The 120,319-nt window shown below is 52.3% G+C and overlaps 2 protein-coding genes across 7 annotated transcripts; one reads left to right on the forward strand and one right to left on the reverse strand.

Annotated features, from left to right (window-relative positions):
• Positions 1-7,298: 7,298 nt before the first annotated feature.
• Positions 7,299-101,874, reverse strand: PALD1 (phosphatase domain containing paladin 1). Of its 6 annotated transcripts, XR_009054065.1 has the most exons (22): positions 80,977-81,102; positions 46,247-46,460; positions 43,335-43,437; positions 41,516-41,695; positions 40,246-40,410; positions 39,233-39,393; positions 38,983-39,058; positions 38,188-38,339; positions 37,751-37,850; positions 37,444-37,548; positions 35,417-35,512; positions 34,856-34,984; positions 34,248-34,364; positions 34,011-34,166; positions 33,515-33,697; positions 32,256-32,396; positions 31,933-32,004; positions 27,535-27,675; positions 11,050-11,205; positions 10,725-10,762; positions 8,350-9,084; positions 7,299-7,526 (listed from the first exon to the last, which is right to left on the reverse strand). XR_009054065.1 is itself a non-coding variant. In XM_057737597.1 (21 exons), the coding sequence occupies exons 2-21, from the start codon at positions 46,429-46,431 to the stop codon at positions 8,754-8,756; spliced, it is 2,787 nt and encodes a 928-aa protein (XP_057593580.1). In that variant the 5' UTR covers positions 46,432-46,460; positions 101,814-101,874; the 3' UTR covers positions 7,299-8,753. The 6 variants fall into 6 exon arrangements, 5 of the variants coding, with proteins under 5 accessions (XP_057593580.1, XP_057593578.1, XP_057593577.1 ...); XM_057737597.1 differs by lacking the exon at positions 80,977-81,102 and adding an exon at positions 101,814-101,874 and having other exon boundaries at positions 7,299-9,084; XM_057737595.1 differs by lacking the exon at positions 80,977-81,102 and adding an exon at positions 81,379-81,462 and having other exon boundaries at positions 7,299-9,084.
• Positions 101,875-111,075: 9,201 nt separating this feature from the next.
• NODAL (nodal growth differentiation factor) lies at positions 111,076-117,979 on the forward strand. Its single transcript, XM_057737458.1, has 3 exons — positions 111,076-111,271; positions 115,515-116,212; positions 117,827-117,979. The coding sequence occupies exons 1-3, from the start codon at positions 111,076-111,078 to the stop codon at positions 117,977-117,979; spliced, it is 1,047 nt and encodes a 348-aa protein (XP_057593441.1).
• The last annotated feature ends 2,340 nt before the right edge of the window (positions 117,980-120,319 follow it).

Raw genomic sequence — 120,319 nt, forward strand, 5'->3', positions numbered from 1 at the left:
CCCTCAACCCCATGCTCAGTAATGCTGCTCTGGCCATTACCACCCCATCCTCAACTCAGTTTCTGTTGGAAGGTCCCCAGAGTCCCCTGCAGATACCTGTGACAGGCTCAGGTAACACTGTGCTGTCCCCTTGCCCCCTCAGGTCTACAGTTACCGCTTCCCCCTGTAACTAGTTCCTGAGAGCCTCTCACCCTTCCAAGCTAGTTCCCTTAACCCTGCCCACACCTCTGCAAATGGTCCTTGCATGAACTTATCCAAACTCAGAGCTAAGGCTGCCATCCATTCTTCGCAAGGATGCTAACTGCTACAGGGCCTAGCACACAGTGTGAGCTATTTTTGTATACAGATTATGATTAAGCATATGCTCTAGTTTCCCCTTCCCAACCCACAGTCCTCAAAACGTCATTAAAAGCATTTATTTTTTAAATTCTATGCCAGTGCTGGAATAAGAAGAGGTCAGAAATTGTGAGGACTCCCTGAAAGACAGAGATTGATGGAATTGGATGGGCAGGGGAGATGACGGCCCACAAGCCACACAGCTGAAGGCCTCTGAGAGAGGAGGGACCAGCTTTAAGGAAGCTTTCAGCTCACAGATGCCAAGCCAGGAGGCAGGAGGAAGCCTGGACCCCCATCAGCACCAGGTTGGAGAATTCCAGCAGAGGCAGTTGGAGAAACTGGCTCTCCCCGTGCCCCCTCAGCAGCCCAGGTCAGGTCGGGGTAGCAATGGAGTCTGCCAGGTAGTAGCAGTGAGTGGGGCACTTGCAGCATCCTGGGGCTGATATCCACCTAGCGGCGAGGGGGCACCCTCCTCCAGAAGGGCAGCCACCAGCACACACTGTCGCCAGCACATCCCATCCCTCGCCTGTAGTCACCAGTCCAGGCTATGCCAAATAGTCACAGGTCTTAACAACAGGATAACCTGAAACATCAAGACAAAGATGAGTGCACGACCACAACCACCCCCCACCGAGGAAAACCAACATCAGGGAAAATAAACACCAAATTCAATAAAGAGAAGAACTAGCATCCCCAGAAACAGAACTAACTGAATAAGCCTTCAAATAAGAATAATTAATGTCTTCAAAGAGATGAGCTTTCTAATGCTTTTAGGCTTACCCTAAAAAAGAATGAACTGGAAATCTTACAAACTAAAAATGTGACCTGGGAAGGTGGTGGTAGGGAATACATCCACTACACACCAATCAGAATGACTGAAGTCAAAAAGATTGATAGGCACTTCCCTGGTGGTCCAGGGAAGAATCGCCTTCCAATGCAGGGGACGCGGGTTCAATCCCTGGTAGGGGAACTAAGATCCCACGTGCCACAGGGCAACTAAGCCCATGCGCACCACAACTACTGAGCCTGAGCACCTTAACTAAAGAGGCGGTGTGCCACAAAACTACAGAGCCCACACACCCTGGAGCCTGCACGCCACAATCAGAGAAGAGAAAACCCACATGGCCCAACTAGAGAGAAGCCGGCACATCACGAATGCGTGCCACAACTAAGACCTGACACAGCCAAAAATAAATTAAATAAATAAATAAATAAATCTTAAAAAAAAAAAAAAAAGATTGACAGTTCCAAAGTTGGTAAGGATGTGGAGGCACTGGAACTCCCATATGCTGCTGGTGGGGCCAAAACCATCTGGAAGATAGTTCGGCAGCTTCTTAAAAAGTTAAACATACACGTACCATGTATCATTCAGCCATTCTCCTACGTACTTATACAAGAGAAATGAACACATGTGTCTATACAAAGACTTGCACACGTTCATAACAGTTTTATTTGTAATAGCCAAAACTTGGAAATGACCCAAATATCCAACAACGACTTGGATTAACCAACTGAGGGTATAGCCATACAGTGGAATACTACTCAGCAGTAAAAAGGCATGGCCAATTGATGTACATTAAACATGCATGACTTTAAAATAATTATGCTGAGTGAAAGAAGCCAGAAAATAAAGAGTACACACTGATGATTCCATTTAAATAAAACCCTAGAAAATGCAAGCGAATCTATGATGACAAAAAGCAGATCACAGCGTGCCTGGGAAGAGGGATGGGGGAGGGAAGGTCAGGAAGGAGAGATCACAAAGGCATATGAGCAAACTTTCAGAGATGATGGGCAAGTTCATTATCTTGACTATGATCATCTCACGGGTGTACACCCACATCAAACCCAACAAATTACACACTTCAAGTATGTACAATTTATTGTATGTCAGCTATAGCGCAAGAAAGTTGTTGTTAAAAAACTTTGGGGGGGAGGGGCAGAAAAAAAAAGGAAAAGAGAAAAAAAGAAAAAAAACCTTTTTGGAACCATAAAAAAAAAGGGTTTGTATTGAAAAAGGAGTGTTAAAATGAACAATACTTTTCTCATCTATTTTTGTGTATGTTAGTTTACATAGAGTACCTCTGAGTGAGAGAGTAAGAGATATAATTAGCAGTCACTTGACAAATCTTAATAAATTGGGGTGCGTATTTTCCAGAAAATGGGAGTCAATGACTCCAATATCCAGGTAATACATCCTTTTGCAATTCAAGCATTTTCCAATTCTCAGTGCCTGTAACAAAATAACACAAGTACCCACTTGACTGACAGCTAATGAAAAGAAAAATTTTACTGCTTTGATGAGAGATCACGATGTGCTTTTTGGCATATTACTCAGAAGAGGTTCACAGAATCGAGTAGCATTACTACAGCAAAAAGTCACCTCTATGAGTTTATGTTATAACAAATTCTCAGCAGTTACTTTCATAAAAACAAAAATAGGTTATTTGAAAATAACAGAAAAACTTGCAAATGTGACCAAGAAAAATATGTAAAATATTCATAAACATTAAGATTGAGAAAGAAGACAGTCACAGATGTAGAGAAGGCTTTTGAATACTTAAGAGAATATGACAGGGACTTCCCTGGTGGTCCAGTGGTTAGGGCTCCACCTTTCCAATACAGGGGGCGCAGGTTCAATTCCTGGTCAGGGAACTACAATCCCGCATGCCACTGGGCGCGGCCAAAAAAAAAAAAAAGGAGAGAATATTACATATGATTCTACATTAATAAATATGCAAATCTTGACAGATGTCCATGTGCTATTCTGGGAAAATGTTGGTATTTTACCGAAACTGACCCAAGGAAAACTCAAAGAGTAATAATATTTTAAAAGAGTAATAAAGACTTAAAAAATTAAAATCCACTCAAGGTTTTTTAAACTTAGACTGGAAGTCAGAGATGGTTGTTGGAAGATGAAGGGATGCCAGAAACAAGAGCAAGCCCATGTCTACTGTACAGACCCCTGTATACGTGGGGACCTAACATATGGCAAGGGCTGCGGTTCAAGGAGCAGAGAAACTTGGCTACTCGATCAAAAACGTGGGCCAACTGGATGCCCATTCGGAAAAAAATAAATTATATTCTCTACCACATGTCATTCACAAACATTTATTCCAGGTGAGTTAAGGAAAGAAACACAAAGAACAATACTGTACAAGCAATCAAAGAAAACCAGGAAATAAAATACAACCTTGGGTAGAGAAGGTCTGCTGACACAAGACCCAAAACACAAAATGCAAAACTTTGACAAAATAAACTACAAAAGAATTACAAGACCAGATAAACCGGGAGAAAGAACTGGCTGTCTTTCTATCTATCTACCTACAAATGAAGCAGACTGTATTAAAATTTAACACCGATTAGTTTAAAAGAGACAACCCAGCAGAAAAATAAGCGAGCACATACGAGAGTAAATCCAAATGGCTGATAAACATGTAAAAAGCTGCTCCATCTCATTAGTAACTGGGAAAATCATATTAAGATAAAAATAAAAGACTGTTTTTCTCCTTATCAGATGGGCAAAAATTAAAAGACTGGTGACTTCAAATTTTGGGGTGGGAATGGGGAAATGGGTGTTTTCATAAACTATTGGTGTTTAATTCAGCCCAGAAGATGGCCTCATTTAGTTCAAAGAAAGAATGAAAATTACTTTTGGATAGCATGCCAGGCTGTCGCGTAGAGCATGTTGATGGGTGAGGTGGGAGGATGGTGGGAAAAGAAAGAATATGCTAAGGGGAGGCACAAAATGAAACTCAAAAGCCCCCGTCATAGATAATCTATCAGAGTGACTCACAGGAAACAAGCATTTCTTGTGGGTGTTGAGGGGAACCTCTTGAAAGCATACAGGGGTTTAAAAAGCATCAACTCTGAGAACCACAAGACCTTATGGGAGGGTTTTCAAAGTAATCATTCTTTCCCCTCATCCCTCTCCCTACCCACGCCAGCGAGGGCACAATTCCAGAAGGACTGACATCTCTCTCCCCATCATTGAAAATGTCAGAGAGGATTCCAGTACCCAGAGCTGGCACCAACAGCCACCGCTGAAATGAGCATGGGCTTGGAGTCAGACACTCTCTGGGCACATAGATCAATGGAACAGAAGAGAGAGGCCAGAAATAAACCCATGCACTTACGGTCAATTAATCGTCAACAAGGGAGGCCAGGATATACAATGGAGAAAAGACAGTCTCTGCGGTAACAGTATGGAGGGTCCTCAAAAAACTAAAAATAGAACTACCATATGATCCAGCAATTCCACTCCTGAATATATATCCAGAAAAAAACAAAAACACTAATTCAAACAAATGTACCCCAATGTTCATATCAGCACTATTTACAACAGCCAAGACATGGAAGCAACCCAAGTGCCCATCAACAGACAAGTGAATAAAGAAGATGTGGGGGTGTGTGTGTGTGTGTGTGTGTGTGTGTGTGTATACACATATATATATACACACACACAATGAAATATTGTTCAGTAATGGAAATTCTGCAGTTTGCAGAAACATAGATGGACTTAGAAAATATTAAGTGAAGTAAGTCAGAGAGAGACAAATACTGTATGATATCACTTATATGTAGACTCTAAAAAATACACCAAACTAGTAAATATAACAACAACAACAAAAAAGAAGCTGACTCACAGACATAGAGAACAAGCTATGTTACCAGTGAGGAGAGGAAAGAGCAGAGGAGTAATGTAAGGATAGGGGAGTAATAAATACAAACTATTAGGTATAAAACAAGCTACAAAAATATATTGTACAATACAGAGGATACAGCTAATATTTTATAAGATCTCTGAAGCATAACCTTTAAAAATTATGGAAACTAACATAACATTGTAAAGTACCTATATTCCAATAAAAAAATTTTAAATTTAAATTTTAAAAAATTTGATTTTTTTTAATTTAAAAAAAAATTCAATTTAAAAAATTATGCATTACTATATACCTGTAACATATAAAATTGTATAGCAACTATACTTCAATTAAAAAAAAGTAAATAAATAAAATACAAAATTAGACACACGAGAGTGTATTTTGAGCCATAGAACTGTCAAGAACCTTTAAAAAATGTAATAGGCAGTGATGGCTAGGCTTGAGAAACAGTGAGCTCATTAACTGCTACTTGAGACTATCAAATAGGACGTTTCTGGAGGACAAACTGAAAACCTTTATAATGGGTATTCCCTTTATTTAGGAAATAATCAGAGGTTTATACTGTCACACACAGATTTGGGGGTACCCACCCAGATCACTCTAAGCGCCTCAGTCCTGCCTTCCCCACCCCGCCCCACCCACAGGGAAGGTGACTAACAATTTCCTGCCCCTCTGTCCACAGTCCACAGGCCCAGTGGCCCCACACTTGAGACGGAAGGGCAGGGCAGTGCAAGAGAGAGAAATACAACTGGGTCTGGCTGGAACTGTAACAGACAAAGTTGGAAACCTGGCTGGTGGTTTCCCTAAGCAGTGCCAAGAAGGCTGCCTTAACCAGTAAGAAGGACAAAACAGCTGCCCAGAGAGGCCAAGACGAGGGTGAGGCTGTGTCGTTCAGGACCTCAGAGCAGCAGACACCAAGACAGGAACAGATGTGCACGAGATTTATTTAGGGAAACAGATACAGGAGGAGGAGGGAGGAAGGAGGAAGGAGGAAGCAGAAGAAGGCGGGAGGAGCCTGCAGACCATGATGTGGGTCTGACACCCATGAAAGGAGGGAGGGAAGGAAGAGCCCCACACTGCAGGGTGGGTCTGAGGAACCCCTAGCCAGACCAGTGGGGAGGCCCCAGGCAAGGCTGCCATGGGCAGAAATACCATGGCTAGTGGCTCAAGAGCCCTTCCGGCCTCGGTCATCGTCTGGGAGAGCCCGCGTGGGCAGAAGGCTGAAGAGGGAGCACAGCCTTGGCACGTGCTGGATGGAAGCTGCAGTGGCTGGAGGTCGTGCCAGCTGCTCTTGCAGCGGGTTCTCCTGTGGAAGCATCAGAGCACTGCACCCCTGTGGATGCTGCAGAGGTCTTCCAGGGCTCCCAGACAGCTTTCCAGCTCCCAGTCCTGCTCATCCCAAGACCCTGCCGCATCTCGACCAGGGGTCCCTGGAGATCCTTCTACTGATCATATTTTTATAATCCCCTCATCCCTGGCAGAGAAGTGCAGAACCACCCCACACACTGACACACATGCACACTGGTGTATACACCACGGCACTCACATTCAGAAGCCACACAGAGCATCCTTGGACTCTGCTGTGCTAAGAAGTAACCCCGGGAGGCCTCCCCTCTAACACTGGGGAGATCACCAACTCTAGTGCCGTAGGGGCTCTGGATTCCATTCTGACCACCCCCAGCTGACCTTGGAACTACACCCCAGAGGGTCTGATTCCCCTAATCCTAGAAAAGCTTCAGGAGAAGCCTCAGGTCAGCACTCTCTCTGCCTCACTCTCCCTACTGCCTCTTTACACACCAATCTCTCAACACAAGTGTGTTCAAGCCTTCAGAGGTGTTAAGGGACCAAGGGGAGCCTACAGGGATGAGAAAAGAAAGCACAAAAAAAAAAGAAAAAAGAAAAAAAGGAAAGAAAGAAAGTAGAGGCTGAGGACCACCCTCCTTCACAGCCCTTGAAATTCCTTTTTGCTCCATTTCCCTGGATATAACAGTCCTTCACACTTTAGTATGAATTAGCCTGTTATGTTGCTTTCTTCAAGGAGGGGTTCAGCATGTCAGCCCTGGGCATCCAGAGTAGGATGGTCATACATGATTGGGGATGTGAAGGAAGCAGAGAGATGTCCAGGAAAACCCACCTTCCTGAAAATCAGGTGCATTAAGGGCAGGTACTCTTGGCTCACCCTGCCCTCCCACCCTTACTCTGAAGGAGCAGGGACCCCAGCTTACACCAGTTTTGGAATACCTGCCCTACACTAAAGACAGAGGCAGCCAGGCACACTTCATATTTAGCCATTTTTAATGTTCAAAAGCTCTGTACAAAAAAAAAATCATGAATGAATCCTCACAACACCCCTGTGAGGTAGGTAGGCAAGTATTATTCTCCCATTTTACAGATGGGGAAACTGAGGCAGAGAGGTGATGTGACCAGCCAGTAGTCCCAGCACAGCTGAAAGTCAGGGCCAACTGTGAGAATGTGAAGGATCCCCTCCAGTTCAGCCCTGGTCTGACCCCTCATCTAAGACCTTGTCTGCAAAGAAATTAACACTTTTTATTACATGCAAAAATAAAAACAAAAACAACAAATCCGAGAAGGTAGTGAACTGACATACAGTAGATTTGCAAAAGAATTCAGCCAAAATGATCATAAACTTTCCAACACTAGGTAGATGTGAACAACTCTGGCCTCCACCCCCTTTGCAAAATACCATGACCAGTGACACAGCAGCTATTTTTCTGCACAAGCGCCAGCGTCCACCCAAGAGAGACCTCCTTGGCGCCAACGAGCCTGGCCAGGAAGACTGCATCCACACCGTTCAGCCCTTGCATTTCAGGGGACACGAGTCCCCAGAGGGAGGGCCACAGACTCTCAGCTCAACACCGCCTGCCTCTCTGAGCAACCCTCCCACTGAGCAACCCTTCCACTGCCCACACAGAGCTGGTCCCGGCAGCTGCTAACTCTGCAGCACATGGCTCCTCCTGCTCCCGCCACGGGAAGGCAGCTCGAGGGTGCTCAGCGAGGACGGCCTGGAACCCAAGGGCCCCCTCAAGCCATCCTTGGCCTGCTCTCACACACCCCACTGCTCACTCAGAGTCACCCAGCAGTCCCTGGGGCTCCTGCCGCAGCAAGCGGGGGCAAGGGCCACTGTGGTGGCGGGGCAGGGAGGAAGTGCTTCCCCAGACGTCCCACCCGTGGTCCCAGGGAAACGGAGCTGGCCTCTCCTGGAAGCTCTTTCTTCCCCTGAGAAGGACTCCGTTTTGTTTTCAGCTCCCTGGAACCCTCCACAGCCCTGCCACCCCAGGGGAGGGGAGAGGGCAAAGGAAGGAGAGGCAGAGGCCTCTGCCGGACCCACCAGGCGTGTGGTTGTCCTTTTCTTCAAGTCTCCAGGCTGAGACGAGGCGTGAGGGGCAAGAAAACTGGGTAAAGCTGCCTTTCAGGTCACAAATCAGCCAGCCCGCAGTCCACTCCCCAAGGAGCCCGGGCCCCCAGGGCAGCGCTCAGGCAGCCAAAGGGGAGAAGCCGCGTGGGAAAGCGGTGACAGAGGGAGAGGGAAGCCAGCACCGGCCAGGACTGCTCCGTGCCAGGGGCCATCAGAACTGCGCAGGGGAGGGTGACGTGGCGAGCAGCTGCGCTTGGCAACGTGGGGAGTGAGCGCCTGGGAGGGCTGATGCCACACCGGGCCCTTCGGCAGGCCCTCCCTGCGCCTGCCATTTACAAGGTATCACTGTGCGCCCACGGTCCTATAAAAACTTTTTTTCAAAAAAGGGGTCCCCACCTGCCCCAGTCTCTCTCTGAAGCTGAGGGATCATTTCTCAGGGCCATTGCCAGCAAACAGCACCGGGCACCCCCAGCCTGCACGGGTGGTGGGAGGTGGCCCTGTGGGAGGGGGCGGTAGCAGGGACAGGGGGAGCACGTCCTACAGGAAGTCCCCTTCCTACAGGAAGTCCCCTGCAGCGGAGGGCTCGGGGCTGTGGCTCTGCTCCTGCCACCGGCAGCGCAGCCTCGAGAAGGGCTGGTCCTCCACGCTCTCGAGCTCGGAGAAGCCCAGCTGGTTGAGGATCTCGTAGACGCCAGCCTTTGCCGCCACCTGGGGAGGACAGCAGAGATGGGGACAGTGCTCCAGGGGAGGGAGGGCATCACGCGGGTCCCCTGCCTCCCTCTGTCACACCGTCCTCCCCTCACTGGGCTCTGCAGACACAGGTGAGTCTGGGGCCCAGCACTGCCTCCTCCCAGCTCAGCGACCTGCACAAGTTTGCATCTTGATTATGATTAACTGCTCTGAGCTTCCGTTTCCTTATGATGGGACAGCACAGCGGGGAGGGCTACCCTGCACAGAACGCGCTCGGCAGGTAGCGAGGAAGCAGAGAGCAGCGCGGGAGGCCAAGCGCAGGCCCGTGCCCGTGCAGCCCCGGTGCTCCCACAGGGACATCCAGGAGCAGAGGCCCAGCTGCTCCGGGCATTACAGTTGGGCCCGCGGGGAGGGCTGGGGAAGACAGCGTGGACACAGGAGCCAGCACAAGCCCGTTGGCTGTGAGTTCCAGCCGTGGAGCAGGCGGGCCCACCGTGGGCCTCAGCTCAGGCCTCCCTGGACACTCTCCACACAGCCCTGTGGCCCAGGCCCTGGCACCAGACTCAAACCACTCAACAACCAGCCCCCTTCACTCCCCACCCTCCTGGGAGATGGGAAACATGCAGGCTCCACTCCAAACAAAAGTGCCCGGGCCACCCTCACCCCTACTCTCCATTCATTCCCTGAGGCTGGAACCCACGCTCCTGGGTGGACCAGCAGTCCTCTCCCTCCTTGACATCCCCCAACACCCCCACCCAGGTTCAGCTGGGGAGGGCATCAGGCTCCTCCCAGCCCCTGCCCACCTCCCCACCCCCCGATTTCAGCTCTCCAAGCAGAACCCAAGCAGAAGCGTCCCGGGTCCCCCACCACCTCCACCTCCACCTCCACCTCCACGAGGAAGCTGAGCCCAGGCCTGCTCAAGAGGGCGACCCCAGTGTGACCTTGGTGTGACCCACCCCTTATCAGGACCACCCTGAAGGCTCATCTTCAGCACAAACACCCAGCAGCCACCACTCCTGACACAGGGCCCTGCAGTGGCCTCCCTGCCTCTGTTCCCTCACAGATCGGACCCCACCTGCACACCTACCTAAGCCCCTGTAACCCTCTACCCGTCACAGCCTCCCGCCCTCCCCACCTCCTGCCCCACAGGAACTAATTCCAGCCCTGAGTCCAGATCAGAACCTCCAAGACAGGGTTAGGAGGTCAGAGTGGCCAGCATCCCAACAGAAGGGTAATTACAGGCCACTCTGCCAAGGAGGAAAGGAAGCCTTTCTCCTGCCCTAGAGGTGCCGAGGCAGCAGCTCTGCCTCCGAAACCAGCCAAGCCAGGGAAAGAACCTGGAAGAGCCAAGCAGAGAGGGAGAGTAGAGGTGGCATGAAAGGGTGGCGTCTTAGGCCAGACATAGTGGGCTTTGGAGCCAAACAACCTGCTCTAACGCTGACCGTGCACATGGCCTGCTCTAACTTCTCCACGCTGTCTCCTCTGTGGAACAGGAACGCGCAGGTGCCACATGAGGCAGACCCGTGCACGCCGGCTCTGGCAGATGGCACTGTAGGTACCTCATGCAATCCCCACCACAACTCCTGAGGTGGCGCTGACTGTGGCAACATTATTTCCATTGTAATGCTGAGGACAGCGGCTCGGAGGGGTTAACTAACTTGTCCAAGGTCACGGTTGGAAGGCAGCAGGGGCCGAGCTACAGCGGGAAGCCAGAAGGACACAGGGGAGGGATGCCGCAGCGATGCGCGGGAAGCACCCAGGTGACGCTGGCCCTGGGGACGCAGGGAGCACCGGCCCAGCTCTGTCCCCACGCGACGCGTCTCCTCCCTCCGCCTCCTCATCCACCTACTCACTGCTTGCCGAGCACAGACGCTGACCCAGAGCTGAATGAGACACAGTCGCGGCCGCAGGGAAGCTCCCTGCACGGTGAGATGAGAACTCTGCCCGCTCCACAGGGAGCCCGTCCCCGGCCCCCGCCCTCACCTCCCGCATCCAGGCGCTGAAGGGCCTCTGCCAGGAGCCGGCCTTCTCCAGGTGGAGGTACGCGTTGAAGAGCACCAGGTAGATGTAGCGCTCCAGGTACTGCAGGCTCCGCAGCTGCAGCCTCTGGGCCTCCTGCTCGGACTTGGCGGCCTTCGCCTGGGGGACGGACGGCACGGGGCGGGAGTCAGAGTGGGGGCTCGCTTGACCCAAGACCCCACACATGCTCCACACGTTCACACACCCCCCTCACGCACAGGCTCTCACACTCACACACACCACACACATGCCACACACACTCTACACACAGACACACACTCCCACCTCCCTCACGCACCACGTGCCCTCGGTCACACATACCCCCCCCACATTGACACACACACACCCTGCACACACTCTACGCTCACAAACCACGCATACACACCCCCACATACTCACACACGTGTATACACACTCTCACACAACACACACACTCTCCGGGGCTGGGCACAGACCAGAAAAACCTCAGAGCCACAGTCAGCAAGAGGTGCAGCCGCTGAGGGAGGGAGGAGGCTGGGCTGGGGGTGCGGCATCCACCTTTTTCCCGGGCGATCCCGAGAGCCTTCCGGGAGCACAGGGCCCGCGCCAGGCAGACGAGGGACAGTGGCTAAAGAGGGTCTCCCAGAGAGCACGGGACGGGCCGCGAGGGCCTGGGTGGACTTGATGAAGGCGGTAGCACCAGACAGGGCGGCCCAGAGGAGAGCAAGGTGCCCTGCAGGTGGGGACTGGAAGGGGCTGGCTTGGCGGGAACGAGGGTGCGCGGGGGCGAGAGGGGAACTGGGCTGGCACCTGACGGTGGAGGCCGCCCTGGCGCTGAGACGTCTACCCCCTGAGCCAGCTTCCCAGGCCTGGCGTGCAGATGGCAGACCCATCAGGTGAGAACCTCCGCGGGGTGGGCCTGGGCCTCGGGACTGTGAGGAGCTCCCTGGGCGGTTCTACGGAGCCAGGGTTGAGCTCCGCGGCTTTAGCGCTGGGGAGCCATTGAAGGTTTGAGAATCGGAGTGACCTACTAACGGAAGACTCGTGAGAAACGCACGCTGAGGAGGAAGAGGACTTACACAGGGGCCTCTCCAGGTTCTCCTCAGGGTGGGGGTCCGTGGTCAGGCAGGGGAACAAGGCCGGAGACAGACAGAGCCCGCTCTGCCCCTGCAGGACGTCTGCCACCACATCTGTGCGTGCTCCTCCAGCCACCACAGACAGACGGTCACCCGGGGGGAGCCCGCAGGGCTGCCCACCACACCTCACCCTGCATGTGCACCCTCCCCCGGTCCCCACCCAGGGCCCACCGCAGCTCTCTCCGCTCCAGGAAGAGGATGTGGCGGCACAGCGGCCGTATCTTCAGGCACCAGGAGCACCCAGGGGACGGCACCGCCAGCCCAGGAAGGGCGGTCTCCCAACAGCTGGGCCACAGCTTGAAGCCTTCCCACGCAGGCACACGTCCTCCTACGCGTGTCTCCTCCGCGCCGCGTCGGGAAGGCTCCTGGGTGGGCCCTCCAGGCGCCCCCCCACCGGGACATGACACGACCCACAGCCCCAAGAACCACGAGCTGGAGTGGGCTGGCTCGCGGGCCTGCAGCCCTCCACCTCCCACTCCTGCCTCGGGTGACTCAGCCTTTGGGGCCTCTGCCGTCTTTGCCCCCCGGGTCACGGGAGTGGACGGTAACTCACACAGCAGGCCCAGCCACCCCATCCAGAAGGGGCTCTGGAACCTTGGGGACGGAGCACGGGTGGAAGGCAGATGGCGAACAGGGCCCGACTGGGGCGAGGGGACCACGGCAAGTGCCCTGTACTCCCTGGGAGATGCGACTGGGTTCTGGTCCCCGTGGTGCCATTTAAACTCTCGGCCCCACGTTGCTGGACGTCGGACGGCTCAGTAGAGCGTGGTGTGAGGGAGCACCTGCAAACCCTGGGGAGCCACACGGGCCCAACCATTCATGGAACGAGAGGGAGGCCATGGCACAAAGGTGCGGCACGCAGAGGCCCTGTCCGCAGAGGCGCTCGACGTCCGGGGGACGCAGAGGACAACCGCCACACACCCAGAGCAGCCGGAGCATGGGATCGGGGCAAGGTGGGTAGGGACGAGGGAGGGCCTCCAAGAGGAGGATCTGAGGTGCATTCGGAAGAAGCGGGCAGAAGGTGACCTGGGAGGGGAAGGAAAGGGTCAAGGAGTGAGGTGGGCTCAAGGGAGACAGAGGGGGAGTGGCTTGTAGCAGCAGCCGGCCCAGAGCCAGGCAGGCCCTGGCCCTAGAGACGAAGGGGCCAGTGAGGGCTCCTGGTGGATGTGAGGTTGGGAATGGCCCCACGGCCACTGCTGAGGGAAGATGACTGGGGCGGGTGGGGGCAGGATGCCTATTGTTTTAAGGATCAACCAACCAAGCGTTCCCAAAAAAGCAGTTTCGTTTAGAAATTAGGCAGTGGACCAAAAAAAAAGATTTTAGCTAAATCCAAACTGCAGCCAATTCAGCAGGCCCCTGCCTATCTCTAAGGATGAATGCTTTGCGCTGCGCAGCCCCGGGACTCCATCGCCTCGTTCCTTACGCGGCTCCCCAGTCTCCATGCAGAGGTGGGAGCCTCGTTAAAACACATTTTCTTAGGAAGAAGGAAAGGAATTCACCCACAGTCCCACCGGGTGACAGCCATTTTAAATGACTTTCAAGAGCTCAGAAGTGAGGTCCTGAGGGTGTGAAGAGGCCTCTGCTCAGGGCCTGCCCAGGGCACAGCCACACCAGCCCTCTCCTCTCGGTGCCCCTGCTCCCAGAGACTCCAGTGAGGATTCTGAGGAACATCTGGGGTGGAGAGGTCGAGCGATTCCTTCTGAGCCCTGCTGGCAAGGTAGGGTGGAATTATCTCTAAATTCAGACCACTGGGTCAAGGTGACGTCTGACACCCGCCGGAAGGTTCCGTGGGCGCTTCCTGGCCGACCACAGTCTGTGATTTGAGACAATGACCCATCTTCCTAGCAAAGCCCATGCTGGCACTGTCTGGGGAGGAGGCCAGGCCAGCCACCTCCAGCAGATAAAAACAGTGGAGCTGTTTTTAAATGGCCTGGCAGCCAAGGCTGTCATTAGCTGTGGTGAAGCAGACGAGGCTTCCTCGTCCACTGGGGACTGAGCGCTGAAACAGACGGGGCCCAGGAAAGGCGGCCAAGGTGCTGGGGGCATCAGGCGCCTCAAGCCTCCAGTCTGCCCAGCACCAACGCGGGCCCGGCGGTGCCAGCCGTGGCTCCCCTGAAACTCTGCTCCTTGCTGGGCCACCTGGGAGAGGCCCACGGAGGCAGGGCTGGAAAGCCAGCCCAGGTGTGCCCAGGTCCCCGGCACGCAGATCTGATGAGGAGATTCTAATATGCCCTCCAGCAGTCCCGTGACGCACGAGGGGCATCTCATGCTGCAGATGAGGTTCAGCAAGGTCAGAGTTCTAACCTGAGACATCAACGCCAACACTCTCTCTCTCCTACCACCCTGCCCCTTTCACTACAGTCAAGTTCAAGGGCTCCTTGCCTCACTCTTGCTTCTGTACCTTTACCTCTCTCTTCCTCCTGCCTCAGATGCCCTCCCCTCCACCTGGCCTGGCTGTGCTCAGCTTTCCCTTCAGGCCCCAGACAGGCGCCCGCTCCCCAGAGGTTCTGAACCATCCAGCCCCACACCCCTCCCTTCTCGGCCTCTGCTGCTCTGAACCAGTTCCCTAACTATCGCATCACATTCCATTGTGAGGGCTTCTAATTGCTTCTCCAAGGCATGACTGGTCTCCTCAAGACAGCCATAAGCTGGGGGCAGGCACCAGGTTATAACCAGGTCTCCATCTCTGCCTCCTCGCCACCTCCCCGAGTGTCTGACCAGGACCCGCTGTGCAGAGGGTGCCTGGCTGGCCAACGGGCACTCATCCCTCGGTCACCTCAACCTGTCTCACGCTTCCAGTGTCATCTAGAACGGTGATTCCAGGCGGGACCCTGGGGACCCCCACGTGTGTACCTGCACCCGGGGCTCCAGACGCAGACAGGCAACAGCTGCTCAAGCGCCCCATGCAGGTACGGTTCAGGCTCCTCAAATTCCACAACACACTCCAAACAGACATCAGGAGCACTCCCCAGACCTGCTCCGCCCACAGGCTGGCCATCTTGGAGGCAACTCCATCCTCTCTGCTGCTCAGGCCCAAACCTGACATTTCTCCTCGACCTCTCCCACACCCAACCAATCAGAGAATCCAGTCCACTCTGTGTCAGTACAGCCCCAGAAGCTGCCCACCTCTCACACCCTGATCCAGTCTCCTCTCAGTGACAGCGCCTCCCTGGCCTGCCTGCCATCGCCCTCACCCCTGACCCTGCTGTCTATTCTCAGCACAGCACCAGACTGACCCTGCAAGAACGTGGGCTCGTTACTGGAGCCTCCTTGCTGCCCTCTCCCCACCCGCTCCCCAGGAACAAGCATGGCCTGGAGACCAGCGCCCTCCAGCTAAGGTGGGGTCCAGGCTGGGTGGGTGGCCAACAGCCCTCAAAGATGGTCAGTTTCTAAGGGGCAGGGTCCCAGAGCTCAAACCCCACCCTTCTTCTCAACGTTCAATGCCACCCCTCTCCTTGGGGGCTTCGCATGAGTCCCTGCAGACTCCATCCTCAGGTCTATGCAGCGGAGGGGCCTCCAGCAAGCTTTCCACACCTAGTCCCCAGAAGAGAGAAAGTGGCCCTCAGCCCGAGGCAGGCAACTAGTTTTCCAAAGCTGTCATATTTTGATTAGCACTTTCAAAGCATGAAGGGGCTAAACCTGGCACCATGGGCTTCAGTGCTATTCATTCAACAGACACTGTTCAGCCCCCAGGCCAGGCTCTGGGATTCAGCGCTGACCAGACACGGTCCTGGCCTCAGGAGCCCACTGTCCCTACCCGTAACCAAGGGAGTCAGCCTGGCGTCGCAGCCGCCTGGCAGCCTGCTCCACCTCACCGGCACCCATGCTGGTGCTCACCACCACCCCTCAGGGCAGGCGGGGCAGCAGTAGCGACCCCAGGTGACAGATGGAAAAGCGGAGGCCCGGGCAGGTCAAAGTGATCTGCCCAAGTCTGTGCTGGAAGTTACTAGCAGAGCCGGGGCTTCCAACCCCCACCCAGGGCTCTTTCAGTTGCTGCAGAAGAGCACCCTCTCCTGGTGACCAACGATATGGACGAAGAACCAAAAGATACAGAGATGGCAGGGGGCGGGTCTCCTCTTTAATCACACAATGACTTATTCAACCGTCCCCTTTCCATCCACTCACGGGCAGACATCCGTGGAGCGCTACTTGCGCCAGGCAGGGTCTGAGTCAGGGTTTCCGAGATGAGCCCTTGCACACAGAACAGAGATAAGCAGCAGAAAGAGGCACCTTTAGTGACAACCACAAACGTGACAACAATAACAGCAAGCACAGAGGCAGGGTCTCAGGAGATGGAGAGTGTGTTGGGGGGGGGTGCCGGGGGGGGGTGCCTGGGGCGGGGAGATGCTGGGGTTGAGATCGGAACCCCTCCCAAACCACTGACAACCCCGAGCCTGATGGCCCACACTCAGAAACCACGCCTGGCACACTGCCAGCGCTCCCTGGATGGGCGCTACTGAGCAAACCAGGAAGGTCCCCTTGCAGGATGGCAGTGGCTCCAGCTCCGCCGTATTGATGGGAAGGAAGGGAAAGCAAGGGAAGTCTCAGCTACTGAGAACATGCGCCTCCTCACACACACACTCTCACACTTACACACTCACACTCAGCCACACACTCACACTCACACACAGAGACCCCCACACACACTCCACCTGAAAGCTGCTCACCAATCCACTGGCTCTATTTTGGCCTGGTGTGAAAGAACCTTGGGAAGCAACCCTTTCCTTTCATCACATTTTATGTGACAGCTCACAACATTCCAGGGCTGCTCTAATCGCACAGCCTGAGACACTTTACCTACCAGAATGAGGTCTCCAGCAAACGACTGGCCAAGCTACAGTCTTGGAGAAACTGAGAGAGACCCCACCAGAGGTGGGGCTCAGGGCCAGAGCTGTCTCTCTTTACATTTCTCTTAAGAAATCATCTTAGTCCTTGCAGTGCTGAGCTAAATCTCTGTGACCTCTTAGCAACTCTGCATCCAGGAAGGGCTAGCGGCTTCCTTGCCAACCCTTTTTCCTGCCACAAGAAACCCGGCCCCTGGATCGTGGCCATTGAGGGAAAAGAATGCAGGCTGAGGAGCTGGGAGACAGGTTCTCATCTTGCCTCCAGATGGTCACATAACTTCATTAGGCCTCAGTGTCTTCCTCAGGAAAATGGGTCTAACAAAACCCACCCTCACCTCCTCACCAGCTGCTCTGAGGACCAGAGGAAACAGAGGGAAGTTCTTAGAAAACTCAAAAAACAGGCTCTAAGTTAAAGTATCACAGTCCATAAAACAAATCTCAATTTGACACCAAAGGACATTTTACTTCTCTCCGTGTGGCTACCTTCAGCTCAGATTTTCCTCAAACTCCTTCTGAAGGGACAGACGGGAGACACATCAGACTGTTTCAAACACAGAACCAACACAGAATTAATGTCACTAGCCAAGGCCAAGGAAAAGTGCCCCTGGCATTAATGATTCTAACAGGACTTCCTCCAGGAGCCCTGACCTTGGTTTCTGCCACAAATATTTTCCTTTTCCAGGCCCAGCAGGAAACAACTCGTTCACCAGACGGTGTCACCACTGTGGGCTGGTGGCCATCTTGGATTCTCCTCAGCTGGGGGCCCAGCTTTCTCACCTCTGTTCCAACCTCACGGAATGGCTTAGTTCAAAGGATTTTCTCTTTCATTTTTCCTTTTGAGGCGTTTTTTTTAAAATACCCTGAGCATTCTGGCCCCCTCACACACATGGGGTGATCAGGCCCTGACCCAACCTCACTGACGCCCCAGAAGTGGAGGAGGCACGGCGGGCTGCGGCCCCCAGAGGCCAGGCCTCCTGAGACAAGCCTCAGCGGGGGGGGGCCCAGACTGCTACACCAGGGAAGGTCTGTCTCCACGGAAAATGTGTGGGTGGGTTTGGTCCCACACCCTTCTGTAGCCACGACCTGAGTCTGGGATGTGCTCGTGTCCTCTGGCCTCCTCCCCCTACTCAGGCGGGGCCTACAAGGGCAAGGATCATAGTTTCCAGGTCTTATGGCTCCCCTAGCGGGGCTGGAGGTGGGCAGGGGACGTGAAACTGTGCCTCCTTCTCCCTGGGCGGCAGTGTGGCACAGTGGAGAGGCCTGGTCTGGGAGTCGGAGGCTGGGGTCTCGCTCTCCTCCTGCCGTCATCCACAGCTGTGTGTTCTTGGACAAGCCCAGGGGCCTCCCTTCCTCAACTGGAGGTAACGTTATAGGCTGCCTTGGTCAGGCACAGGCACAGGGAAGACTGAGCCAGGCTGTGGATATGAAAATGTACAGTCAGCCTGGCATGGACACCTCCCAGGCTGGTTCTGAGTTAGCCAAGGACACAAGGGGCCTGGGCCCGCGGCCTCCAGCACTGACCTCCAGTAACTCCCAGCCTCCCCTCATGAGCCCCTCCATCTTCCCTCTCCCAGTCCACACCCACCCAGTCACCCCCTGACCCTCATCACAGAATCCAGTGCCATGCAAGTCTGGAGGAACACTAGGGCTCACCGAATCCTTCCCCTCAGCTTTAGAGAAGCATCTCCCAAACCTCCTCTTGGGACGGATAAATCCAGGGAAAGAGCAAGCACTGGCCCTGCCTTCCTGCCCTCACTGCACCTCAGGGAAGTCTCTTTCTGGAAGTGCTGCAATTAATCAGTGCAGAGGGAATGAGAGAGCCGGTATACCACTATTTTGCAAACCCCCAATGAAATAAGGAATCCAGAGGATGAGCACCGGTGGTTGACAGGTCACAAGAGAGACCACAGGAACTTCCAGGCCCCCCTGGCAGCACACGCACCACCTGTGACTGCGCCGGCCAGGCACCAAGCCAAATCTGATCGAGCCTCTGCTCTACCTGGTTGCAGGAAGCCCAGAGACTGCAACACAGGCTCAACTAAACCCAGAGGTGCAATCAGCAAGATCCCGACTGTGGGACATCCAGGAAGGTAACCCGGTTACCTTACCACATTCACTTCAGGGGAGGAAAGGAGGAGAAATGTCATAGATTCATCAAGACTTAAGGGCCTCATCAGCCAAATGTCACCTGTGGATCTTGTTTGGGTCCTGATCCAACTGCAGAAATACCTCATGAGACCAGGGAGAAAATCTAACACTGACTAGGTATTGGAGGATGAGAAATCACTGTTGTTTTAGGTGTGATAATCGTGTTATGATGGTCTCTCCTTTTATTTTTTGGCCGCACCGCGGCTTATGGGTTCTTAGTTACTCAACCAGGGAGGATATCGAACCTGTGCCCCCTACAGTGGAAGCTCAGAGTCCTAACCATCGGACTGCCAGGGAAGTCCAATGGTTAGGACTGGTCTTTTTAAAGAAATTCCTTCTTGAACATATATGCTGAAATATTTACACAGGAAGTAATAAGAGGTCTGGGACTTGTTTCAAAATAATCCAGTGTTTGTGGTAGGTGGCACTGCTGGGGCTGCAGATGAAATAAGACTGGCCCTGATTCCTGAAGCTGGGAGGTGAGCACACAAGGGTTCGTGAAATTATTCTCCCTACTTTGAAACATTCTGTTTGAAGTTTTCCAAAATCATTTGAAAAAATAAGTTCCTAGTTTTCAATTCAGACAATAACCCTACTTCTAAGAATCAGCCTACAGAAATAAGCCACACGGAGGAAAGGGCAGCATGCGCTCTGAGGCTCATGGTACCATCACCTGCCCGGAGAACAACAGGAAATAATCACATGGGCCACCTCCACAGGAAGAGGAGGTGACGATGGGGCACGTCCACTCAACCAGGTATCATGCCGACGTCACATGTGATGATGCAGACGCTCTTCGACAGACAGGCTCAAGTGTCCACAAGCTCAAACTATTTATTAATGAGCCTCTCCTCATTCTACTAGAATACAAGCTCAGTGAAGCTTGGCTCACTGTTCCATCCCCAGGCACAAGACAGGTGCTCAGTAAGGATGCGCCAGCGGAGCACACGTTTAAATGCAAGAGCGTCACCCAGGTGAACAAGCAGGACAGCCTGGGCACGCACCGCGATCACCCCTGTGAGAGGAAGTGTGAGCACGTGCACAAAGACCAGAAGGAGAGGGCAAGACTGAAATCATCCCTGGGAGGCTGGGTAATGGTCTAGTATTGTTTGCATAACCACAAGCACGCTACGAACGGTCCTCATCACTGTTGTGTGACCTCACTGTGCAGACAGAGACGTACGCACACTCTGAGCCCTCCTTTCCCATCCACGACAGAGCAGCGACCTCTACATTCTCCTGCTTGTCTCCACCGAGGGCCCTGAAATGGTTTTACGGCAGGCAGAAGTGCACTCACCAAGTTCCGGGAGCTGTTTTCTTAATTGCCTGTAATGAAGCTGTAAGCTGATTGCTGCACCTGGCAGGGCCAGGGAAGGCAGATGCACTGTGTCGGGGATCTGCGGTGCAGGGCAGGAAACTGAAGGTCTCAGAATCCTACGGCTATGGGCTCCTGGGAGGAAACCTTCCAATGGGCAGAATGTGGACAGGACCTGGAATGTTCCCAGATAAATGGAGTCTATGTAGCCGATACACCGCCACCTGAGCCTGGGCTCAGGTCCACTTCTATTCAGGGGTTCTGGGAGTCCAACCAGGCGAACAAGCATCACCGCACAGACAGCACCTGGCCTGTTCTGAGCAGACAGCTGCAAGCTCCATCGGAGAGCACCTGGGGGCTTCCAGCTTGAAACCAAAGGGCAGGGGTCTAAATAAACAGCCAGATACCAGGGAAGAGACACGGCTGCCAATTTCCAGAGGAGTCAGTCCACCGGGGGGAAAGGGTAGGAAGCAGGTGCCTTCTGGAGCCTCAGCAAGCCCCCCACAGCCCACTAGGACAGCATGGACTGAGACCTGGGGTCAAGGGCGTCGTGATCAGGGGAGGGGCTCCAGGCTGGGAGTGAGGATCTTTGCCTGTCATCCCTGCTCTGCCATCAACTCACGTGGGGCCCTGGGCAGCCTGCTCTCCTGCTCATCTGTCAACAGAGGGGCCAGATGCTCTCTAAACCCCCTTGGCACTAAAATCTGAGAGACTGTTCAGGTGGTTTGAAGCTAGGAGGAACATCACAGGACATTCTGCGCTACAATGTTCCTCGGAGCCTCCCATTTTTGAGCATTTATTTTGCACCAGCCAAGCCCTGTGCTTCCAGTCCCCATGTCCTTCCCACACACAGCCCTGCCAGGAAGCAGCATTAGTCCAGCCTGGCAGGCGGGGGGACAAAGGCGGTCAGAGAGGATGAAGATGGCTCTGTCGGAACCCAGCTCCCTCCAGCTCCCATGTCCTCGTTCCTTCCCCCAATCAACCCAGGACAATCTAACCTGCTTCCTTCCCACCCACACGGGGATTGACGACCATAATTAAGTCCATTTCAGGATCCACACACACATGCCCAGCTGGCCAGATGCCCCTTCAGATCTCAAGCAGCAGGCACAGCTCAGATCACCCTGACCTCAGGCAGGACAGGGGCTCTGTGTCCAGTCAGGCCGGAGCCAGTGTAGGGTGACCTTGAAGGAGGCATTCTGCCTTTCTGACTAAAGTAAACAGTGGCCTCATCACCAAAAGCTGCAATTCCAAAATCTAGGTCTATAACCAGTTTCACAAGTCCACAGGAATTTAGAAATACAAATCTTTTCAAGGACTGTCCTCTATTCTGAGAACACCCACTCTACTCTTCTGGTACTAAAATATCCTTTCTTTTTCAAAATGTCAACCATGTTAGATGGTAGTTGGATTTTTAAATTTTTGCTTCTTACCTTCCTTCCTTCCTTTAAAATGAACACGTTTAGGACTTTCCTGGTGGGGCAGTGGTTAAGAATCCACCTGCCCATACAGGGGGCACAGGTTCGAGCCCTGGTCCAGGAAGATCCCACATGCCACAGAGCAACTAAGCCCGTGCACCACAACTACTGAGCCTGTGTTCTACAGCTCACGAGCCACAACTGCTGAGCCTGAGTGCCACAACTACAGAAACCCATGCACCTGGAGCCCATGCTCCACAGCAAGAGAAGCCCAGAAGCCCAGGCACTGCAATGAAGAGCAACCCCCATTCACCACAACTAGAGAAAGCCCGCATGAAGCCACAAAGATCCAACACAGCCAAAATAATAAATAAATAAATACTGATTTAAACAAATAAATTTAAAAAATAAAATAAGCACATTTAACAAGATTACATACTGGCACCCCTTGAACGGTCCTTCCTTTTGTGAACACTGGTCTGTGAAACCCAGACAAGGAACAAGGTCTTTGGATTCTTTCTTTGTTCTCGAACAGCACTTCCAGGCATCTATGACTAGACACCCTCTGAGATTACTGTCCTTATAAGAAGAGATACCAGAGAGTCCCCCCCCCCCCTCCCTTCCACTCTCTCTGTACGCACACACACTCTCTCACACACACACACACACACAAACACACACAGGCCATGTGAGGACACAGTAAGATGGTGGCTACATGTAAGCCAGGATGAGCGCCCTCACTAGAAATTCAATCAGCCAGAACCTTGATTTTGGACTTGCCAGCCTCCAGGTCTGTAAGAAAATAAATCTCTGTTGGTTAGGCCATGCAGTCTGTGGTATTCTGGTAAGCCAGCCCAAGCTGACTAACACACTTGTGATACACTCTCTCCCTCCCTAGGCTTCTGTCTCCCCATCTACAAAAGTGAGAGGGTAACATTGTATGAGGCCAATATTATTCTAATGCCAAACCAAACACACCATAAGAAGAGAAAACTACAGATGAACAGCTTTTATGAATTTGATGCAAAAATCCTCAACAAACCAAATGCTGCAATATATAATGAAAATCATACACCATGATCAAGTAGGATTTATCCCAGGGATGCGAGCTTGGTTTAACATCCAAAAATTAACTCCAATAATATACTATACCAATAGAATAAAGGGCAAAAACCATAGAATCATTTCAATGGACAGAGAAAAAGCATCTGACAATATCTAACATCTCTTCATTAAAACACACACTCCATAAACTGAGAATGGAAGAGAACTTCCTCAAAGGATATCTGTGACAAACCCACAGCTGATATCATACTTAACACTGACAGACTGAAAGGTTTCCTCTTAAGATCAGGAACAAGAAGACAAAGATGTCTGCTCTCGCCACTTCGTCAACATTGTACAGGAAGATCTTGCGAGGGCAATCAGACAAGAAAATTAAATAAAAGTCATGCAGATTGGAAAGAAAAAAATAAAATATCTCTATTTACAGATGACATGATCTTGTATGTAGAAAATTCTAAGGAATTCACTTAAAAAAAGAAAAGTATTAGAATTAATAAATGAGTTCTACAAGGCTACAAGATAGAAGATTCATATACGAGGGTGAGTCAAAAATTACCCACACTCTGGCTGTAGAATTTATATAAGTTTTAACATAATCAGAGTACAGATAATTTTTGACTCACCCTCGTACAACTATCAGTTGTATTTCTATACTAGCAATGAACAAGCTAAAAAATAAAACTAAGAAATCAATTCCATTTATAATAGCATAAAAATAATAAAATACTTAAGAATAAATTTAACAAAAGAAGTACAAAACTTACACTCTGGAGACTATAAAACATCACGTAAGAAATTAAAGAAGACCTAAATAAACGGAAAGATATCTCATTTTCATGGATCAGAAGAGTGACTATTATTAAGATGGCAATACTCCCCAAACTGATACCCTGTGTCTTCACATTGGACTCTGACAGCAAGAGCACCCCACACATTTTCCCCTCCCTCTTGGATCTGCTTGACCCCCCCCCCCCCAGGGACCTTAGGGACCTCCATCCACTCCACTCTCTGCCAGAGTACCCAGACACGGCCTTTTAGAGGGGCAGAGAGATGCACGTTCTCCCATTCAGGGAGCGAGGACTCCAGGCCCCACTTCACCCACAGAAGTTCTCAGTGACCAGCTAAGAAGCCACAAAATCATCTGGGCGACAGCTATAATGGATGGCTGAAATCAAAAAGGACAATCACCAGGGACTTCCCTGGTCGTCCAGTGGTTAGGATTCTGCAGTCCAGTGGTTAGGATTCCACACTTTCACCGCTGAGGGCATGGGTTCAATCCCTGGTCGGGGACCTAAGATCCCACAAGCTGTGCAGCACAGCCAAAAAAGTAAATAAATTTTTTAAAAAAATTTTTTAAAAAGGACAATCACCAGGGTTAGTGAGGATGTGGAGAAACTGGAACCTTCACACACTGCTGATGGGAATATAAAATGGTGCAGCCACTCTGGAAAACAGTCTGGCAGTTCCCCAAAAGATTAAACCTAAAGTTATAATACGATCCAGCAATTCCACTCCTACGTATGTTGAAAACATGTCCACACAAAAACCTATACATGAATGCTCACAGCAGCTTTATATTCATAATAGCCAGAAAGTGGAAACAACCCAATGTCCATCAACTTATGAAGAGAGAAACAAAACGTGATATATCCACACAACAGAATAGTACTCAGTCATAAAAAGGAGTGAAATACTGATTCATGCTACAATGTGGAGAAACCTCAAAAATACTATGCTAAGTGAAAGAAGCTAGTCAGAAAGGACCAAATATTGCATAATTCCATTTATATGAAATGTCCAAAAGAGGCAAATTCCCAGAGACTGAAAGTAGATTGGTGGTTGCCTAGGGCTTGGCGAGGGGGGAAATGAGGAATGACTGCTACTGGATACAAGAGGTTTCTTTTGGGAATGATAAAAATGCTCTACAGTTGATTATAACGATGATGGTTCCACAACTCTGTGAATATACTAAAAACCACCTGCACGTTTTAAATAAACGACTTGTGTGGTATGTGAGTTACGTCTCAATAAAGCTGCTATAAGAGGGCAAGACACTACAGCGGCAGATCCCCCAGTGTGGTCCCCACCCAGAAGCATCAGCATCATCTAGAAGCTTGCTAGACACCCAGACCTACAGAATCAAAAGGTCAGGGGTGGGCCCAGCAATACACATTTTAATGAGTCCTCCAGGTGGTCCGGAACCTCACTAAAGTGGGGGACTCCTGCTTAGAGTACGTGGTGCTTAACCGTGACTGTACTTTGGAATCACCTAAGTTACTTTAAGAAAAGATCCATGTCCTGGCGCCCCCCGCCCCCCCCGCCCCGAACAGGCCAACTAAATCAGACTCTCTGGGGATGGAGCTCAGGCACGCGCTCCAAGGTGCATCGACCGTGCAGCCAGGGTGAGGGGAACTGGATTAGAGGGTGTCTCAGGCCCCTCTCCTCCTCAGCTCTTCTGAGAGTTCGGCCCAAGCTCAGCTCACTGGGGACACCTGGTGGCCACAGTGGGGGAATGACTCTACACCTTGCTTCTGCCTGGACCCTTATCCCCCCAACACCAACACCAGGAAGCAGGGGATGGGGCTCTGGGATTCCCCTCCTCCCACTGCAGAGGTTGGCACCATCCTAGCCTTTGCAATGGAGGTGAGGGGGCTGGCCTGGTGGAGAGGGGGTGAGAGTCCTCTGCTGGCTCTAATTCCATTAAGACACCGCACACTCCAAAGGCAGCCGGAGCATCTACTGCTAAACACAGCCCCAACCACACCACCCTTCCCTCCCACTGCTGACAGCGTGGAGCCAACTTACCCACCCAACCTCATCTCTGACAACTCCCAACACAACTGTGTTCACGGGCACCAAAGCACCTCCACCACCTCTGAACTCACGTCACATCTTTCAGCCTCTGCGGCTTTGCCCATGTCGTTCCTCCCACCTGAAGTGCCTTCCCCTGCTCTCATTACGTAGGGATTGTTCAAGGCCAGCTCTACGGGACCCCTCCTCTCTCCCCTGATACCCCCTGCCGCACCCTCTCTGTGCCCCACAATGAACATCCAAGACTGCAGAGCTCAGAGGAGGGGAGGGCCTATCAGCTTTGGGGGGTGGAGTCCCTGGACTGCCTGATGGCAGTGAAGAGCTAGCAGGGCCAGAAGGAAGGGCCTGTGGAGAGGGGGACTCTGACACATGTGGTCAGTGTGGCGAGGGGCCCTATGGTGCTTTGAAGCAGGGCTAGGCATCCCTTTTCAACTACTTAGGCCTCCAGCTACAGACAGAAGTAGAAGCGTCAGTTCTCTGCCCTCTCAGTGTCTCCTGAGAGCGGCTCAGGCTCTCAGTTCCCTGCTGCCACCTGGTGGCAGCATACGAGATCACCATGAGTGGGACCCACCAGCAACTCCAAACGGGATACAGTGGAGCTGCTGGCCCCGAGGAAAACTAGTCCATCTTCCAAAGTTCAGCAAAGTCCATTTTCTGAAACACCTTAACCACTTTCCCCACCCCAGATTTGGCAGCCCTTCCAACTGACCTCTGACCTTGGGCACAGCCTGACCCCAGATGGCCTGCCTCCAGCCAAACACCCTTCTCCCCAGCCATGGTCTGATCCGTGACCCTGAGCAGAGATTGGCCGGGATCAGTCGCTCACAACGTGTGCCCAGTGCAGGCTGAGTGTGGGGCTGGCTCGGAGCTGCCTCTTCTCTGCTGGGGCCACCGGCAGAAGCTGACCTTGAGGGCTGCTGGCCAGCAGCGGAGAGCACAAGGTCAGCACCCAGGGGCACAGTCTTCTTGAAGCCCCCCGCTCCCCCCACAGCTACCACATCCCACTCCAGCACCCTCTTCTGCCCCAGCCGCCAATCAAGTTCCCTGGGCCAGAGAAGACCAGAATTAAGCAGGTCAGCCTGCTGCACACAGAGACTAGAGGCCGTGCACGGAGCCTGATGCCCAGAGCGGCCAGGCGGCTTACATGATCACACCAGCTGGGCCACATGTGACAGAGCGCTGGGGACCACAGCCGACTGGAGAGCACATTTTTTCTAGATGGGCTAAAATCTGTATTTTTATAAGAAATCTGGACTTTTATAGAAAACTTCTGATTTGTGTAATTGAATGCCCAGTCCCTCAGGCAGCACCAGCTGTGAAAACACCAGACGGCTTCCTGGCCGGATATTAAACAGCCCCTCTCCAGGACCCACCTACCAACCTGCCTCCTGCCCCCAGGGCCCCCCAGGGCCCCCCAGGGCCCAGAAACAGGGATCTAGGACAGGGTGTTCCTCCTGACTGGTCACATCCTTGACGGGTTCCAAGGCCACAGCAGCGGCTAAACACACTGAACCTCACCCCTGCACACACCCCACCGAGCCCTCCGGAACACAGCCAGGGCGAGTCGGGGCTGGGCGCGCTTCCGTGTCAGGGGTCACCTCCACTTCCGGAAGGTGGGAAAGTGCGCAAGGGCCCCCGAGGATCCCGTGGGATTCCCAGCCCCTCACACCTGGGCCAGCCGCCTCCGGAGCTGAGCACATGGAGACGGCACCCAGGCTGGCGCCGGGGCTCACCTGGCGGTAGGTGCAGATGATGACCTCCCGCAGGTGGTAGTGCATGGGCGTCATGGTCTCACTGACCGTGTCCAGCGCCGCGTCCACCTCCTTCTTCACGTGGTGCCCGTCGGGCAGCAGCTGCACCACCTTCATCACCACCTGCGGCCAGAGGAGGGGGTGGGCAGCGGGAAACCAAGGTGCAATCCCACGGGGATGGGGAGCGAGGGCGTTCCTCGGTATCCCTGAGGCCAGGGCTCCCAAGGTGCTTATTTTTTTAGGCACTAGGAACCTTGCTTCAAACAAAACCTTATCCAGGACTCCAATCCATCAAACAGACACCTGCCACGTACCTGCGGCCGGCGGGGCGAGGAGCGGCTGTAGGATAAGCCTATGCTGGGGCCCCACTGGCTCTCCCTCCACCCCGCCCGCAGGCACTTCAGGGACACCCAGCTCTGAGGAACCCAGTGTGGACACCGCTCATCTGATGTAAGCCCCCCTTTACTCAGGGAAACTGAGGCCCATTAAGGTCACTCTGCAGGGCAGGGCTCCACCCCCCAGTCACCCTCCCAATCACTTTCCTGTGGATCCCCCTCCGAATCTGTCTACCCTGCACCCCCTGCGCCAGCACCAATCCAAGCCTCCAGCACCTCTACCCCCGCCTGCAGCAGCCCCACCTCCTCCCCCTAGTTGGCAGCCAGAGAGGCCTTAGGAAAGTATAAATGTGAGCCCGTGTCCTATTTGTATTATTCCCAGGCTTCAATCTCTTCCTGGCTCCCGTGCACTCAACATAAAAACCAAAAGCTTGCCCAAGTCTACAAGGTCCTCTAGCGCCTGAACCTACTGCCTCCCAGCCTCCCTTATAACCCCTCCCATGGCTCCAATGCCTCCCAGGAGCCCCCTCATCCTACTGGCCCCAACAGTCCACGTGGTCCTTTCAGAGTCCCGAAGTCAACCGCCACCAACTCATCCACCATCGTGTGCTCACGTGTTCACATCCGCTCCCTATCAGACAAGAAGCTCCTTGATCCTCAAGAGCAAGAGCTTTTCCAACTAGGAGGTATGATGCTAAGTGAACAAAAGACTGAAGCCCTACCTGACTCAGCTCTTCTCTTAATCTCACCCATCTCCACGACTGGGTCCTAGCGGTATCGTGGCAGGGAGGGCTCTCCCTCACCCCTGCGTTTCTCAAAAGGAACTGACCCAGGGCTAGCACATCGGCAGGGTAGAGCTACAGCCCAGTGGGAGGAGAGGACCCATTGCCTGGGAGGAACCACGGCTGATCCGGCTCAGAGTTAACCTGATCCCAAACTCTGGGTCAGACATCTCACTTAAGAGGAATAAGGACCACAGGCAGGTCCCCAGGAGGGCCCAGGGGCATCTCCCCAAGCAGAAGGCTACGGCTTTTTCAAATGCAATAAACCAAACACCTAGCCTCTCCCCCTAAACTGGGAGGGGGATTCTTCATCTCCTTGGCTGTCACCAGCACCAGCCAGAAACCCAAGGTCATCCTGGGTATCTTCCCTCTTCACCTCAAAACCAATGGCCCCCAAGACCAGCCAATGGGGACTGGGCTTCTCCTGTTCACCAGGTGGTCCCCTCCTCACTCAGGCCCCAGCCTCTTCTCTCCATGCCCTCCCACACACACTGGCCTCCGGAATGAGAATCTGATCACGAACTCCCCTACTTCCCTGCTGGCCCCAAGGTTAAGATCTAACACCCAGTGTGGCCCTCCAGGGTCCTCACAGTCAGGACTCCCACCTCAGCCCTACCTCCTTCCATTCTGGCCAACCACAGCCTTCCAATCTCCTGCCCTTTCCAGACTCCCGCCTTTGCATGTTTAATTCCCTCTGCACACTACCCCTCCCTCCAGCCCCAGCAGGCTCACTTATCTTTCTAAAAGGCACTCTAATGTCACCTCCTCCACGAAGCCCTCCTGGGCTCCCCAAGCCACACCCTCAGCCCTCAGAACCAATGTCTATTTCAGCCCTCTTCACTGTCTATTGAATGTTCCCCACTGGACTGTGGGCTCAATAGGCCTGAATTAATTACAAAGGAAGCTGGTCTAGACATGCAGATGTCTTGGGGTGGGTGAGAATGTGTGTTCCTTGGGTCACATGATGTAACTTTAGAACACAGATTCAGAGGTCGACTACCTGGCTTGTGCCCTGACCCCATCACCTCTCTGAAGTACTTCTAGGGTGATAAGCTTGGCTCCCTGCACCTCAGTTTCCTCATCTATCAACTGGGAGTAGTAAGGGCACCTAACTCTTAGGAGCTGTGAAGGGTGAAGAAGTGAGCACACACAAGAGCTCCTGGCACATAACTGGGTGTGAGGAGAGAGAGTTCTAACTATCACATCTGAGGGACCAATGTGAAGATTTGGAAATCAACCTTGATATATATGGTCAAATGATTTTTGCCAAACCATTCAATGGGGAAAGGACATTCTTTTCAACAAACGGTGCTGGGAAAATTGGATATCCACATGCAAAAGAATGAAATTGTACCCTTACCTTATACCATATTCAAAAATTAATTCAAAATGGGTCAAAGACCTAAACGTAACAGCTAAAACCATAAAATTCTTAGAAGAAAACACAGAAGAAAAGCATCATAGCATTGCATTTCGCAATGACTTCTTGGATATGACACCAAAAGCACAGGAAAAAAGAAAAATTGAATTTCATCAAAATTAAAAATGTTTGCATGAAAGGACACTATCAACAGAGTAAAAAGGCAACCCACTGAACTATCACATATCTAATAAGGAATTGATATCCAGAATATATAAAGTTCCTACAACTCAACAATAACAGAACAACCCAAATTAAAAATAGGCAAAGAATTCAAATAGAGGTTTCTCCAAAGAAGATACACAAATGGCGGTAAAACAAATGAAACAATGTTCAACATCATTAGTCACTGGGGAAATGCAAAGCAACACCACAGTGAGGTATCAATTCACACCCACTTGGAAGGCTATAGTTAAAAAAAAAAGACAAAAACAGAAAACAAGTGCTGACAAGAACATGGAGGAAATGGAACCCGCGTGCTTTGCTGGTGGGAATGTATATGGTGCAGCTGCTGTGGTAATTAAACAGCAAATTACCAATAGATCCAGAAATTCCACTTCTGGGACTGAAAGCAGAGACTCAAACAGATATGCGCACACCCCTGTTCACAGCAGCATTATTCACAACAGCTGAAGGTAGAGACACTCTAAGTATCCATGGATAGATGAGTGGATAAATAAAACGTGGCTAATACTTAGAAGAGTAGTCAGCCTTTTAAAAAAGGAAATTCTGATATATGCTTAACATACATGAACCTTGAAGAGATTATGCTAAGTGAAATTAGCCAGTCACAAAAGGACAAATACTGTATGATTCCTCTTACATGAGGTATGTAAAATAGTCAAATTCATAGAGATAGAAAGTAGAATGGTGGCTGCCAGGGGCTGGGGAAGGGAAGATGGGGAGTTAGTGTTTAATGGATACGGTCAGTTTGGCCTGAGGAAAAAGTTCTGGAGATGGTGTTGATGGTGGCACAATAACATGAATGTTCTTAATGCCACAGAGCTGTACACTGAAAAATGGTTAAAGTAGCAAAGTCTAAGTTATGTGTATTTTACCACAATAAAAAAACAAAAAGAAAAGAATCCGTGAACCAGCCAGGAGAAGGAAGAAGGAAGCGGTCCAGGACAAGGGAAAAGCATATGCAAAGGCCCAGAAGCGGAAAGTGCTTGGTGAGTTTAGAGAGCTGCACGGAGGCCAGGGTGTCAGGGCAGCAGGGAGGGGAGGGGAGCGGCATTGGCCAGGCCGGTCAGGTAGGCTGGAGCCGACCACAACGCCAACACCAGACAGCCTTGTGCCAACGCTGAGTTCTACATGCCCCGTCTGTAAGATGGGGACATTGCCACCTACTTGCAGAGTGTCAGGGAAGATGACACGTGGCAGGTGTGCAATACATGGGTAGCTAAGTGTGAGATGTAATAAGCGCTGTCCATCTAGTGCCCTGAACTGAAACAGGGGTGGGGTGAGCTGGGGACCTGCACCAAGGTCACCAACCACAGCGGGGTCCCAGGTGCCTGTAAGGTGGTCATCAATGTTGCCCAGACAAGATGGTGGCCAGTGGCCTGCCCAGCGCACACAGCAGCCCAGCAGCAGGGCCAGGAAGAGGGGGTGGGGGGAATCCAGCCCCCACTTCTCCAATGGCCATCTGCCAGGGCCCAGAGCCAAGCTACCCTGTGCCCTGGCTTGCTTATCTGTGACACGGGAACAAGGAAGCACTGATATGATGAGGTGGAAGAAGGTGACGACCTTGGGAGGGGCTCTGAAGATCCCCCCAGACCTCCAGTAAGACACGCCCTCTCCCCTCCCCCAGGTGTCCCCTGAGGATCCCATGGGGCGTGCTCACCTCAAACTCGCCCTTGGTGAACTTGGCATCAGGCACACTCACAAGCTCCTCCTCACCCACCTTGGGGAAGCCCTGAGGGAGGACAGCTGCTGAGACTGGAAGCGTGGCTACCAGACTGCACCCCCTGCCCCAGCCCAGAGCCCATGCCACGGGTCTGCCAGCCCACGGGCCATCTGCCCAGGGCTGATGGGAGGGGTCTCTGGGACCACAGCAGGCACCGGCTCGGCCCCCCACACCCTCCTGCCATAGCCAGGGTCCCCAGGGAGCGACGGCCCGCCATGTGCGGGGAAGACCCCTGTCCTCACACAGGAGGCCACACATACTTGGATGTGCCAGACGGCAAGCACAGCCACCACCATGGCGGTCGTGGTCCGGCCCTGGCCGCTGAGGCAGCTGAACACGAAGCCAGTACCCGGGTCCTTGGCGAGCGCAGCCTGCAGGGCCGCCAGCAGCCGGTCAAAATCCTGCACAGGGAGACCAAAGTCTGACTCAGTGGGTGCTCCTGGCCGCACAGACTCCCAAGGCGGCCCATCCCTCCACGTGGCAACCCCAGCAGCTACCTGGGAGTGCCTGCCCTGCGCCTGGCTGTGTCAGGTTCACAATCCTGTATGCACACACTCAGCTCACTGCAGTACACACACGACCACACGCGTGTGAACAGCCACACCTCCACATAACCGGGCACCAGACGTGTGAGCAGACACACGCAGCACACCCGCGGCACCTGGTGTCACCATCTGCCAGGCAGAACAGGAACATCCCCACGTGCTGCACCCAGGGCTGCACGCGGACGCCTGGCCCTACTGCCCACCGGAGGTGAACCCCGCCCAGGTCCCAGCGTGAGGGCAGTCCCCACCTCAGCCGGTCATGGCCGTGCGTGACCACTAGGGGGCGACAAGCTAAAGGCAACGAGACCCACGGAGCCCCATCACCACCCGTCACACAGGGTACATCACAGGCGCTGCACAGACAGGCAGACGTGTCACCCAAGCAACTGACACATCACACAGGCACACAGTGACCCCCACACAATACACACCAGGCACACGCACCACACAAACCTTCAAGACACAAAGACTACACAGACATTCACAGGCACAAACCTACAGACACCACATACCCACACAAACGCCCTCCGTCACACACAGCACTCCACAGCACCCTCCTCCACAAACCCCCACACACACCACACCACACAACTCGGCACCAGACACGCTCCCCACATGGCCCCTAGCAAAGACAAGCAGCACATCCCAGCCTCCACAGACACAGACACACCACATACACACACACGTCACAAGCACACCCACACCCACTCTGAGCACAGACTCCACCCACACCACAGACATGCTCACCCACCCCCCACACACCTACAACACATAATAATGCACATGCACGCACACGCATGCACGCACGCACACGCGCAAACACAAAGCACACATCCTCTAGGCGATGTGAAACCTTGCAGAGCAAGCCCTTAGTCCCTCCAGGGAGCTGTGCCCATAGCCAAGGCCTGGGCCCGAGGGCAGCAGGGAAGGCACCCTCTCCCTCCCCAGAAGTCTCAGCCGCACAGCCCCCTCACCTCCTCGCGGGGGGCGCAGAAGTCTGGCACGGGGATGCGGTGGTAGATGAGGCCGGGGCAGGCCCCGCGGTGCTGGCTGAAGACCTCCTGTGGGGTGAGGCACGTCTGGAACCTGCGAGTCCGTGGGCCCTGGGCGCCTGGGGGAGGCATGCTCAGGTGGGCCTTCAGCTGGCTCTCCAGGTTCTAGGGGAGGGCGGGACAGAGGGCTCAGGCCACGAGGCAGCCCCCAGGCCAGCCCTGAAAGACCAGAGCCTGCGGTGGCCGGGACAGTCCCGGGTCCCAGGCCCCTCCCTGCTCCTTCTCAAGCCTCAAGGTTTATGCCCAGACCCAGGACCACGTGCGAGTCCTGAGTCAGCCACTCCCTGAGACCGCTCCTCTCGGGGCCTCAGTGTCTCCATCTGTACAAGAGGGGCATAAAAGCTTCTGAAGACCCCTTCAGGCCAATTCCCCAGAAGGCCTCCAAGGTAGGGGCGCATACAAGGCAGGAGGGCCTCACCTCCAGCTGGTCGGGGGCCGTGGGGGGCCCAGGCCGCCGCAGGCTGTGGGTGCGCCCGTCACACTCCAGCACAGCCTCCTCTCTCAGGTTGACCCACACAACCTGCTGCAGCTTCCGCTTGGTGTCGGTCAGGTAGGCCAGGATACTCCCCAGGGCCTGGGGGGACAGGCGGCCGTCAGTGTAAGGGCCCAACCCTGCCTTCCTCCCGCCCCACAAGTGGGCCCCCTGGGTGGTCACCTTGGCACTGGGCTGGGCCGTGCCGTAGATGGGCAAACGGGGCACCCGCCGAAAGTTGGCCACATCCATCTCTCTGACGGTGCTGAGTGCGTCCGGGGAGATGAGGTCATCCACCCCCTGTCAGGAGAGCAGCAAGCCCAGGGCCCTCTGTGGCCAACTGAGGTTCAGAGCCTGGCCCCAGGTGGGCAAGGGGGCTGGGGGGCAGACCAGCACTTGATGGTTTACAAAGCACTTTGGCACACTTGGAGCCTCATAACCACGCTGGCAAGGAGAGCGATGGTGCTGCCTCCCTGGATGAGGAAGCTGAGGCTCAAAGACGAGAGGCTGGTGGCAGGGACACCAGAGCCAGGCCTCCCGACTCTGCCCAGAGTGCTTGGGTGTGAGGGTGAGGAGTGGGTACTGAGCAGCAGCCAGGGCTGCAAACGCTCCTTAGGGCCTGAGAATGGCCTCATTTTGTTCACAAGAGGATCCCATCACCCCACAGGCCATCCTCCCTTTGCCTCCTGTGAGGGCAATGCTTAGCCCAATCCCACAGAACCAAGGGTGTAACCAACCCCAGGGCCAGCCCACACCCACACCCACGTCCCCGGCCAGCCAGACACACTCACCAGGGAGCCCGTGGCAATGAGGTCCCCGGGGGCCACAGGTCCCACTGAGTTGAGTGTCACAGGCAGGCGGTACAGTTCAGGATGGGCACACAGCCAGCGGCTGAAACTGAGGGCAAAAGCCAGCGGGTACTGCAGCCCGAGGCAGAGAGAGACGGGAGTTCAGGGGCACGGGGCCACCCTAAACTCTCCCTGCCTGTCCTGCGGTGGGGGAACCCCAGGAGACACCCATCACGGCCCAGGGCAGGGATGAGGGGGTGGGGAGACAGGACCAGGATGTCCAAAGCAAGATCCCTCCAGGCCCCGGTGCCCTAGCTAAGGATACAGAGATGGGCCCAGAGGAAAGAGGTGGGGTCTTCCTTTGCCTGACCTGCTCAGACTGTCCCTCTATCTGGGTCCCTTCTTGCCTCCCCCATACTCAACCTCCTCTGGAACCAGCACATGTCCCCACTCCCCTCCCCAGCTCCACAGGGGTCCCCACTGACCACATGCCAGTCACCGGGTGGGGAGGTTGGAGGGGCCCCAGGAGAAGGGGGAATGGGTCCGCTCATCCCCTGGCCCCACCTGCTCGTGGAGATAGTAGTTAAACAGGATTAGGTAAAAGTATCTCTCCAGGCTCTGTAGCGCCCTCTGCCGGACACCGTGCTGGCTACCGCTTTCCTGAGAGGAAGGGACCAGGAAGGAGGGCCGGTGGTAAAGACAGGGCTGCTAAGCTACCCATCCCCATCCCCATCCCCAGAAGGGCAGGAGTTAAGCCTCAGAAATTCCCATTAGACAATCTACCCTGCCCTTCATAACACTGCTTTGCCAGGCTCGAAGTTCTTCCAAGCGTCTAAGCCTATCCTGTTTGCTGTGGTTTATCTGTAGCGCAGGGAGAGCTACTGGTGACCACCGCAGGCACTACAGTTCTCAGTGAAGCCCGGCGCCCAGAGACAGGCTAGGCCTCGCCACTTGGCTCCAGTGCCACCCACCACGCTGGGCTGCACACAATCCGAGTTGAAGCAGCAAGTGTATGAACACCCTTCCCTGAGCCAGAGGCCCTCACTTAAAGGCTGTGACCCTCCCCACCCCAGCGTCCTCTGGGCAGGGGGCTGTCACAAAGAATTCCAAGGGTCCCTCTCTTCACTGCTGGATCTCAGGCTTCTCCTGCTGGGTCAGCACCACCTCCTGGAGGGCAAATGAGATTCACATAGGGCCAAAAAAGAAAGGTTTTGCCCTTGGATGAAGTTTAATCCTATCTTTGGGAATCTAGGCCAGAGGTCAGCAAACTTTTATTTCTATAAAAGGCCAGAAAGTAAATATTCTAGGCTTATGGGCTACATGATCTACATTGCAACAGCTGGACTCTGCCACGGCAGCATAAGAGAGCTGTAGACGGTAGATAAATGGATGGGCAAGACCTTGTTCCAACAAAACTTATTTATCAAAAGAGACGACAGGCTGGATTTGGCCCATGGGCCATAGTCTGTCAACCCCTAATCTAGACCTTATAAGGGGAAAAATCCTAAATACACAACGGCCTCATTTTCATGAAGCAGTTCAATGCAAAGTACTTACACTGGTGACCCCACTGCGCGACAAGAAGGAGCCTATACATCACAGCAAGTAACGGCCAGGAACACCTGCTCTGCTGGGCTCCCTTTTGAGGCTTTATGATTTGAGCTCACCTAATGCTCACAACAGCCCTATGGAGTAGTTAGTGGCTCCATTTTAAAAGTGGGGAAACTGAGGCACAGCATAGTGAAGGAGCTTGCCCAGGTCCACACTCCTGTAGGTGGCAGAGCCAGGAACAGAACCCAGGCAACTGGGCCAGAGCCCTGCTCCTAACCTATCAGGCCAATGATAGCTGAGCCTCGCAACGGCCTTGGTTACACAGCCAATAAACCTCAACGATGACAAGCAGGTATGACATGGGAAAGACGGGGTTACATGAAATAAGCAGGACATAAACGTGCCCTGCGCAACCTATACAAAAACATCAGAAGTATGAAAATTGAAGGAAGCCAGCCCAAATGCTCATGGCAGCTGTGCTTGGATGACAGGCAATTTTATTCCTTCTCTAATTTCTCAATTTTCCATAATATTGCTTTTAAAACACTTTTTTAAGTGTTAAAGAAGAAAAAGGCTCTGCGGGCTTCAGATTCTTTCCATGCGCTGTGTGCAAACACTGTCAAGCCAACCTCCTCTCCCCAGAGCACAGGGACAGGCCTGCTGAGACCGCCCAGCGCCCACTGCTCTTCCAGAAGCAGCGGCTGGACCAAACCCTGGCCTTCCCAAAGAAACAGCAAGGGTTTTATTTGCAGGGGGAGCCAGGAGCAGCCCGGGAAGTATCTGGAGCCAGAGGTCCCCAGAACCTCGCCAGCCGCCCCCTCCTCCATCCTGTTTATTCTGCAGTGAGGGGTCCTCGTCAGGGAAAGTAAACTTCCTCTCTTCCTGCAGGTCCAGCTCCCCAGCTCCCTTTCCTCGGAAAACTGCTCTGCTCATGGGAGAAGCAGCCATCAGGAAAAGCCAGTCTGAAGGGAACCAGGCAACAGGCCTAACCAAACGAGGCTGCCGGGCTCAGGCAAAAGCAGCAGCGCTCTGCGCCTCACCTGGACCGGGGTCTCGAGCCGGCGGCCTTCCAGCTCCCTCTGGTTCTCCAAGACTACTTCCTTCAGGTCATGCAACTCTGCACAGGCGGCGATGGCTCTGTCCACCTGGTGCCAGGGACCAGGGCAGGGAAGAGGGCACAGCAGCAGGGAGGGCGCAGGGCAAGGAAAGATGGCAGGAGGCAGACGAGAAGGGCAAAGAGAATGACTGGCCGGGAAGGGGAGGTGGGGCAGGGGAGGAAGAGGTCCCCCAGTGAGGGCCCCTCCACCGCCCCGCCCCCTCCAGCCCCTGGCCCAGCCCCGTGCTCACCTCCTCCACCATCCTCCTCCCCTGGGGCACCATGTGGAGAAAGCTCTGGACCAGCTGGAGCTGCTCCGTGGGCAGTGGCTTGGTCTTCGCAGGGGCAGCCCTGACAGGAAGGAGCAGGAGCACCATCAGCGCCCCCAAAGGCCTGGAGGATGCCCCGCTGCCGACACCCTCCCGTTCGTCTGGCCGCGGAGAGGCACCGGACTGTACACTCCAAGTTTTCCTTCCAAATCAGGTTGGGGAGACAAGAGGCATTTGCCCCACCGGGGGAACCGGGGCCCAGAAAGGTCAAGTGACTTTCTCCAGGTCACCCGGTGACGTCTGCAGCTAACCAGGCCACGCGCCCCAGCTGCCCAGGTGCCGTCGGAGCCCTGGGCGTCTGACGTGTGGTCCCCCGCATGCCCGCAGCCCCCGGGGGCCCCGGGTCCCCCGCCACTCACTCCGGCCTCGAAGCAGCCGCACTGTGGTGAGACAGGACGAGGGTGCCCAGCACCATGCCCAGGTTGGTCCTGCCCACGCCCGTCTGGCAGCTGAAGAGGAGAGCGGGCGGAGGCCCGCGGGCCACGCGGAGCAGCAGCAGGCTAGGCGTCTCCTGGGGGAGGGCCGTGGAGAGCGGGTAACAGTGTGACCGGACCGCCTTCAGCGGCGGACCAAGCGGGGGCCGGGCGGTCATGACAGCAGCCCCCCCCCCCCCAGTCTGGCAAGGAGGGGCCAGAACCGCAGCTCAGCCCCACAGCCTGATCTGCTCCCTCTGTCCTAGGAGCACAGGCCCCGGGAAGCCCAATGGGGCCCTGGAGACGAGAACGACTCAGCGCGGACAGGGCCATAGTTACACTGCTGTGAGATGCAAATTAAAGACGGTGACCTCCCAAGGGGATTGGGACAGAAACACCGATGCTCAGGAAATATCATCTGAAGATTGGAGGGTAAGACTATCTAGTTCCAATGAAGAAATGAGGGACTTGAGGCCTAGAAATTAGATTTGTCCAGGATTAGACAGCAAGTTAGCAGCCAAGCCACAGCCAGAGTTCCGTCCTCCAGACGGTCCACGCTAGGCTCTGTCATTAGAGGAGGTACAAACACACACCCACACCCGACACACGCACCCCCTCAGCCTTCCTCTGGAGACCACACCCACCTGAGCATCTCCATAGAGGTGAGGCCTCGACACAGACCCACGCGCCAAGCACCTACCCACCCTCAGTGCTCCTGCCACCCCTCCCACCCCCACTTACCCGGAGGACACTGACGAAGGCATCCAACTGGGCTTCCAGGGGCGCCCCTTGCTCTGGCAGGGGCAGACGGTGGTACCTGCCAGGTGACCGCACGCGGCCCATTAGACAGGCCACACGCTCTGGGCATCCCCCCACCCCTACATTCCCGCGGGAGACACAGGCGTGGGGAACTCAGCCCAACCAGCACAAGGTGAGGCTGAAGCTGGAGAGCAGGCCCAGTGAGCACCCACGCAGGCCTGGGCCTCGGTACCTGTAGGTGGGCCGCAAGAAGAGGGGCCGCTTATACACCTCCTCCGTCACGTGCACATCATCCTCGCCCCGGATGGCCACGGCGTGGGGCTCCCCCCGCAGGTACTCAGTGTTGTGGTACACGTAGTACTTGTTCTCACTCAGCTGGGCGAAGTCGTGGATCTAGATGGAGGTGGGGGGCCAGAGGGCCATGACAGACCTTCCTAGCTGAGCTCTGGGGCGCCTAGGCCACACGGAGGCCACGGACAGGTTGCCTTCTCTCCAGGGAGAACTACATGCCAGAGGTCCTCTCTGTGCCCTGGGAGTCCTGACGGGACCAGGTGCCCACTGGCCTGAGGGCAGCCACCAACGCCTGAGCTGATATGGTCCACACTGGGGCCAGGTTGGAAGGGCTCTGCCCAGTGGGCAGCAGGACTTGGCTAAGGACAGGAGGAAGCTCGGTCAGCTGGGAGCTAGAGGGGAGGAGGCCTGAGAGGGAGATGGGGGGATGACCGGGGCCAGGGGGGCCTCCATTCCTGCCCGGGGATGTCACAGGGGAGGGGGGACACCATGACCCCCACACACTATTTGCACAGCTCTGTGGAGTGTCCACAGCCTCTGAGACCCTGACAAACCTCCCTGCTGTGAAGGAGGAGGACAAAGGAACCTCAGCAACATAGAGCCATGGAGAGAAGGGACCCAGCCCAGGCCTCACAGTTCATGGAAGGCTGAACTGTCTTGGGACTTTTAGTCTAGTGCTCTTTCCCCTCCACCAGACCCTTTTCTAAATAAGGATGCTGAGTCTGAAGGAGAAAAGCAGGGTGGGAAAGAGGCAGAGGCAAACAGAGCCCAGAATAGAAGCCCTTCCCCTGGCTGCCCGTGAGCTGGCCTCGCAGCAGCCACTCACCCAAGCAGGGCAGAAAAGTGGGCGAGTGTGGGCCAGTGAGAGCAAAGCAGGGCTGAGGGCTGGGGCTCAACTCTGCCGTCCAAGGCCTACCAGGAGGGTGGCCTCCCACCCACACCAGTGGCCCTCACCTCCTTCCGGATGGCCAGCTCCAAGCGCTCCACCTGGACCCCAGGTCCAAGGCCCTGGAGGTTCTCATGAAGATTCTGCTTGTCTCGAGGCGTGTATGGCATGAAGTCCTCATCAGCACGCAGAAACAGCACAGGCTCCTCCCGCACACAGAAGATGACGCACTCCTGCCGGGAGCCCGAGAAGGAAGGAGCCATCACCACTCTCCGGCGTGGACACCCGCTCCACTGCCCCACCTCCGGGCCTCCGAGCAGGCCGTTCCCCCTCCTCCACCACCCCACCCTGCCCCTGCAACCGAATCCTACCCCAGAAGCAAAGCTCAGTCACAATGCCCCCTGCTCCCGACCCTCCCTCCTCTCAGGGCCAACAGCCCTTCATCTGAATCTCGTGGTGTTAACTCCTGCTCTGGATTAACATCATCAACGAACACATCTTTCTCCCTGTGTGGACCACAGGTTCCTTGCAGGTAGAATCGTGTCCTGGTCATTTTCACATCCGCACAATTCCTAGCACAGAGCCCTGGGTAAATCAAGTGCTTGATAAACATCAGCTAAAGAAATGAACGCCCACCACCACCAAGCAATCATTCACTGAGCACCGTACAGACAGAGGGAGATGTGTGGGCAAGCCCCGCCCTGGAGGACTTGCTGGGAAGGTGGGATCCATGCTCAGCTAACACGCCCTCCCCACTCTGGTTCACTAAGGACTCTCCAGCTTCACCCAAGTCAAACCAGACTCGGGCTACCCGCCATGAGCCTGCAGTCACAGCAGACCCTCAGCCTCTGTCCTGCGGACACTCAAAACCCCGTCTCCACATCAGAGAGCCGTCATGTAAAGCCGGCACGTAGAGTCCAGGGGTCTGGGTTTGGGTCTTGCGACACCACTCAGGGGCTGTGTCATTTGTCCTCTCTGGCCTCAGTTTCCTCCTCTGTAAAATGGGAGAATAACTGCCCTGCCCTTGAAGAGTTGCCATGAGGACACAAGTGGTAGCTGTGATCACCATCCTGTGGGGTGTGTAAGGGGCTTCTGACCCCAGGGCTCACAGGTCCACACAGGACCATGCAGTAAACAGCTTCCCAGCATCTCCCAGTCACGCTGACCACAATCACCGTCATGGCATTCACGACCCGGTAGGGCCTGGGCCTGGTCACCAGTCACCCACCCCATCATATGGCCAAGCCCCTCCAGAGACTCTGAAGTTGCCCCCCCGGGAAACCTCTTTCCCCAGATCTGGGGGAGGCTCGGCCCTGCCTGGGAAACGGCCGTGCTTACCCTGTGTCCGTCCTTCTGGAGCTTCTGGAGGACACCTCTGAATCCCGAGAGGCTGGGCTGCCCCATGCCGAACACAGCCAGCCCACTCCGCACCTGCCGGAAGTTGGGGGCCCCACAGCTCTGCAGAGTGCCTAGCACATCCATCTTCTCAGCAACATCTTGCACCAGGAAGTAGCGGCCCTGGCAGGGCAAGAGCCACAGAGGGTCACACAGATGATTCAGGGACATCTTCTACAGACAGCGTTCTGTCCCAGCCCCCAGGGGATGCAGAGCAGGGAGACGGGGTAAGGGACATGGTCCTCAAGTTGTCTGCAGACTCACAGAAAAACGGACAAAATACATGACTATCTGTGATGCCAGGAGGAGTGTCATCTAGTATGGGAAAAGGAAAGGCAACTCCTCCTGTGGGAGAATCAAAGAAGGCTTCGTGCAGACGGTGGCATCTGCGCCTGGCCTTGAAGAAGGAGAGCAGGGAGAGGCACTCCAGGGACAGGAAACAGAAGACCAAAGCTGCCTCTAGGGTGGGCCTGCAGCTCTGCAGACAGAAGGCAAATATCCCTCACCCCCAAAGGAAGCTCATGGAAAAGGGGCTCATGTAGGGAATCACAGCTGGGGCACCAGGAATCAACTGGGAGAAAACTGCTAGCCCTTTCCTGGGGCCCGCAGCGCTGAGGATGGGCAGCTGGGGATGCAGTGACTGCAGAGAAAAGAGGAAAACACGACTCGGGGATCAGGTGAGAGCAGTAGGAACCAGAAGACACGTGAGAGGGCGAAAAGGAACCATGAGGGGACGTCCCTGGTGGCGCAGTGGTTAAGAATCCACCTGCCAGTGCAGGGGGACACGGGTTCCATCCCTGGTCCAGGAAGATCCCACATGCCGTGGAGCAACGAAGCCCGTGCACCACAACTACTGACCCTGCGCTCTAGAGCCCACGAGCCACAACTACTGAGCCTGTGTGCCACAACTACTGAAGCCCGCCCACCTAGAGCCCGTGCTCTGCTTCTCTTGTAGAAGCCACCGCAATAAGAAGCCCACACACCACAACAAAGAGTAGCCTCTGCTCGCCACAACTAGAAAAAGCCCGTGTAAAGCAACGAAGAGCCAATGCAGCCGATTAATTAAATTTTTTTAAATATTAAAAAAAAAAAAGGAACCATGCCTGTTCACCCATCTACCCATCCACTACCACCTCCTACCCGGACCCTTTTTCAACAAATACAGTTTAATCATCAGGATTGTCATTCATTCACTACTTATTGTGCACCTACAGTATACCCAAGCACTGTTCTAGGGCCTGGGGCTATAGTGGTGAACAAGACACATGAAAAGTTATTTGCCCTTGCAGACTTTACTTTGCAAGAGATATTTAAGGCAATAGATAGATAGATAGATAGACAGAGAGACAGACAGATCTAGATAGATGTACAGCTACATCTTTATCTACATGCCAGAGAAGTTCTGAAACTTCAAAAGATAGGGATAGAGATTCCCAGCCTTGGGGGAGCCGTCTGGGGTCCCAGGCCCTTCAGGCTCCCATCTCTGTTCTCCCTGGTGCTCCAAGGGAAGGGGTGTAGGCAGGCTGGGGCCAGGCAGAGGACTGAAGAGCAGGGGGCTCCACACAGGAGGAGGAACGGGCCCCAGGAAACCAGAGGGTGAGAGGAAGTGGGATCAGCCCCCAGAGGGTGGAGTGAGGCAGTGAAACAGAGAAGCGGGCCAATAGGAAAAGCAGGAGGAGATTAGGGAGGGAGTCTGTGAGGAAGGAGAGCAGGAAGGATGGGAGAGGCTGGAAGGGGGAGAGAGGGACAGGCCCAACCTCACCTGCACCAGGTAGTGCTCAAGGGTGGTGTCCGAGAGCCGGCCCAGCGTGTAATGGGCTTTGAGCAGCTCATCGTGGATCTGGAACTCCTCCTTGCAGTTGTACCTGCCAGGGGCAGGATGGAGACAGAGTCAGGCAACCCCCGTGGCAGAATCCGTCCCACCCTCACCAGGCCCACAGCAGGGCCATCCTGTCCCACCCACACATTGATGACAGAGGCTGCCCACTGTCCCCCAACATCCACTCTCCCCTTCTTCCTCAGCAGTTGTACCCTGGAATTGTGACTGGGTCATCCAGCTGAAGACTACATGTCCCAACCTCCCTTGCAGCTAGCATGATCATGTGATTCAGTTCTGGCCAATGGGGTGTGAGGAGAAGTGATGTGTGCAACTTCTGGGCCATCCCCTTAAAGGGAAGGTGTGTGCCTTCTACTCTTCCCTCCTTCTCCCTGTCTAGCATCCAGAAGTGATGGCGCGAAGCAGATGCTGATGATGGAGGGGAAACAAGAGAGGAGGAGCCTGACTGATCATGGAGCAGTCACACCAGCCTGCAGTACCTCCTGGACTTTTGTGTAGAGAGGAGCTTCTGTCTTGTTTAAGGGTTCCCTTAACAAGGCTTCCTTTGGTCCCCAATGGTCCCTCCATCAGACTGTCTCTGAGAACAACCCCCACACTGACAATCCCACAGCACAGTGCAGTGGTTCAGGACACAGGCTTTGGGGCCACGTGGCCTGGGTATGACTTCAGCTCCATGGCTATGGAGTTACTTGGTCTGTAGTGCCCACCTCCTAAGGGCTGCTGTGAGAAGACAAGGCGCTAATGAAGTAAGTGCTTAGCCCAGCGCCTCTCGGGCACAGTAAACATTTAGTAACCTAATTACTATTACTAGCAGTAGTTACACCTCCGCACAGGGCAAAACCCACAGATTTCTGCAGATGCTAAACCGGGGGAGGGCTGTGTACTCAAGACCCAAAAAGCTTCTGTGCTGATTTTAACAATGAACAGGACACAGTCTCCCCGAGCTCACGATCTGGGGTCTGATCCTCTTTACAAAAGGAAAGGCAGGGTGGTGGAATGAGTGGGGTGGGGAGCATGAGACAGGAGTCGTGAGACCTGACTTCCCTTAGTCAGCTCTGCCTCCATCTCATACAGGACCCGTGGCGGGCAAATCCTTCTGCCTCCCTGAAACTCAGTGTCTCTGTCTAGATCAGTTTTCACATTTGATCTGAAAGCTATTAGATCAGGAATCGGCAAATCTTTTCTATAAAGGACCAGACAGTAAATACCTTAGGCTTTGTGGGCCACAAAGTGCGCGGCAAATACTCAACTCTGCCATTGCAGCCTTAAGCATCCACTGACAATACACAAATGAGTGGGAGTGGCGGTGTCGCAACAAACCCCTGTCTACAAAAACAGGAGAGGGGCCTGATGGATACAGTTTGCCAGCCCCTGCTTTGGATGATGATCTTTTTTTTTTTTTTAATATTTATTCATTTGGTTACGCCAGGTCTTAGTTGCAGCAGGTAGGCTCCTTAGTTGCGGCAGGCGGGCTCCTTAGTTGCAGCATGCCAACTCTCAGTTGTGGCATGCATGTGGGATTTAGTTCCCTGACCTGGGATTGAACCCGGGCCCTCTGCATTGGCAGCACAGGGTCTTAACCACTGTGCCACCAGGAAGTCCCCTGGGATGATCATCTAAGGTCTCTTCTACCTCAAACAAGCTACAACCCAAGGATCACTGGGTCATGGCTGACTCCAGGAGAGACACACAGTCTCACCTCAGTGGGTCTTTACAGCCAGCCAGCAACTGTCCTGAGCCACACCACGCTTACATGTTTTGAATGTCATCCCCACATAGCCTGAGAAGGAAACTGAGGCCCTGAGAGGAAAAAGGATCTGCCCAAGGTCACATCACAGAGAAGAGGAGAGGCAGAGCCGGGCCCAGGACACGAGGTTCCAATACTCAAGACCCAGACCTAGTTTTGTCATCTGCTAGTTGAAAGACTATATATCAAGTCCCTTTTATTTAAGATCTCTTTTCCTCCTCTTGTCCTAAGCACAGTAATGTATTATGATTACAATTTTCCTGTCAGGCCCCAAAGCCAGCAGGCCGGATTTCTCATTCCCACGCCTCAGGTTTCCTTACATTGAAGGCCCCATCTGCTAGGTCTCTGCCAAACATCTCTGCGTGGAAAACATTTAATTCCTAGCTCATCACGTCCCACCTGCTCCATCCTGGAGGGGTCCAGAGGCAGGGGAGCTCAGTGGGCAGATGTGATGTAAGACAAGGCTTCCCGACTCACCAGGAGACGGAGCCAATGCCCTTCTGTCGTCCCGGCCTCAGGTTCCCAGCACCCGCTCCTTCCCTGGGCCTGCGTGACACATGCAGTGTGTCCAGGTCTCTCAAACTATGGTGCCAGAACAAACCCTCAGCCCCCTCCGGGAATGCCCCTGAAGGGCCTAATTAGGAGAGTTGACCGACAGCTTCCAGTTTTTTCAGCCCAAGGCCCTTTAATGGACTGGTGTTAACCTCAGTTTCGAACCATAATTACAGGTTGTGGTGGGAAAAGAAAATCTACATTTTATGCATCTAAGTATATAAATCTCCTTTGAAAATGTTCAGCCAAAAATTACTCTCAAAAGGGTGCCCCCCACCCCGGCCACTCCTCCCTCTCCACACTTCCTGGCACTGTGACATGGTAAGTAATATGGGCTAAGAGACCCCCGACAGACACCAGGTCTGCCACCCACTTGCTGTGTGACTCCAAACAAACTGCTTAACCTCTCTGGGCCTCAGTGTCTTCATCTATGGAAGCGGTTTGGAGACGTTAGGTGCTGTATGCCACCACCCCCTCCAGGCAGCTAGCTCCCCAGCCGTGTCTTCTGGGGACATGGTCATACTTGTCTGCCACTCACGTGATCACGACAGGGGCCACCTTGTTGGGGATGATGGACTTGGCCTTACTGTTGTGCAAGCTCGTGGTCTGGAAGGAGTGGACGCTGAGTGAATGCCGACTGTCCATCGTGCCGCTGTCCTGGAGGCCCTCAAAGGGGGCGCTCGCCGAGACCGTCTGCTGCGCTGTGCTGGCCGTTGTACCCATAGTCTGCCAGCGGCCTCAGGACCTAAGACCTGTGGGGTAAGAGGGTGCAGTCAAGGAGGGGGTGGGAAAAGCCACAGCAGGGAGCTAGCCCATCCCTCACCCCTACCCTGTGAACGGATACAAACTCTGAGGCCCAGAGAGGGCCAGCTCACCCTGCAGCTGGTGCTCAGCAAAACACATGTTTGCTGACTGCCTACTGCATGCCTGGCCCTCTGCTGCTGCTTTGGCGGGGAGTTAAGGATATGGAGAGACAACAAGAAGTAGCCCCTGTTCCCTCACAGTTTATACTCCTCTAGTGAAGATAAGACAGTTAGGAAAGGGTTAACCATCCCCACCAGGTCAGGACCTAGGGCTCTAGGGGGTCAGGCCACATGGAGGCCACGCCCTCCAGACTGGGAGAAGGGGGAGGCTGTCATCAGAGGGAGAACCAGAGGCAGAGGCAGAGGGAAGTCTGGAGACGGATTTGAAGGATTTGGATGGGAACAGGATGCAGGAGGGCATTCTAGCTGTGAATGTCACAAGATGAGGCCAGGGAAGTCCAGCCTGGGTGAGTTCTCAGCAGATCAAGGGTTCAACGGAAGGGCCAGGCCCCTGAACTCTGCAACAACCACCTCAGCATCATCAACAACATCTCGACAGCCAAAGCTTTTGCCCAACAGCCGGCATGCAGGGCATCCTCATGGACTCACAATTCCTTTTGCAGGGCTCTCTCCTAGGGAAATAGTTAAGGATGTGTGCGAAGAGCGGGCTACAAGGGTGCTTTGTTAGTCGCAATGTTATTTATAGAAACAAAACACCGGAAACAACCTGCAACAGGGGATTTGTTGAATAAATTATGGGGCATCTCTAAGGTGGAATGTTTAACAGCCTTAAAAATATCAAATTGACTGATGTGGAAAGATATCTAGGGAACAGAAATGGAAGGAAAAGGCTGAAAAGCAAGTACAGGCTATAATCCCATTTGAATGCATGAACACGTATCAGGAGAAAAGTCTGGGAGAACGCACATCAAGAGGCTAACCTAAGTCATCACCTGGTGATGAGATTACAGGCAATTTTTATTTTCTCCTTTTTTCTTATCTGCATTTTTTGATTTTTTTCCTCTGAACACCAGGTAATAAAACCTACTTAAAACAAATAAAAGGATGGCTGGGAAGCAGGCCAGGAGAGCTGCTAAGAAGTGGTAGAGGGTGTGGGGACGACTGGCTCAGGAGTCTGAGAACCAGGGGCGATGGGAAGGGAAGGGGCTGGGAATTCCACACAGATCCAGGCAGGGGGTGACAGACATGGGAGACAGAGGCTCACAGAACTTTCCGAGAGCCCAGCAGCAGCTGGCCCCACATGGCACCGATGGTCCAGCATCAGGAGGGAGAGAGAGAGACCTGAGCCACTGGTCCCCACCCCCACCTGCACCCTGAGATGGTGCCACTCTGAAAGCACAAGAACAATAAGCAGTCCTTAGAACCCGCCGACTCCCCTCCCCTCCCCAGGCTGCCCTCAGCCGGGCATGAGCTGCTACTCATCAGTGTGGCCTGTCTGCTCCCCACCATCCACACTCCCCGACCCCAGTCCCGCCCCTGCCCTCTCATAAGCAGCAGAAGCACCTGAGGAAGCAGACGAGGGCTCAGGGGTTAGCATGAAGCCTGAGCGGCAGGCTCGGTCTGAAGGCTGAGCTCACTGTGCCCTCTCTTCCCCAGACCCTGAGTCAGAGGTCCTGGTCCCAAGAGGGCCCTCCCCAGCTGTGCCTTCAGGCTCCCCCCTCCCCAGAGCCACCGAGGCAGAATGACTACTCATTCCGTCCCTCCCAGCACCCCAATCCACCCCACTCTCTCTCCCCAGTCTGAAAAGGGTCCCCCACTCCAGTCCAGCCTTGTCGTCCCTGACAACTCCCGGCAGCCGTGTGACAGCTCTGCTAACATGCTCACCTCATCACGGCTCTACAGGTCCAATCTCTCTCTTTTTTTTCTTGGTAAGAGGTGGAAGGAATGAGCTTCTGTTCCCAAACAGAAACGCAGGCGCTCAGAGCGGGTGAAGGGCTCCACAGTGGATCCCCAGCTGACCGTCAGCAGAGCCAGGACCTTCTCGCCACTTCACCTGCCGCAGGAGGCCCCTAACATGGCTCACCAGCTTTCCCCAGAACCCTCTCAGGAGCCTGGGCCCAGGAGGCATGGGTGGGAACAGGCTCCTCCGAGAATGAGGCTCGGGTGGCTGTCCCAAAGGAGGGAGTGACAGACAGGACGTGGGAAGGGCCTGAAGAAGGCAACAGCTGGCTACAGCTGCCAGGGCAAGGCTGGGCCCTGCTCCCACGGGGTGGGCCAGGCCTGACACCTCCATCTCGCCTCCCCCTCACCTCCCCCAAAGCTCTAGCTCCTGCCTCCTTCGTCTCTCATGGCCTCCACAGGCGATGACAGGCCCCAGCTGGTCCCTATAAGGACAGCCTGCAGACGATACAGATGTGCACAGCTGCAGGCTGCAGGAGTGGGGGAAAGACCGTATCATCTGAAAGTTGACCTGTTTCCAAAATGTCTAGAGGAGGAGGAAACCCTGGGCTTCCCAGGTTTCTCACTCTGCAACTCTCCTCCTGAAGCCTCTCAAGTCCACCTACAGTGAGCCTCACAAGCACAGGACCCTTCATCCTGCTGGCCACATGCTGTGAGGCCTTAGGCAACTTACTTCTCCCCTCTGGGCCTCCGTGTCCCCAGCCATAAAATGACAGTGAAGGATGGGACTGTCTGAAAACCCCTTCCAAATGGATCTAGCTCCTAACATTGGCAGTCCTAGTGGTGACACCACTGCTGTCCACTGCCAGGGCCAGGGGTCAGCAAGGGCAGGGATGTGGGTGGGTCCCTGGTGCTCAAACCCCTGCAGGGGGGAAGATCAGGAGTAGACTAGGATGAGACTAGAGAGTAAGATGGGGGGTCTATGAGATGGCCTGCAAAATTATGCCTTATTTTCCTAAGTTCTAGCTAAAAGCTAATATTTCCTTCAACCACAAGTGAAGGCCACTTCTGTTGTGTCGCAGGGCCCAGGACATAGTCACCTCTGAGCTCAGAGATGTTTTCACATCACACAGCAGCTGTGCAGGTATCTGGGAACTGGGCTTGCACTCCTCACTGCCTTCACATCACTGCAATGATTAGACCTGGTCCCCTGCCCCCCACACTTCAGGTGACAGGATGGGCCAACTCTGGGCCACTCTGGGCCTGGTGACCTTGGTCCCCCACAGCGGGATCCAGATTCTCACGACTGCCTTTCACTCAACAAGCCTGCAGAATGTGACGATCCGAGAGAGAAGCCTGGCCTCACCTTACGGAGCCAGCTGTAAAGAAGCTTCTGTGCATTTGCAAAGTGGGGTTCTCCACACCTGGGACCACGGACCCAATCGAAATTGCCTACATGTCCATCATGCTGGCCACATGCCCTCAAAGGCACACTCCAGCTGAATGTCCGCATCAAAGCCGAGCAACAGCAGCCTTGTCGCTGGTGTGCCTTTAAAAAAATAAAATTTAACCTTGACTAATGCATTATCTCATGAATGCAAGAATGTCTAAGGACACGTATTACTACATCACCAATTTGTTTTTAGTACTTTGATAGTGCTCTCAGTAAAATTTACTCCCTCTGTAATCCCAGATAGTTAATTTTGTGCATTTAAAAACGATTCTCAGAAGGGGTCCGTGAACCTCTGCCAGATTGCTAGAGGGCTCTTGGCAAATAAAAAAGGGAACTGCTGCTTTAAGGGAAGACCATTCCCCACCAAATACAGGCCCCCTGCCACCTTTCTCCTTTGCTTCTCTCTGTTAACATTTCACAGCACCTACTAAGTGCCAGGCACCATGCTGGGTGCTTTACGATATATGGTGCCCCCTACACACAACCCTGTAAGTCCAGGCCTCACTGTGTCCATTTCGGGTGAGGACAGGCGGCCTCTGCTAAGTCACAGCATCAGCTTGCCTCCCTGCCTCTTCACAGCACCCCACACACTCTCCCCTCCCTCTGGATCTGCCTGACCCCCACGCAGGGACCCTAGGGACCCCCATCCACTCCACTGCCTGCCAGAGCACCCAGACACGGCCTCCTAGAGGGTCAGAGAGACGCACAGTCTCCCATGCAGGGAGTGAGGACTCCAGGCCCCGTGACAGCCACAGAAGTCCTCAGTCACCAGCTAAGAAGCGACAGAATCATCTGGGCTGCAGCCAAAATGGCATTTTAGAACGTTCCACACATGGACATGCCATCCTCCTGCCTCACAGGCCATCACGTGGCAGTCAGTCTCTAGAGAAAAGAAACCACCCTATGGAATCCTTGGCAGAGAGATGATCTCATTTCTCTAAGAAGACTCAAACTTCAGGAGCTGGAACATTAGCTCCAACCCATCAGCTAACTGCCTGATGCTACAGCATAAACACTTGGCCTGCCGGAGCAGTGGGTCTCTCGTCAATGGCAGTATTCAAGCCAAGGGAATGCTACAGACAACCATTCTGGGTCCTAGGGTAGGGATGACAGCCAAGAGGTTCAACAGCTGATTCCTAAGGCCCCAGCTCTAAACATCTCAGGAGCCCAAGTCCATTTATTCTCATATGGTTCTCGGGAGAAGTGAATCGTCACCTTTCTGGTCTCGGTTTCCCCATCTCTAATCCAAATCACAACACCCCCACCCCTTTGTCCAGGTCATGGTACAGCAGCCATGATCTCCAGCTTGTCAAATCCTGTGGGCTTGGAAAAGCTGAATGGTGGCTTTTCCAAAACAGAGTCTGGCTCTTGCAACTGAAACAGAAAGTTGAATGTCTGCTCCTGACCCGGCCACCACCCTGGCCCATTCCTTTTTCCTGCCTTTCCTGCCTGACAGACCCTCTTGCAAAATCCCAAGTCCTGCCTTAGGGAATGCTGTGAGCACTGGAACTTCCACAAATGGCCGTCACCAAGGACCCCAAAAGCAGAGATTCAGAGCTGGCTACACCCCTGGAGGTCAGCTAGTCCAACTTTCTCTAAGATGCGGAAACTGAGGTCCAGAGAGGGAAAGTGATGAGCTCCAAGCCATAAAGGAAAAGCTCACAATGTAGGACCCAGGGCTCCCGCCTGATGACCTCAGGCCCCCTGGCTGGGCCGTGCTGACTCTGGCCTAAGGCAAAGGGGAAGATTCTGTTGTGAGCACAGGGAGATCACATTGATCAGACATTGTACTGCTGGCCAGATCAGGGGGTGTTTACACGATTCCTATGCTTACCTCGGTGAGCAGGAAGGGGAGGGTCTAATCAGGTGCCTGAGATGGCCAGTGACCCTGAGTGTTGCCCCGGGGGGATACCAGGATGGCCAGTGGATGGACCTCTAATCACAAAGCATTTGACATATATTATCTCATTTAATCCCAACCAAAAAAAGAGGTGCCAACTCTTACAACTCAAAATTAAGTTAACCAAAAATCCAATTTAAAAAATGGCAAAAGAGGGACTTCCCTGGTGGTCCAGGGGTTAAGAATCCACCTTCCAATGCAGGGGACACATGTGGTGAAACTATCACAATACTGCAAACCAACTATACTTCAATGAAAAAAACACGTGGCTCACTCTATACAGGTAGCCCCCATTTTTCAAAAGTTTGCTTTGCGCCATTTTGCTTTTACAAAAGACCTACATTAGTAACTGTTTTCGCTAACCAAAAGAAATCCAAAGAAGATTTTGCTTTTACTTAAAAAAAAAAAAAAAAAGTGTAAAACAAAAATAGCATTGAGCATTTGTTTTGCAGGAGCCGTTACAGAGGTGGCGCACCCTGTGCAGCAAGAGTGGTCCTGCCAAGCTCCTTTCCGGGAACCACACTCAGCCTCTCAGAATCAAGCCCCAGAGATTTGAACTGTGTCAGTGAGCATCTGTGCTTTATCCAACTTATTTTGAGCATTGTTAGCAAGATGTGTCCTAAGGTAATTGTTTCTCTGCTTGATGCCATTTCGGCTAACAAAAAGCTTCCAGAGGGATGCTCTACTTTCAGAGAGCGGGGAAACCTGTGCTCCTATTGGACAGTGCTGCTGAGTCTCAAGTCCTTCATGGTCCCTGAGGGCCCCCCTCGGTCAGCTCAGGGTCCTCGGAGTTGAGCCCAATACCTGCTGCAGGTAAGAACTTATAAGCCTCTGTTCGAGGTGTGAGGAAACCCCAGGAAGGCAGTGCTAGCATTTGCATTTAACCGATAGAAAGTGAGAACTCCCCAACACTCTCACACCTAGTTGGAGGATCCAGTGGTTTCGACTCTATGTGAAGCATGGGCTCTGGGGCCGAAATCTGTCTGATTCTCATCTTCCCCATCTCTACCACGTATCAGTCATGTGGCACATGGCTTAACTTCTCCGCGTCTCAGTTTCCCCAACGATAAACTGGGGGCCATAATTCTATCTCCCTAATTGCATCATACAGGAATGAAATAAGTGAACGTGTGTTTAAGGTGACACCCACTTAGCCCAACACACAGCGAGGACACAACTCATCAGCAGCCTTCATATCACCCCAGGCCCCACCCTGCCTGCACTCTCTCTCCATCTTCTCCACATCCCCTTCCTGCAGCCATGGACTGGTACCAGATCTAAACCTCCCAGGCCAGGGCCAGGGCCGCCCCCAGACACTGCCTGTAAAAGGAATGGTCTGGAGGAAAAAGTGGGCTCAGCAGTCCCCTGGCTCTCATCCCGGGCAAACAACAGGACTGAGTGGGACTGGGCTGCAGCAGCTGCCCTACTGTAGTAATGCACAATTATAAGTCTCTGTGTTTCACTCTGTCCAGTGAGCCACCTAGGGAGGTTTCCATCTGCTCCTGGCCTTAATCAAGAACCAAGAGAGCCTAGCTCTGCTCCGGGGCCTTGGACAACTCCTCTGCCTGCCCTGAAAGCCCAACCACAGATGAGCGGGTGCACACCTCTAGTCGGTCCAACTGCTCTGCCACCACTGGCCGCTGGCCCCTGACTAGACTGACTACAACAGCCTCCAGGAGTCTCTCCCCTTCCCTCCTGTCGCCCTGCAATCCATCCTCCATGCAGCAGCCAGAATGATCTTTAAAGCCCTAAATCACATCGTTGGCCCTGTTTAGCTGTTTCCTCTTCTGTAAAGTAGGAGTCATAAACCTTGTCTCGCCTCCCTTAAGGGTTGTTTTCAGTAGCAGAGACAGAAAAACCACAAAGACACAAAAAAGCCCCATCAGGCTGTAGGAATGGAGTGACTATCACGGACACAGATGACCACAGGCAGAGGGCTCTCGGGCGGAGGTCACGTCACTTGCTTCCATCACACTGTGACATGCAAACCCCTCACCCCGCCCCTCGCCATGACGCTCCAGCCACTGGCCACGTCCTCCTCCTCCGTCCAACACCCTCGCCTCCTCATGAAAGCACTGCACCTGCCACCCCTCCAGCTGGAACACTCTTCAGCTTGCTCACATGGCTGCCCCTTCCCCTAGCCTTGGCTCAAGAAGCCTCTCTCAGGTCCTGGCAATGCTATCTGTCCACACCCCGCCCCTCAGTCCTTCTCCACCTCATGACCGCCTTTTATTTTTCAACTGCCTCCTTGACGGGATTATCTCCGTAGCAGCAGCCTCCCTGACTTCCCGAGAGCAGGACGGTCTCTAATCTGTCCACGCCGTGGCCCCAGCCCCAGAACAGCACCCAGGCCCCTGCAGATGCTCAGGAAATATTTCTGAGATGAACAGGTGACACCCTGGGGCATGTGCAGCTTTCAGCCCTCACAGAAGAGTACCCAGCATCAAAGACCAGGTCTCAGACCACACAAGAGGATGTGAGGGAAGATGCTCCCACCTCATACCTTCTCACTTGGACTGCCCTCCCCTCTCAACCCTCCCACATTCTACCCACCCTTGGAAGTTGATGCCCAGCTCCTCCAGGAAGCTCTCCCTGACTACACACCCACCCCCATCTCTCCGCTCCCACAGCCCATTGTGAGCATCACAAAATGGGACATTCCGTTCTCTTCTACTGCATGCTGTTCCCAGCAGGGGCCATCCCCTGTTCTTCCTGGCTCTGTCCCCCTCCCTGGAGCCAGACACATAATTGCTGACGGAACAAATCAGCTCCATCACTTCACCTTCCCACCCTGCCTGGCTCCCTGTTGATGGGACCAAGGACGGCATTCAACAACAAGCAGGCACAAAAGCGGGGGAAGATGGTTATAAACGTTACACTACTTACTCCTGAGCTAGGGGGCTGAATGTGGTATTTATTTTCTTTTTTGCTTATCCATCGCCTCTGAAGTTCCTACAATGAACATGACTACTTTGGGAACGTTTTTAAAGATGCTTATGGGTAATAGTTTCAAAGCTGGACAAAGGTCACAGCTCCACACCCAGGGCATCCCCCACCCCACGCAGCCCCAGGTCCCGCTGTGCTCCCTCAGATGGGTGCCTTTGCCACCCTGGGCCTGTGGGCCTCCGTGTGCCCATGATGAGCATTCCATTCCTACAGCCTGGTGGGGCTTCTCTGTGTCTTTGTGGTTTTTCTGTCTTTGCCACTGACAGCAGTCCTCAAGGGAGGCCAGACAGGGTTTACGGCTCCCACGTTGCAGAGAGGAAACGGCTAAGCAGGGCCAATGATGCGAATTTCCCCAGGACACGTGGCTTTGTAGAGGCAGAGTTCTGGTTTCTGCTGCGTGGCCCACCACCTCATGTCTCTGGGGGTCACCCAGCCCCGTCTCTTCACAACCTCTGCCCCTTAGCCTCCTTCTCTCTGAAAATAGGAAGAGATCAATTTTAAAAAATAAAAGAAAGCTGTCTGGGGTCTGAAATCGCAGGAGATTTTCACCGGCTAAATTATATGTTTCCGAAATGTTTTTATTTTTTTCTAAACTGAAAATAAAAGGTTAAAAATTAAAAACAGCAGGCGGATGAATGTTTGGAAATAGTGCCGTGTGTTCAGCAGGTGGGCGGCCCCTGTGGGGTGGGCCTTGAGCCCCGGGTTTCAGCCGGCAAACAACAGGGAGCCTCTAAAGGTGGCAGAGGGACCGGGCAGCCCGCTGAGGAGCGGGGGGCAGCGGGGGGCAGCGGGGGGATCACCCTGCAGATGGACTCCTGGGCTGCGAGAAGCTGCAGGTGGAACAGCAGGCCCCCGCCCTCAGGGAGGGGTGAACTAGCCTCCCTCCTGACTAACCTGACAGCTGGAGGGCGGAGGGGGGCTCCTGCCTGCTCCAAGGCCAGCAGGTACCCTGGCACTTGCCACCAGATGCTCCAGGAGGGGCTCGTGGTTCCTGGAATTCAGGACCCTTGGGGAGGAAAAGAGCCCTTTCCGGCACCCCTAATTGTCTGCCTCCAGGCCTGGGGAGCTCCCCACCTCTGGAGCTCCCCATGGTGGGTCAGCTGTACCTGATACTACGCTCTGCCTGTATGGGATCTTGGATTAGGGAGAGCATTTTCTCAGCACGCTGCAACGCTCTGAGAAGAGGGTGGCCCTCCTCCCTCATTCTAACCACGCCACACGGCTGGCCCGTCGAAAGTCTTTCTCCCTCAGGCTTAGCCCCTGCTTCCCTTCCTGGCCTGGGGCATGTGGCTTTCTGGTCCCAAGGGAGGACTGGCCTCCTCCTGAGAAATCTCCCTGGATGAGCCTCTGCCACCCCCAAACCTCTGGCCCAACTTCTCAGCCTGGAAACATCCTCAGGTATGACCAAACTGCCCCCAGTGCCTTCATCCCCGCTCCCTCCCTGCATCTGTATTAAACCAGACGAGGGACAGGGCAGCTAGCTGAGCACACGGCTGCCCAAGGCCAACACCACACTCCTTATCTCCCTGCAGCTACCTGGGGCCAGGTGACTAATTGCAACGGATGGAACATAAGGGGCTGTGCCGTTGGCAAATTCTAGATTACTCCTTATAAGCTCCCTTTGCTCCCTTCTTCCATTCTGCTGCCTGGAACACAGGCGTGATGGCTGACGTTTCAGAGCTGTTTTAAACTCAGAGCACGTGAAGCCACACCCAGGGAATCTGTGGAGTAGAACCACCGCACCAGGACTGGACCGCAAAGCTCTGGGCTTGGACAAGAAAGAGCAATAAACTTCCATCTCGTGTAAACCACTGTTATTTGGCTTTTCCTACTACTCACAGCCAAATCTAATCCTGGCTAATGCACTCCGTTATTTTTAGGGTTGGCCCTCAATGACCATACACCTCGAGGCACAACGTCCTTCTGTTGCCTTTTTGCGGTAGAACATTGAGTTCCCTGCGGGTGGACGCCAGGACCCTGAGAGCCCAGCCCATGCTGCGCTGTGGCAGCGCCCAGAATACAGAAGACACTGTCCCCTGGTCAGAAGACCAGCATCGGCAGGACAGCTGAGGAGACACACCTGCGTCACAGCACCATCAACTGATAGGCCATGTGGTGCAGGAGCTTTCTTTCCCCAAGTCAGCTGCATAAATCTAGAAAGTTCCAAGCTGCTAATAGATAGAGGCTTGGGCTCCATTCCTCCAAAAAAGCAGAGGGAGATCACAAGAGTCTCCCCATCTGGAGTCTCTCTGTGTTCCTCTCAGGGCCCTTCTGAGCAGGGGAACTCCCTGAAAAACAAGAAGCTCTTATCTGGCTGGGAGGGACCCTGCCTATAGGTTTTCAGGGAGGAGCAGGAGGGGAGTGTAGAAATTCCCAGAGAAGCGCCAGTCAACTCTGGGAAGGACGTTCATTCTGTGCCTGAAAGAGCCTGAAGCCCCTGTCCATCTGGGATTGGGAATAGGGGGAAGGCCCTGGGGAGAGAGAGGTTAAAAGTACCTGGACATGTTCATGTGCTCAGTCATGGTGCGCCAAGAAGCTGGGCAACTGGGCATTTCAAGGTCAGCAGAAACCTAGTCTCTCATGACAACACACCCAGGGCCCTGAACCTGCCGGCACTCTCCTGGCTGCTTCCAGAAACTGGGCCTCAAAGGGCCAGTGGCAACTTACACTTGAACCCCACTTCTGACCTCCAGCGATGCCATGGGGACCCAAAGCATCATTTTAAGGAGCTGGGAAGAACCATGACCCGTTTCTGGGCTTCGTCCCCCTCCCTCCCACCCCTGCGACCTCCAGTCCAGACTCCCCTGCCTGGCCTTCAAGGCCATTTCCACCCTCACCATCCCCTATTTACCCTCCACACCCCCGACATTCCAGGCAAAGCCAGGTCCCAGCTGCCCTATGGCGTGGAGCAGGAGAAGGCCCAGGAGATGTTCCCCTCTAGCACAGGCTCTCTGAGAGGCCTCAAGTTCAACACAGCCCTCTCTCAGCCACACTTGATTTCCACCTAGAAAGCAAGGAAGCTGGACAAGGTGGGCAGGACAAGATTTTAGCAGCTCAACTCTTCGCACAAAAGCAATCTTTCATGGAAGTCCAGTGTGCAAAACAGCCAGAAGCAGAGCTGCTGTGCTGGCTGCCCGCTCAGGAAGGAGGTTGCAGGGCTTCTTGACCCCAGGCCCACCATGGGACCTCTTCCTAGGGAGAAGCAGCGCCAGAGCTGCTGGCCAGAGATGCTCAAGGCCCTTTACTGCTTGGACCTCCCAGGACACATCCGGCCCTTCCCTGCCTCCATGCCTCTGCCCTCCTGGTCCAACAATCAGGAATGCCATCCTCACACTCACCCCTTCCCCCCATCCATCAGCATCCTGTGGAAATGTCTCCTTCCTCTCCAAGCCTGTACCCCACGTGACCTGGCCTTGAGCCCACTGGCCCAGTGTTTGGTAAGTACATGCCTCATCTCTCCACCTGTGTCTGATGCCCCTCTGGGACACCCACAGGGTTGAACCCACAATAATTGTAGGTTCTGAATGTCATTTTGCTAAACAAATTTCACATCCACTATCTCATTTCGGCTTCAGAACAGCCCCATGAGAAAGGCAGAAGCACAAGCTATTATATTATATAGCAGATGGAAAAACTGAGGCACAGAGAGTTTACTACATAACACAGCCAGGCCTCTGGTTCCACAGCCTGGGCCCTTTCTACTGCATCATCCACCCATCACTCTCCCATTTCTCCTGAAGCCACCCTCACTTTTCCAAAAGACACTGGGAAGTTTAACCCAAGAACCTGGCAGGAGGCAGAGAACACGCTGGACCCAGGGAAGAGTATCCCTTCCAGGGCCACAGCCTCTCACACGCCCCTGGCAACCAGAAGCCTGGGGCGGGTAACAATGGAGCTAAAAATAGGGCAGGAGGCTGAGTGGCCAGCTGCAGGAAACATCTGCCTCAGCTGCAGAACAAACACAGGGGAAGCCACCATGCTCCAGGGCTCCCCTACTGTGGGGCCAGAGAAGAGCTGGGGGAGGAGGTTAGAGAGGGAGGGGGCATCACACTTTCAGGTCTGTACCCAGAGCAGGGGCTCAGACTAGCCCACCGCATGCCCTGGGCCTCATCCCCCAACACCCAACACCACACACACACACACACACACACACACACACACACACACACACGCACGCGCGCACAGAGATACACACACACACACACACACACACACACACGCACACACCGTACAGGGTCTAAATCCCCCTTAGGAACCAGCATGTGTCTTAGACTCATAGTCACCTTTGAGACCCTAGTCTGTCCCTCTCATTTTACAGAAGAGGAAACTAAGGCCCAGAGTAGGCCAGAGACCCGCCCACAGTCACAGAGACAGCAGATATCAGGGCCAGGACCGGGGGCCTCCTACCCCTCTCCCTGCACTTCCCCGTTCATCTGCTGAGCAGGGAAGACCCTGACCAGGAAGAGCTCTCTTGCTCCAGAGAATGAAGCACAAGGACAAAGTGCTCTCAGGACAGCACCAAGACACCACTGCCTTTCTCACCATGAGGAGCAAAGGCCACAGTGGGTGAAGCCGCTACAGCCTCAGAAGGCCCAGCAGTGGCTCTGAACTGGGCTTATCATCACCTGCAGTGACAAAATACACCAGTGTCATGTAAGAATGTCCATGACAGAGCAGTGAAACCAATAATTTCACTGACTCTCAACCCTTGAGTACATGTCTTTTCAATATTCTGTCGATGACCTGGGAAGAGCACGTGGGCTGGCTACTGGCATTTGACAGGAGTCTGCAGGACTAGCCCTTGTGAGCTGGTCTGCGCTGTCAGCTGAACCAGCCTCTTTTCCGCGGAGCACCCCTTCTACGTGAAAGAATGGCTGACAGACAAATGAAAGTTATTCAGAATTGGGTATCTGGCAGACATTTTCTCAAAAATGAACAAAGTGAGCCTATCCCTTCAAGGAAAACAACTGACAGTATTTGCTGTCAGTGATCAAGTTTGAACTTTTGAGGAAAAATTAGAATTCTGGAAAACCTGCATTAGCCACTGTGAATTTGAAAGCGTCCTAAAACACAAAGATTTTGCGATGATATGGTTGATGATGTTAACAATGCAATTTTTGGATATGATGAAATGAAACGTGTCCACATTTGGAAGATGTGAACCACTCAGTGAATCAACATTTTCCCAATGACTGATACGTGCTGTTACAAAACCACACCTGGCCAAAGAGCCATTCACAGTACCAGAGAGTCCAGTGAATTTTAATGTAACACAATATGAAAAGTTCATTAATATGTTTTCAGATTCTACATTCCCTCTAAGAAACTTTCACTTGTTGAACTTTTATGTAATATCAAAGGAAAACATCCACAGGTTAACAAAATACTCCTCGCTTTTCCAAAAGTTTATCTCTGTGAAGCTGGATTTTCTTCCTATACTTCAACTGAAACAACATATCACAACAGATTGACTGCAGGAACAGAGATGAGAATCTAGCTGTCTTCTATTAAAACAGACACTAAAAAGATTTGCAAAACGGAAAAACAATGCTGCTCTTCCTACTATACTTAAAACAGTTATTTTCAGAAAAAAAAGTATTTATTTTAACATATAATGGGTTTATTATTTTTTAAATGAATGCATAAATATGTACGTTTAAAAATACTGTTTTAATTTCTTAATATGGTAAATGTCAATTTATAAATATATCACCCACCTAAACAAGAGCTCTTTGGGGTCTTCAATGTTTAATAAGAGTATAAAGGAAGGAGTATTGAGACTAAAAAGTTTTCAAATAGCCATGATTTAACCCCCACCATACCCCTTGGTTATTGTGTCCTAGCATTATTCCCATTTTACAGCTACAGACACTGAGGCACAGAGGGTGTGTGTAATCTGCTCAAGGCTACACAGGGGACTGAAAGCCTCTGAGTGCACGCTCTTAACCTCTAAGCCGTCCCTCATCTAACATCATGCTCTCAAGGTAAGTACAGAAGGATGAACAATGACACACTACAAAGGAACCAGAGAAGCAAAAGAAGAGAACATAAGTATTTATATAATCTTGGGGCAGAAAAGAACTTTCCATGCAAATGCTAGAGGAGACATAAAGTTACATATTGATAGACTAGACTACATTAAAAAATGGTCAGCTTTCAACCAACACAGAAAAACCACAAAGTTATAAGGCAAAGGACAAACCGGATAAAAAAATTTTCAACAATTTTTATTATTTATCATATTTAATATAAAGTTTTTTTTTAATGAGAAAAGTATGTCTTAAAAGTAAAGCATACCAGGGACTTCCCTGGCGGTCCAGTGGTTAAGACTCTGAGCTTCCAACGTAGGGGGCGCAGGTTCAGTTCCTGGTTGGGGAATTAAGATCCCGAATGCTGCGTGGCGCAGCCAAAAAATGAAAAGTATTTTTTTTTAAGTAAAACATAAAAAAAAAAAACCACTCACCAAAGAAAAAATACAAATGACCCTGAATGTGAGGGAAGATATTCACCAAATTTAAAAACTGGGAACAAGGAGCTGCCTCATGTTGCCTTTCCTGGCATCACAGGCATAGCAGGATGAAAACACCAAGTCTGCATGGGTGCCAGGGATGCGCTCCCTCCTAAGCACCTGGCAGGATGAAGATTCGCACAGCTCCCTGGAGGACAATCTGGCAATAATTCTAAAACACCTTAAAAATGTACAACCCTTCCACCCAGCAATTCGTCAATTGAGTCAAAGGAAATAATCAAAGATATGGCCACAAAGGTGTTGGGTACGGCTTTGTTTACATTAGTCAAAGACTGGAAACATCTCAATATCAACAGTGGTCGAAGCTGAATGTATCGTGGACGTCATCACACTGTCATTAAAACAGACAGAATGTGTTTTACTAACACAATGTGGAGTAACTAACAGAATGTGGAGCCAAAGAAGCCAAAACAAGCAAACACTATATGATTCCATTCACCTAAAACTCAAAATCAGGCCAAACGAGTGCATGGTGTTGGAAGTCAGGCAAGAAGTCACGTCTGGAGCAGGAAGGAGGCGGGGGCGGTGATGGGGCATAGGGTCAGGGCGCTGGAGGAATTCTGTTCCTTGACCTGGTGAGGCTCCAAAAATTGTGCTCACTTCACATAATCATCAATCTGTATACCTGTGCTGTGTGTTAAACGTCAACTTAAAGGAAGATATCTACTGTATGTTGAGTTTGAAAAGATAAAAAAGACACTAAACAGTAATTTGCAGCTTCGTCCCTTTAAAAAGGAGAGAGGGTTCCTATACACAAGCGCACACACTCACACACACCACGAAAAATGTCTGGAAGGACAAATCTCAAAATATCAATGGTCAACTGTGGTTATCACTGGGAAGTGGGATCATAGATGATTTTTCTAATCTTCCTGCATATCTTTATTGTCTCTGATTTTCCTATATAAACATATACTATTTATAGAAAAAAGCAGGGGGAAAAGAACTACACAGTCTGCACACTACACTGATGCCAGGGACCAGGGTTCTATATCAACTTTCCATCCCAAGGAGACCCTGATCCCACAGGAAAAGAGCAGAGGCATGGGGGTGTTCCTGAGTTGCCACTGAGGAAAAGCTAATATCTTCCCATGGAAGAAACCAGGATATTGGGGTCAGAAAGACCTGGGTAGACTCCCAGCACCATCCCCCACCAGAGGCCCAGCTCAGTTCCTGAGCTTTTGTGAGCCTCAGGGTCCCTGCCAGTGAAGTGAGGGATAAATGAGGTCAGGACGTCCTGGGCTGACCAAGTCCGTTCTCGAGGCAGATCTGACACACAGGCTCCCCCAGGTTCCACAGGAGAAGAAAAGGAGGCCCGGGGAGGCTGAGTGACCTCCTCACCTTACTCTGTAGGCCTGCGACCCGGGGGCTCGCCCACAGAGGCCCCACAATTGCAGTGTGGTCCGGAGGCCTGACCTCGGAAGTGCCTTGCCCTCCCTGGGCCTCAGTGCCCCTAGAATAAAAGACGTCGGCTGGGCACTGAACTTGACCTCGGGAAGCCTCCCTTGGACCCCACATCCATGATTCCCATGAAACGCGAATGTGCAAGGCTGCGTCAGGAAAGGTGGCCAGCTTATCCAGACGGGAAGTGACCTCGCCGGATGAATGACAGGCCAACATTCCATGGGGAGCCCCACCTGCTGGTGATCTTCAGGGTCATGGGAGCCAGGAGTGGGTGGGCACACAGAAGCCAAGGAGGAAACAGGATTTACTGTGGAAGGCCAGGCACATGGCAGACCCCCAGGCGGGGAAGTGACTTCATCTCACGTTCTGTCCTCCTCGCTTCCGCCCTGGCATGGCAGGGAGTTAACCCTGAGGGGGCCAAGCTTCACCGGCCCCGGTCAACTCCACACAGGCCAGGGTATGAGAATCCAGGCTTTCTCCTCTCCCTCGTCCTATGATCCCCAATCCACAGATGAGGAAACTGAGGCTCAGAGAGGCTGACAACCGGGCAGGAACTCCAGGACCCTGCCCTAGTACCCTGAGCTGCACAGAGGAGGGAGATGCTAACTCAGGGTTGGAAACTCCAAGAAGGCTTCCCGGAAGAGGAGGCCACTGAGCTGGGTCTTGAATCATGAGCAACATTTGACAGACAAGAAAGTCATTTTGCACAGAGGGAACAGCATAGAGAGAGAGAGATGCTTGGCACTATGCAGAGCCTCCGAGGAAGTATTATTATTCTGGCATTGTGAGGCTAGAATACAGGATGGAGTAAGGTTGGTCTAAGGCCCAAGTGCCTTGGGGACCATGTCAGAGCGTTAGGATATTGCTCTGTGGGGTGAGATGTGCTGTCCAGGCCGTGGCAATAGGAGAGAGCCATGACAACACCCTGTGTCAACCTAAGATGGCTGCATGGAGGAGGCAACCTGTGGGGAGCCAACTCAGCAAGGGCTAAATAGTGCTCTGGGACTGCTAGAGCCCAGAGCTCAGCAGGCTTTACACCACCATGCCATTGTCCCCAACTCAACTTAGTTTCTCTTTAAAAGAGAAGAGAAAGGAATTCATGTGCCAAGGTCAGTACCACACGCCAAACTGATAAAATAACAGGGCACTAAGTACACAGCTGCCTAGTTTCGAGCCCAAGCTCCACCACCAGCAGCTGTGTGACCCTGACAGAAACACTTAACCTCTCTGTGCTTCAACAGCTGTCAAATAAAGACAATAACCCTGCCCACTTTTGAGGGCTGTGAGGATTAACTGAGATAATAATCCTTGTGCACACCCACTTAAGCACCCACAGCCAGTGTTCAGTGAATACTTACTGTATTATTTCTCCATTCTGACCCACGATGACAATGAGTGAATTAGTTTAGATCACAAAGCAAAGAAACAGTGGAGCCAAGATTCAAACCGGGGCCCCTCTGGCCCCAGCGCCCAGGCTTATCCCAGGCCATCAGGCAAAACAAAACCTGAAACCCTAAAACCTAAAACTCACCAGCCACGGCTCCCCAGGCATCAGGGTGGTTTCTAACAGGGGAAGAGCTCCACCACCTCAAACCTCCAGTGGCCAAGGAAAAAGCAGGGAGAAATCACCAGGGCACAGGAGGGGAAAAAAAGTATTCCTAAGCTTCTCCCTCTTCCTGTTTATCCTCTCAATCCCAAAGCTCCTGGTAGCTATTTGTTCAGAGGAAGTTCTGGCAAAAGTGACATTCTGCTGTTGGCTGCCCTGCCAGCCTGTGCCGGGGACACTGAGGTCCACATCCTTGCAGACCCCTGCCCGGCCTAAGGAGGTTACTTCACAAAGGCGCCTTCAATAGAAGCCAGGGCCCAGGAAGAGGGACGTGCGCCATGGAGGAGAGGCGACTGCCACCGCCTCCTCAGAGCCAGCGGGCACCCATAGCTCCACCCTCAGCTCCGATCTGCTGATGAGAAGGATTCGCCGCAATGACCCTAAGCCAGGGCTGGGCACTGCCCTGGGTGGCGGTGGGGACTTGGACCATGGGCTGTGCAGACAGGGAGACCCAGCATCCAATTCTGGCTGACCAAGGACTTGCTGTGTGACCTTGGTCAGGTTACTGAACGTCTCTGAGCCTAGTTCCTTTATCTGTAAAATGAGGATAATATTAGTACCTACTTCATAACAATGTGGTAAGGATTACATGAGACAACACAGGGGAAGGGCTGGCACTTACGAGATGTAAATAAATGTTATTTATTTCCCATTCCCACTGTCAAGTTGATCCCCTCACTCAATCCTGAAGATCTGAAGTGTTTGTAAATGTGCTCAAAAGAAAGGAATGAAATTCTGACACATGCTACGACCGTGACCAAGGGCTGGGTGTGATGCGGAGTTTGTGTTTAATAAGCACAGAGTTTCTGTTTGGGAAAATTAAAAACTTCTGGAACTGGATGATGGTGAGGGTTGCACAACAATGTGAATGTACTTAATGCCACTGAATGCACACTTGAAAATGGTTAAAGGGTAAATTTTATGTTAAGTATATTTTACCTACATTTACCTTTAAAAAAAAATTAGGACCCATTTAAAAAAAAATCTTTTAATGTTCATATTCCTTTCTGTCCCCACCTTGGAGAGTTCAGGGTTGAGAATTGGGACAGGTATGGAAATAGCTAAAGGCACCACCTCCCAGGGACCTGGTAACACGGAACTGAGTGGACGGAGCTGAGCAAAGAGACACAAGGCCGCCTCTGGGGCCTGGGAGGGCTGCGAGAGGAAGTGGCCCCAGCCAGGCATGTGCTAGCCCCAGACTGAACGGATCAGCCAGGCTCCTTCCAGCACAAGGAGGGGTCTGACCACCCATCATGAGGCTGGGGTGAGAAGAAGCAGGCCAGGCGTGGAAAGTGGGTAAGACCAGAGGTGAGAGGGCTTGAGGGGTGAGGTTGATAGGCTAAGCTCTGCCATGGGTCACCATGTGACCTTGAGCAAGTCACTTCCCCTTCTGGATCTTCTGAAGCATTCTTAGTTTCCTTCTTAGTAAAATAAGGATTCTATCCCATCACCCAGCCAACATCCCTGGATCTACATCCTAGAGAAGTGTTTGTGTCCACAAACAAGAGTGTTCAGCAGCTTTTCTCATAATCCCCCCAAAACTGAAAACAAGGTAAAAGTCCATCTACAGGGGAAAAAAAAAACAAAATAAAACAGGGACTTCCTTGGTGGCACAGTGGTTAAAAAGCCACCTGCCAATGCAGGGGACACAGGTTCAATCCCTGGTCCAGGAAGATCCCACATGCCGCGGAGCAAGTAAGCCCATGTGCCACAACTACTGAGCCTGCGCTGTAGAGCCTGTGAGCCACAACTACTGAGCCCATGTGCCACAACTACTGAAGCCTGCACATCTAGAGCTCATGCTCCACAACAAGAGAAGCCACTGCGATGAGAAGCCCAGGCACCATAATGAAGAGTTGCCCTCGCTTGCCACAACTAGAGAAAGCCTGTATGCAGCAACAAATACCGAACATAGCCAACAAATAAATAAATTTAAATGCTAAAAAAAAAAAAAATAAAGTGAAATGTTGTGCTTCTGCACTTGTATTAAAAAATATATATATAGTGATACACCCATACAATGGAATACTACACAGCAATGAAAAAGAACAAGCTGTGGCATCACAGAGTTCGTGTTGAGAGGAAGAAGCCACATAAAAATAGCTCATCCTGTATGATTCCATTCACATAAAGTTCAAGAACAACCAAGACTAATCCCTGAAAGGCACTCAGAAGCGTGGCCACTTGAGAGCATAGGAGGGTCCAGTAACTGACTAGGAAAGGATCCCAGGGAATCTTCCAGGCCACTGGTAATGTTCTATATCTTGATCTGGGTATGGGTTAGAGAAGTGAGACATCTGTAACAATTTATCAAACTACGCCCTGGTTTAGTGTCTGAAAATTATATCTCAATTTATGAAATAAAATACAAACAGCTAATAACTCATACTCTGTCTTCCTCTGAGGACCGCAGTGAGGTGACACTGCGAAGCTGGATGTGGAAAGGTTATGGAAGGTGTTGGGTGGTGAGTAAGAACACGGGCTGGGAGTCAGAAGGACCAGGGTTCAAGTTCTGATGCTCCCTCTGACTGGAGATGATCTTTTGTGATTTTTTGTTGTTGATGGCCAGATTTTTTATTACAAAAATTGTACTTAATGCCACAAGTCAAACAAGGATGTATAAAGAAAAAGTTTTTGCCTGTCCCATCCGCCTTCAAGCCCCTCTCTTAAGCTTCCTTCTACAACAAGCTTTTTTTCCTTAGCAAGACAACACAAACACCCCTCCCAGTTAATTACATATAATTCCAACCCTGTCTGTTTAATGGTGGCATGTCATTTCATTGCATCACTACTCATTCAACAAACAGCTACTAAGTATTGACCATGTCAACCAGATAGGCACCTGGGAGCAGACAATCCCACAAGAGAGAAAAAGAGAGGGAGGGAATCAACAAAGAAATACAATAATGACACACTGTATACAGGGCTGTGATGAGGGCTCCAAGAGTTGAGATGCTAAGCCAGAAAATGAGGAAGGTAGGAGAAGGACACACAGATCCTCATCTTACGACGGGGTTACGTCCTAATAAACCCATCATAAGTGGAAAATATTGCAAGTCAAAAATGCATTTAACACACCTAAACTACTGAACAACTTAGCTATCCCACCTTAAACATGCTCAGAACACTTACAGTAGACTACAGTTGGGCAAAATCATCTAACACAAAGCCTATTTTATAATACAGTGTTGAATCCCTCGTGCAATTTATTGCATACTCTACTGAAAGTGAAAAGAACGTCTGTGTGGGTGCAAAATGGTAGCAAGCGAACGGGTGATTTACCCTCGTGACCGCGTGGCTGAGGAGGCTGCAGATGCCTCTGCCCAGCATCACGAGAGAGGAGCGCGCCGCCCATCACCAGCCCAGGAAATGATCCAAATTCAAAATTCCGAGTACAGTTCCTACTGAATGCATATTGCTTTCACGCCACTATAAAGTCAAAAAAGCATAAGTCGAACCATCGTAAGTTGGGGACCGTCTATATTTTGGATGTGATGGCCACAGAAGGCCTACACTGACACCTAAAGAATGGAAAGATCTGGGCCACAGGAAAAGCAGGCCAGGCAGAGGACGCAGCCTCAGGGTCCTGAGTGGGGAGAACACAGAACGGAAAGGAGATAGTGTGGTCTCTGGGGCGTGGCCACTCAATCCCTGTGCACAAAGCCTGTGTCCTGATAGTCTGACTTCTTTAGGACAGGCTACCAAAATTTGGACTGCTTAGATGAAAAGGCATGTGTGTTTTAAAAAATAGAGTACATAACTGCCCTATTACTTCTCCAAAAAGATGTAGTACATCATACAGCAACGATCCTTTCCATTTTTGCCCACAAGAAAGCTCTCTACTTCCACACAAAAGCTCTCCGCGCCCCATTCACAGAATGGGGTAAATGAAAGCTCCTCCTCCTCAGGACGCTGTGAGGTTTAACTGAGAAATAAATCCATCTAAGCTGCTGAGCCCAGCGTCTAGCACAGCGTGGGCGCTCAACAAATGGGGCAGGCTGTTCCGTCACCTGCATGAATGCCAACTCTGTAGTTACCACATTAACAAGGGGAGCTAGGAAGCCTCAAACCTATGAGGTTTAGCATGGCTGTCCCTGGAAACAGGGCTATAGGGAGAAGGAGGTGGAACTATGGCTCAGCAAAAGAGCACTGGGCTGGGAGTCAAGAGACTAGGTTCAAGTCAACCTTTCTTAGACTCAGTTTTCTCATCGATAAGATGGGTCAATTCACTCCCTTTTGATGCAGCCATTCTACAAACATGTCCAGAGCATCTACTACGTGCAGGGTACTATTCTAGGAGCCAATACAGAATAAACATTCCTGCCTCATACATGCTAGCTGGAGACACAGAAATAAACTATATAAATTAGTAAAATATATGGCATATCAGGAGGTGATAAGTGATAAGAAGAAAAAGCATTATGGAAATGAGGCATGAAATTTTAGGGTATCCAAAAGAGGCTTCACATTTGAGTAAAGACCTGAAGGAAGTGACATGGCAAGCTATGTGGCTCTGGGGAGGAAAAGCATCCCTGGTCAAGGGATCAGTAGTGCAAATGCCCTGAGGTGGGGTGTTCCCTGTGTTTTGCAGGACCCATGTGGTAGCCTGTTTGGCTGGAGCAAGGTGAGAGCAAGCAGGTGGGTACCAGATGGAGGCCGCAGTAAGGACACTGGCCTTCACTGTAGGTAAATGAGGAACTACTGGGGGGGCTTGGGGCAGAGAAGTGCCCTGATCTGAATTTTACATTCCAACAAGCTCACCCTGCTGCTGTGCTAGAAGTCTGTCGGGGGCCAAGGACAGAAGCCAATAGCCTGTTAGGAGTCTACCGTAACCGCACAAGTGATGCTGGCGGCTTGGGCCTGCAGCATGGCTCGTCCCGGACCCATACTGAAGGTGACGCCAAGAGGACTTGCTGACACGTTTCTGAGGTGTGATAGAAACAGAGGAACAACAGGCGACTTCAGGTTTGGCCTGAACAACTAGAGGGACGGGGCTGCCACTCACTGAGATGGGACAAAGCAGGAAGCAATGTGCAGTGGAGGCTGAGCAGACAGACAGGGGCGCCGCGGTCTTCACCCCGCTGCAATCTCAGCAGGAAGCAGCAGGCGCTGGAGACCTGAAAAGAAACAGGAGCTGGCCCTGAGGCCTGTGCAGCTCCCTCTGGAAAGCAATATGAGAGCCAGAGAAAGGAAGGTGGGGCCAGAAGTCTGAGCCACTACACTTCTGACCTGCTACAGGCCTTGCTGCCCACAGAGCCCAGGCCATGGCCATGGCTGGCTGCTCACGGGCCCACTCCACAGGTGGGGAAACTGAGGGAACTGAGTTCTACAGTGAGCCTCTCATTTATAAGCCAGAAAGGGCCAGGATGAGCTATGGCAGGGAGGCAGACAGCTTCCACCTACCACCCCAAACAGGGACCAAGGGGCTGAGGGGAGGCCCAGCATCCCCACCACCCAGGAAATCTACAGGCTCCCAAGAGGAAATGAGGACTCTGGATCGCCCAGAGCTGAGAATATGACTCAATCCAGCCTCCAAGGATATCTGCTTCGGGATCCGTGAGCTCTTCCCCACCCCACCCCCACCGGGATTTAATTCACATACCATAAAATTCACCCTTATAAAATATACAACTCAGTGGCATTTAATACATTCACACTGTTGTACAACCATCACTACTACCTAATTCCAGAATATCAAACCCAAAAAGTTAAACACAGTATTACTATATGACCCAGCAATTCCATTCCTAGGTACACACCCAGAAGAACTGAAAACAGGTACACAAATGTTCTAGTCACAACAGCCAAAAGGTAGGAATAATCCAAAGATCCATCAAATGAGAAATGGATGAACAAAATGTGGTATATTCACACAATGCATTATTATTCAGCTATAAAAAGAAATGAAGCACTGGTACACGCTACAATGTAGTTGAACTTTGATAACATTATGCCAAGTGAAAGAAGCCCAGACACATACTGTATGATTCCGTTTATATGAAATACCTAAAGTAGATATACCCGTAGAGACAGAATGCAGATTAGTGGTTACCAGGGGCTAGGGACGGGGGGATATCAGGAGTGACTGCTTTATAGATAAAGGGTTTCCTTTGAGGTGATGAATATGTTTTGGATGCTGAATATTACTATCACCAAGGAAATGCAGATCAAAGCACAATGAGATATCACCTCCCACCTGTCAGGATGGCTATTATCAAAAAAAACAAAAGACAACAAGTGTTGGCAAGGATGTGGAGAAATTGGAACCCTTGCATGCTGTCGGTGGGCATGCAATACGGTGCAACCACTATAGAAAACAGCACAGAGGTTCCTAAAAATTAAAAATAGAACTTCCAGATGATCCAGCAATCCCACTTCTGGGTATTTATCCAAAAGAATTGAAATCAGAATCTCAAAAGAGATATTAGCATACTCATGTTCACGACAACACTAGACACAACAGCCAAGAGGTGGAAGCAACCGAAACGTCCATTGATGAATGAATGGATAAAGAAATGTGGTACATACACACAACGGAATATTATTCAGCCTTTAAAAAGAAGGAAATTCTGCAGTATGCTACAATATGGATGCTAAGTGAAAATTATGCTAAGTGAAATAAGCTAGTCACAGAAAGATAAATAATGTGTGATTCCACTTATATGAGGGATCTAAAATAAACTTCATGGACTTCCTAGGTGGTGCAGTGTTTAAGAATCCACCTGCCAATGCAGGGGACACGGGTTCGATCCCTGCTCCAGGAAGATCCCACATGCGGCGGAGCAACTAAGCCCGTGTGCCACAACTATTGAGCCTGCGCTTTAGAGCCCGTGAGCCACAACTATTGAGCCCATGTGCTGCAACTACTGAAGCCCACACACCTAGAGCCCGTGCTCCGCAACAAGAGAAGCCATGGCAATGAGGAGCTCGTGCACCACAACAAAGTGTAGCCCCCACTCACCGCAACTAAAAGAAAGCCCGCGCACAGCAGAAAAGACCCAACACAGCCAATAAATAAATAAATATTTTTTAAAAAAAATAAATGAAATAAAATAAAATAAACTTCACAAACTCATAGTGGAATGGTGGCTGCCAGGCGCTGGGAGGAGGGGGAATGATAAGTTACTAATCAACAGGCACAAAGTTTCAGTTAAGCAAGGTGAATAAGCTCTAGAGATCTGTTGTACAACACTGTCCTTATAGTCAACAATTAGATATTATACACTTACAAATTTGTTAACAAGGTAGTTTTCACGTTGGGTTCTCACCACAATAAAAGTTTTTTTCAATGTTTTGGAATTAGGTAGACGTGATGGTTGCCCAATTTTGTGAATGTACTAAATACCACTGAATTGCACACTTTGAAACAATTTTATATTATATGACTTTCACCTCAATTTAAAAAAAAAAAAAGTAATGGGAGCATGCCCTGGGTCATCCAAATGACCGTCTCACAAGCAAGCGCTGCTGTGCAATTTGGGACTCGAGCCTGCTCCTGTGTTTACAATTCAGTTCCTTCTTTGTGAAGGCCAAATGACATCACTGCACACAACACAAAGGTTGTGGTTCAAATAAGAGAAGGGGGTGGGATGGAGAACGAAGCCACCCCAAAGCCCACGGCAGCCCGGATGTGCCCAACTCAAAGGCCCAGTCTCTTAGCAGTCAGGACTGCGTTCATGTTGAGAGCACCCATGTGAACTGAGCAAAGCCCATCTCTGTGCCAAATTCCTGATTCCCACAAGAAGTGGGTTTAAGAGCCACTATATGCAGATTTCAATAACGCCATTATTTCACCCTTATCTTTGATCAAATGAGCCAGCTTTCCAGGTCATCAAGTGAGGCACTACTAAAACACATTTGGGGATTACTCACTGGCAGTTCAGGCTCAAATGTGGGTACAGTCGGCCAGCCACATCTTTGGGTTCTGTATCCTCAGATTCAACCAATCTCGGATTGAAAATATTTGGAAAAAAAAAAAAAAATTCCAGAAAGTTCCAAAGAGCAAAACTTGAATTTGCTGTGTGCAGGCAACTAGTTACATAATATTTACATTGTATTTACAACTATTTACATAACCTTTATATTATACTAGGTATTATAAGTAATCTAGAGACGATTTAAAAGACGGGAGGATGTGTATAGGTTATATGCAAATACTATGCCATTTTATACAAGGGACTTGAGCATCTTCGACTCTGGAACCCGTGGGGGTCCTGAAACCAATCCCCTGACCCAGGACACTGCCGAGGGACAACTGCAATCAGAATTACCCCAAAGCAGCCAGGCAGCCCAGCTTCATTAAGACCACCCTGCACACCAGGCACAAGTGACAGAAGCAGGCGAAACAGGTCAGCTCTCTGCCATCGGTTTCATTTCAGTTCACATCCTCTCAATTAAATTAAAACGGGTCAGCTTTCTGGTTTTATTAGTTTTATTCCAGGTTCATTTCATGTTTGCTTTATAGTTATGTAAAAACTATGCAAGTCTAAGGCACTTACACCTAGTTTTATATTTGTACATTTAAGTTATATTCTAATAAGAAAACTTACATCAACAGGTGAGGCTTTTCTTTTTCCTATAACAGGGAGTCCACAAAAAAACCACATACTTATGATTCCATTTATAAGAAATGTCCAGAACAAGCAAATCTATAGAGACAGGAAAGTAGACTTGTGGGGTGGGGAGTAATGACTACTGAGTACAGGGTATCTTACTGAGTTGATGAAAATGTAAAATGACACTATAGTGACAGACATACAACTCTGTGAATACACTAAAAGCAACTGAATTGTACACTTTAAATGGCTGAATTGCACGGTATGTGAGTTCAATCTCAATAAAGCTATTCTGCGGGGGGGCGGGGACAGTTGACCTATAACCCAGGTTTGAGCAGCATTAAGCTGGAGAAATCACAGGGAAATCAACAAACCCACCTATTCGCGGCTTCCCTCCCAGGCCCACTCCACTCTCCCTCCCCCCGTGCTGTCCCCAAGGGCTCAGGAGACAGAGGCTAAGGTGAAAGTCACACGCCAAGCCCACCCTGGGCCAGCAGGTGGCTGCCCTCGGACACCACAACACAGGATTCCTAGGTCCTGGAATCCACTTCATACAAGAGTATTAAGGAACCATTCTGAATTATTAAATTAGGAAAACCTTAAAACCAATGAAAACCACCAACGTCAGTAAGCGTGCAGGGAATGTGATTCATGTATACATCAAAGACAGTGAGTGTCACGGAAACAAGCGTGACACTACTCAGCGCCTCAGGGATCCAACTGGCTGGGGTTGGGGTAGAGCCAGGAGCCTGCAAATCTGAGCACAGGCAGCCCCCTTCCTGGGGCCACAGCCGACATCCTCACCCTCCACCCGCACACGCCCAGCACAGCCTGCCACGCAGGAGAGGGTCCCTACCTAAGCGCACGGCCTGCCTCCAGCCTTGGCAAGGGGAAACTCCGCTGCAACAAGAACGGAGGCCTCAAGGGTCCATCGTCTGCTGACCCAGAAAATCTCCCTCTCCTTGGGCCTATTCCTTCCAGCGGCACTTCACAGAAACAGGAAGAGGAAGCCCCTGCTGGCAGCTGCTGTGTGGGAGGCACTGGTGAAGCCAGCGGGCGTGCACGTCCACCGGCCAGACTGACTTCTTTTGTCCCAATGCCTCCCTCCTCCAGAAACCTGCTTAGAATTGATCACCTCCAGGAAGCCTTCATTTTGTCTCCCCAAAGGCTCACTGAGCCCCAGCTCAGAGCCAGGGGAGGGGGAGAGAGTGGACACCCGTTTGCCTGGCCCAGGCCGCCCTACCTCTGGGCCCTTGGCTTAGGGAATGCGTAGCAACACCCCCCGAGACCGAGGGCTAAGTGAAGAAGTGGGGCCGGAGCCTTGGACCAAGTGCAATCCTATCTACTATATCCCCAAATCAAAACTACACAGACTCACGCAGGCACAAAAAAGAAGACTGCGGGATATTCACAAACTGCTGACAGGGGTACCAACAGGGATACCTCGGGGGAAGAGAGGAAGTCAGGAGGGGGAAGGGACTCTCAGATTTTACTCTCTCTGTGAAGCTACTACTTGAATCCTTCATAAGGATAACTACTTAATTTTTTTTAACTGAAAACATTTTCAAAAGCAGAGGAGACATCCATCAACTGGGCACTGGCTGAGCAAGCTACAGTCCCTGCACATGTTGGGATACTACCCAGCGGTGAATAAAGGACGGCACTCCCGGAATATGCAACAACATGGCTAAGACTCAAGAGCATCACCCTGAGTAAAACAGACAGAAATAAAAAATACCTATTATCCACCCAAGCCCACTTATGTGAAAATCTAGGCAAAAGCAAAACCAGAGTGACAGGAAGATAAGTGGCCTGGGACCAGGTGTGGGAGTGGCTACTGACTGCAGGGGAACCCCAAGAACCTCCCGGGCGATGGAAGGGTCCACACACTCGACTTGGGTGGGGGCTGCATGCCTATGACGTTCACCCACACTCAGCCAGCTGCCCTGCAGGGTGGGCGGATGTTACGGTACGTACACCTCAACAAAACTTTCTTTTTAAGTGAGGCAGAAGGCATAGAGTCAGTGCTTAATGGGGAAGGGGCTCTTCCTTTGGGTGATGAAAGTGTTTTGGAACTTGACAGAGTGGTGGTCCCACAAGACTGGGGATGTACTCAATGCCACACAAGTGTGTAATTCAAAATGGTTAATTTTACATCAAGTGAATTTCACCTCAAATTTTTTTTAATTTTAAGCAGACAGGGAAAAAATTATTATGCCCATTTTGCAAATGCAAAAACTGGGCTCAGAGGAAGCAGTCAACTGCTAGTCCCAGGCTTATCCACCTATGCCTCAGAGCCAGTTCAGAGCCAAGTGGAGGAGAGAGACCTGCTCTGTACTTCCCCAGAAGGCTCTGTAGCTCTGGGGCCCAATTTTCAGGGAAGGCACTGGGTCCTTGGCCCTGGGGCATGTGAAAACCAGAGCCTCCCGACATGCCTTGGAGCAAGCCACCCGAGCGGCACCTGCGGGAGACTCCCAAAGTCTGCAAGCTCCGGCAACAGCACCGGCTGCCATGCGGACAGAGAGTGAGCACCACCAAGAAGGCGGTCGAACTAAGGCGAAAGCAAGGATGGGGGCGGGGAGGGGCCCGCTCAGATCCAGACTGGATGAGGTCTTCTAGACCCTGCCAATCAGGGCCCTGGGGAGCTGAGGGGTGAGCACCAACCTCAGGGACCCAGGAGAAGGACTCAGTAACTAGAGGGCAGCAAAGTGGACACATCTACCAGCCACGCTATGACTGGCAGGAGAGGGGTTAAATCCTTCCTGGGGTCTGCAGTTCCAGGAAAAGGAAAAGAAAAGGGAAGTTTCCCTCTGTCTCTCTAAACAGAATCTTCAAAAACACCCAGTGTCCCTGTCCTCTACTCTGGGGAGGGCCTGGATAGAGGCCACATCGCCTGCAGATAGGCAGGGCCTAGGGCTCAGCAGGATGCAGAGGCTGGCAAAGCCCAAGGTCATCTGAGGGCACCCACTTATCTCCCCGCTACATGCCCCTGACCCAGCTTCCTGGCAGTGGGGCCATTTCTCATGGGCAAGGCAGGAAGCCCAGCTGTGGACCCACAGCCGTCCCAGCACCACACCCTCTCTCCTCCTAGAATTTCAGAAAGCCCTGCTCCCCGGGAGCCCGCAGCGTCAGGAGTGGCACACCCAGTTCCCAGATGCTTCCCACTGCCTGCCATGGGCATGGAGGTAACCCCAGATGTCCTGTGTCTCTCCCTCATCAGTGTGCCCCAGCTCCAGCCTAAGCAGGGGCACCCTTCAGAGCTAAAGCCAGTCCCCATGTCAGCTACAGGAAATAAAACACCTTCCAAGGTCTAGGAATTCCACTATTAGACATTCACTCCTAAGGAGAGGTTTCAAAGGCTACAGTTAATTAATCCTGAGGAAGGGGACCTGTGAACCCATAGGCATGTCAGCTAAGAGCAAGAATACATATTTTGATGCTGGGGTGGGAGCAGTCTGGAGCCCCCCGCTCAAAAACGAGGGGTCCCAGGGAGGGCTGGCAGACATTTATAAGAGGGCAGGGAGGTCCCCTGGAGAATGGGGGGACAGTGAATACGATTCCTTAAAGGAAAGGAAGAGACCAGAATTCTGGGGGGCCTCTAGCTTATGTGCAAACAGCGACAGAAGGGCTGCCTCTGAGCCCAGCGTGGGTGGGACAGCAGGTTGCAGGAAGGTCTCTCCTGACAGGCCAGGAGTACTGAACATGGGCCCCACCCCAGGTCCATGGATCTGCTCATGTTCCCTACACACGCCAAGCTGCCACATCTCTGCATGGGTTGCTCATTCTGCCTGGGAAGCCTTTCTCATCCTTGCAAACTCTTGGCCATCCTTCAAAGCCCACCTCAAGCACCACCCCATCCCCAGGCAAGCCCTTCCCTCCCTCCAGCTCCAACCACAGCTGGCACAGCCCCCAGGAAAGGTACCGGTGCTAAAAGGTAAACACATGCCTCTCTCATCTGACAGGGACTGAGTCTCACTCACCTTTGGTACCGTGCACCTCAAACTGAACCTGGGGGCAGGAAAGGTCTGGAATCGGAACCAAGATGCCATGCTGGTACCTTCTCACCAGGAGGCCCTGTGCAAATACCCTGGCCTCTGTGGCCTCACAGGTCTCTCCCTCTGCTGAGTTAATCGTAACCATGGTAATCACAGCACCTATGGTTTACTGAGGACTTACTATGAGCCACATGATACCCCAAGGGCTCTCCATGCGCTACCTCCTTGCATCCTTGTGGCATTCTTCTAAGGGAGTTACTATTATTAATCCTGTTACACACGGGAATCAGGGGCCCAGTGCCACACAGCTAATGAGGGAGGAAGCCGAAATTCAGACCTTAGTGGTCTGGTTCCAGACCTAGTTTTCTTTTGTTTGTTTGTTTGTTTGTTTGGGCTGCACTGGGTCTTCGTTGCTGCATGGGCTTTCTCTAGTTGTGGCGAGCAGGGGCTACTCTTCCTTGTGGTGCGTGGGCTTCTCACTGCGGTGGCTTCTTTTGTTGTGGAGCATGGGCTCTAGGCACGTGGGATCAATAGTTGTGGCACATGGGCTTTAGAAGCAAAGGCTCAATAGTTGTGGCGCACAGGCTTAGATGCTCCGCAGCATGTGGGATCCTCCCGGACCAGGGATCAAACCCGTGTCCTCTGCATTGGCAGGCAGATTCTTAACCACTGCACCACCAGGGAAGTCCCCCAGACCCAGTATTCTTAATCGCTACAGGTGTATTGAGGGGTAGGAAGATGGTCAGTGGTCAGGAGAAGCTCTGAGTGGAAGAGGAACTCAGAGATTTTAAAGGTTAGTTCTCCCCGGGCCTTCTCTTTCCCCAGGTCCCAGCCAAAGACCTGTGAAGAACAGCAGGGCCTCCTCCCAGATCCAGCCTGCTGCTCCCAAGCTCATCCCATGCTGAGTGCCAGTTACAGGAAACACAAAAGACCCATCTGCAAGCCCCTTGGCCCGGACTGGGGAGGTGCACGGCTGCCCACTGGGAGGCAGAGCCATAATTTGAGGCTATTCTTAGCAAACCACGGCTCCCCTCCCAGAAGCCTGGCAGGCCAGGCCCAAGCTTCATACACCCTGCCTGCAGGCATACAGCAGTCCAGGGCTAAGGAGCAACTGGTGGGCAGGAAGTGAGGACAAAGCCCTCCAGCTGTCAAACCAGAGGTGCCTGGCCTGCTAGCCTTCCCGGGGCAGGCATCTGGCTGCGGAAGCAGCTCTGGAGAGTCCTGGCCACAGGGCAAGGCCGGTCACCAAAGCTCCACGGACAGTGCTCGCTCTGTGCCGGACCCTGGGCCGCACACTCTCCACTGATGATCTCAATTTAATCCTCACCACACCCCAAGGGCGAGGGGCTCCTGGCCCCTGGCCCCATTTAAAGATGAGGAGTTTCACTTTAAAGACTAATTAGTTAAGACATTAAGTAACTTGCCCAGGTAACAGGGTGAGTTAGCGTCAAGTTGTATCTCCTCATCTCCAGGTTGGGCCACAGCCAGATGGGGGGGGGGGGGGCGGGGGGCAGACCTTCCCAGTCCAAGCCCAGGGTTTGGGGGCGGGACAGTCCATATCAGACAGCCAAGGTCTCATCAAAGACCCAACTGCATGTCTACTCTCTCTCTCCCTTCAGGGATCATGCCTTCCCTGCCAGAAACCCTCAGGTTTGAGCTCAGAAGGAGAGTCCCCAGCCAGGTTTCTCCCCTACCCTGAACACACCGCCACACTTCAGGAAGCTCTGGAGACCCAGGGGAGATGAGCTTCAAAGTTCAAGGAGGCCCTGCTGGTGTTTAAGGCATGTACCCAGCCCTGTAACTTAGGGAGTAAAGAGGTCAAAGAACTCTCAGGGTCAGAGAATACTGAGCCCTTTGGGGTCTACAAACCCCAAAGCGGGAGTCTAGAAATGAAGCCACACCACACAGCACCTGCACCGTTACCACCTCAAACAAGCCAACTTTCAGGCACTGCTGCCATCCAGTCACAGGGATGACTGGGCAGCACGTGCCGCAGACTACATCTTGGTACCCACCTCTGACTGTGTTCTGCCCTCTGCTGCCGGATGACTCAGCAGGTATAAGTGCCTGTGTCCCAGGTGCCCACAGCCAACTCCATGTCTGCCCAGGATTCAAACCATGTCCATGTAGCTCCGTGTCTCTCACTGATGAATGTCCGCTCACATCCCTGTCTGTGCTCCCATGAGCCCACCCATATGTCTGTTCACTTCCATCAGCCAAATCTCCATGACGGTATAGACCCGTCTATACAGTATTTGTGGCCTATGCGTGGTCCACGCTCGTGTGTTCACACTGTCTGCCCCAGCACGTGTCAGTGCCCTGAGCTGCTTAGCAAGCTCCATCGCCTTCGTGTCCGTCTGTATCCAGGTCCTCGCTGTGCCTGCCCACGCAGCTATAAACCTGAGGGGACGTGCACAACGCTGCCCACGCCAGCATTCCCCACCTGTGCCTGGGTGACCCTGTGTGTGCCACCTGCTTGGAGGCAGGTGGGTGTGTTCACCCAAGTACTCACAGTGCCAGCCGAGGGCTAAAGGGTGAGCTCAGCAATTCCCGCCCCCAGAACAGCTCCCAAGGCCACGAGCACGAGCACGCTGCCACCTCTGCAAAGTGTTCCAGAAAACAGAAACTTGCCAGGGATGATGGGGGAAAGGGCAGAGCCCTAGACACAGCAGAACCTCAGAGGTGAGGTCAGGATACCCCAGGTACCACTCACCTCAAGCCAATCCTGCCGGACCTGCCCACCTCCAACACCCCAACTCCAACCCCTAGTGGCCAGCGAGGGGAAGACTGTCTGTCTGCACTCACAGGAAACAGTGTCTGGCTCACAGCCTCCAGCCTGCCAAGCTCATCCCCAGCCCCCAGCGACAGAGGCTCTTTCGAAAGGAAGTAAGGACTTCCTCCAGTAAGGCTGGATCTAGACCCCAAACCTCAGGAGCCCCAGGGAGGCTGGGAGAGTGCTATGGTCAGCCTGACCCCAGAAACCAAATGTGCTTCTTCAGAAATCCACCAACAGGAAAAAATAAAAACAAAAAACACCTGGGAGCGGAGCTGGGGCACACCCCTGCTGCTCCCTGTCCACGGAGGTGGTGAGAGGGCCGAACCAGTGGCAGGATGATCAGAAAGGATGGGTATGGAGGCAGAACATTTTAAACATATCTGCACGGCTGCCTGAGAACTGCATCCCAGCCCCCCCAGCGACTGCAGCCTTTGTCACCCATACAGCAACTAATCAAGTGTATCCTCTTGGTATTTCCACTAGTATTACTATTAGCCGGGGACTGCTATGGAAACCTTATACTAGCGACCCTTCTCTGTGTTTATATCTTGTCTCCCCGCCGTGGGGCTAAGCCACCTAGGGGGAGAACCCATCCATTCCGTCCACCACTCCCATCCTCCCTGGCAGAGCCCTGTGCCTAGCATTTAAGAAATGCCCAGTCACTGGGTCCAGGTTGCTCTGCAGGAAGCCAAGGAGTTGGTGCCTGGAACTCTGGTCCAGAGGGTAGGGAAGTTGGGAAGCTTCCCTAAGTCAGGCAGCTTTTCTCCCATTTCTGACTCTCCAAGAGGTAGGAATATGTTCCAACCATCCTGGTCACTTTCGAGAGTCCAGGGCAGCAGTCTCCCGCACACTGCTCTCTACTTTGACAGGCCGCTTGCCCCTTCAGGAAAAACCTCTTAAGATGAAAAGGGGGCTCTCCTAGGAGACTCAGCCCTGCAGAAGGAAAGGACCAGATGGGGCCCAGTATCAAAGCTTGCACCCACTGGGTTCTCTGGACTCTTCCCGGTTCCATGGGCCTCAAGTCCCTAAAGATGAGCCTAGGGACACCAGGTGTGGATCACGAAGCGTTTCGCCTCCCCGCAGCTGCAAAGGAAGCTCAGCTCTCGGGCCTTGCCCCAGGCCTAGCCATTAAGAATGGAGGTGTTGCAGCCCACATCTACGCCAGTCCGAGGGAAACCTCCTCGAGGAAGTCGGTAGCGGACAGACAGAACGACTCAATAACTCCTCACTGTTTAATACGTGAGGTTCCGCTTCTCTTCCGGGCATCTATCCCATGCGGATTTGGGTGGGGGCCCAAGACCTCTCCTTTCCGCGGGGCTCAGGGAGGCCTGCGATCTGGGGAATGGGGAGTGGGTGGTCGGAGCAGCCCCAGCCGGGGAGTGCCCAGAAGACTCCTGGATCAGCCCTCCCTCGCCAGCCCCGGGTCCGGACGCATCGATACCTGCCAGCCCGCGGCTCCGGGGGGCATCCGCGCTCCTGAGCCTGGCGCGCTGCGCCCGAACTGCGGGCGCCGAGTCACGCAGCTGCGGATCGCGCCCGTTGCGGGCTCCGGCTTGCTCCTCCCAACTTCCCCAGCCCATCCGTGGGCAGAGGCGGCTCCGGAGGTTGGCAGGCCGGGCGCAACGGGGCGAGGCCACGAGAGCAGGAGCCCGCGCACGCCGGCAAAGGCAGCTGTGCGCCCCAGCCCCAGCGCGCCGCCTGGCTCCTGGCGCCCCGCGACCCCCACGCCGAGGGGCGGACCCGGCCGGGCCGCCAATCAGCGCGCCCGCCGCCGCCCGGCCAGCCAGAGCCCCGACCCCAGCCTCCGAGGGGGCGGGGGTCTCGGATTTAAAGACGCACTCACCAAGCAGCGTCCCGATTGGCATTCCAGAGCAGCGACTGCCTGGCGGGGAGGGAACGGCTAGCCCCACCTTTCGCGGCCCCGCTTCCTCCCTTCTCCCGCCCACCCTCCGCCAGGGAGGAAAAGCTTGGGGCGGGGGGAAGCTAGTTCCCCTTCCCTTGTCATTAGTTCGGCTTGCTCTGGAAGAAGCCCAAACCCTACATCCAGCCTCCCTGGCAGGAGAAAGAAGCAAAAGCTCTTGGCGCCACACCCCCTCCCAGACTCCAGCTCCCCAAGAGATCGGCGGGCCCTTGCTGCTTTCTGCTTTTTAAAGCCAGGCCAAGTCTCGGCGGGACCGGGACGAGCAGCTGGGCGCCGGAAGAATCCTCGCTGTGCTGTGCAACCTGACCTAGGCGATTGCCCTCTCTAGACCTCCTCAGCCACAACAGGAGTCAACGGTAGAGCCCTTAAAGAGCAGACTGTCCACTCAATCGTGGGCTTCTCCCAAGCCCTGGACACCCTCAGTCCCCGGAGGCGAAAAGAGAATAACGCGGCAAAAACTTCGGAAGGGGAAGGGTCCCTCTGCCCTCACCCCGTGGCTCCCCGCAGTGACACGCACAATCCCCATCCCCGGGGGGAACCTGTCCCCGCCTCTCGCTGACAGGGTGCTGGCAGCCTAGCCAGGCCTACCCCCAGCAGCCCAAGCCAGCCCTCCGCTGGCACGCCCCCCAACAACACCCAAGTGCATTCACTCTCTCGCCAATGTTTCCACTGGGGAGATGGACTTTGTTGTGATGGGTGAGTCACTTCCTCCTTCTCTCTGCTCCACACTCGGGAAATCTGTCTTCCTCACCTGTCACTACTGCCTGGCCCTCAATCAGGGCTGGAACAGGAGTCAGTGAAGTCCGAGTTTCCCCAGAATGAAGGCAGCGCAGGCCTCACCTCTCTCCAAAGTCAGGCCAGAAGGCGCTGGGCTAGGAGAGGGCCACGCAGACCCTGCAGTCCATGTGAGCCCTAAGAAATAATAAAGACAAGCGAAGTGGCTATTTGTTGTGCTCTTACTAAGTCTCCAGCATCTAGGTCTCAAGTGCTTCACTGGATGATTCTATGAGATAACTACTTTTATTATCCCTCTTTTAGTGGATGTGGAAACTGAGGCCCAGGGAACACTTGCCCTCAGCTCCAAGCCTCCTTCTGAAAATCCAAGGTGTGCAAGGAGGAAGGAAGCAGAGAAAGACCAGGAGTGGCCTTGGGAAGCAGACCTGACCTTCAGAGACCAGAAGAGCTAGGCTCAAGTTGGCTCATAGTTTACTGCCTTTGTGGTCTGTGATATAACCTCTCTGATCTTCAAGTTCCTCAGCCAGAATATGGCCTGTCCTCCTTCAAAGAGGTGTTGACAAGCCAGGAAGCTGGGACATGTGATGCCTTGGTGTGGCGTGTGGCACACTATAGACTCCATCCTTGGGCACTGACTGCTCCCTTCCTTCCTCTTCTTTGTACAACCTCGTAACCTACCCCACCCCCTGTCAGATTCCCCAACTGATGCCGCTGCCATACTGAGGATGCGGAGTTCCAGGATAATGCCCCCCTGCAGCCAGGACTAAGGTAGGGGTACGTATGTGCACTGAGACTGTGCTCGAGCACACACACATACACATATACAAACGTGCACACACACACTGTGCCTCCTCCCGCAGATGCTGGGATCTGTGGCTGGCTGCCTCTCTAGGCTGAGCTCCTGGAAGACAAAAGTCTGTGTCTGACCTGCCTTTTGGTCCCCAGCACAGTGCCTGGCACATTGGTCATTCATTCATTTGTGTTCACTAAGCACACAGTGGGTGTTCCTGTTGAATCAAGCAGAGAAGCCCAGGGCAGACATATCCCCAGAAGGGCCAGAATCCCAGCCCTTCTGCTCCAACAGGCAGCCTCATGGCTCAGCTGGTAGACCCCAGAAGTAGACGGCTGGGGGTTTAGAGGTATCTCAGAGACAGAGTACAGATGGCACCCAGACCACAGCGTCCAGCCTCACCAGCCTGCCCCCAGCCCCTGCTCAGAGCAGCAAATCCTGGGACTCCTCCCCACCACCACAAGAAAGCCTGCAGGATCAGATCCGTGCCCCACTCCTGACCTGGGGGCCTGGGAGGGGGAAGGGGACTGAATGTGGAGGCAGAGAAGAAGGAAGGGACACAGCAGTCCTAGGTATACTCCAAAGAAGGCACTCTACCCTCTCTCTTCAACCCCAGGCAGAAGGGAAGAATCAATTGAGCCAATGCAGCGCAAACTACCTCATAAGCTCCCCAAGAAGTCTGGAAGCTCAGAGCAGAAGTCCAAAAGCCCCCTGAGAAAGGATCAATGGTCCCAGAACAGGACCTCAGAAACTAGAAGGCTCAGGACCCATCCCCTACTCACCCAGCACCACACCAGCACTACCACTAGCCTACATCCCAGATGCACAAGCACCCAAGACACCACCTTATCATCTAAAGAATGCTCAGGCCCCGTGGGTGGCCCAGCAGTACACTGTGTGCTCGTATATGAACACGTGTATGTTCACCATGTGTGCTTGTGTTGCTCATGTATGTTTGCAGAGATGTGAATGTGAGTGTGCATTTTGTGTGAGTGTGGATGTAGGAGTGAGCGTGTGTGTATATGTGGGTGTGTGTAGCACACACACAAACTAACCCACCACTATCCAAAACCAGGCGAGCTGCTACTGCAAAGGATACTGAACCACCCCACTACTCATGCTTCGGGGAGAATCACCAGTGGCCATCCACAGCCCCCTCTGCCCAGGCAAGCAAGTCCGAAGTTCAGTCTCTGCAAAGAACCATAAGCTGTGCGAACCCCCAGTTCTCTCGTGGGAACACTCAAGCCAAGAATTATTTCCTGACAGGCAGAAGCGACTTGCGGGAAGGCAGAGGAGCTGGGTGCAAACCAACAGAGATGAGACTTGACAAAAGATGAGAAACAGGCCCCACTGCTCTTCTCTGCTCCTTGCTCCGAGCCAAGCCCGCCACAGGCTGGGGGACACTGGGCCCGAGGAATGGACAACGTCAGGGCAGGGAGCCCATCTGGCGTTGCTCCCCGTGGCCACATTACTGCCAAGCCTGGGACCCACGTGGGTCCTCCAGGGTGGGTGTCTTGGAGCCTGCAGTCTTCCTTGTGAGCCAGGTGGTCTCTGAGCCCCAAAACAGACCTGTCCCTATCTGCCCTGGCTGCCCCAGGGTCCTGGCCCTCCAGGCCCACCACCCTGCCGCCAGGATCCAGCAGCCCTCGCTTGTTCAGGCCCTTCTGTGTGCAGTCGAGCGCTGAAAGACAGGCTCTGAGTAGGACCGACTTGCCCTGGATCTAACCTCAACGATTTTACCACTATGTGACCCCTACCTTAAAAGTCACCATATTTCTCCGAGTCTTATTTTCCCTCATTTGTAAAATGGTCTGCAGAGCAGTTTATGCCTCTGGGAAGTGTCTGGAAGATTAAAGGAGTGCCTGGCACTCAGCCAGAGCTCACTGACCAAAGCTATTCTTACCGTTACTACCATTGCCACCGGAGCGCACACCCTGAGGCAGCCCTGAACCTGCCAGGGCAGAGGGGTTCTTTGAGGCTCAGTTCAGGTTCCACTGCCTTTCCCTGCTCACAGGACCTCTCTCTGCTCTGGACTCCTTCCCCCTCACCTCTGTGCAGGGCCCTGGGACCTAAGCGTTCCTGCCTGGCACGGAATACATGTTCAACAATTGACCTTATAATTATCAGCAGGGTTATTCATTTCATTGGTTGGCCCTCCTTTGGCTCTAGGTCCAAGGATAGCATCTCCCACCTCTCAAATTCACACACTAGGTTCAAACTTTTTTGACAGAGACTCAAAGCAAGACATACATTTTAGGGTATATATGTGGAAAAATTAAAACTCTAACTCAAAAAGATACATGCACCCCAGTGTTCACAGCAAGTCAATTTTACAACAGCCAAGACATGGAAACAACCCAAGTGCCCATCCACAGACATTTGGCTTAAGAAGTTGTGGTATATTTATACAATGGAATATTATTCAGCCATAAAAAAGAATGAAATATTGCCACTTGCAGCAACATGGATGGACCTAGAAAATGTTATACTTAGTGAATCAGACAGAGAAAGACAAATACTATGTGATACATTCACATGTGGAATCGGAAATATGATACAAATGAATCTATATAGAAAACAGAAAGACTCACAGACATAGAAAACAAACTTATGGTTACCAAAGGGGGAGAGAGGGAAGGACAAATGAAGAATATGGGTGTAACAGATTCAAACCACTGTACATAAAATAAATAAGCAACAAGGATTTACTGCATAGCACGGAGAACTATATTCAACATCCTATAACCTATAATGAAATAGAATCTGAAAAAATCTTTGCTGTATTAACACAATATTATCATGGTGTGAAACTAACACAATATTGTAAATCAACTATTATATATATATATCAACTAATATATGTATATATTTTTCCCCATTTTAGGAGAGCCAGCTGCACAGAGACAGAAATATACAAAAAAAAAAAAATGTTTAGCCTTATGCATTGATGCACTCGAATACTTTCTAATCTATCCTAGCCTATTTCTTTTTGTTTTTACTGATTGCAGTGCACAAACTGATTTTACATGTAACCTGCAGTTTGAAAATGCTTTGAAGAACAATGAGGTCCCCGAGGGCAAGGCGAACCTCCCGTTCCCCCAGCACCACTCAGTGCCTGACTGAAGAGTGCCCAGGACATGTGAGAGGAGGGTGATTCTATCTCCAGAACGTTCCTCAAGTACTACAAGGAGAGCGCTCCATTAGAAGAAGAAGAGAAAAAACGGAGAAGGAACCCTGGTTCATTCATTCATTGCCAGTCAATCAATCAACAAACATTTACAGAGCCCCTTCTATATTCCAAGCCCTGTTCTAGGTCTTGAGCAGTAAAAGAGACAGACAAGGTCCTGCCTTCATGGGGCTGACATTTTAGTAGGCTAGGAGCAGGAGGTACAATAAGCAAGTAAATAATAACAGAAGCAAGATCATTCCTGAGTGATTCGTGCTTGGAAGAAAAAAATACAATAGAATGGTAAAGAAAAGTGTCCTGGTGGGGCCACTTTAGAAATGATGGAGGTCTCTGAGCCTCAGGTAACTCATGACACTTATCTCACTTATCTGAGCTGGTGGTCGTGGGACTTAAATGGGGTGATGACTTCAAAGTATGTAGCACCATCCTGGCACAGAGTGGCCTCTATCATCGTCATCATTAAATGGTTAACCATGATTGAAAGTAGGCTGTGATAAAGTGCCGCAAAGTGCAAGGTTGCACTGCGGTTCAGAGGATGAGGGGACAAGGCTGATTACAGCACAAGTCCAGGACCCATGCACGTACTGGCTTGTTCCTCTGCACAGCTCACCTGGCTTGTCTCTCCCCATTTTCCAAGCCACAGCTCCCTACTCCCACCCCACCCTACAATTCAGCCCAGCCCAGTTTGAGCTGTCCTCTCTGAAAGCTGGAGCACTGAAGAGTTAACTTTCTTCTAGTGGGTGTCCTGAGCTGCACAGGGATAGATACCCAGTAGCCTTCGCCACCCAACCCGGCGCCTCTGTGGACTCCTGCTGATCAGACCATGCCTACCCAGGAACATGGGTACTGACTCCCAGCAAGACAGCAAGAGGGTAGAGTTCTGGAGCCCAGCTCTGAGAAATGCTGCAGGGTCTGGGTCTGTTCAGTTGGAGCAGAAAAGGCTCAGAGGCAGGACACTGTCTTCCAGTCCCTATAGGGCTGTCAGGGAGAAAGTGAGGATCCCTGTCTCAGGTGAGCTGCTCAAGCATGTGAGCTCCAAGCAGCAATGTTAAGTACCTACTATGTGCCTGCCCTGGACTCAGGGTGCAGACCCCACCCTGCCCTAGGTGCTCACAGACCTGTGGGGCAGGCAGACCAGGAAACTGATCTTTCAGAGAGATGTGTTTCCTGCAGGGTGGAGTGGGGACTGGGATGCTGGAGGAACAGGGATGGGGACACCGGCACAACCTTCCAGGTCAGCTTAGAGCAGAAGTGGATGTCCTGCGAGGGCCCGCCAGCTCAGTGATGGACAGTGATTTGTGTTGGCTTCGGCATCAGACGACCTGAGTTTGAGTTCAGTTTCTGCCACTTCCTAGCCATGTGACCTCAGGCAAGTTTCTGAGCTTCTCTGAGCCTCTGTTTCCACATCTACAAAATGAGGATCAGGGATTCCTGGCCATCCAGTGGTGAAGACTCCCAGCTTCCACTGCAGGGGGGACGGATTCAATCCCTGGTCAGGGAACTAAGATCCTGCATGCTGCGTGGTGTGGCCAAAAAATAAATAAAATAATATTTTTTTATATATTTATTTATTTATCGGCTGCATTGGGTCTTCATTGCTGCAGGCGGGCTTTATCTAGTTGAGGGGAGCGGGGGCTACTCTTGGTTGCGGTGCTCAGGCTTCTCATTGCGGTGGCTTCTCTTGTTGCGGAGCACTGGCTCTAGGCACACAGGCTTCAGTAGTTGTGGCTCATGGGCTCTAGAGCGCAGGCTCAGTAGTTGTGGCACATGGCCCCAGTTGCTCCGCAGCATGTGGGATCCTCCTGGACCAGGGCTCGAACCCATGTCCCCTGCGTTGGCAGGCAGACTTCCACCAACTGTGCCACCAGGGAAGTCCTAAAATAATTTTTTTTAAGTGCTTATAAAATGAGGATAGTCACACATACTTTGACAGGATTTTGAGATTAAATGAACTAACAAATTTAAAGCCCATAACAATAGCTGTCCAAGAAGAAACTCAATAACATGATAGTAGTTGTGGCTGCTGGCATCACCAGAAGATCCCCTCCGAGGTGTCTCCCTGTGCCCTCACCTCCTCCCTCTCCTTCTTGTGTAGTGCCTCCCGAACGTGCAGAGAATCCCCTGCCCCCACTGCTATCAGAAAGGAGCTCCAAGTGGCCTTCTGCTGGGTCTCACTGCAGGATCCCAGGCCCCGGACACTGAAAATAATGAGGCGGGGTGGGATGAGGGGGCGGGGTTGAGAGGGGTCTGCCAAACCCTGCAGCAGGAAGACCATCCATCCCTGAATAAACAGGCTGTCACCCCTTCCCTCCCACTCTCCCTCTCCCTTAAATAACCCAGATCTGTTGCCCAGTTGTATCCAAGCAACACCACTCAGGCGCCCAAGGATGTCTCACGCTGACAGAACCATTTATGAAGATGCTGCAGGGGAGGAGGGGGCGGGGTGGGGGTCAAGGGAGCTACAGAGGCCTGACAGCGTCTTCCCAAGGCCTTCATATGGCAAGTTCCTGGTCCCCAGGAACAGAGCTCCTGGGCTGACCCCTCACCAGACCAGTGGGCAGCGAGGAGTGTTTGCTTACCAGAAACATTCCAGGAGAGGCCAGCCTCCCAGACTTACAGGGAAGATCCCAGACTCCCTGAAGCTGGGGACACGCAGGAGCCAACGAAGTGCCTTGGAAAGATCACTGGCCCAGGCTCAGCTTCCTGAGGTCTAGTCTCAGTGCCAACACTCACAGGCTGTGTTATCCCAGCCAGGTCACCCACCTCTCTGAGCCTCGAAGAACCTTAGTGCCAGAAGAGGGTTAGGAAAGGGACACTCTCACACTTTTTGACAGTATCTATCCACATAACAAATGCATAGACTCTTCACCTCAGCAATTCCATTTCTAAGAATTTAGTCTAGAGATGTGTCTACACATGGACAGATCGACAACTGTGCAAGGTTATTCCTCGTTTGTGACGGTGAAAGATTGGAAACAGCCAAAAAGTCTGTGGGCAGAGAGATGATTGGCCAGATAAACTCTGAAACAACCAGAAACTGGGAATGCCATGCAGCTATTTTAAAACACAAGGCAGATGTATATGGGCTGATAGAAAAGGATCTCTAGAGCTGAGAGCAAAGCCCAGGAGTGGACACAGCCAGAGACGATCTGGGCGGTGTGGTCTGGGTCAGTGGGCACTGGAGCCAGCCTTGGCATCTGTCTCTAGGTGAATAGATAAGTCACGTGGATTCCAACCACGGAATCCCATCCGACAGGCACACCCAGCAATCCAGGTGCACATGCAGAAACGTGGAGCATGCTTGAAAACACAGTAACCTGTGATAAAATAATAGATAGAAGTGGACTAGCCATACAATACCACTGATGTAAAGTAACACAGAAAAATAACCAGAGTTTTTAAAAATGAGGATGCAAGAACATGCGTTATGCAAGAACATTGATCAAACACACTCCCATGGGTGCCTATGAGAAAAAAGAATGCGATGAAGGGGAAATGAAACAAAGAGAAAAATGCCAGAGAAAGGCCTCACATATATGGACGATGATGAAGGGAAATCATTTACTCAACTCTCCAGCTGAGGTAAGAAAGAAGGAAGGAAGCGGGGAGGGAGGAGAAGAAATTACAGGACAGGGTCTCTAATATTCTAGCATTTTAGGCGCTGTATAGATATTGTCCCTCAATATCCACTGGGGGATTGGTTCCAGGACCCCCACAGATACCAAAATCTGCAGATGCTCAAGTCCCTTATATAGTGGTAGAGCTGTATCAGCTCTACGTACAGTACGTGTCAGCTGATGTGGAAACTGTGGATGTGGAGGATTGCTTATATATACATACACACACAGAATACAGTTGACCCTTGAATAAACGGGTTTGAACTGCAGGGGCCACTTATATGCAGATTTTTTACAACACTACAAGATTCACGATTGGTTGAATCTGGAGATATGGAACAGGGGCTGTTGCCAGGGGCCAGCTATAAATTAAATTATACGTGGATTTTTGACTGCACGGAGGTGGGCTCCCCTAACCCCTGTGATGTCCAAGGGTCAACTGTACAGTAAATGTCTCTGAAGAACAGGTAAGAAACCAGTGATTTTAGTTGCCTCCAGAGAACTGGGTGGCTGGATGGAAACTTTTAACTGCATATCTTGTTGTGCATTTGAATTTTGTTCCAAGTGGACGTGTTATCTATTTTTGAATAATAATGATAATCAGCTGCCAGGTTTGTGTACACGGGGTCAGTCTCTGGAAGGCTACAGAAGATGCTGGGAAAGGGCTTAGCCCTCAGAGGATAAATGAGGCCTGGCGAGGGGAAGCAGGAAGCTTGGGGAGGCGAATTGGACTTGCCTTCCACTCACGATCCTTTTGTACAGTTGGCTTTTTTTTTTTTTACCTTGTGCATCTATGATATTTTCTAAAAACTGTCATTTTTTTTTTAATTTTTTTTTTTTTGGGCCATGCCACATGGCTTGTGCGATCACCAGAGATTGAACCCAGGCCCTTGGCAGTGAAAGCACAGAGTCTGAACCACTGGACTGCCAGGGAATTTCCTAATAACTGTTATTTTTAATTTTTATATTGAACACTTTATATCAATATCTGCTCAAAAGTAGAGAATAGCCTAATCGACTCTATATACCCAATATCAAATGTGACAATTATGAAGATTTTGCCACACTTGCTTCATCTACTATTATCTTTTTTTTTTCTCTTTTGGTTTTCTTTCTGGAGTATTTTAAAGCAACCCCAAGAATTACACAATTTTACCTACAACCTCCATCAGAATATGATGGATGTAATAAACACATCTTAAAGAAACGAAGTCTAAGAAGCCAGACAGAGCAGCCTGCCAGACCTGGAGGGATTGATTCCCTGTAGGAAATCTCTGAGGGGTAGTGGTCCCTGCGTCTGCTTGACTGTTCCCAGAGAGGAGGAACTCACTCCTGACCCAATCTCCTTCTTTGTCCTAATAGCCTAGAGCTAGGCTTTTCAGAAGGGAGAGACACCACCCCCTATTCCCTTTGTTGTCTTGGAGGCCCCCAGCCATGGGCAGGGGCAGCTCAAAGCCACAGAGAAACAGCCCAGCTCATTAGAGTTCCTTCCTTTCCAAAACAAACTCAGAAGTATAATGGCACGCCACGCACGTCCACGTGAACTGGGGGCCACTAAAGGCCTGCTGGCTTGGAAGGCCTCTCCAGGCGCCCCCCCAGGCCATCTGAGAGAGGCATTCATTGTCCCGGCAGTCAGGGGAAAACCTGGGGCCTGGACTGGACAGTTGCTCCCAGCCAGCCTACAGGAGCATGTGAATCACCAGCAGGAGGGCTTCAACCGCTGATTCCCAGGCGCCACTCCAGCTCTCCTAAGCCAGAATCTCCAGGGCTGGAGCCTGGGAAAGCCCCCTGGGTGGTTCTACGGCAACAGTCAAGTGTCTGGTGTTGGGGAACCACTGGGCCAAGCGACCCTGAGGCCCTCTTCTGGCTGCAAAGGGCCAATCCGACTCTTAGCAGCTTGCCTTTGTACCAAGATTCTGGCTTGCCCCCAGCCCAGCCCAGGGTATAGTGTCCCCACCTACAGCTGGCAGGGGACCAGGTGATGCCAACTCCTCTTAAGAGTGTGCTGGCCAAGGCTGAGGTGCTTTCTGAGGCCAGAGGCATAGATGCAGAGATGGCATCTCACCTCCTCCCTTGTATGGTCTTCCCTCCTACAGGGGAAGGGAGACACTGAGTGTTTACTCCACGCCACAGTTCACGCACATGAACTCACTGAAGCCTCACCCCCATCCCATAAGGCCAGAGTCATCTTATCCTTCTTAGCAGATGAGGAAACTGAGGCTCAGGGAGATGCACCAACCCGCCCCAGGGCACACAGCTGGCAAGGGACTGAGCTGGGATTCACACCAGGCAGCCTGACTTCAAAGCTCCCCTTTCTGAGTGGATATGTGTACATGTGTAACTGATTCACTTTGCTGTACAGCAGAAACTAACACAACATTGTCAATCAACTATACTCCAATAAAAATTTTTTTAAAAAGTTCCCCTCTCCTACTCATAGAAAATCTCAGGCTGCCCCTGTGCTCCAGCAACCGAGCGAGACATCTGCCATTCCCTCTGTCTGCCCCAAAGCGTGGTCGGCAGGACTCTGCTTAGCATAACCGTGGGGCCCCTGGGTCGGGGGCATGTGCCCCTCCACAGCGCGTCAGTTATGATCCTCTGGAAAGTGGGCGCCAGGGCAAAGTTAGCAGTGCAGATGGTTTATTGGGGAAAATGCCTGTGAAAGACAAGGAGAGAAGGGGCAGGAGTGAGTGGGGAAAGCCTTCAGACCTTGTTGCAGGTCTGATACCTGTGCAAGGATGGAGAAGGAAGGAGGGTCGGGAGGAAGAGCCCCAGGCCCAGGGCAGCCGTGAAAATGTCTTAGCCAGGCCAAGGGGGAGACCCAAGGAAAGACTGTCCATTAGAGGAGTTCTGCATCGGGTAGATGTGGCCCAGCTCTAGTACCCCCGCTGGGCTCAGCCACTGGCCAGGAGCCCAGGCACGATCCATTGGCTTGCCTGTCCCCTCCACCACTAGGCAATGCGCTCCCACAGGGCAGGGAAATATGCACTGCTCATCTCTGTGTTCCAGCCCAGCGCACAGCATATACTAGGAGCTTAGTAAAGGCCTGTATAAGTGACCAGGCCACCCCTCCAAACACTGCAGGACAGCTGCTTCCACTGTAAGAGGTGGTCTTGGGCAGAGGAAACAAGGAAGAAATTCAAGTTCTGAGTACCTACACATACCACACTTCGATTCAAGGTCTGCTTTTGGGTTACAAAGGGCTTTCTCAAAATTACCATGCTGGCTATTTTCAGCCCACCTGAGAAGTAGGTGCCCCTCCCACCTCCCAGAGCACTGAGGCTTGCAGTGGTGATGTCACTCCTCTGAGGATGGCTCTCCTGATGCCAAAGCCTGCTGTGCCCTGCCCACGGTAGCAGGTCCACAAGAAGCCCTGGGCCTGGACTGCTCTTGAGGCAAGAGCAGGGAAAGGGGATCCACATTTGGGCCCTGGGAAAAAGAAGCTTCCTTAACCTTGCCTGGTTTCCCTCACACCACCTTCTTTCCAGCAAGAAAGTCAGGCAACCTTTCTAACTGAGCAGAAAACCAAGAGGCCAGGCTTGATAAGGGCCATGACCAGACAGGTTGGGTAGACAAGGCCCCTGACCAGGCTTCTGGAGACTCAAGCCCTAATCAAGATCCTGCCTCACCATGTCTACAACCAGGCAAGTCAAGGAAGCTCTCTGGGCCTCAGTCTCCTCATCTGTAAAATGGGATAAATAATTCTCGCCTTGCACATAAACACAAGTACTCTTCTCAGACCCCATCTGTGGTGGATAGGTGGACAAACTGCCCATTTGGAGGCAAGTGACAAAGTTGAGACAACTCTGGTGCACTGCCAGCATGAACCCCGTGGTTCTCCTTCCGTGGAACATCAGGGCTGAAAGACTCTTTGTGGGAATTTAACCCAACTGCTCACCTCACCCAAGAATGCTCCCCACAGTACTCTGATCTTTTACTGGGTGCTTTCTAAGTGCCAGGTTCTGTATTAGACTTCAGATCCACAATCCCATTCCTCACTTTTGAAAAGTATATTCCGCTACTATCCTCATTTTTTGAATGAAGAACCCGAGGCACAGAGAGGTTGAGGAACTTGCCCAGTGTCCACCAGCCAGCTCTGACGCCAGAGCCCTTGCGTTCAGCCACCAAAGTGCTGCCTGACTTTCATCCTCCCAGGGATGGGCGCTCACCCTGTAGGGAGACTTCTCTGCAGGACTGTGCTGGCCTTAGGACGGCCTTCCTCCTCCTCCCAACATGAATCGGACCTCCCTTTCCCAGCCACTCTCCTCAGTCCCCAGCTGGTCCTCTCCCCCGCACCCTGGGACCACCAGCGCACAGGTACATACCTCTGCCTTTCAAATATTTGAGAAACTCGCCATCTCATACCCAATGGCAGACTTCTCCAGCTAAATAGCCCCAGGGCTTTCAAAGGCCCGTGGGAACTTCCAAGACCCGAAAGGCCTTAACTGTTAGTCTACCTCCAACCCCCCCAGGGGGCTCTTTCCCAAGGGGCTTGAGAAGAGAATGAAATCCTTCTCTCTCTCACCACTCAACCCCTCCCTATCCCCCAGGAAACTGGTCTCTGGGCTCTGACTTCACACCTAGCTGACATCTGACATTCAGAAACCTGCAGACAAGTCTCCTTCTGGAACCCCCATGCACCTCCCAGCCTGTCACCCCGCCCCCTTCAAATTTCTGAAGGGAGTGCAGCCTGAGCTGCCGCTGGCAGGAGGCAGTGAGGCAGTGAAGCCGTTTAAAAGGCCCACTACTCTGTCGGAGAGAGAGGAGGAGGCCAGGATGGGCGTGAGGCCGGCAGGCGGGAAGGAAATAAAGAGCCCGGTGCAGCGGATCAGGACAGCCCCAGGCAGGGTCTTGGCAGGTCTGTGGCAGACCTGTGGCAGGTCTGCCACAAATCCCTGCCTTCCTCACTCATTTGTTCCACATTCTCTCACTTCCTCTCACCGCTTCCCCCTTGTCACTCAGGGAGGGCGGCCTCCCACCCCCGCTCCAAAAACCACTATTCAAAAAGTTAGTGTTTAATGGGTACAGAGTTTCATTTGGGGAAGATGAAAAAGTTCCAGAGATGGAGGGTGGTGACAGCTGCACAACAATGTGAACGCACTTAATGCCACTGAACTGTGTACTTGAAAGTGGTTAAAATGGTCAATTTTATGTTATGTATATTTTACCACAATAATAAAAAAAAAGCATAACCTAGGGCTTCCTAGGTGGTGCAGTGGTTAAGAATCCGCCTGCCAATGCATGCGACACGGGTTCGAACCCTGCTCAGGGAAGATCCCACATGCCGCGGAGCAACTAAACCCATGTGCCACAGCTATTGAGCCCGTGTGCTGCAACTACTGAAGCCCCGGTGCCTAGAGGCCGTGCTCCGCAACAAGAGAAGCCACCACAACGAGAAGCCTGTGCACCACAACGAAGAATAGCCCCCGCTCGCCATAACTAGAGAAATCCCTTGCGCAGCAACAAAGACCCAACACAGCCAATTAATTAATTGATTAATTAATTAAAAAAAAAACTACCCAAAGCAATTTACAGATTCAATGCAATCCCTATCAAATTACCAATGGCATTTTTCACAGAACTAGAGCAAGAAATCTTACGATTTGTATGGAAACACAAAAGACCCCGAATAGCCAAAGCAATCTTGAGAAGGAAAAATGGAGTTGGTGGAATCAGGCTTCCTGACTTCAAACTATACTACAAGGCCATAGTGATCAAGACAGTATGGTACTGGCACAAAAATAGAAAGGAAGACCAATGGAATAGAATAGAGAACTCAGAAGTAAGCCCAAACACATGTGGGCACCTTATCTTTGACAAAGGAGGCACGAAAATACAATGGAAAAAAGACAGCCTCTTCAATAAGTGGTGCTGGGAAAATTGGACAGCAACATGTAAAAGAATGAAATTAGAACACTTCCTAACACCATACACAAAAATAAACTCCAAATGGATTAAAGACCTACATGTAAGGCCAGACACTATCAAACTCCTAGAGGAAAACATAGGCAGAACACTCTATGACATCCATCAAAGCAAGATCCTTTTTGACCCACCTCCTAGAATCATGGAAATAAAATCAAGAATAAACAAATGGGACCTCATGAAACTTAAAAAAAACTAACCCAAGTGGGAGGGAAATCCAAAAAGGAGGGGACGTATGCATGTGTGGCTTATTCATTTCGCTGTGCGGAAGAAACTAACACAACATTGTAAAGCAACTATACTCCAATAAAAAATTAATTTAAAAAACCCCCACAGAATGGAGAAAATAATTGCTCCCTCCCCCACACACAAATAGCCTCACCAAGAAGTCCCAAGCGGGCCAAGTCCAGCTCTGAGTAAGAAGACCACTGTGTGGGAGGCAGAGACCCCACACCAGCCCCATGGAGTGGTCCTGGAAGTCCCAAAGCCATCTCTCCCCTCTAGCTTCCCCAGTGGCAGCCCTGGAGCAAAGGGCACCTGTCGGGCCAGTAAGGGCCTGGAGACCCCCAGTCCCAACCCCAGGTCAGAGCTAGATGCTACCAGAGGCACCAAGAGGCAGTGCCTGGCCCACGGTCACACAGCAAGTTAACCACACAGCCCAGTGAGCTGACCCAACGCGGAGCAGTCCTCAGAAGGGAAATGCAGGCCAGTTGGGGTCTGGCAGGGGTTTAAAACAGGATCCCTGGGCTATTTCTCCCTGCTGTTTCCCTTCCCACCTCCCCAGGCTGATGGGAGGAGCCTCTCAAGTTCCTCATTTCCCTGCAGGTTCTGCACTCGGCCTTTGCAGCCCTGGCACGTGGCGTCTTCATCCCCCTGGGTGACGGCAGGTCATGAAGGGGTCAGGCTTCAGCATCAGACAGGCCTGGCTGAGTCCTGACTCTGCCTCTATAAATATGCTTCTTAGACTAGGCCCCTTATCTGTAAAATGGGCACAATAATGCCTAATTGGTGTTCTCCTGAGGATTAGCACAAATGATATAATACCGACGAAGGGCCTGAAATGCAGTAGATACTCAAATTTTTTTTTTCTCTTCTCTTCCCTCCTTGGGACCCAGGGCCTTCTGCCTAGTACAGGTGGTGTGAAAAGGGTCAGCAGCTTCCCCCCTCCCCCACCGATTGCCTGGGTAACCTGGGGGCAAGTCCATTCCCTTCGCGGGGCCTGTTTTTCCACCTGCAACAGAGCTCTCTGACCCGTCACAGGCGTACATAACATACCCAAAAGCACATGTGTAATACGTTGTCAGGCATGCCACCTACAAGAATATTCCTAGCAGCATTATTCAGAATAGCCCAAAACATATAAACAACTCAAATGTCCACCAGGAGAAGAATGGATGAACAAACGGTGGTGCAGTGTCATAATGGAACACTTCCTAGCAACTAAAATGAATGCGCTACGGACACAACAACATCCTGGACGAAAACCACAGACTTGAGAGTGAGAAGAGCTAGATCCAAATGAAAATGTAGCATGAGAGGCCATCGTTTAGACAAACTTCTAGGACAGGTAAAACTAGCTTATGATGATTGAGGGCAGAGGGGTGGTCACCTCTGGGTAAGTGGCGACATTGACTGGGAGGGGGCCTGAGGGCAACTTCCGGGGCGCTGAGGATGTTCTATATCTTGACCTGGATATGTTACATAGATGTACACGTCTGTGAAAATTCATCAGATTATGACTTTTAAGATCAGTGCACTTTACGTATTATTTTCACCATCCCCTTTGCCCACTAAGTTCCAGCTTAGCTTCTTTCACTTTCCCAAACTGACCGGCTGTAGTCCCGCCTCAGGGTTTTTGCATTTGCTGCCACTTCCTAGATTGCTCTTCCTCCAGCTCCTCCTTCCTTCCACTTAGCTCTCTGCTCACCTGCCACCTCCTTGAGAGGCCTTCACTGCTGCCTCCACCTGAAGCAGTGCCTCATTCTCTCACTATTCTGTCACCCTAATTCTCAGCACAGCACCCATCACTATCTGAGACTTTCCTTGTTCTGGCTGTTTGCTTGTTTATTGTCTTTCCACACCTACCCCCTACCCCACCCCAACGAGGATGTCAGCTCCCTGAGAGCAGGAACATGCCTATCTGGGTTCGAATCTTGGCCCCACCTAGAGCAATGGCTGGCACACAGTAGGTACTACATAAATATTTGTGGGATGAACAGACCATTTCTAGAGAAGGTCAGGTTATGTTTCAAAACTTTACTCTTCAAGGTGGTGAGAGGGAATTCATTTTTTGTGTGTTTTCATCCACCCCGCAAATGTGCAAGAGAGGCCTCCAAGGTGCCAGGCACAATCTGAACTCTCCAGGGCTTCTGAGGGAACGCCCAGGGTGAGTGGCTGGCTCAGCCTCCTAGTTCCCAGGGCAGGGAGACTGATGGGCTCCGGGTGTGGCCCAGGCTGCCCATGCCAGCTGAATGTCTGGGCAGCAAGAGGGCCTGTGCCTTGGCGGGAAGCCACCCCTTCTAAAGAGCCAGAGAGCTCAGCCAAAGCCAGCCGCTGTCCCTGCCTGCAGGCCTGGTCACTTGCTGCCATGGCAACTGTCTTTCCAAGCCACTGGCACTAAATGCAGAAGGCACAGCGCCAGGAAGATGACAGGGCATCTGCTGGGCTCCGCTGTCCTGGTGAAGGAGGCACCTTGGCCTGCCGGAGTCCACAGCTGGGAGAGGTGTGTGTTGTTCCTGTGTCTTTCCCTGTGTGTGTGTGTGCGTGAGAGAGAGAGAGAGAGAGATGCACAAGCACGGGCAGTCTCTCCCACAAGTGGAATGGGGGTTCCCGTAGAGAGTAAAGAATTGTTCAGTAGTAAAAGCTGTCATTCACCGAGCATTTACTACACCAGGTACCCTGCTAAACACTTGTCATGTATTTCCTCATTCTAGTCTCACAACAACCCTGTGAGGCAGGAGCTATTCCTGCTTTTACAGAGGAGGAAAATGAGGCACACAGTGGTTATATAACGCACGGAGTCTCACAACTAGTAAGCAGTAGAGCAAGGATTAGAACCCAAGCAACCAGGCGCCAAAGCCTCAATGATAACCAGCAGGAGCACAGCCTCTCCACGGGACTGAGTCATTTGGTTTTCCCACTGGTCATTCAGTTTTCTGAGCGCTGCACAGGCACCAAGGAAAAAGAAAGAGGTCTGAACTGGCTTCTGACTTCAAGTTGCCACTAGCTCCCTGCAGGACATGTGGGTAAACATGACCACAGTGCTGAGCCCCAAGTCTCAAAGAACAGAGCAGAGCACAGAGGGCTCTGTGGGACAGGAAGGCATAAGAGGGGAGCCTGGCTCCCGCACCTGCTGCTTGGATCTCCAGCTGGGAGTCTTGGGGTCACAGTGGAAGCTGTTCTAGAATCAAGGGATCAAGGGACGGATGAAGTTCTGCCCTGGGAGGCCACCTGCTGGACAGATGGCAGCAGGACAGCCTGGGCAGCCAGTCTCTCCTCTCCTTCACAACAGGTATTTTCCAGGTGTTCTCCGTGCGCCTAGCTCCATGCTAAGTGCAGGGATGCAGAGCCACACAGATGGTAAACCCGACAGTCTGTGTGGGGCTTACAGCCTGCTGGGGAAGGCAGACAGGAGCCAACAGCCCCCCAAGTAAAGATGTAACCACAGCTGACAAGTGCTCCGAGGGAGTGTGAGGTGGTCATCTTTAGACAGGGTGGTAGGGGAAGGTCTCTCCAAGGAGGTTATATTTAAGCAAAGACCTTAAGGCTAGTAGGTGTTTGCCAGGCAGAGTGGGAGAAAGGGCATTTGGGCAGAGGCGACAGCAAGGGCAAAGGCCCTGGGGTAGGAACAAGCTCCTTAGATTCCAAGAACTGAAAGACGGCTGAAGGCAGCTGCAGGTGGAGGGCCATGAGGCATGAGGTCTGGGCTTCAGGAGCTTGCATCTGATCCCAAGGCAACAGGAGCTCTGAGGGTTTGAATGAGGGAAGTGCTGCAGTCCTGCCCACAGCTGCTGCTCCTGGGAGGCGTGGATTGTGGGGACCACCAGGAAGCCAGTGCCGTTGCCCAGGCAAGAGACAATGGTGGCTGGGACCAGGGTGGTGACAGAGGAAATGGAGAGGGTCAGATGGATTCTGCAGAAGGATTGTAAAAGCAGAATCGATGGGGCTAGTGGGTTGGACGTTGGGACATTGGGGAGAGGAGGGAATCAGTGTGTCTAGCTTGAGTAGAGGTAGGGGCTTGAGTGAAGTGGGAGCACAGCTCAAGGAGCACATGAAAAGCTCAGTCTTGGATGGCAGGGGGAGCTCAAGAAGCCCATGAGGGAGCCCAAGGGAGGTGCACAGGTGGGTGGTGGATGGGGGTCCCGGGCTCAGAGGTAGAGAAAGGCAGGGCACCATCAGCACTGGGTGAGGTTTAAACCTTGGGAGGGCAAGACCCTTCAGAAGAAGGATGTGGTGGGAGGGGAGGGAGCCATCAGTGCCGAGTGGGTGGGGCGCACTAGAGAACGGGGAGGGGGCCAAGAGGACAGAGGACTGAGCTGGAGCAGCAGGGAGGTGGGAGGGAGGCTTGGTGGCACCAAAGCCAAGGGGTAATAGAGCATTTCAACTGTGTCAAAAGCTGCTTCGAGGTCAGGCAGGACTAAACCAGTTTGGCAACATGAGTGTCCCACAACCCGAGCCAGGGCAGTGTCCATGGTGGGCATGGTGGGAGATGCTCTCGGGAGTGAAGCGTGAATAGGAGGCAGGGAGTGTGGGGAGGCAGCACCACTGATGACAACTCGAGAAGACACGGCAGCTGGAAGGGAATTAGGGTGTGTGGCTATAAAGATGGGGTGTCAGGGCGTGGTGGGGCGCCCTGAAGGGAATTGGTCTGGAGTATGGGGGGTGCACGAGCATGGAGGACAAGGGCAGGGCTGCAGGACCCAACAGGTTTCCAGAGCCTCTCTCTTCTGCTGGTCCTTCCACGTTCACCCTGGTTTCTGTAGCCATCCCTGTAACCACCACCCCTTCCTCTAATGAGGGAAACTGAGCCCCAGAGAGGGGCCCAAGGTTACATGAGGGCTCTGCCCAAGCTGGCTCTTTGGGGGGGTGGGCAGGCTGTTTGGAGTCGTGGGAAGCCAAGAATGGTGCAGAGGTCATGTGGGCCTTCCCTCCCTGCCAGGCCTGCCTTGCCCGGCTCTGGCAATCCCCCAGCCCCACCTGCCCTGGACAGCGTGGCAGAGGACAGCAGACAGACCGGCAACCCAGGAAAGATCACTTGTTATGGGGCCTGAGCCTCGTACTGTTGGGGGAGGGGGGTTTTGAAGGAAAAACAAAAATAGAAATACAAATTAGGGCTGGGGACCTTGGAAGGGTCTGAAACTTCCTCTTCATTAGCCTCAAGGTAGCTAACTCCTCCTGCGGCTGCCTTCACCTGAAGCAACCGACGTCACCTCTCAGTACCCACCCTGCAGAGCTGTGAGCACTGAATGCCCAGAGCGTTTTGACGCGTGGGTCCCTGGGTGAACTATGACAAATTGTAGCTGTGGCTACTGTAGACTGGCTTCCCTGGGGGTGGGGGGCGCTCTGCTGTCCCTGAGCCCGAGGGCAGAAGCACTGTGGAGGACAGAAAGGCGGTAGGGACCCACCCCCCCGTCCTGCCCCCCACCCCAGAGCCAACCTGGCACCAGGTGGGAGCTCTGCAGGTGACCCCGAACCATAACTTCCTCCTGAGGTCCCCAGCTTACAGGGTGGGCACGTGCCGCTCCCACCCCTACCCTTCCCTCCCCGCCCCTCCCACACCCGCACCAGCAGCAGGAGAATTAGGTCCTTGCACAGGGAGGCCCAGAGTGGGGATGGGGTAGATGGGAAGCGGACACATCCAGCTGACCCCAGAGCCCTGACCGCTGGGCCCAGGCGGGGTCTCACTCCAGAGGGTCCCTCTTTCCTGGGGCTCCCGGGGACCCTGTGGCAGGACCCGCAGGTCCGGGGAGCTACCCGCGGGGTGGGGCCAACCCGTGGGCGCTGTGACACACGGGCAAGACCTGCAGCGCTCAGACAGGCCCGGGCCTGGGGAGGGGGCGCCCTGCTGCGCTGGGGACCCGCGACAAGGCTCCAGGCCACTCACCGCCGCCTCCTGGCTCCTCTCGCGCCGCAGCCTGCTCGCTTGCTCCGCTTGCTGGCTCCAGAGTCGCCCGGGTCGCTCTCTGAGAGCTTTCCCACGAGGGCAGGCGCAGTGGCCAGACGCGGCCGGCGGGACTGGGCACCGCCCCGCACACACCCCTTTAGGACTCTTCTCCACAAACAAGAGAGTAAAGCCAGAGGCAGGCATGCACGCTGAAGGGCACGGCTTAGACTCCCAGTCGAGTGCTCCTTTCCTTCGCCTTGGCCACCTCCCGACGACAACCAGCCTGCCTGGGGAAAGCAAGCTCTGTAAGAAAAGTACTCTTTTTCAGCCCCGTTTGTTAGCACCCATCCCCTAAAAACTCATAGTCTAAGAGGAGGTGGGTAATAGGGGACATGATATAAGGGTCCTGAGAGAGGGCTGATTGGACTGGAGAAATCTCAGCTGGCTTCCTGGAGGAAGAGGTCTTTTAAAATAAGCAACATATATTTTTAGATGGTGGCAAAGGATGTTCATTGGCCCAGAAAGATGTTCAAGTTACATGAAAGAAGCAGTTTACAGAACAGTTCACAGAGTGTGATTGTTCTAAGTAAAAGATGCATGTGCACATAAATGCCTGGGGGGAGGGGGGACAGGAAGGACCTACCCCAAAATGCTAACCACATTTACAGGATTAGAAGGGACTTTTTTTTTCCTCTATTACTGTTATGTAGTAAATTTTCTACAGTGAATATACATTAATTTTATACCCAGAAAAGCACAATATATAAGGACTAAGAAGGAAAATTTGAACATTTCATCAACTGGTTGGGATGAACAGAGGAGGAAGAAGCTGCAAAGCCCACATGTGCAGGACCTGAATGTTAGGAAACACTTTTACCCACTTGTCTCAGAACTTCACCAAGTCCAGCATAGCCAAGTAGGGGACAAAGCTGGGGACCACCCCAGATGCAGAAACTGAGGCTCAGCGAGGCCATGCGGTTTGACCAGGCTCACATGCCCTTCTGGGTTGATCTGAGAGGAGGCCCTAGGTGTCCCTGCCTCCTCCCCTCCCGCATGCCAATCTAACTGGTACTGATTCAGACCAATACCCTCTCGGCCTCCCTGCCCTGCTCTCTGGGAGTTTCTTTGACTGGACTCCCCAACAGGGCCGGGCCCTCTTACCAGTGGGGAAGGAACAGGGTTCTGAGGAGTGCAGTCCACAGGGAGCTGGGGGCTGTGGTGGGAGTGGGGAGGGCAAGAATGAAGAGAGCCAGGGGCAGGCTGGGAGGGGGGTGGGCAGAGGTCTCCCGGGAAGGGAAGCCAGTGTGGCCGAGACTGCAGCCTCCGGCAAGCCTCATAACCCTGATCCTCTGGCTCTGAAACACCAGAGAGGGGGGTCAGAATGAAGGTCAGAGTCAAAACAGACAGGGGCTCCAATCCAGCTCAACTGTTTAGCACCAACTTAACCCTGGGCAAGTGTTTAAGCAACACAGGCCTCAGTTTCCTCATCAGTAAAATGGGAATCATTATACCTACAGAACACAGTGTGAAAGGAGCTCCTTAGAGCTGTGCATAAGGCATGTGTCCAAAGCACTCAGCACTATGCTTGGCACAAAGGTGACAGCTGGCTTTCAACATGTTTTTCCATCTGTGAAATGGACACGTGTTTGGCACAGCCCCCACCTCACCCCCAATGCCCAGGTGTCTGGAGGTTCTGTCAGTAGCCATAGAATGAAAGCCTCTGAAGGTAAGTGGTGGGTGAGAATGGATTCAAACTGCTTCCACTGAATTATCTGCTTCATGAAAACTCTTCCTGCCCCATTGGGTCTCTGGTTAATTAAATTAGCTCACCAGGGCTTCCCTGCATACCCAGCCAGGTATGTGCATCTCCCTTCAGGCTGCCTTTGAAGTCTGGGTCTCTTTGATGTGAGTGGGGGATGCACCAGCCTAGGATCCCTCCAGCTCTGAGATCAATGGCTAACAGGGCACAGGGCTTGGGGGTGGTTTGGAAATACAAGTCCCCAACCATACCTGAGTTACCCCATGTGCAGGCTTTGGGGCCAGATTGCCTGGCCCCAAATCCCAGCACTGCTGTTAATTAATTGCATAACCTTGGGCCAGTCGCACAGCCTCTCCGAGCCTCAGCCCCTCAGCTGCAGAAAGAAGCCAGCAGAAGCATGCACCTTGCATGTCTGTGGAAAGACAGAAGAGAGTAAAAACAGAGAGAAAGAAAGAGATGAGGCTGTGTTTTCCTCTGGAAGGGCAGGGATTCCTGGGTCCCACTCCAGGCTACGGAGCCCATTGACCTATGAGACTTTGGTGTCCTTAAAGTTTAGTGAATTCTTAAGCTTTAGTAGAAGTACAGAAGAATACTTAATATTCTATTAAGTATACTTCTATTTCAGAAGTATAAATCCTACAAACTTACAAGCAACACAAAACTTTACCTCAATTTTCTTTTGTTTATTTAGTTTTATGAATTTTTAATAGTAATTCTTATATTTTAAAAGTTTATTATATTTACGTTCATTTTTACAGCTTTAGTAAAGTATAATTGACACACAACAACTGCAAATAAAGAGTGCATTGTGGCAAGCTTTGACACATGTATGCGATCACCACTGCAATATAATGAACATATTCATCACTCCCAAACCCTCGTGGTAAATCCTCCCTCTCGGCTCTCCTCCCAGACATCCACTGATCCACATTCTGCAACTGATCTGCTTGTCTGCAAACATTAGTTTGCATTTCCTAGAATTTTATATGATTGGAATCACACAGGACATACTGTTTTTTGTCTGCTTCTTTAACTCAGCATCATTATTTGAGCTTTGTCCTTGTTATACGTATCAATAGCGCATTCCTTCTTATTGTCAAGTGGTACTCCAATGTACAGATATATACTACTATTTGTTTGTCCAATCACCCACTGTTTTGAATTTTGAATAATGAAATTTTAATTTTAATGTTTTTCGAAGATAGCAAATGTCTACTAAAGCAAAAAATTTTAATTAAAAATGTATTATTAAAAATTCACAAAGTTAAGTGTAAAAGGAATTTAAACAAACTACCCAAGGACGGTTTTGGTAAGTTTCTATCATTTATACTGTTGGGGCAATTAAAGCTTAAAAGAACTACTAAAAAGTGTACACTATGACTTTTGGGACTCTTCATTTTTAATAAGTGCCCCAGGGGATTATTATGGCCAAGCAATCTTGGGAGACACCGAGCTGACAGTGCTCATAAATCTCTTAGCATAGTCAGTGCCTGGCCCACTGTAAGCGCTCCCCAAGCACTCCTTACTCCCACAGTAAGCACTCTCCTAAGTGTCTGTTCTTAGTTGTGATTCTCTTCCTTGCCCTCTACACCTCCCCCCACCCCCACCCCCCCCCCGCCCCAAACAGCATGCTTGAGCACAGGCATGCACACAGGCACAGAGCTTTCTCCCAGCCCCAGGCTCAGCTGGGTCATCAAGCTTGACGCCGGGACCAGCGACTCTCTGTGGAAGGGAAATGGGGAAGTGGGAAGGAGGAGGCAGGGGTGGCTGGCTGCACTGTGGGAATCTCTGAGAAGCTTCTGGGGTGGGAAGAGAGGGACCCTCCTGGTGGTCTCTCTGTTTGTTTCCCAGGGCAGGCTGAGCCTTCACCTCCTGACCCTGTGGGAAGCACAAGTCAGGGCTGGGCTCACCCAGGAGGGGCCAGGAAAGAAAGTCTGGCCATGGGAGCTGGAGGGAGAAGGAGATTCAGAGTCAGACAGGCCTGGCCCCTCAGCTCTACCATCTCAGGCCAGTCACTCACTTCAGGGGAGAGACCAGCCCCGCTCAGGTCCCTCAGCTCCTGTAAGGATCAGGGTGGAGGATGGAGGCGAGAGGGTGGCATGGGCGGTGCACACAGGACGACATGCAGTCGTGTGGATCACATTCACAGGAAGCCACGAGCGCTAAGAAGGCATTCTCTTGCTGGTGTCAAGACATCCGCAAGTCAAAGCAGGTGTGCTGAGCACTTGCTGAGTACCTACTATGTACCCTACATGTGCACACATAGTGAAGGGAAGAACTCGAAACCAGAAGAGGCTAGGGCTCACATCCTTTTGGTGGCCACTGGATGGAGAAGGGACTCCCCTATCCCGACCTTCTTACTCTGTGTCCCCCAGTCCAGGGACTGGGTTAAATGTATTCATTCAACACATACGTACCGAGTCCTTATATGGAGAACTGTGCTAAGCACTGGGGGTCCAGTGGTGAACTGAGCAGACAGGAGTCTGGCTGACAGGCCAGTGCTGGGGGAGGGGAACAGACAGAAAATAAACAAACAGTACCAAAGTAAACGACTTTATTTCCAACCATGGAAGTGCTGTGGAGGAAACGAACGGGGTGATGTGACAGAGTGCAGGATGTCCATTTAGACAGGGGAAGGGCCTCTCAGTGTAAGAGAGGTAATAAATGACCATGTTTGGACATGGTAATATCCGGTCTGGCTTCCAAAGTCAGAATGACAGTGTCTATCACGACCTTACCATTTGCAAGGCATTCCACCCTGGGCAAAGTACTTAACCCGTTACAGCCTCAGTTTCCACGCCTGTAAAATGGGAGTAAATATCCACTCTGCTTCATGGGAGTGATAGGAAGGGTAAATTAGAGAATTCAAGCACATTATGGCAAGTATTTATTAAATAATTGATTATTTCTATTTCATCCAGCCTGGGCCAAGTACCCACCATCCATGGGTTAGTCTCGGTGGAGAAGGACAATGGGGTGGGTTACTCCTGTGTCTGCATTTCCAAACTGATTCTGGACTGTCTTTCTCTCATCCAACACACAGCAGGTGTCTCAAACTCATTTGTCTTTAGGGCCAGGCACATGGGTGCAGTAAGTTAAGGAGTGGTGGGGACTGTGGTGCTCTTTAGAGAACAGACCCTACCTAAAGGAAGCAGCTCCTATTTAGCTTAAGGGAATGCTTACCTTGTTAAAACGAGGGCCTAGAACCTTCCATTTCTTAAATGATGGAGGCAAACTATTTTCTGCAAAATCTTAAGAACTTTCAGTATTGGCGATTTAAGTAAAAACCTTTCAAAACAATGTTGGGAGCAGACAACACACTATGGATCAGCCAAGGTGGGCTGCAGGCAGGTTTGCAAACTCCATCTACTGAGGCCAGGCCCTTTGCTGAGCACTGCGGAATATAGAGCCAACCGGCAGCAGGCTCCTGGTGGAAAACTAGGGGCTCCAGGGACCAGTGCCTGAAGGGGGAAGGAAACCATGTGGTAGAGGAGACCCTTGAGCTCGATTCTGTGGGATCAATAAGTGTATTTTGTGTGAATGAAGAGGAAGTAAAAAAAAATTCTGGGCAGAGGAAGAACAGCTTTGAACTTTGAGGAAGGGTGGGTGTTTCCATGGAGCGAGAGTGCACTTGGGGTACAAGGGGATTGTAGTGGAGGGCTGAGGTCTCCACCTCCAGATCATAGAGAGAGGGCCATGTGTGTCCTGCAGAGGCACCTAGACGGTCCCTCCAAGACCAGCAGTGTGGGGTCCAGAAGGGGCGACAAGTACTGGAGGTGGAAGCTGGAAGCCTGTGCTTAGTCCTGCCTCTACCATTTCCAGGATTGCATCCATTCATTTAAGCTGAGGACCAGAGCAAGAATGGTCAGTTAGGAACTAGGGACCGGAGCTGCAGAAAGCCAGGAGTCATCCCCGCCTCCGGGGAGCTCACAGTCTGATGGCAGCTACTCAGGAAAGCTTGGGCACTGCTCCACGGTGCTCTGCTTAGCAGAGGACTCTGCCAAATTGCTGCAGAGCTAGCGACAGGTGTGTAGAGGAGGAGACAATGTTTAAGCTGTGTCTTGATAGGTGAGAAGGAGTTTATCAGGGAGATAAAGTGGAAACAGCAGGAGGCTGCATGGAGAAGGAGCATGTGAAAGGCAGAGGTGTGCTGGGAATCTACTTCGGCAATATGGACCTCATTCAATCACCTGACAAATCCTTACTGAGTTCCTGTGTGCCAGGAGCTGTGCCAGGCACAGGAAGAGCTCAATAAAGTAGACACCCTCCCCCTTCAAAATAATGATGCTATTTAATTCCTCTGTACCTCAGTTTCCCCACCTCTGAAATGCCTTACATACCTCACAGAGCTTCAGGGAGGGGTGAATAGGATTACACAGGCTTCCATAGGCTGAAATATATGCGAAGACAGCCAGTGTCACACTGACATATACAAAATGCTCATTAAATACGTGCAGAACTGAAATGCCTTCTTGCCTTGACTTCCTGAGAATCTAGCACTTGCAGTTAACCTGCCTTAGATTCCTAGATAAGCAGTTTTGTTCAATGAATGAATAAACAAATGACCAAGCGCTATTTTACACACATTTAATGCTTACAGCATTCCTGTCAAGTAGATACTATTCTTTATGTCTGTTTTACAGCTGAGGGAGCAAACGCTTCAAGATGGTAAGTGACCTAATACGCCCAGGTAGCGATAGAGAAGGATCCAGGCCTCCTGGCAGCCTGACCTCAGAGCCCCAGCACTTAACCCTGCATATTGTTGCTCATATGGAGGAAGGGTCCAGAACGGCCCAACGATGGAAAGCATTTGAGGACTTCGAGGGACTTTGCTCCCTACCCTCCAGCCAGCTGGCTTGGCCCTAAAAGGTTATCTTCCAGGTTGGATATTCTGTTGGTCAGCCTGTCTGGGGCAGGGGAAGTGAGAAGGCGTCACTCCCCTCCTGGGAAGAAGGCACTTCTGGTCCTTCTCGCCGGAAACAGATCCTAGATGAACAAGTACCTTTTAAAAATGAGAAGAATGACTGTTAGCCTCTGTCCTGAAGACCGCCCCAGCTGGAGAAAGTTCAGTGATGAATGGGCTTTGACAGAGTGTCTCTTGCTGGTCCAAGAACAGGTCCCCACATGGCTTAGGGCCAATACACATCAGAAATGAGCTCTGTCAGCAGCTCCTGCCCTCTGGGAAAAGCAAGACTTTGAGAGATTTTTTTTTTAAAGTCTTAGTACAAGGCCCACATCCACCCTCTCATCTATGGGGAAGCCAGAGGGCAAAAAGTATGGGTTTTGGGTAACAAGCAGACAAGCCCTTCACTTACTGGCTGTTTTCACTTGTAAATGTGTGGCCTTGAGCAAGGTACCCTCTGCGCCTGTTGTCTCATCTCTGAAGTGGGGATGATAATAAAATCAATGCAACAATTACGAGAATGCCTGCTGCATTAGGCGCTCAGTAAGTAAACAGAGACCCTCTGGATTCTAGGACACGTGGATTTGGGGGAAAGCTGACTCCTATACTTCCGTCTAACCACAATCTCTCATTATTTTTTTATTTATATATTCATAACCTGGGTGAGGGTGGCTTCTGTCTCTGGGGAGCTGTGTGATGCAGAGGGCCAGGGCTGACAGTCCCCAGCCTGAAAGCCCCCAGGCTAGGGAAGTTGAATGACAACCACAGAGCACCCATAATAATATCTGTATGCTTAAAGCTTTACAAAAACACCAGGTTTTAAGCGTTTGTTTTAATTAATCTGCATGGAAGGAGGTATCTCCAGTCATGGTTTATAGATGAGGAAACTGAACGCAGAGAGGTGGGTTCCAACCTGCAACTAGACCCTAGCTCACCCAGGTTCTCAAAGTTGTCTAAGAATCACGGAGGTGCTGATTAAATATGTAGATTACCAAGGTCTCTCTCCAAGTTCTAATTCTAAAGGCCTGGATTGGGACTCAGGAATCAATAGTTTAACACACACTCCCAGGTGATATTTATCTTCAGGCAAGTCTGGACACAGTGCCATTCATTGATTCATTTACTCAGCTACAAGTCTTTGGGTCCCAACTATGACATGTACTGTAGGGAAAGCGCGATGAATAAGGCAGGCCCCAGCTTTAAAAGGAACTAACAGTCATTTCGCTGAGCAGATTGTCCCAGTCCCGTGGTTGGCACGGGTCTACAACCAATGTCTCTTCTAGGCAAGGCCCCTTCCTGCTGGCTGGGCCGGCTTCCACTGTCTGACACCTGCTCAGGGCTGAATGTGTGGTTCTTTGGAGCTGAAGGCTCCCTGGGAAAGACGCCTAGGTGTGCCTGGCACGTAGTGTTTTAGTAAATGAAGGCCAGCTGCTAATGTGCACATCAGGGCTAGGAAAGGACCAGGGAGGGGGGCGGTGATAAAGAGCCTTCCGGTGTTGCAGAAAATAGCTGGGGCCTGACAAGGGGCAGAGATTTACATTTCTTTAAAGGTAATTCCAGCTTCAACTGACTTTGCACCTGAAGGGAGGCCAGACAAGGACCACTCTTGAATAGGTGAGGAAAGCAGAGCCCAGAGAGAGGAAAGTGAGAGGTCCTGAGCTGAAACCCAGTCTCTGGGGTAACTGCCAGGGGAGGCGGGCACTGCAGGACACGATGACACAGGCAACACCATTTTCCTGAAATCCCTGGGATGCTGTGCACCTGTGAAGGAAGACCCTGATGCCACCACAGGCGCTCCACTAGTGGGAGCCAGGATCACCCCATTAGCTATGCCCTGGGCTCCAGCTTCTGAACACTTCCTCTTCCAATGAAGTCTGGCCTTCATCCTGGTCACTCCTGTCCTCTGTCTTCTCCAGGAGAGAGCTTCACAATTTGAAGCAGGACCTTCCTCCGGCACTCATCTTTCATGTTCCAGCAATTCCCAGTACCCAGTACTTTTTCAGAGGCTAGCCCTCCAGACAGGCCCTGCCAGATAAGGCCGGGGGTGCTCCCAGAGGCCATCTGGACAGTGTCCTGGAAGGCTGCACAGGGCCAGGCTGGGCTGAAGCCTCCCAGGCAGGTGGGGGCCGCACCCTGCCTGAGAGCCGCCAGGATCCACATCTTCCATTCTCTACCTGCTCCTGGTTGAGCCAGACGTCTATCTGTAACCTGGAGAAAGAGGAAAGGGCAGGGACCCCGAGTGGAGCAGAGTAAAGAAGCCATCATTCCGACCTGGGAGTTTACCTACAGCAAGCCCGCGTGTCTCTGAAACAAGGCCTGGAGCAGCAGAGTGCCAGGGTGTCCAGACTGGGCACACTAGACGGTTTTCGGACGAAACAGCTCCTCCAGTTTTGCGGGTGTCCTCCCTACCAGGCTCAGGTCTCACTTGCCCCCAGCAGGTGGTCCCTTTGGGGGCCACCCCCGGTGACGGGGGGTGGGGTGAGGTGGGGGTGTTATACGAGCTTAAAGCTTCCCCCAGGGAGGAAGGGCAGGGGCGGGGCGGCTGCGAAGGCCCAGGATATAAGGGGCGGAGGCTGGCTTCGGGGCCCCGCCAGCCCACCATGCACGCCCATCGCCTGCGGTTGTTCCTCTTGTACGCCTGGTGGGCTCTCCTCCAAGCGGGCGCTGCTATGGTGGCTCCGATACCCCTTCGAACGTGGGGGCAGCCCTCGTCGCCGTCCCCTCTCGCTTATATGCTGAGCCTGTACCGCGAGCCGCTGCCCCGGGCGGACATCATCCGTAGCCTGCAGGCGCAAGGTAGGCTGCCCCGCCCCGCCCCGCCCCGCCCCGGCGGACACCCGGGGCGCCTCGGGCGCTCTCGCCCCCGGACTCCGGGAGGGCGCTGGAGCGGCCGGGACTGCGGCTCAGTGCCGCGGACGTGCCACTGAGGACGCACCCGCACGCTTGAAGGGCACGTCCAGGCGCTGGGGCTGAGGGTATCTCGGCTTCTGCATTGGCTCGGGGCGCAGGGTTGGTGGCATCCGGGGTGTGTCCCGGACCGAGACCTCTGCGTTCCGTTCTTGTTCAGGGTGGGAAGAGCGCGGGACTATAAGGTGGGAGCCTGATTGTGCCACTTCGTATCTGTGCCGTCTTAAACGACTGTAATCTCCGCGCGACTCGGTTAGCGCATCTGTAGAATAGGGAAAAGAGTGCCTCCCTTATAGGACTGGCGACGGCTAGGGACAACGCAGGTAAAACGCTTAGCACAAAACCAGGCATAGTAATATATGGTCGTTATTATTACTACAACTATTTCGTCTTGTCGATTTTTTTTCTTTTTGCGAGTGAGGGTGAATGGGCCCCTGGGTCGGGCGTTGGGAGTGTCTCAGGCCAAGACTGAACTTCGAAACAGGGTATTAAGCATGTAACATCCGAGATTAGGTTTCAGAAATTCAGGATTAGAGATGAGGTGCCCCGAAGTCGAGAACTGAGGCAGGCTTGGATCACCCAGCCCAGGCAAGGTCGGTGTCAGTGTCCTGGGTGACACTGGGTTCAGGGCGTAGATTTGGAGGGGGTGAGGCTGCTCCCACGGTGACCTTGGGAGTATCAACTTTCGAGGATGGGGCAGAGTGTGTTCTGAGCACTGGGCGCAGGTAGATGGTGAGAAGAGGGAACCCTTCCCTCGGGGCTCCTCTACCCGCCCCCTCGCCCCGGGCAATCCACATCCTAGCGCCCGGGGTGGCCCCTGACTCCCTGCACCTCTCTCTGCCTGCCGGGGCCAGACGGCCCTCCCCGGATTTCGGGCGAAATCCACATCCGATAATCTGATTTAACGGCCACCCGCCGGCCCCTTGTGATCTGGGGGTGGGGGCCCCTAGCTCCCTGGCATGCTGTGTCTGGGGTCAGATGGCCAGTGACCCTCTCCAGAAGGGTCATCTGGGGACTAGCCAGACTAGGGACACTCAGGGAGTGGAGCAATTTGAAAATTACTGGAGTGCTCTGCCTGCCAGAAAGTTGGGGGTGGAGGTAGGTGGCTGAGCAAAGAGAGGGAGGTGCATTTTTACAGTTCACTCCCTCCTTCCAGACAGTTCCAGAAGGTTTGTGGTGATTTGACAGTCTGAGTCTGGAAAACTGGGTTCTGGTCCCTCAAACCCTGCTTCCCAGTTTCCCATGCGTCCCTGGCATACCAGTTGACTTTTTTAGTTTCCCCTTTTGTAAGACTAAAGGGCCCGGCTTTCTTTCTACCTCGTGTGTGTGTGTGTGTGTGTGTGTGTGTGTGTGTGTGTGTGTGTGTGTGTGTGTGTGTGTGTGTGGTATAATACATATAAAAAGGGTAAAATAGCAAATTTTGTTATGTGTATAGTGACATTAAGTACATTCACATTGTTGTGAATTGGCTTGTTTTTTAAAAGCAGCAAGAAGAGCCTGCCTGGGGGGAGCCTGATGCAGAAGGGATGTCCCAAAGCAGCTCCTTTCCATCTTGCGTTTATTTGTAAGCTGCACAGGATAAGGAGAAATGGCTGTTGGAGTGTAACCAAATTAGGTTTGCATCTGTCTTTCACTGTTTAACCATCTTCACCTTGGACCTTAGTTTCTTCATCTGCAAAATGGTGATAACAGTGGGGGGGATTTAAGGAGACAATGCTTGTAAGACACTTGGCATGAGGGAAGCAGGTAATGGTAATTACCCTCATAATTTATAATAATGTAGGGTGGCAGCTCAGTGTCATACCTGCCTTCTTTTTCTGCAGAGCCCCTAACTCTAACTCAACACTCTTTGAGGGGAAAGGAACCCCAGATCAGGAGCCTAACCACTTCCTTCATTAGAATTGGAAATAGGTCAAGATTTCACTGGGGGCCATGTGGCCAAGTCTGCATTCAGTGCATGGATGGGTTTCAGGGTGTCCAAGAACCCCTTCTTTATAGCTACCCCCAAATCACATTGATTGTGGAAGTAGGAAATGCAGTTTTTTTCTGGGGAGAGCATTTTTTGCCTTTATCAGGCGTTGGTGACCCTCAAAGATTAGACTCCACCTCCCCACCCCACCTCATTCCTTATTCTAAGATGAACCAAAGCCAGATCTAAGAGAACCTGTTAGCACTGTGTCCTGGGGAGCCCTTGGCTGAGGGTAGGGTTGTGGGGTCCTAGACTCTTCCAGCAGGAAGGAGTATCCTCCTCCCTGTCCCTGCATCCACACTGCCATCCCAGTAACAGGTGACTTTGTTCCCCTGTCCAGGTCCCTCATTGCCTGGACATCTTCATTTCTAACTTGGACCTGGGTAGTAATGAGGAGGCAGCTGACGATGGCCGTCTATTGCCCTTTGCTGGTTGTGCTGGGCAAAGCACTTTACACGCATTATCTCAGTAAATCTCAACACCCCTGTGAGGTGGATACTGTCACCGTCTCCCTTTTATCCAGAGGGAAGCCGAGACCCAGAGAAAGCTTGCTGCCCAGTGTTAAACTGCAAGTGGCAGAATTTGATCCACCATGGGAGGCACCAGGCCCCTGCTCTTAAACACTAAGCTGAAATGCCTTTCTCTAAAAAGCATTTGTGGTTACTTGAGATAACATGTTTTAAGTCCTGGTGTAGGTGGAGTTGTAGAGGAGTGGTCACATGTACCACATAATCCCCAGGCGGGTGGGTGGTGCTGTGATGGGCAGTGGGTAATGTCAGCCTCCTCCCCACACCTCTGGGGAGTTGCTAGTCAGGGCGGGTTATTGCCCCCTGTAGGTGCTAATGAGAAGGGAAGTGGAAATTAAGTGGAAAGAACAGCAAGGGATAGGCTGGGAGAAGCTTCAGGAGGCTGAAGCTGGGAATTACCCCCCTCCTAATGTAGGATGGACTTCCCAGAGAAATGCACTTACTATCTGAGAAGAGATGTTCTAGAAGACAAAACAAAAACAAAAACAAAACAAACAAAAACCCAACATGTGGTCTGCCCAGAGTGCACATAAATCAGAGGTCATCACTACCTTGGGGACTGATTTACCAAAGGGTTAGTTTTTATTTCTAATGAATAACCTCTGCCTTTTATTTAGCAATAGACCTTCAAACATCTTCATTTCTCTGGGTCCTTGTGATAATGCAGGGAAGGGTAGGGCATTACTATTCCCACTGCAAAGAAGAAACTGGACTTGAAAAAATTAAAGATCACTTTTAGGTGTCTTAAAAAATCCACCAATATGTGCTATGCCCAGACATCAGACCAAATTAGTCCAGGACTAAAATGAATGGAATGTGCCTCCCCGTTCCTTTTCATTCTGTTTGGGTTTCGTTGTCTTGGGTGTGTGCTTGCCATGTCTGTCCCAGGTGAGTGGATGACCTACGGCGGGAAGGGGTGAGCACCCTGCGGATAGGTAGGAGAGACCACTGGGTGGAAAAGCATGAAGTCAGTGCACAGTCAAGCTTAGAATGTCTTTAGAAACCTATTTGTAAGGTTGCCAACTCTTTTGATGTATCTGCCTCCATCTTTAGGAATTGGTGGGGGAAGGGTGGCCAGTCTTTGGCTTCTGTTGCCTGTGCCTCCCTGGGAGCTCCAACCCTTTCATGATCTGCAAATCACCCTCACTGTGCCTGTGAAACAGGCCACCCTTTCCAGTGAGAAGACAAAGCCTGGCAAGCTGACTTGCTCCAGGGCCACAGGGTGGGTGGAAGCCCAGGGTTTCTGTCAGAAAGCTTGGCCTTAGACTGCATGTGTGAGGAGAGAGAGGAGAAAGAGACAATCTCATCCAAGCTTTATCAGTTGCTGTCTGGAGTGTTTTGACAGGGAGCAGCAGAACAGTGATTTTTGGAGGTTGGGCTTTGCAGTTGGGCTTATTCTTGGCTTTGCCACGTTCTAAGAATGATACCTCAGGCAGGTAATTTAACCTCTCTGAGCCTCAGTTTTCCTCATCTCTAAAATGGGTTCAATAACATTCCCAGCTCATAGGGTTGGGGTGAGGATTGAGACCATTTGTATAAGGTAAGGGCTCAGTCATGAGCTATGGTTGTTGATACACCAACTGAGGCTGCAGGAGGCCCCCACTCACCTGCTTCCTTTTGCTTTTTTCTCACCTAGATGTCGAAGTGGATGGACAGAATTGGACCTTTGCTTTTGACTTCTCCTTCCTGGGCCAAGAAGAGGATCTGGCATGGGCCGAGCTCCGGTTGCAGCTGTCCAGCCCTGTGGCCCTTCCTCCTGATGTCCCGCTCTCCATTGAGATTTTCCACCAGATGAAGCTGGATGAAGATAAGGACCCGCCCGACTGCCTGGAACGTCTTCAGATGGACCTGTTCACTGTCTCTCTGTCCCAGGTTACCTTTTCCTCGGGCAGCATGGTCCTAGAGGTGACCAGGCCCCTCTCCAAGTGGCTGAAGCACCCCAGGGAGCTGAGAGAGCAGATGTCCAGTTTGGCTGGAGAGTGTTGGCGGCGGCCTCCCACACCGCCTGTCACTGATGTGCTTCTCATGCTCTATTCCAACCTTTCCCCAGAGCGCAGGCGGCTGGGTGGCTCCACCCTGCTGTGGGAAGCTGAGAGCTCCTGGCGGGTCCAGGAGGGACAGCTCTCCCGGGAGAGGGGCAGGAGGCACCGTCGATATCACTTGCAGGACAGAAGCCAACTGTGCAGGAAGGTCAAGTTCCAGGTGGACTTCAACCTGATCGGATGGGGCTCCTGGATCATCTACCCCAAGCAGTACAACGCCTATCGCTGTGAGGGCGAGTGTCCTAACCCCGTGGGGGAAGAGTTCCATCCAACCAACCACGCATACATCCAGGTGTGATGCCAAGGCAGGGGAGGGGAGGCAGTAAGCTGTGGGGGAGAAGTGTCCTTACTACGAGATCAGGGGGACAGGACTCTGGCTTTGCTGTTAAGTTACTGTGTTCATTCATGCACAGTTATTCGAGCACCTACAGTGTGCCAGGTTCTATGCTAGGTTTTAAGGATATAGCGGTGACCAACGATAACATCCTCAGAGAGCCTACGTAGAGTCATAACCTGTTGGGTAGCCTTGAACACATTGCTTTCCTGGGACTTTTTCCTTCTGTCATAAAATTAGGGGTGGGGCGTGTAGACTGGAGGGTCTCATTTCCTCCCTCTGCCCTGACGTTCTAGGAATGGAAGTTTAGAATTTCGAGTTTGGGAATAGACAGGCCTGGGTTTAAATCCTACTCAGCTGTGTGATATTGATCGAGTTGCTTACTCTGTCTGAGCCTCAGTTTTCTCACCTGTAAAATGGGGATAGCAACACCATATTTCGTAGGGCTGTTGCAGGGTTATATGAGATGATACACATACTGTGTGTGTAGTATCAATAGTTAGCAGATAACAGCTATGATGTTGTATTATCATTACTAGAAATCTGTAATTCATTCATGCAATGGGGGCCACGTTTATGAGGACAAGGTAGAGATAATACAGTTCCAGCCACTGTACTTTTGCTGCTTAAAAACAGGAGTTGGACATCCATTTTGCAGTAGTAAAGCCAGAGGTACCACCAGGTGCCACTAATCAGCCTATGGTCTAGAAGGTGGTGGAGAGAGAGGAATGGAAGGAAAATGAGATGGAGAAAGCAGAGAATAGGGCCTAATACGGTGGTCCTGACCGGCGCTCAAAGGTCATATGGGACCAAAGTGTTTTTATTTTACTCTGTGAAACCTAGACTGAGAATCTCTTGGACCTGTAGTACATCCTCCATGACAAGCCTCAAGCAGGGTTCAGAGGCTCTGGGGAGCATGTGAGCTGAGCTCACACAAGGGAGGCTGTGGTGGGGGCCCTATAGGACCCGTCCTGGGCACAGGCCCTCCTGAGCCTCTCCCAGGCCCCACTTCAGTCCACCAGCTGACCTGCAGCATGATCGGAGGGAACTACAAAGATCCAGATAGTCCCAGTCACCAAATCTAACACTGATCTGAAAAGCCACTGCTGGACCTCAGGGACAGGGCCCAGTTCCAGAATGCCAAGGGCTTGTTACATTTTCTCCCACTGACTCTGTTTGCTCTTCTCTGGGCAACAAAGCAAATCCCACAAGAATTTCCACATGACTCTTCTGCTTCATATTTCTGGAACTAAACCAGGAGCTTCTTGGAATGTTTTTAAAGTTGGTATTCACTCTAGACTAGAACAGTAGGAGAACATATGTTAGGTACTGCTCTACCTAGATATTGCTTTTAGAATCTTCTGTTTAAAGGCTGTTTAAAAAAAAGTTATTTTAGATATTAGAGTTGATGATGTATTGGCATTCTGATTTCTTTATGAAAAGAATTTCTATTTTTTGCACCCAGAAACTGATTTTAACTCTCTGTAACTTTTTCACCGCTTACCCAGAAATGATACCATTCTGACCTGACCATTGGGATGTGAATTAACCCCCCTCTTCTCCCTTTCACAGAGTCTGCTGAAACGGTACCAACCCCACCGAGTCCCTTCCACCTGTTGTGCCCCAGTAAAGACCAAGCCCTTGAGTATGCTGTACGTAGACAATGGCCGAGTCCTCCTAGACCATCATAAAGATATGATCGTGGAAGAATGTGGGTGCCTTTGAGGGGCTCCTGCAGGTGTGTTGGATTTGCCTGTACCCTGGAAGGTTGGGAAGCTCCTGGAAGACATGAACACCATCTAATCCAATGAGGAGAAACAAAGAGGGGGAAAAGTTGCTCTGTCCACCAGACCTATGGAGGAAGGGCTGCCACCCTGTCCTTGAAGGTTCTGTGGAGTCTGGCTGAGCACAGAGGAGAGGGAGGAGGAAGCCTGTGAAACAGGCTTGCTGGGTTTTCTCTTTGTTGAACAGACAGTGGCGCATGAAAGCACTAGGGCAACAGTCCTTTAGCTGACGTTTTTCAACCTGTGAACCCCCGGAAATTGTATGTAAGAGTGGGAGCACGTGTGCATTTATTTTTGAGGTGGGACAAGGTTGTCTATAACTTTTGTGTATTCTCTAAAGTGGCCTTTGACATACACCCACCGCCCCTCACCTCCCCAAGATTAAGTATCACTACGTGAAATTAAAAACAGTCCACTGGCTCTGGTTGCCTCATGCTGGGTCAGGGAGCCCCTGCAGCTTTCTGGCTGGCTTGTAGCAATCCTGTCCAGAGGCTCTCTGGAGTGGATCTCTGCTAATGAATTGTACAAACAATAACGCCATTGTATAGTCCTCCTAGGCCAGCTGGTGTCTTTGAAGGGCAAGGCAGGAACTCGTCCAAGAGAACTGGCCGCGTTGGACTACAGAAGCTGGAGCCCTGGGGCGTCCCCAAGTCAGTCTGCTTTGGCTGGCACAATCCAAGTCTATTAAAGTTGGTGACAGTTCACCTCAGTCTGTCAATGCGTGCTATTAATGAGGCCCCTGAGCTTCCTATCCAGAGGGGTGAAGACCCTGCCCTGGGTGGCAGGAGATTTGCGTTATGGTCACAGCTCAACCACTGAGAAGCTGTGTGACCTCAGGTGAGTAACTCACTGCTCAGCCTCATCTTGTGACATGAAAGCATGTGGATCCTAGTGTGTTTCTGTGATTCTGCTTTTCTCTTACCAGCTGGCCTCATTGAGCACTGCCAAAACAGGGGCTGTATTGTTTCTGTTTGGCAGGGTGAGGGGCCATTTTATTGGGAATGTCGGTCCATAGTAGACCTACCCTGCTTTCCTAAGAAGCCAGTCGGCTAATGCTCCAACCTTACGAAAATGATTCCAGTCACATGGGAATACTTTGCTGAGTTTACAGGTGACTCAGACTTGACTTGGTTGAGTCAAGTTAGTAATCCTGGCCTAGGCAGGGGTTGGCTAGGCTAGAGCCAGGCCTGGGCTTGAGAAACCTCAATCCCCTGATTCAGCAACAAAACTGATCCAGCTGTTCATTCCCTGGAATGGAAATAACCCACCCTCCCCACAATTCAGGATCATAGTAGGATTCTGCATTTGACTCTTAGAAAACAGTAGAGCTTGGGAGGCCTCGTGAGGTCAATTTTTAACCATCCTCTTTCCTAAATGAGAGCCCAGTGAGGCCTAGTGGCTTGATGCCACAGCTATGAGTGGCAGCGCCAAGAGCTGAGCTCTGGTCTCTGGAGCCCCAGGGGCACTGTCCTTCATAGCATCTAGGGGTCTTTGCTCCCTTAGCTTTGGATCAAGGCCTTACCCTTTGGAACCAGACATTTGAAATCCCAGCTCCACTACCAAACTTAAGTTCCCAGGCGTGAAAATCCCATCTCAGAGCTTTAGCGCATCCTCTGTACTAAACGGGTGCCCAACTGTTCTTCTGTGGCTGGGGCCAGGAAAGCGAAAGGTCAAGCTATTTGTGGCTACAGCTTGTGGGAGTGTTTACAGTTAGCAGCAGCTCTACGGACTCAAAGAACGAACCTCACTGATGACAGGACATTGCCTCATACAGAGCAGAAGACACAGGCAGAGAGGAGTGAAAGGACGTTTTGCTGACCTCTGCTGAAAGCTCTGTGTGCGGTGTGTCAGCAGCAGGGGCTTCCTGCTGCTTGGCTGGAGGTATCTGGGTCCAAGCCTAGCAACACAGCTCTGTGATCCGGACCCTGCGTGCCGGTGCAGGCTTTGTTAAAAATGTCTGAGGAGATGCTGCCTCTGGGAACTGAGTCCTGCCCTACCCTGAGGGCCAGGAAGGGGCTTTCAGAGAACAGTCAGAGGTACTTTAACTTGCTCTCAAGGCAAAGGTCTCCTTCCACTGCTCTTGTAGCAGTGCCAAGTCAGTGGCCGATAGGGGGAAATTGGATGCATCACTCTCCTTGGCTGGGCAAGTGGGCGGGCCTGGCACAGGGAGGAGTGGAGGAAAGATAAAAAAACAAAAACTGGGAAGCAGTTGTGACTCTCACACAGCACCACAGTCAGGTTAATCTCCATCATGTAGTCTCCCCTTTCAGGAGCAGTAAAA

Source organism: Hippopotamus amphibius, chromosome 5, assembly GCF_030028045.1.
Source record: "Hippopotamus amphibius kiboko isolate mHipAmp2 chromosome 5, mHipAmp2.hap2, whole genome shotgun sequence".
In the NCBI taxonomy this organism is placed as follows: domain Eukaryota; kingdom Metazoa; phylum Chordata; class Mammalia; order Artiodactyla; family Hippopotamidae; genus Hippopotamus; species Hippopotamus amphibius.

Coding starts and splice junctions, on each gene's coding strand:
- PALD1 (XM_057737597.1), bottom strand. CDS start 46,431: ATGGGTACAACGGCCAGCACAGCGCAGCAGACGGTCTCGGCGAGCGCC. Junction 35,513..37,443: donor GGCTCGAGACCCCGGTCCAG/GTGAGGCGCAGA, acceptor CCTTCCTCTCAG/GAAAGCGGTAGCCAGCACGG. Junction 34,167..34,247: donor CGGCCCAGCCCAGTGCCAAG/GTGACCACCCAG, acceptor CTGTCCCCCCAG/GCCCTGGGGAGTATCCTGGC.
- NODAL (XM_057737458.1), top strand. CDS start 111,076: ATGCACGCCCATCGCCTGCGGTTGTTCCTCTTGTACGCCTGGTGGGCT. Junction 111,272..115,514: donor CCGTAGCCTGCAGGCGCAAG/GTAGGCTGCCCC, acceptor TTTCTCACCTAG/ATGTCGAAGTGGATGGACAG. Junction 116,213..117,826: donor CCAACCACGCATACATCCAG/GTGTGATGCCAA, acceptor TCCCTTTCACAG/AGTCTGCTGAAACGGTACCA.